This window comes from Rutilus rutilus (assembly GCF_951802725.1).
Source record: "Rutilus rutilus genome assembly, chromosome: 8".
Classification (NCBI taxonomy): domain Eukaryota; kingdom Metazoa; phylum Chordata; class Actinopteri; order Cypriniformes; family Leuciscidae; genus Rutilus; species Rutilus rutilus.
This window is the reverse complement of record NC_140222.1, coordinates 6,952,685-7,087,785: the sequence shown is the minus strand read 5'-3', so window position 1 is coordinate 7,087,785 and position 135,101 is coordinate 6,952,685. Positions and strand designations below refer to the sequence as shown.

Here is a 135,101-nt window from a genome sequence, read left to right as displayed (position 1 = left end):
GTGAGGTGACGGAGGTTCTCTCCTTCCTACAGGAGCTGTTGGATAAGGGCAGATCCCCTTCCACGCTCAAAGTTTATGTGGCGGCTATTACAGCGTTTTCTGGAACAACGCTGGGGCAGTCTCTAGGAAGGAACGATTTAGTCATCCGCTTCCTCAGGCGAGCTAGGAGGCTAAATCCTCCCAGACCTCCTTCAGTCCCTATGTGGGACCTTTCTACGGTTTTGGCGGCCATGAAAGGTGCCCCTTTCGAGCCTATCCAATCTATTAGCCTCAAACATTTGTCTTTCAAAACAGTGTTCTTGATGGCTCTCGCTTCGGTGAAGCGCATAGGCGACCTGCACGCGCTCTCTGTGAGCCCAGCGTGCTTAGAGTTTGGACCTAACGACTCTAAGGTCATACTCAAACCTAAGCATGGCTATGTGCCAAAGTCCCTCAACACACCATTTCGGGCTCAGGTTATCTCCCTGTCTGCCCTGCCGGGATCAAGTGAGGAAGGGGACTCAAGTTTTCTTTGCCCCATTAGGGCTTTAAGAGCTTACGTGTCCCGCTCTGCTGTCTTCAGACAGACTGAGCAGCTCTTTGTCTCGTTCAGTGGACGTTCCAAGGGAATGGCTGTGTCGAAACAGAGCTTATCCAGATGGATAGTTGACGCCATAGCGCTGGCTTATACTGCCAAGGGCCTCCAGTGCCCATTGGGAGTTAGAGCGCACTCGGCTTGGTCCAGCGGGATTTCCTTACAGGATATATGTACGGCGGCGGGCTGGGCCTCGCCGTCTAAATTTATCAGGTTTTACAACCTAGAGGTTCCCGCCTTGCAGGCTAAGCTACTATCGGTATAGCCGATTCAGCTGTCTAACTAGAACACTGAAATCGCATGCGCAACGCGCTGCCGACTGTCTTATGGGCAGAACTGTGTAAGACCCACATTTCCCACATTTAGTTCAGGTTCCCCCACCCTGTCTATGTGATGTCATATTCGCGTCTGCTGACGCAACATGTAAAGTACATTAAGAATATATTATATTATATTTATAATATATAAAAAATACATTCTAGAAACTAAATCTAACCACTCATTTAAAACTGGGGATTCTTGCTTTATCCAAAAAATTATTGCATTAAAAGCTGTAATTCTCAGCATTCTAAATAAATATACATCATATTTATTAAGTAGCATAGGTCCTATACCCAAAACTATATTTTGTATCTTTATATATTTAGTTTCTTAAGGCTACTTCTTAAGGCTACTTCTTAGGCTACTTCTGTTCACTAAAGTACTTCTGTTCGCTAGAAGTTCACTGCAACTTATCCAACATCCTAAAGATAAATTATAATAATTAGAAGATATTTCTAGTGTTATAAAATATCGCATATTAATTTTCCAAGCAAAATGTATATTTTAGTCAGAATTATTGCGCTCCTATTTACCGCGCATGCGCGCAGCAGCGCTTGTTCAATTTGAAGATTAGCAGCAAAATAGATACATTTGCATGACTTTCTAACATTTACAGATGGAGAATATAACTGTAAAATGTAAGTTTTGCACTGAGGAAAAAAAAAAAAAACATGTCACAAACGAATAAAACAGCACAAAATATAGGCTGTTTGATGGTGGATCGATTTGATCCACGATCGACCTCTAGGGCTGCTTAAGAAACGCGTGCACACGCAATTATCTAGACTTGATAAACCTGGATCAAATTAGTGAGATTGCGTGAACTTCAATTACCTTTTATGGAACGACTTTAGCCCCAACTAATTTGTTAGGCTCATTCAAGTCCGGTTTTGGAGTTTAATCCCTGCTTTTCTAAGCGGCTTTTATGGAACAGCCCCCTGATCAGTCAATAAACACTAATATCAGCGCTGACATCAACTAATATTTCTGAATACACAGAAATACGATCAAATCTAATCAACAATATTATTTTCAGTTCCAAGTGAGGTTTTTTTTACGGTCTGTCATCTCACACTGTAAAATGATTAAACAGTTTAATATGTAAATAGTTAATTAGAATATTTAAAGGAGAAGAACTATGTTTGCATGAACTATGCCGTTTCCAGATCTGATGAAGGACCTTCGCCTGGACCCGGTGTCAACGCAGTGCTGACGTGCCAACTAGTCTCTCCCTATGGAGGATCCCTTTCCCACTCTACAGATAACGCGTCGTCGGGAAAACTCAATTTGCGTATCTACCCCGAATTGATAAAATAAAATAAAATTCTGAATCAAAACTATAAGGAAACACCAGTAATTTGTTTAGGTTTGGTTTGTAGGGAATTCCAAACCTGCACACATATATTCAAACGCACATAACTATAGAACCCGTTCTTAATGCGCATCTGAACGCCATCAGCGTTTCTCACAGGTTCGCGTTTAAAGTCTGTGTAGAGAGAATGGTGTCGTCTTAGCATCCCCTAATTTAAAAACAAATGATCGTTGCGACGGAAGCGAATCAATCAAAACTAACTTTAGCTGGAAAATAACTTTATTAAAGAACCGCTATAAAGCCAAAACAATCTTACGTTATATTATACATTTATCTCTGTGAAGCTGCTTTGAGACAATCTACATTGTTAAAAGCGCTATATAAATGAAAATGACTTGACAAATGACTTGACTATGGCCTTTACTCACAATAGACAGAGATTCTGAATGCTTTTGATGAGAAAAATCTTCCTCCTGTAATCATCAGTAGTTGATAATCTCCAGCATGTTCAGTTGTGGTGTTTGTGATGGTCAGAGATCCAGTTTGATTGTCCAGCTTCAGTCTGTCTCTGAATCTCCCATCAAGAACATCATCATATACAGTGATTCTGTCGACCCGTTTATTGATTTCAGCTATTAAAGTGTTTTCATCTCCAATCCTCCACTGAATCACATCATCATCCTTCATTTCAGTAAGATCAGAGTTTATAGTGACTGAATCTCCCTCAATCACTGACACTGACTTCACTTCATCTATCAAACACAGAGGGAACAAACAGAAACAGGGTTTGCAAAGATTAATAGTTAAATCACTTTAAAATGGTTTACTAAATTGAATGGTTTAACATTTACATAAAAAAAAAAAAAAAAAAAAAAAAAAATCATGTATGAATACATTTGAATTTTTTCATTAAAAAACAGGTGTAAACATTTTTGAACTCACCAATGACAGCGAGAATGAATCTCTTGATCTCACTGTTGATCTGTAGATCATAATCTCCTTCATGTTCAGTTGTGGTGTTTGTGATGGTCAGAGATCCAGTTTGATTGTCCAGCTTCAGTCTGTCTCTGAATCTCCCATCAAGAACATCATCATATACAGTGATTATGTCGGCCCATTTATTGATTTCTGCTATTAAAGTGTTTTCATCTCCAAACCTCCACAGAATCTCATCTTCATCCTCTATTTCAGTAAGATCAGAGTTTAGAGAGACTGAATCTCCCTCATTCACTGACACTGACTTCAGTCCTGTATCACCAAACACACACACACACACACACACACACACACACTGTAAAAAATTTCTAACCCTCCCAAATCAAAAATTTCAAGTGACCGATAACATCTAAATTTTTCAATTGGCCCAAGTGAAATTCTGTAAATTTCAATTGGCCCAAGTGAAAATCTGTAAATTTAATTTGATAATTTACAGAATTTCACTTGGGGCAATTGAAAAATTTAGATGTTATCGGTCACTTGAAATTTTTGATTTGGGAGGGTTAGAAATTTTTTACAGTGCACACACGCACAGAAACATCACAGATTAAGACGGTCACTTGATGGTTTATAAAAGTAATTCGTTTGAAATAAAAATTCGAAATGAATATGTAACGACACTGAGTCAGTTAAGGGGATTTATTAGCTCAATGAGAATTAATATTCATAAGATATGAATATTAATGTGCCGTATACACAAATTAATTTATTCTAAATAGGGGATAAGTAGGTAGAATTTATACGTTTAATTAGGGGAAATTTAGGTAAAAGTTAGTGTTCATTTATCATGCAAATTATTATCTGTCCGGCAGACAATATGTACGATTCCTGAACAGAAAACTATCAGTCTATAACACCGACAAGATATCCTTCTTGTGGCCACAAAGAACGATACTTTAGGGTTTATAGACAATTTAGATATTTTACTGGTAGAACTAAGGTAGAGCTCGGATGTTATCACACTTTCAGGGATTTCAGCAATGTAACAATATGAGACAGATTCAATTTCATAAGATTATAAAGTTTTAATCAAACAACTAAGATTACATGTACTAATTCAATCACGCAGGAGTAAATATGCATAAACAAACAACAAACGATCGCAATAAGACATAAAATAAAACAAAGCAAACAGAATAAAAATGATAACAAGGTTATGAGAGGGAAAGAGAAAATGAGAGAGAGGAAAAGAGAGAGTTTGGTTGTGTGTAGGTGTGGCAGCGTGTATGTGGGAGTTTGGGGAGCACGTGCGTGTGTGTTTGTCTAGGAGCACGTGCGTGTGTGTTCAGGAGCACGTGTGTGTGTTTGTCTAGGAGCGCGTGCGTGTGTGTTCAGGAACACGTGTGTGTGTGTGTGTGGATGTGAGTGTGAGTTTAAGAAAAGGTGTGAGATTGTGTGTGAGAGAGTCAGAACAAGGAAGAAGGCAAAACAGTTTAAAATGTTACTTTTCAACGAGAATTGCTATAGCAATTTCTAGACAACTTAAAACAGCATTTCTTTTGGATCTGCGAATTTAAGGATATACAGTACTTGTTTGAGGCCCTCTTGTGTGTGTCTCGTGTAACAAAGGCACCTGGAACGCGTGGTCAGCCGCTTCGTCGGAGGCGAGGTTTGGTTGCGATGGTAACTCAGAGAGTTCGTTAAACTTAGCCCCAAAGATAACTTAGCCTTAAGTTGGTTTCGTTGGTTTGTATGAGAATTATCAAACTGAAATAAACTATCAAGAAAAGAAAGACTTAGAGTAAAAACAAAATAAAAGAAAACGATGCTTCTTGGAAGAAGGAAGGAGGCGGGTCTCTCTCTCTCGAACTGCAAAGTTTAGAGAGCCGGCGCGTGTTTTTGAAGGGACCACAGCCACGCCTTCCTCCCGTTCCGGAGCCAATCATCTGGAAGGGCGTGTTGTGGCCGCCTCCTAAAAGTTCACGCCTCTTCCGACTTGTACTGAAGCAATAAACTTATTTGTAAACATTTATAACCTGACATTAATAAAAGACTGCATCCTCCATCATTTTGGGTTAAAGATTCAACACCGTTGGGTTGTTTGGCACAAAATGATACCGCGAACGGTGATTCTGTGATCTAATAACACAAAGATACATGATGTCTCGGGATTTTACATGCATATCACATTGATTATAAAACAATACAGCTTATAGATATAGTAATTTGGGTATTGAGATCCTGAAACACAACCAGAAATACAATTTATATAGTTTATAGGGTATTTGTAAGCACACGTGGTCAGGATATAGTATGGTCTCTTTGTGTTTTGTGTGTGTGCGTCTGGCGTGCAGAGTCATTCGGAGTTCACGCCTCGCGCTGAACTTTTGCTCTCCGAGCCGGGGGGGTGATGGGCTATATGTGTCTACGTGCGTTTTCCAATCGCAGGGCTTTTGGTCGGACACTTGTCTTATTGTTCTGAGGTGTACATCAGTGTCTACGTGTTAATCAGTGTTTAAGAAGACCCATAGGGGATTTGCGAAATTGCCGACATCGCGGCGCCTTGCTCCTCGTGACTTCCTGTAGAGGAGTAAAACAAAATGTTTTTTGTTGATTCAGGAACAAGAGAGGTGTCTTTAGATGGCAGTCAATGAGTTACTGAGATGATAGGCGCCATCTGTTGTTTGTAGACAGTCCAGGAAGAACAGAGCCTGTTTGTTGATTGGAATGTCAGATAGCTTTAATCAGCGTAAGCCACTATGTCTTGCTATCAAGGAGGACAGGGGTTTTTGGCAAATGAAGATCCCAGTAAGTTAATTTGATCAAGGAGACTGGGAGGGGGAGTTGATAAGGGGGTAATGTCAGTAAGTTAATCATATAGGGAGAGCTGACATTCTGACCATCTCTTTTGCGTCACAAATATCATCATTAAACAATATAAGCAAAATGGAGTTTGGATTAATAATTGTATCTTTGTGCTGATTAAACAAGTGAAACAAATATTTAACTCACCAATGACAGTGAGCCTAAATCTCTCTCTGATCTCACTGTTGATCTCTAGATCATACCGATAGGCTAGTTTACTCACCAAAGACAGCGAGACTGAATCTCTTGATCTCACTGTTGATCTGTAGTTTATATTCTCCAGCATGTTCAGTTGTGGTGTTTGTGATGGTCAGAGATCCAGTTTGTTTGTCCAGCTTCAGTCTGTCTCTGAATCTCCCATCAAGAACATCATCATATACAGTGATTCTGTCGGCCGTTACATTGATTTCAGCTATTAAAGTGCTTTTATATCCAAACCTCCACTGAATCACATCATCATCCTTCATTTCAGTAAGATCAGAGTTTAGAGAGACTGAATCTCCCTCCTTCACTGACACTGACTTCACTTTAGCTGTCAAACACACAGAGAACAAACAGAAACAGGGTTTGCAAAGATTAATAGTTAAATCACTTTAAAATGGTTTACTAAATTGAATGGTTTAACATTTACATAAAAAAAAAAAAAAAAAAAAATCATGTATGAATACATTTGAATTTTTTTCATAAAAAAAACAGGTGTACACGTTTTTGAACTCACCAATGACAGAGAGAAAGAAACTCTTGATCTCACTGTTGATCAGTAGTTTATAAACTCCAGCATGTTCAGTTGTGGTGTTTGTGATGGTCAGAGATCCAGTTTGATTGTCCAGCTTCAGTCTGTCTCTGAATCTCCCATCAAGAACATCATCATATACAGTGATTCTGTCGGCCCGTTTATTGATTTCAGCTATTACAGTGTTTTCACCTCCAAACCACCACTGAATCACATCATCATCCTTCATTTCAGTAAGATCAGAGTTTATAGTGACTGAATCTCCCTCCTTCACTGACAGAATACCAAACCCTCCTGAAGAACAGAGTTATTCACAGATTAAAGCTTTAAAATCACTTGATGTTGGTTTGATGAAGCTTCACTAAAATACTTTTAATCATGTAAATGTGAAGTGAATAATATTCTGCAGCAGTTCAAACTCAAAAGATGATGAATGAAAAGAGAAATAGATTTATATATGGAACGATAACTAAAAAAAGACACTTTTACTGTAATGTTTAATGTCACACTAAAACTAATGCTGTTGATTATCTGAGCTTCATATTTATATTATTTTATTTAATGAATCCATAATAACTGAGTTTAGAGCTGAATTCAAACTTGATCTGACAGAAGAGAAAAAGAAAAGAAAGTGTTAGTATTAACTTAATGGAGGAAAAGAGTAACAAGCACCACTTAAATGTCCAGCCCGCAGAAGACACACTTACCCTGTAACTACATGAACAAGAGTATATTTCTCCAGTATTTAAGCAAAAGTTGCAATAGTTTTATTTCTCAGTGCACTTTTGTTAAAAGAAAGTCCTGTATAAATGCACAGATATGGACCCTATATATTTTTTAAAAGCCTATATGTATTGGTATACTGTTATTACAGAACGGTTTGCAGTGTTTGTTCTCGCTAAATTTCTCTCAAATGTAAGATTGTTGTATTATAATAGTAGAATAAGTAACGCTTAGCTCTAAAATACCGACAGTATAAATAATTTGTTAATTCTTCTGGTTATTACCCCTTTATTCCTAAAACTTTACATGTTGTAGGTACACTATAATTACAGAAAGTTACACTGTAAATTAGTTTTAAATACGCAGTTCTTTGCGGGCTGTAATCTAAAGCGTTACCAAGCAAACTCCAGCAGCTCGAGCTCTTACTAGAACCAGGAAGTGTGATCATATTAGCCCGGCTCTGTCAACACTGCGTTTGCTCTCTATCAAACATTGCATACATTTAAAAATCCTGATGATTACTATAAACTACTATTACTAAGATCAGAGTTTAGAGTGACTGAAATAAACAATATCATAAAACAATGAAAAGAATTTTTTTTTTTTTTTGTCATTAAAAACAGGTGAAACCAATAGGCTATTTAATCCTTTCACGCGTGATTCTGACTGGGTGAGTTTATCAAGGCAACATTTATTTTAGAACGTTTCCCCATTATTGTTTCCATGGCGAACCGTCATGATCTTGATTTAAAATGTGAGATGGCGCCGCCATGTTTGTTTGCGCCACAGTTCAAATTGTCTGAAGAGTTTGAATCTGACAGTTATGTGACATCACTGAACAATAAAAATCATTTTGTTCAGGTCTAAATGTTATAAATCCCATTTGTGGGACTCAGAAGGTTTACTCACTGTAGACAGCGAGAATGAACCTCTTGATCTCACTGTTGATCTGTAGTTCATAACCTCCAGCATGTTCAGTTGTGGTGTTTGTGATGGTCAGAGATCCAGTTTGATTGTCCAGCTTCAGTCTGTCTCTGAATCTCCCATCAAGAACATCATCATATACAGTGATTCTGTCGGCCCGTTTATTGATTTCAGCTATTAATGTGTTTCCATCTCCAAACCTCCACTGAATCACATCATCATCCTTCATTTCAGTAAGATCAGAGTTTATAGTGACTGAAACTCCCCTCCACACTGACACATACTTCACTTCATCATCAGCAATCACTCCTGAAGAACAGAGTTTTTCACAGATTAAAGCTTTAAAAATCACTTGACATTGGTTTGATGAAGCTTCACTAAAATACTTTTAATCATGTAAATGTGAAGTGAACAATATTCTGCAGCAGTTCAAACACAAAAGATAAATGAAAATGAGAAATTAGAAAATGCCGGATAGTCTGGTTGAAGAGCGACCAGACCCTGAGAGGACAAAAGGACCTCTCTGGAAATTAAAGGGATAGTTCACTTTGAAATAAAATTTTGGTATGTTTTAGCTTACCTCAAGGGCATCCAAGATGTAGGTGTCTTTTTTTCCGCAGTAGTTTCAATTTTTATATTATTAGGTCAAACCGTTCTTGTCTGTCAGTCATATAATGCAGGTCTATGGTCACCATCTCAAAGAGCATGCACAGAGAAGTCCAAATGAAACAATTCCCCATCGTAAGTACACATTGATGGCCTAAGACACGAAACGAGTGGATTGTGTGAGAAAACGAACAGTATTTATATCGTTTTTACCTCTTGTACACATCCAAGATCACGTCCGGCACTTTCTGGCGCTTGCGCAGACTAAGCCAGAACGCGCGCGCCCTCAGATCACTTGGACGTGGTTGTGTAGAGGTAAAAACGATATAAATACTGTTCGTTTTCTCACACAAACCGCTCGTTTCGTGTCTTAGGCCATCAATGTGTACTTATGATGGGGAATTGTTGTCTCTTTGAGACAGTGACCACAGACCTGCATTATATGACTGACAAACAAGAACGATTTGACCTAAAAATATCAAAATTGAATCTACTGCGGAAAAAAAGACACCTACATCTTGGATGCCCTTGAGGTAAGCTAAAACATACCAAAATTTAATTTCAAAGTGAACTATCCCTTTAAAGTCCCTGTAAAGTCAAAATTAAGTATGTGTTCTGAGTTTGTCATACCACCGAAAAATGTGTTATTAGCCACCCAGCCCAATTTCAATGATTAAAAAAGCCGCCAAGTAAATAAAATAAGCTATCAAAATCTCGAAAAAATGAGCAGTAGTCTCAGCTCTCAAACGCTGGGGGCGTGTCCGCTGGCTGCGCTGAAACCACGCCCACTCGCGGGAAATATGACTCGCGCACAAGGGGCAACATTCTGATCTGAAAAATGAAGCCTACCCGGAAGTGCGAAAAACTGCAATACATCGAAAATCCGCTAGGGGAAGGTCCCAAAAGGGAGCAAATGTCCATAGCCCCCATGTTAAAATGTCCGTTTTCACAGCATAAATTCATGGTTTTACAGGTTGGTCCCATGGACTTTTACTGTATTTTTCGATAGGTTCCGAGTGCCTGACAACGGCGAGGGTAGTGAATTTTTTTCTAACTCGTTAGTTTAGATAGTATTTAGATATAAAATGTATGACAATAAGGGCGTGGTTAACTTTGATTGACAGCTTGATTGACAGTTGAAAGGCAGCGCCACGGAGAATGACAACATAAGAAGCGCCATTTTTTAATACAGTTGACATATAATACTACTGTTTCTGTATCATGAAATGTAGTTTTAAGAGTTTTTCAGGCGAGAATGTAGTTGTTTAAAGCTCAAATCTGTGGTTTGTTTATAAAGATTTATGAAAATTGTATCCAGTTGTGAGATCCAGCGATGACCGGGCGCTCGGCGCATGTACCCCGCCTGGAACAGCTTTTCATCGGCTAGACGTTCTGAGGTTTGGCGCGGACTCTGGCGTCTCTGTAGTGGTTAAACATGAGATATAATTAATCTTGTCTATATCTAACGGGCGATTTTTGGTCTCGTCACTCTCGTGAATCTATAATTTCTTCCCTGGCCAATCGTTTTGGCTGAGGGGAAGTTTCATAACTTTATAAGCTATATTTAACTTGTACCGTTGTATGGTTAGACTAGATCGCGCGCATGACTTTTTATGTTTGACTGAATTGTTTGCCTTATTTGTATAGCTTCTTGTAACTTTACCTTTTACTTATACATTTATAATAGCTAATATTGATAAAACTGAAATTTAACAAAAAGAGACTGGGTTGAGTTGTCATTTTAAATTTTAATACAACGAATATGATCTGTAATGTTGTTTACTGCTGTTTAGTACAAATGCACATATTGCCTGGACCATATTAAAATGTTTAATATTTTTATATTATATTTTAAACGAAAAGAGATAACGTTAGGTTTGTGTTTTATATTTCGTTTTGTTATAAATAGGCAAACGTTATGTGCAGTGAATATAATCAATACGCGTTGCCTGAACCACATTTGTGTGGCTATAATGTTTAAGATTTCTTTAAATGAAAACGAAAAGAGTTAGTATGGTGTTTTATAACATATTTCGTTGCCTAAAATATACACAGAGATAACCGGAGTAGCACAGCGAGCTGAGTGACGCGCGCTGCGTCAGAAGGTGGGCGGGGTTAGGGTTTCCCAAGATTTTCCAAGATGGCGCCGCCCATACCCCCCATAAACGGCTTCAAACCCGTTCTTCAGAAAGTCTATGGGTGACGTCACAGACGCTTTGTCCATATTTTTTACAGTCTATGCTCGCGCACAGCTCGTGCATGTCGGCGCGACGGGAGGATGAAGGCCGAAGCGGACAGCGGGAGATAGTCGGTTCGGCCCCATTCACCAGTAACAGCGGATTATCAGTGAATTCCAGTTGTCTCCAACGAAAGTAAACTATCCTGATCTCTACAGAGGCGGGTGTGGTGGTGATCATCAGCTCTCCATCAAGGTAACGTTAGCTCTTCACAAGATAAATCCACCTCTTCTTGATATGATCATTTTTCGGAAATTTAAATAAGGACACCGATCTGTTTTCTAAGTGATTGCATCCAGGGAATACGCATTTACATGACGAAGGCATAGCCAGAGCCGTGGGCATAGTAGCTAGCAAACTGTAGGCTGTCTGATAGTAACTCGCGATTGAGCGATAGGCTTAGTGACTCCGTGCGTCATCAAGTAGGGGCCCAATCAAGCTCCGGGGGTCGCAGTGCGTCATCGAGCCCCCGTTTTAGCCCCGCCCAAAAAATCCGGCTCACAGCAAGGGTGAAAAACTGTTAAACGGTCTAACTCCACAATTTAGTACTTCACAGTTCTCAGTCTTTGTAACATGTTTTAGCAATACATTTCTAGCACTTATAATGTGTTTAGAATTTTTTTGTAGAATTGCCTTTACAGGGACTTTAACATTTAAACTCCCCCTTGTGCACTATTGAGATGAAAGTCTCACCTCAGAGTCATCCTAATCTACATTTCATTCCCTCTTCCCTCACCCCCCCCCCCCCTCTCATGCTCAGATCACCTGAATTCACCCAAGAAAATGTATAGTTTAATGTGAATGATTATCACAGAGTATTTTTAATGTTTGGTATCATTTTAAATGTCACAGTGCAACTGGTACAATGTCTCATTTCCAAATAAGTAAAACAAAAGATAGTAAGTTTGGCATGAAGAGGAATTACTAAGGATCTAGTGTAATGACTACACCACCTGGGAATTCTCAACCCAGGAATACCAACCTAATAAATAGGCTGCACTGATTTTTCCCCCAATAGGACAAGAGACGTGGATGAATAATTTTTTTTATTTTTTTATTTTTTTTTATTAACCTTTAATCAGTGTTTGGGGTCATTATGACCCCACTGGACTTTTCTTTCATTTTTTTAAAATGTTACCTTCATCTCAGGGGCATGAAACTCTGGGACTTTTCCAAAATAACCTATCTAAACATTCACAAAAAAAATGGACTTGATTTGGTTGTTCTAAAGGTGTGTAATTTATTTTTTTTACCTTTTAAGGTGTTTGGGGTCAAAATGACCCCACATTGAAAATGAACGGGAAAATAAAAAAAAAAATGACTTTTTTTAATTTTGTTTGTCAAAAAAATAAAATTAAATCCATTATAAATCTGAAAATTTCTACATATAAACCAAGGTCTGGTCCTAGAGCATAAATAAAAAGTAGAACGAACTTTCTATCTCTCACACATACACACACACACACACACACACAAACACAAACAAACAAATGTATGTTTTTGCAACAGAGAGCATTTTTACAGAAATTGGCAAATAAAATAAACAAAACTGGCATAAATCTAAAAAAAAATTACATTTAAATCAAGGTCTGGTCCTAGAGCATAAACACAAAGTGGAACGAACTTTCTATCTCATACACACACACACACACAAACACAAACACACACACACACACACACACACACACACACACACACACACACACACACACACACACACATGTATGTCACTGCAACAGAGAGCATTTTTATAGAAATTGGCAAATCAAATAAATAAAACTGGCATAAATCTAAAAAAAAAATTACATTTAAATCAAGGTCTGGTCCTAGAGCAAACCCAAAGTGGAACAAACTTTCTATCTCATACACACACACACACACACAAACACACACACACATGTATGTCACTGCAACAGAGAGCATTTTTATAGAAATTGGCAAATAAAATAAACAAAACTGGCATAAATCTGAAAAATGTCACATATGCAACATGGAACAAGCTTGTTCCCACACACACACACACACACACACACACACAGTCATGTCATAGTGACGACTTGTAATGTTTCTGCAAATGTATGTATAATAATTTGATAATAATTATATAATTAATATTATATAATTATAATAATTAATAATTAATTTGATAATAATAATTTGATTTTTTATGTATTTCAAAATGTTTATATTAAAATATATATATATCAAAGTTGTGAAGAGAAGTTGAATGAGTGAATGAATGGTTCTCTATGGCCCTCTATTGGATACATTTGGCAATTGGCCATTAATTCCGTACCCATAAGAAATAAGTTTTTTCGACTAACCTTTAGATGGCAGTATTCTATCCCTAACACATAGAGCAATGTCCAAAAACTATTTAGATTTAATTAAGATCATCATTTAAGTGATTTTTTCTTTAAAAAATCATTTTTCATGAGCCAATTTATGGCCTAGTTATGTAATTGTGCAGTAAATAGGTAAAAAACTTCAAAATTTCCACAAAAACACAGCATAAATGTATAGTTGAGAAGTAAATAAAAAAAATGATATATAGTTTTCCATATAAAAATGTATATTTCCTTATGCAATCGCTCTTTAAAAGTTTGGGGTCAAAATTACACTTTTTTAACACTGATTAAGGGTTAAAGGACACCAATGTAATAAATAGTTCAAGACAAAGACACAAGGAAAATATTCAAAAGAATACTAAAGCGCTGACAAGCACAAACTTCACAATTAATACAAAAGAAAATACACTTAGTCAGAAGGGCAGCACTCAAGTTATCAGACAACAGGACTGAGTGTGGCCAGCAGAGGGAGGCTCAGTGAGCACCACAACACTCAAATAAGTAGCTCAAGGAATACACAAAAAAAATAATAATAATACTGTGATACTGATGCTTGGTCGAGCCTGTAACTACAGCAGTCGCAGAACGCCTGCAGGGATCAAACGCCGGACAGTTGGCACTTTTTGGCGAGCGCGAAGCAAACTGAGAGTTCCATCCAGACTCTTATCAGCTCCACATCAAAGATTGACTGCAGTTTCCTGGACTGGAAACGTGCTACAATACGAGCCAAAAAGACCAACCTGTTTTAAACTGAGCCGTTTGAGTTGAAAACATGCCTCCAAAAAAAGAGGCAAAACAGGAAGACGAATATGTGACTATTAGCAGTGTAAGTGAACTGCTGCGGCAACAAAAGGCAATGTATATCGCATTATTGGAACAACAACACAGCAATTTCAAAGGCTTTGTTAAGCTAATAATGGATTCCACTAACTCTAGATTTGAGTCAATAACCAGGGAACTACAAGAAATAAAAACCAGCCTGCAATATACACAAAAAGAAGTGGATGATATTAAAACTGAGACAACAGATTTGAAGGAACGCAGTACCTCGATGCAAACTGATATCTTTAAAGTCTGTGACAGTTTGCTGGCGGTCTCGGACAAAATGGAGTATCTGGAGAGTCAAACCAGGTTGAAATAACCTGGTATTTGACGGGATACAGGAGTCACAAGGAGAGACCTGATCAGAGACAAAGGAGAAGATAAAAAAAGTTGTGAAGGAAAAATTACAGCTGCAACGCGAGGTGGAGGTAGAGAGGGCTCACCGTACAGGAAAACCTGGAGGAGACCGACCGAGGCCAATCGTGGTAAAACTCCTAAGGCACAAGGACAGAACGGAAATACTACAAAGATCCAAAAATCTAAAAGGTTCCAGAATATACATCAACGAAGATTTCACAGAGGCAGTCAGAAGGAAAAGAAAAGAACTCATGCCGGATCTAAGAGCGGCGAGAGAAAAGGGGGACATTGCCTATTTACGGCAGGATAAACTGATCATTCATCCCCGGTCCAGCACACCAAAACAACCAAGGCCAGCTAATATCAACACACAAACAGGTAAGCCTATGATATGTTGAAATTTTAAATCCCACTATGTCACGAAATAAAATTCACACACATAACGGAGATAGTCACTCACTACAAAGATTGGTTGAGTATGAACACCTGGAACTGAACACCTTACAATACACGGAACACCATGAACAGGACATGGAAAATGACATTGATCCGGTGAACAACTTTTTTGCCAGCATCAACAATAATTGTTACTATTACACTGATGAACAATTTAAAGGAAAACTCGGTAACTCTAGCGAACTCTACTCACTTCTTCGCTGATTTTCCCTTTTGTTGTCGCATGTTTTCCCCACGAGCTCCCCCTACAGCTGTGGGGGGGCGTATATTTCACAACACGGTCGTAAAAAACTCACTTGCGGCGGCCTCCTCCCCCTCTCTACCGCTGCTCATGTGCGTTTGTTTTGATCGGAGCAAGCCAACTGTATCGCGTGGAGCTATGTCTACCGAGGTGGGTAATCTGGTAATACATCATACATGCATGTTTGTTTATGTCGAATTGCCGTAAAGCAATTTGTGTTTCGCGCTCATTCTCATTCTCGTTCTCGCTTCTCACGAGACTTCCAATTTCTATCTTGCCGGGACGGTAGTCCCCAAGTTGCAAGGTTGGTTTTCCGCCTGGGAACGCTGGGGGGAGCGGGGAAAGTCACCAATATCACCAGAACAGGTTGTTTAACCATCCAAATGATTTCTAGACAGTTTTATTACGTTAAAAAAGTTACCAAGTTCTCCTTTAACAGTTCAATCAAGACCAATCAGCAGTTATCTATTATCCACTTTAATAGCAGAAGTCTGTATGCCAACTTTCACAGTATCAAACACTATCTAAAACAATTGAAACAGCACTTTAATATAATTGCAATAACTGAAACATGGATAAACAGTGAAAAAGGATCAGATTTTGAAATTGAAGGATATGTAATGTCTTCTATTAACAGAGTAAATTAGAGTGGGGGTGGTGTGACACTGTACAGTATGTGGACAAGGATTTAAATTATAAGGTGGTGGAAAAAATGTCAATGGTGGTGGATAATTTGCTGGAATGTGTCACAATAGAAATATGTATGGAAAAAAAGAAAAATATTATTGTAAGTTGTATATATAGTAGGGGTGTAAGAAAAAAATCGATACACTTGAGTATCGCGATATTTTATTTTGCAATACTGTATCGATTTTCAAAAACGCAATATCATAATAATGATATCAGTGACCACCTACCAATTTTTACAGTGTATGACAATAATTACAGTTTAAACAGACAGGATAAAAAAACATTTTCCAAAAGGGTCAGTACAGAAGAAACAATGGAGGCATTAAAAGTTGATCTGCTAGCACAAGATTGGGAGTTTATGGATAATGAAAAAGATGTAGATAATGCATATGAAGAATTCCTAAGAATATTTAAATTACTATATGATAAAAATTGCCCAATTAAAATATTTAGTAAGAAACAAAAACAAAATGATAAACCATGGATTTCCAAGGGATTACAAAATGCTTGTAAAAAGAAAAATACACTTTATATAGAATTTATAAAACACAGAACTATAGAGACTGAAAATAGATACAAGAAATATAAGAATAAGTTAACCGATATTATGAGAACTTGTAAGAAAGAATACTACGCAAAACTATTAGATAATAATAAAAACAATATTAAAGGTATGTGGAACATCTTAAATAATATTATTAAAAATAATACCAGACAGGCTACTTTTTCCACATTACTTCATTGATAATGATAAAAATATCAATAATATGGAGGAAGTGGTGAATGAGTTTAATAATTTATTTTGTAAACGTGGGACCTAACTTAGCAGAGCAAATTCCAGTTCCACAATCATTAGAAAATAAATATAATAATCTAGTAGAACGAAATCCCAGTTCAATATTTTTGACAGCAGTTGATGAAAAAGAAATAAAAGATATTGTTAAAGGATGCAAAAACAAACCATCCACTGATCATGATGGAATAGACATAAAAATTATACAAAAAGTAATAGAGGGGATTCCTAAACCACTAACGAACATCTGCAATTTATCATTTTTAACCGGCAAATTTCCAACAAAAATGAAAATAGCAAAAGTCACCCCTCTATACAAAACTGGAAATAAGCCGCTTTCCGACCGGAGGAACCTTTTCACAGTTCCTAGAACTATTGGCTAAAGTACCCGGATGTCGGCGTGTTCGCACCGCAGGAACTAGGAACGATTTTAGTTCTAGGAACTCCATTTGTAGGAACTAATTTGGGTCCTACTTCAGAGTAGGGTCTAAACCAGCACTATAGGAACTATCCGTGACGTTAGTGTACGCTGATTGACCGAACGCACGCGGAACACCAGCACCCGCCATTTTTAAAACAGCTAGAATGTAAACACACAGATTATAGCCTATATATTTACTCCATAAACTAACTATACAAACATGGAAAACAGTGATAGATGGGTCTCTAAACCTTTATGCTGAAGAGAAAATCCAACGCAACTTTGAGGGGACCAAGCCAAACATGATTGTTTATCTGCCCAGCTAGCAACACTGGACATCAACCACACGGCATAGGCTAATAACCTTTTTTCTACTGTCTACTTTCTATAACAGTTCTATCTAATAAGATATTAAACAGTACTGTTAGACAGATCGCTAACTAATAAACACAGAGAATGCGAGCATTGTTTGCTCTGGCGTTCTCAGCGCCGCCAAAATAAAGGTGGGTCGCGCCGTCAAAATAAAAGTCACCGTGCTTGCGTCACTCCCTTACCCCTCCTACCAGTTCCTATGGCCACTTGGCCAGTGCGAACGCAAACAGCAAAACCGAGTTTGGGGAAGATTAGTTCTTAGAACTGTTTAGAAGTGGACAGTTCCTAGAACTAAGTTCCTAGAACTACTTGGTCGGAAAGCGGCTATAGACACCACTTCACAAATTATAGGCCTGTCTCTCTATTATCACAATTTTCAAAAAAAATTGAAAAACAACAGATTAGAAAAATTCATCGATAAAAATAAACTACTCTCTGACAGTCAATATGGATTTAGAAAAAAAAAAAAACTCAACAACATTAGCACTAACAGAACTCATTGAAGAAATCACAAACGCCACAGACAAAAATAACTATGCAGTTGGAGTATTCATTGATTTAAAAAAAGCATTTGACACAATAAATCATGAAATATTAATCAGTAAATTGGAACGAATCGGGATCAGGGGGGTAGTTTTAAACTGGGTAAGTAGTTATCTGAGAGACAGACAACAATTTGTGAATATAGGAGAGTATCCATCTGAATGTTTGAGCATGGCTTGTGGTGTCCCACAGGGGTCAGTGTTGGGACCAAAGTTATTTTGATTATACATTAATGATATTTGTAAAGTATCTGAAGTATTGAATTTTGTATTATTTGCAGATGATACAAACATATTTGGTTCAGGGGACAGCTTACAGCAACTCTTGGAATTAATCACTTCAGAATTTAAGAAAATAAAACAATGGTTGGACATTAACAGGTTATCAATATATTTTGAGTAAAACTACATTTATGGTATTTGGAAATTGTAAGTCAAATCATCAAGTACAAATACAGATAGAGGGTGTGAACTTAGAAAGAGTACATGGAAATACATGTCTTGGAGTGATCATGGATGAAAAGATTTGCTGGAAGCCTCACATAAAATACATCAAAAACAAACTGTCCAGAAGCATTGCAGTTCTAGCAAGAGCATATATTGGATCTTAAATCTCCGTATCCTGTACTGCTCATTATTGTTACCTTATTTGAATTACTGTGTAGAGGTTTGGGGAAGCACTTACCAACATTCACTACAGCCACTAGTCATAATGCAAAAAAGAGCTATGAGAATCATTCATAATGTCGGATTTCGGGAACACACAAATTCATTATTTTTGCAGTCTAGATTATTAAAATACCACGATCAAATTGAATATCAAATTGCAGTATTCATGTTCAAAGTAAGAAATAGGTTATTGCCAGGGAATATACAAAAGATGTTCTCTGAGAGGGAGGGAGGGTACAACTTAAGGGGAAGGGGAAATTTTAAGACTAATAGATTTAGAACAACAAGGAAAAGATTGTGGAATAAACTAGATGAAAACTTAAAGCAATGTCCTAACATATTCCTCTTCAAAAAAAAAATGTATAAAGAAAGATTTTCAAGAAGTATCAAGAAGCACTGTAGTGAAAGTAGGAGTGCTCCTTTGTTATGGTTTAAATACTTTTTAGTGGTCACTTTGATGTATGTAGGTAGGTATGTATATATGTAGGTATGTATATGTATGTATATGTATATATATATACATACGTGTACATGTATGTATAAGTGTGTGTATGTGTATGTATATGTGCATAGATGCAGATAACAAAATATAATAATAACATAAAAAAATTGTTAATTAAAGGAATGTAAGAATTAAAGGGGTAGGAGTACATAAGTTTAGCTTCTTCCTACTCCTTTTCGTACATGAGATAGAAGTATGTTCACACAGGAAAGTAATGTACTTTGTTTACGGCATATCTGTTGTTTTTTCCTCTTGTTTTTTTTTTTTTGTGTGTTTAAAAAAATAAAAATAATGATGCTTTGAACATTATTGTATTTTATATATTCTTCTCTCATGTTCAAAATAAAGATTTCAATCAATCAAAACCTTCACACCGGTGCACATACACAGCACAAGATAATCCACAAGTCAAGCCCCGCCCCTTTGCTTTTAGACACTCAACCCCTAACGAAAATAAACGACAAAACATACAAAAAATAATTAAATACACAGTTCACAGTAGAAACACTAATACAAAATAACAGAGAAAAATACAAAAATTAGCTACACAATTGAAAAAAACCAAACCAATAACCAAACAAAACACAACACCTTCTAAACACGCATGCACGCACACAGACTGCAGGGCGGCGATATTCCTCCAGTCAACCTGCATGCAGAAGCAGTAACAGGACCTTATTCGGCCGCAGCCAGAGTGGAATAATGAAAATGACGCAAATCCTTTCGTTTTAATATCTAGTTGAGACAGCAGCAAAACAGCGGCCCTCCATAATCAATGAGCGAACGTCGGGTAACCCCAGCACCGGAATCCTCCCCGCTACTCAGCAGAATACACTGCACGTCTGTAACGACAATCGTAATTAAAAGAAATATCATAGAGCATGACGCATGTATACAAATAACCTACATACTTGGGGTGCGAGGAATCCCAGTCACGGCAGTCCAAAGTGACAAAATCAACGCGCACGCTGTAACATGGAACACAAGGCATTTTAATTTACCCACTGCCCTATAAGGGAAGGATAGACGCTACAAACAACCGCGTTCCTACCTGTGAAGAGGCTACAGACACATCAGCCGTGGGAAACAGTACTCGTTCTTCTACATGCCATAAGAGGGACCACACAAACAATTTCCTCAGCATGCGGAACCGGAAAAGCAAGGAAGGAGCTCCGTGACGTGATTCAATGCAAGGCAGGTATATATGCTCCGCCTTTAGCCGTGATAGGCTTAATAAATAGACCCGAAGCAACCAATAATAGCCCGAAGCCAAACATCTATACTGCCATATAAGGTTTTTAAGAGTTTACAGATAACTGGCACACAAAGGAAGGTGGTCCCCCAAAAGGTGTAACCTCTGAATGCAAATGTCCATGTTTCCATGTGAAAGAGGTTCTGTCTATATAATGGAATGCAACGAGAAGATCAGCCTTCTGTTACTCAGATGAGCCCATGATGTTGAAGGACCTCAAAGAATTCAGCATCATGTATTTTAATGTCGGGTTCGCATCTTTTCTCTTTAATCCAGAGCTTTTGATGTTTTGTATTGATTATCTTTGAATTGATTATGAAATTGGCATGATACTGTACATTTACCTGACATAATAAATTGTTACATTTGATTATTCTAACTGACTTCGACATTATTTTCATTAAAGAGTTAAAAAGAATAGTCAAACATTCGCTCACATTTAATGATGCACAGATATCATTAAAAATGATGAAATATGAAATAACGAGAGAATACATATTCAAATGTATTGCATTTAATCAAAAAATACTTTGCCTCGAGAAAAGACAGTAACACATAGAGACCTTCCACTCTGGTCAGACACCGGACTTTGGGCCGATCGAGCGTGGGCTTACAATATAATCAATAAATGCATTAAAAAATAGTAACTTTAATCTACTTTCTGACTAATTTAACCAGTAATTTATCACATTTATCAAATTTATTTACCAGAACAGAAACAACTGAAACCATAAAAACACATTTAAAACTCACCATCCAGACGCCACAAACACAAACAGAGCAAAACTAATTTGAGGAACATTTTCTTCATCAGTTCACTGAAAAGCCCACGATAGTAACTCTTAATGTCTGAAACACTCAGATTGATCTGAAAGACTGAACTGAGATATGTATCTGGTTGTGTGTGAATCCTCCCCCAACCTCAGTTAGTTTCCGCTCACACATCCGTCTCCTTTAACATCACGAAAATCAACAAGCTTTTGCTGATCTTACATTTTCAAATGAATTCTGGCCCTGAATGAAAACTAATAGCAGAAGAGTGAAATATTGGATTAGATATCTGTATCTACTGGTGTGTTATTTAGTGCTGTGAGCTGTCAATCATATTTGACCTCTGACCTGTGACTCTTATTTGACTGTTGATGGATTAACTTTATTTCAGTGTAAAGATGTTTTGTGTGGAGTGGAAGATTGTGAGCTTCTTATTAGCAGGAGAGAAAATGAAGAAACGCTTCAGCCACAAACTACTGACACACACAGAGACGACAAACATCCAGCAGAAGCTGCTTATCCACCGACAGATCAAACCAGACACACAGATGTCTGTACTGATAAAACACAAGGAAATACTATTGCAGTTAATTTGACTCAAAAAGCCACTAAATCACATGTATAATGTTTGCCTGTGTTGTTACTGTAAAGGCCCTGAATGGTTTCGCTCCTCAGTACTTGAGCTTTTTTATCACTTTATAGTCCTTCACATCCACTGCAGTCTCACAGTTCTGGCCAGTTGATAATAACTGGAATATCAAAATACACTGGAGGCGGAAGATCCTTTTCCTATTTATCGCCCAAACACTGGAATAGTCTTCCTACTGTAGCTTTGTGAAGCAGACACACTCTGTCAGTTTAAATCTAGAGTAAAAACACATATCTTTAACCTGGCATACACATAACACATTATCACATTCCTATAATTCAAGTCCATTAAAGGATTGTTAGGCTGCATAAATCAGCTCAACCGGAGCAGGAACACTTTCCATAACATCCAATGTACTTGTAACATCGTAAGAGGAACGGCATCTACACTAATATTAGGGTCATTCCTGGGATTCGGTAATATTTCAGTCCCCTGGATTTTTGAAAGTGGTGGTTCACCAAAATGAAATGTTAAAAGCTTTTCACAATACATTGGTATGTCCTTTATAATGAATACAAATAATTATTGCATTTAAATAATTTTTATCATTAAAAAAAATCTTATTTCTGTCTTACAGCAAGCATTTTGTCATGTCCCTGAGGTTCTTCGCTGAATTTGTACTTGGAAAATAATTAATACAGTGTGCACAGTGTCTATAATTTTTGGCAATAATGCAAGTATTTATTTGTATTCTTTGCTTTTGAAAAGAAAAACTTTTAAAAAATGCAAGATATTTGATAAAAAACAACTTATAAAGCTACGTCCCTCAGTCTAAACTCAACCCCGACACGCCAACCATTCTCCGCCCATAATAATTTAGACTCCACCCATATGTGACATCATTCACAGAAAGTTGCATCTTTCAGCTCTCTTCAACAGCATGGTGCAGAAGAAGGTGAGTGATATAACACTTTTTATTCATTTTTTGAGGTGTATTATAGTCAGGGAGGGTACTGTCAAGCTTAACAACTCAACCCCATCACATACAATTAAGATGGAAAATGATGACTTTTCACAATTTTATTTTAATCCATAAAAATCTAAAATATATTTATTTCATTGGCTGCCATATGTGGCCCACTCTTCTACACCACATTAAAAGCAGTGGCCATTTTGAGCAAAAAAACTCAACCCCATCACACTCAACCCCATCACATATGTCATTGTTTCGGGGTTGTAAACTTTGTGACAGGGTTGAGTTATTCACTTAATTTAATCAGTGATTTCAATTTAAAAATGTAATTTCAGTAATATATTATTACCAAAATCATAACCCATATTCCCCTCCTTGAACTGCCACCTTACCGTGGTGGAGGGGTTTGAGAACCTGAATGACCTTAGGAGCTATGTTGTCTGGGGCTATATGCCCCTGGTAGGGTCTCCCAAGACAAACAGGTTCTAGGTGACGGGTCAGACTAAGAGTGGTTCAAAAACCCTTTATGATGACATTAAATCCAAGGACCGTGACGTCGCACGGCATGGCGCAGCCGGGGCCCCACCCTGGAGCCAGGCCCGGGGTTGGGGCTTGTATGCGAGCGCCTGGTGGTCGGGCTTTCCCCCATGGGGTCCGGCCGGGCTCAGCCCGAAGGAGCGACGTGGGGCCGCCCTCCCGTGGACCCACCACCTGCAGGAGGGAACGTAAGGGGCTGGTGCTTAATGGATCGGGCGGCAGTTGAAGGCGAGGGCCTCAACAACTCGATCCCTGGACACGGAATCTAGCTCTAGGGACATGGAACGTCACCTCTCTGGCGGGAAAGGAGCCTGAGATTGTGCGTGAGGTTCAGAGATTCCGACTAGAGATAGTTGGGATCACCTCCACGCACAGCTTGGGCTCTGGAACCACACTCCTTGAGAGAGGATGGACTCTTCACCACTCTGGAGTTGCCCATGGTGAGAGGCGGCGGGCTGGTGTGGATTTGCTTATAGCCCCCCAGCTCAGCCGTCATGTGTTGGGAGTTCAACCCGGTGAACGAGAGGGTCGCTTCCCTGTGCCTTCGGGTCGGGGATAGGTCTCTTACTATCGTGTGCGCCTATGGGCCAAACGGCAGTGTAGAGTACCCGGCCTTCTTGGGGTGCTGGAAAGTGCTCCGACTGGGGACTCCGTCGTTCTACTGGGGGACTTCAACGCCCACGTGGGCAGCGAGAGTGACACCTGGAGGGGCATGATTGGGAGGAACTGCCCCCCAAATGGTGTTCTGTTATTGGACTTCTGTGCTAGTTACAGCTTGTCCATAACGAACACCATGTTCAAGCATAAGGGTGTCCATTAGTGCACGTCACCAGGACACCCTAGGCCGGAGGTCAATGATCGACTTTGTGGTCGTTTCATCTGACCTCCGGCCGTATGTCTTGGACACTCGGGTGAAGAGAGGGGCGGAGCTGTCAACTGATCACCACCTGGTGGTGAGTTGGATCCGATGGCGGGGGAGGAAGCTGGACAGACTCGGCAGACCCAAACGTACTGTGATGGTCTGTTGGGAACGCTTGGCCGAATCCCCTGTCAGAGAGATCTTCAACTTCCACCTCCGGCAGAGCTTCGACCAGATCCCGAGGGAGTCTGGAGATATTGAGTCCGAGTGGACCATGTTCTCCACCTCCATTGTCAACGCGGCCACTCGGAGCTGTGCCCGTAAGGTCTCCGGTGCCTGTCGAGGCGGCAATCCCCGAACCCGGTGGTGGACACTGGAAGTAAGGGATGCCGTTAAGCTGAAGAAGGAGTCCTATCGGGCCTGGCAGGCTTGTGGGACTCCTGAGGCAGCTGACGGGTACCGGCAGGCCAAGTGGACTGCAGCCCGGGTGGTAGTGGAGGCAAAAAATCGGGCCTGGGAGGAGTTCGGTAAGGCCATGGAGAAGGACTATCGGTCGGCCTCGAAGAGATTCTGGCAAACCATCCGGCGCCTCAGGAGGGGGAAGCAGTGCCCTACCAATGCTGTTTACAGTGGAGGTGGGCAGCTGTTGACCTCAACTGGGGATATCATCGGACGGTGGAAGGAATACTTCGAGGATCTCCTCAATCCCACCGGGTTCATGGGAGTTTGCCCAACCAATCCACATGTGCTTTGCTTTGTATTTGGAGAAGGCATGCGACTGTGCCCCTTGCGGCATCTTGTGGAGGGTGCTCTGGGAGTATGGGGTTCGGGCGCCCTTTGCTAAGGGCTATCCGGTCCCTGTACGACCGGAGCAGGAGCTTGGTTCGCATTGCCGGCAGCAAGTCAGACTTGTTCCCGGTGCATGTTGGACTCCGGCAGGGCTGCCCTTTGTCACCAGTTCTGTTCATAATTTTTATGGACATCATTTCTAGGCGCAGCCAGGGGCCAGAGGGTGTCAGGTTTGGGGACCACGCGATTTCATCTCTGCTCTTTGCGGATGATGTTGTCATGCTGGCCCCATCAGACCAGGACCTTCAGCATGCACTGGGGCGGTTTGCAGCCGAGTGTGAAGCGGCTGGGATGAGAATCAACACCTCCAAATCCGAGGCAATGGTCCTCGGTCGGAAAAGGGTGGTTTGCCCACTTCAGGTTGGTGTAGAGTTCCTGCCTCAAGTGGAGGAGTTTAAGTATCTTGGGGTCTTGTTCATGATTGAGGGAAGGATGGAACGGGAGATTGACAGATGGATCGGCGCAGCTTCTGCAGTAATGCGGTTGATGTACCGGTCTGTCGTGGTGAAGAAAGAGCTGAGCCGCAAGGCGAAGCTCTCGATTTACCGGTCAATCTGCGTTCCTACTCTCACCTATGGTCATGAGCTGTGGGTCATGACCGAAAGGACAAGATCCCGGATACAGGTGGCCGAAATGAGCTTCTTCCGCAGGGTGGCTGGGCGATCCCTTAGAGATAGGGTGAGAAGCTCGGTCACTCGGGAGGAGCTCAGAGTAGAGCCGCTGCTCCTCCACATCAAGAGGGGCCAGCTGAGGTGGCTCGGGCATCTTTTCCGGTTTAGACACTAGTGAATTTACCTATTGTGCCCATTTGATAAAAGGTTCTGTTTGGTAATCTATTTTTGTTTTTTTCTTACCAAAAATATTTGAAAGTTACTAACGACCATACTGTCTGCAGTAGTTTTCTTTGTTTAAATTCTCACTGCAGTTCAGATAATAAAGTAAAAATGAAAAAAACTAAATATGACTATGTCTTTATTACATGGTTGCCTAAAATAAAATAGTGTTTTGTTTGAGTCTCAAAGAGGGATTTTCGTATTAAACAAATACAAATTAAAAGTAGGCCATTGTGTCCTTTCAACCCCGTTACAGTATTCAACCCCATCACAGCATTCTCAATCCTGTCACATTAATATTTTTGGAAAATAAAATAAGGAAGACAATTAAAAATTAAAGCATTTCTTGCTGATTACCACCTGACATGTTAAGGGCTAACACAGTAAAATTGTGGTTTTAGTGAAACATCTAAATTAAATTTTTTCTTACTAAAATAAAGAGACCACGGACAAACAATTTGGATATTTGTAACTTCCATCACATACAAATGTGAAAATTAGCATAAATGTTACATTTGAAGTCACTGAATTGGTATGAGGGACACATGAGCAGTAGGTAGATGTTAGTTTTATAACAAGTTTTGTGTAAAATCCTGTTTAAACTAATTAAATTGTGTCCGTTACGGGGTTGAGAATAAAAGGTGTACAAATCTGAAAAAAACTGAAAATAATAAAAAGTCTTTAATGCCTGAGATGGGAAAATATGATTTTATGAAGGTTTGATATGTGCCTAATAATGTGGGGTATTTAGAAATGTAATCATATGTAGTTCAAAAATTAAAAAAGTCCAAGTTGAAATATTACCGAATCCCAGGAATGGACATGCAATGTTCCTGTTTTTTCACAAATACACAATAGTGTAATCGATTAATAAAAAATTTTTTTGACAATAACATTGTTTGGATTGATTGATTTGCAGTTATTCTGAAGTTACATTATAATATTATTACCTGTAAATTGATATACTGTAATAACATATTATATAAATATAATATTATCATTATTAGTAATTTGAAAATTATAATATTTAGCAATAATATATCAATATATATATTACAGTACAGTACTGTATAATTAATTACAGCAGAAGCAGAAACATTACAAAAATGCAGTAAAAATACAGTAAAGTACTGTTTTGTAGTTTACAGTACTGATCTTGTGTACTGTAAAGTAAATTACAGTACAGTTACTGTAAATCAAAATACAGTAACTTGCTGGCAACCTTGCTGCCAGTACTGTACTGTAAAAATACAAGAAAATCGTTAACAGTGTACATTTTAAATTCCTGCTGATAACTAACAAATCCCTGAATGGTTTCGCTCCTCAGTACTTGAGCTTTTTTGTCACTTTATAGTCCTTCACATCCACTGCAGTCTCACAGTTCTGGCCAGTTGATAATAACTGGAATATCAAAATACACTGGAGGCGGTAGATCCTTTTCCTATTTAGCGCCAAACACTGGAATAGTCTTCCTAGCTTTGTTTGGGAGGCAGACACACTCTGTCAGTTTAAATCTAGAGTAAAAACACATCTCTTTAACCTGGCATACACATAACACATTATCACATTCCTATAATTCAAGTCCATTAAAGGATTGTTAGGCTGCATAAATCAGCTCAACCGGAACAGGAACACTTTCCATAACATCCAATGTACTTGTAACATCGTAAGAGGAACAGCATCTACACTAATATTAGTCTGTCTGTCTCTTTCTTTATCCCGAGGTTACTGTAGTCATCCGAATCTGGTCCGTATCCAGATCAGATGGAGGATCTGCACATAGAGATGAACACAACAGCCCTGAATGTCAACAGAGATTGTGACAACAAGACGAGCCCTAGAGACAGACCGCCTGTGAAGACCTCGTCGACTAGACCGTCATCGGCACAGATCCTCAGCAAAGACCAGATCCAGACCAGATCTCTGCACAGACCCCTATAACAGCTTCATCTCCTCCCTCCTTATGCCGGCATGATGTATCCTGATCTTCAAGCAGAAGGAGCTGGATGAAATATCATAATCACATCATGTTCAGAGGAGAACTGGTCCCCGACTGAGTCTGGTTTCTTCTCTGTTTCTGTCACATGATAGAGTTTGGGTTCCTTTCCACTGTCGCCTCTGAATACTTAGTGCATTCAAGTCAATAATATTAATAACTGACACTATTGGATGAGAAGTGAACTGAGCTGGATGATGACATCACTGTTTTGCTTCATAGCTGAAATGAACTCATTTCAGAATTGATTAAATGAACTGAAGTGAATCAACACTGAACTGACTTCAGCTGAACAACAGCACTATTGTCTTTTTAGAGCTGCTGTACAACAGAATTGAATTCTGTTTGTGTCATTGAATTATTATTTTCTTATTTAAAAAGCTGATTTGAAACAATCTTTTATAAATGCTATATAAATAAAGGTGAATTGACTTGTAGAAGTGTAGAAGCCTAGATCAATGCTTTCAGAATAATGGTAACTTCTGCCATTTGTATCTGTGGAATCGGCAGGCCATGGAATGAGGTTATAGAACTTAGTTCGGCATCAGTCCACCACGTTTTATGGTGTGTTCATCAGGTAAGATACTTTTTTGGGAGCAGAGGCCTTTGCGTAAGTTCCCCTCCTAGAAGTCTACAGTAATATGGGGGATGTGGCCGTAGACACACACTTTCAAGTTTGCTTTGGGGGCAAACATTTCTGGTATGGAGTCGCCCTCAGTTTGACCCAGTTTAGGCCAGGACATATTGGACATATTTCAGTCATTTCTGGATCCTCAGGAGCAGAGACTTCCCTCTGAGCAACTATCTGTGAGATATAAGGGTTACGCACAGATGTTGCATACTCTTTCTCTGTGGAAGACCCTGGTATCACCTCGAGTCCCACGCTTGTGTTTCCGTCGCAAGACTACCTCGACAGACACCACTGTCATGGGTTGAGCTGCGGTTTTAAATAGTCATCTAGATCATGACTGCAGGGAAGGTCTTCATCTCCCAGATCTGAGGAAATCATGTGTTGGTACTTCTCCTACATTTGAAGGATTAATAAGTGTTGATCCAAACTTGCATAATTCTGTAGAAAAATGTAAATAACTGAAGCCATAACAATACATTTAAAACATCATAAACAGAACTAAACTAATTTGAGAAACATTTTATTCATCGGTTCACTGAAAAAACCCATGATAGAAAACATTTTCTGAAAACACTTGCTATCAAACACGACTGAACTGAGATATTTATCTGGTTGTGTGTCAATCCTCCCCCAACCTCAGTTAGTTTCCGCTCACACATCCGTCTCCTTTAACATCACGGAAATCAACAAGCTTTTGCTGATCTTACATTTTCAAATGAATTCTGGCCCTGAATGAAAACTAATAGCAGAAGAGTGAAATATTGGATTAGATATCTGTATCTACTGGTGTGTTATTTAGTGCTGTGAGCTGTCAATCATATTTGACCTCTGACCCGTGACTCTTATTTTACGTTTGATGCATTAACTTTATTTCAGTGTAAAGATGTTTTGTGTGGAGTGGAAGATTGTGAGCTTCTTATTAGCAGGAGAGGAAAAATGCTTCAGCCACAAACTGCTGACACACACAGAGACGACAAACATCCAGCAGAAGCTGCTTATCCACCGACAGATCAAACCACACACACAGATGTTTGCACAGATAAAATAAAAGAGAAAAACCAAAGTCCATTATGACACAAAATCCACTTAATCACATGTATAATGTTTGCCTGTGTTACAACAAAATTCATGAGTGAACATTAATGCAAACATACAGTAACCTGTAAATGTAATCGTTCATTTAGAGAAATATCATTTGGTTACCAGGTCTTGGGAAAATTTGATGAGAAATGCTTGAGTTCATTAATCAGATGTTTTGCTTTTGATTGCAGACTTTGGTATTTTGGCGAATCCGAGCAAAATTAAACACATCTTTTCTTCTGAACAAATGGAAATGTTTAGATTTTCTACCATAGTGTAGAAGTGATCTTTGATAGCAGCCTTTCTTTTGAAAGCCACATTTCTGGCATTTGTAATACTGCTTTTTTAATCTTAAATACTCAATTACAACATATGATATCACTGTCAAATGCAGAAAAGTTAATTCATGCATTCATGACCTCAAGGCTAGATTAGATTACATGTTAAGTCCCAAAGTGAATATGAGACGTGTCCACTGGTGTATATACAAATCCCACGGAAGTGATAATCCAAACTGTGCTGGAAAGGTAAGTCCACAAAGGTGGTTATGTTGTGGCAAATTCAAAGTTCTTTTTGGCTCAGGTCTCAAAGAAGTTTCTCAGAGTCGAGGTTCCAGGTCAGAAGAATAAAACTTTATACCTTTTTCATATAATCATGTCTCCAATGGATACCCTCAAATCTATCTCTTCCCCTCTGTCACGCCTGGTGACCCTGACACAATTAGCTCTATTGGTCAAACATCCCAAAACCTCACATAATGGTGTTCTCTTTCAAACAGTATTTTGACACCTTGCATTTCTTATGCATACTGGGTATTTTTCCAGTCTCTCATCCTTTTCGGACCTATTTTTTCATGCTTGTCATTTTCATTGCATCATACTTAGACATGAATCAAGGGAAAATTCTTCAACAGTTACCGTCCAGTATGCTGGAGATCACCATACTGTCATAGTGTGAGCAACGACCCCCAGGGTGCTTCTCAATACTCTAACTGATGCTTCCTCATTTCCTCGCTAATAGGCAATAATGCCACAAATAATGGTAATAGGCAGATGCTACAAATGCCACAAAACTGGACACTGGACCAGAGTATGTCGCTAAAACAGGTCAGTAAGAGAAGTCACAGAATGTTTTGACCAACCCTTTGTACTTTTTGGGCCCAGTTTGTAATGTAAGTGATCTAGAAGAGCAGTGGATGGTGCTGCTCCTGATTGGGGTGACCCCTGAAAGATTCAAAATAGAGACTGGGACTGACGTAAACATTGTGGCAGAAGGGACTTTCACCGCACTGGTCCCAGTAAAGACACTAGAGCCAGCTAATGTCACATTGGATAGCCCTGGGGGAAAGTAGGGGAGAGCCGGGACGATTGAAACGCGGGACGGATGAAACACTGAAATTTCCTTGAAAACCACTCACATCATGTACGTCAAATTTCGTTAGCACGTACAGCACGCAATGCCTACCATACCCGCGAAAACATTTCTTCTTTACGTTTTGCCGTTTTGGAGTTAAAGCCGCAAATCTGGTTTTGAGTGCTGTAAGTGAATTATTTCGTGCGGTGCTTTTTTTTTGACTGACTAGTTGAATTTATTGTTTCATGTGCCATTGTAATGATAATACGGCAGGTGTATTAGTACTGCAACACACCCTTAAGTGTGCATTATCAGAGTTTTTTAGTTTAAGGGCAAAAGAGGTTTAAATGACAGGAGTCGCTGTGTTTCAACCGTCCCGACAGCGCATCCTGCCCGTTAAACCTGGTCATAGCCTACTGTTCATAGAATCATATACTGTTTCTAGACTTTTGTTTCTTTTAATGCAAATTAATTTTCAATTACGCAACACATGCTATCGCTGTAATAATCATCAATTGTCCAATCTTCAATCTTCAATAAATTTAATTTATTGTCTTCTGGTTGACCTTGTTTTCTTCATAATAACAGGCTATTCAACTAGCAAACACTCAATATGACTCAAGGAAGAAATGTAAGAAAATTTATTGTAAACGGATTTGTCTATCTTCGTCAAAATAGCCCATTAGAAAGATTACAAAATGAGCATATAGGCTTATCGCCTATTGTCTATTGGGGCGACATAACAAAAATGGTTAATATGAACCTTTAAATTAAAATAAATTACAAAATATGTTTGTAACAATATGTACATAAGTTACTTGTCAGGTATTGTTCACAAAAATAAGCATTAGATGAATAGATGTTGCCGTTTAAACTAGGGATGTCCCGATCCGATCACGTGATCGGAAATCGGGCCCGATCAGGTGTTTTCAGACTCGATCGGAATCGGACGTTACCTCCCGATCAAGACTCGGATATATATATTCTCATTATTTTTTAACACATCTATAGTTATGCGGTGGCACAGAGTTACGCCGGTTTCACACTGCACGCGCGTAAGCAGCGCAGGAGCAGTGCGTATGGTGAGCAGGAGCAGGACACGCGCGTTTTGCTTTCACACTGGCAGTGTTTGTCACGCGCGGCTGAACCGCGGGTTGTGTACAGACAGAGTACTCTATAATGGATAAGTTGGCATTGCTTTTTTTCGTTTTCAAATACATTTAAGAGAAAAGACTTGTTAAGAAGCTTATTTTATTAATAATTTCATTCATATAAATTTTGGTTCATCTTTGTTTTTATTGTTATGGCAACAAGTTTGTTTTTGGACTTTTTTTTTTTTTTTTTTTTTTGCTGTTGGTCATTTGATTGACTGTTTAAAACACAATAGATATCATCAATGCACTTTTTGGATAAAACTGCGGTGTATTTTGGCCATGATCAATGTATTGTCACTTTATTTCAGCAAAAGCGGCGCAGCAAAATTAGACTCGGCGCCGAAACGATCGCGGCACTTCTGCTCTGCTCTGCTATACGCACTGCCGCGCCACCTCTGCGCGCGGTGTGAATGCTCTAAAGACTAGTTTAATCTGTTAACATGGGCGGCGAAAAAAATACGCGCTGCACGCTCTGCTAACAGTGCAGTGTGAAACCGGCCTAAGAGTTAGGAGTGCAGTTCCTAAAAGCACATTAACTGGCTTTGCAAACACTGTGGCACTTTTATTTTTTATTTGTTTACATGCCTACCGGGTATTTTAAGTTGAGGTGCTATTTGTTTTTATATTAGACTTTTTTATATTTACTGTTGCACTTAAGTCCAAAAGTGAAGAATGTATTTATTACTTGATTGTTCAAGCTACCTCACAGAAGTGCTCTGTTTGTTAACAGAGTTGTTGAATGTTAAAATAAGGTGAATTAAATAAAAAATAAGGAACATCCTAGATCTGTTTTTTCGCTCTTCTTTATTCTTTTTTTATGTATTATAGAAGTATCGGATCGGGACTCGGTATCGGCAGATACTCAAAATCAAATGACTCGGACTCGGACTCGAGGGCAAAAAAACCTGATCGGGACATCCCTAGTTTAAACTGTTATGTTTCATCCATCCCACCCCTGTGTTGCAATCGTCCCGCCTGATTGAAACAAAGCACAACTACCGTTCAAAGTCAAATTTGACTTAAATCATTCTATATTTGTACCGATAACACATGATACTAAGAGAACACAGCATCTCTGCCTATGTGGCCCGTGGATATAACGTGAATAACCGGCTTAGACCCCGTTTACACGTACATGGCTATTTTGAAAAACGGAGACATTTTCCTTCGTTTGTGCCCTTCGTTTACACGCAAACGGAGAATTCGCCTCTGAAAACGATTCTTTCTAAAAACTCCGGCCAGAGTGGAGATGTGGGAAAATTTCGTTTGCATGTAAACTGAGAAAACCGGAGTTTAAGGCAGCGACGTCACAAAATGGGACTATTTTCGGGATTCTGATTGGCAAACGTGGGCTTGAGCTTCTCGTTACACTGTTTGGCATACTCTTGACAGCATATACACGGGTTTGTGTGCACGATGTTGTTTTTGAAAACGAAGAGGGCTGAAAAGTACGTTTTTGAAAATAGCCATCCAGGTGTAAATGTAGCCTTAGTTGGTAGCCTATCTATCAGCTGACATGAACCTAGTAAGGAGAGTGGAGGAGGCGAACGTAGCTTCTGAACGCTACGATGCATTTGGTGAGCATGTCACACTCAAAACTGACCGTCAAAATACTAAATGTAAATGACGTCTGCTAAAACTAAAAACAAAAAATGATCTTTGACCAAATGGCATGAAACTTTGTAAAGTTGTCAACACTTTCTAGATAAAAAAAAGTGTGCAGGAAAAAAAGTCCCACTTGTGCTGTTTGGGGTCTCCAGAGACGTATGAAAATGTATATTAAAAAAAATTATGTAGAGACCTAGAAAAAATGTTTTGGGTTTTCTAAATGTATACCTGTCATTTATCTTCTTTATAAATAAGATAATTTAATTATTTGTATTTGGGCCTGAAATTGTATTCTTACGCAAACAAAGTGTTGATGGACTTTTCTCTCTCATGTTCATATGAGACATGTTTATAAAAGTTTTTTTCGAAAATATGTGTGTGTAAATGAAAACAAATCATAAATGGTGGCATTTAATTGTGTTTTCTGAGAGCGTCAGTCTGTCAATGAGAACTGTGTACTTTGACCTCTGGAAAAGTTCGGTGCGCAGAGGATGAGAGAGGAAATGCAGTTTTTTTTTTCCTCTCGCTCTCTCGCGGATGAGTTGCAGTTCGGCTGACAGCTGAGAGAAATCAATGTTCACGGACATTTTTGAGTGCCGTTTGGTGATGAAAGTTTGCGCGAAAGATTGGTGTGAACTGTGAAAGTGTCACAAATCAGTTTGCAGCACGAAAAAAACGACATTTCGAGAGAGTTCGGTGAGAGACTGCATTTCCGTTTCGCGTGAGGAGGAGATCTAGCACGAGGTTCACACGTGAGAGATTCCGTGTTATTTTCTATCTTTACGTTGATATGTTTTATTAGTTTTAGATTGTGAAATCACCCGGAAGAATATTCCCGAGTTTAATTTCTTGAGTGCAGTGTTGCAGTTTAAAGTTATAATAAGTTGTGTAAGTCGTTTGAAATCCGGAAGAAAATACCCGTGTTTTTTTGGGGGGGGGGGGGGGGGAATAAGTTTTGCAGTGGTCTATCTAGTTGAGAGTGCACGTTAAGTGTGTTTATTTTTCTTTAACACACTGAGAGATCGTCGAAATCGGGAGATCTATGTTGATTTTCGCAGTTGCATCCAACCACTTCGAGGAGGGAGGAGTTCATTGAGATCCACTCAAGCGTCGTCGTGGGACGTGTCATCATGGATGCTGTTTTCATCTCGGCGAGGAGTAAGGATTCGAGGTTACTATTCTACAACTGGAATTCTTGTTGTCCTGATTCGTGAGTACTCTGGTTTTGCATCAAAGAGCTCCAACTAGCGCGCCATCTGTGTACTGAAAATCCCAGCTGGGTGTATTTTGAGTATTGCATTGACATTTTATTTTGTTCTTTTTGGGGTTATGTTGATTCATTGTTGTGACTCTGTAAATTGAATTATTTGGTAATTCAAAGAGAAACAAAAGAGAAAAGAGTTCCGGAGAAGAATAAATACATGTTTATTGATCTGCCATAATTTTGTGTGATTTCCTGTGGAAAGAACTGATTTGTTAATAGGGTAAACACAGTAGGGGTTTATTTATTTATTATTTTCAGAAAAGAAGAAACATAAATCTGACACTATTAAGTGAAAATCTGACAATCTGGGTTATAGTTGTACTGTGACTGAAGAGAATGTGCCTTTACCGGGGTAGTGGGTAAATTCAAGATCCCCTAGACAGATTTCTAACTTGTGAGCCATAAGATTCTACCCGGTGGGAGGGCTACAATTACAAATGTAATTTTACTCAGTTTATTCATGTTTTTACTCCACATTTGAGCAGTTTTGGAAGGCTGTTATACATAAATTAATTTTTTTTTTTTTTTTATAAAAAATTAAATTAGAACCTTTTTATGTAAAATTCACTTAATAAAAGGCCCACATTTCTAAATTTCATTCATGGGGATAACATGGATAATTTTACATGGTTTAGTGTAAGATTTTTGCCCATCTTTGTAAAATAGCCCGAGTGTAAACCACAAACGAACAGCACAGAAGGGTTAAAAGACTTGCCGCAGCCATATGCTGTGTGTTCCCATACCAATGCTTTATGCCTGGTTCAGATTGCAAGATTGTTTTGTCTGTTACGATAGTCACTGTGTCAGATGACACGATTTTGACTCCTAAAAATCTTGTCATGTAGTGGACAAGAAACATGTCAGACTACACGTTGCTTTCCGACCAGTCATCGCGACTCGTGATTCGCGAGCCGTCTCACACACACACATTCACTCGCACATATACACACGCACTCACTCACATACACGCACTCAGGGGCGGATTTAGTCATTTTGAGGCCCAAGGCAAACACAGACATGGGGCCCTCTACATCTCTTTTGTCCCCCCCCCTTTTGTCAATCCTTATTTTTCTAAGAAAGCCCTACTTGTAACTTCTCTTCAGCAGTCTTCACACAGCAATGATGTCTAGACATCTGGAGTTGCATCTGTAAGAAAAAAAGAAGAAGAAAAAAACACAGAACAACATTCTGCTTAACAGATGCATTCACTGTAAAATTGTATTTACATACAATTTTCTCTGTACAATAATATGTATTGTCTATTTACAGGGAAGAGCTGCCATTGGTTGTCAGTTACCTTGGTTGGCTCTCTGATAGTATCTTCTATATGGATCTGCTTGCTGCTACATGTTGTTTGTGGACTTCTGTCGTGTTACTAAAGTGAGAAGAAACACACAAGACAATAAGTGATAAATTATGGAGACATAATTTTAATAAAAATAGCTTACCGTTTAAAATGTTTACCTTTTTTCTTTCACTGACTTTCTCCTGCTCTCCCTTTTTTTTCTAATCATTTCTTCATTTCCCTTGTCTCTGTTTTTTCTTGTGTCTTTCTCTTTTTCTCCCTTTGGTCTTTGCCTGTCTTTTTCTTTTTCTCCGTTTGGTCTTTGTCTTTCTCCTTCTCCCTTTTCTATTTGTATTTGTCCGTCCTTCTCTTCATCTCACCTTTCTTCTATGTCTTTGTATTCTCTTCCTCTCTCTTGAATGTATTTATGTACATTAAGTTTATTTGGCTTTCTCTTACTAATTAACTCAGCTTTAATGGGTGAGTAACAAATGAAGGGAATCTTGGGCTGATCTCTGTGTGTGTGTGTGTGTGTGTGTGTGTGTGTGTGTGTGTGTGTGTGTGTGTGTGTGTGTGTGTGAGTGAGTGTGTCTGTGTGAGAGTGTGTGTGTGTGTGTGTGTGTGTGTGTGTGTGAGTGAGTGAGTGAGTGTGAGTACTCTGACTGCTAGTACTCATTAATTGTTCATTGGAATTGTCGTCTTTTTCATCATAAATGTCGTCATCATTATTATCACTGTCTCTGAAAGTGAACGTGGAAGTTTTGCTACCTGCAGTTGAAGGATCCTCCTCAACTTTTTGCATTCCTCCTGCTTCCTCCTTTTTTCAACACCGCTTGGGTAGCTTCACTTCATTTTTACTCTGTCTACTACTCTGTACACTCTGTCTGTCAATCACTTCTTTTTCTCCGTCAGTTTTTTTGTGCATTACAGTCACTTTCGCAGATGCGCAGTAAGTGAGATAATGGAATAGTTCAATGTAGTGAGGTGGGGGGCCCCCTCCTGTCTGCGACACTAATGATTTGATGCCATTTTTCGCAAATGGAGTTTTAGAAATATATAATTTGAGAAAAAAAAAAAAAAAAAAAAAAAAACTTAAGCATAAGTTAATGGGGCATTTTGGGGGCCCCTAGGTAGCTCGGGGCCCAAGGCAATTGCCGACCTTTGCCTAATGGTATATAGTCCGCCCCTGCACGCACTCACACACTCACTCATGCTCTCTCACTCACACACTCACTCTCGCTTGCACACACACACACACACACACACACACTTGCTCACTCACACTCTCACTCACTCTCGCTCACTCACTCGCACACACACACACAGACACACTCCAACCGTCATCGTGGAGGACCGAAAAAAAAATTAAACATGCAAGTCTTTTTATCGTGATGTCGTGAAGCATCGCAGACGCGACGTAGGTTGTCGCCCACTATGACACATTATACGAGATTAAACGATCGAATCTTGCGTCCCGGCGCCCGTTGTCGTTTGCGAATCCCCACGACACCCTACGTCAAACGGATCGTGCCAAAATCGGGCTAAAATCGTGTAATCTGAACCAGGCATTAAAAGGTGAAAGAAGAGTTGCAGAGGATCTAGAACAATGGTGTCGTAGAGCGTGTGACACAACCGACCGAATGGTGTGTGCCAATGGCACCCGTTCTTAAGAGGATCGGGAAAGCACGCGTCTGCATGGATCTTAAAAGACTGAACGAGGCAGTAAAACGAGAACATGTTGTGCTACCCACTGCTGATGAGTATTTTTGTATTTATTGAATTTTGATTGAATGGAATTTTCACACTTTTTTTTCTGAATATGAGCATATTTATTACACTTATTTGTAACATAAACATTAATTTGTTAGCAATGTTGCTAGTTAGTGGACGCCACCACCCCCCCCCCCCCCCCCCCCCCAAACTGAAACTAAAGAAAATATTAACAACCATCAGTCATTTACATACCATAAATACCATGAATATTACAACTCATGTAACTCATTACAACACTAGTAAATCATGCATATGCTTTCTAAAAATGACTGTTAAACATTGACAAACAGTGATATGACACATTTGTAACTTAAAAGGGTGTGACATCAAAAATAGCTTTAACTTTTGTAAATCGAATCTTAACTGCTCGATTTTTTTTTTTTGGGGGGCAAAATGTAACTATTATTGGCCAGCTTGTTATATAAATTGGGATTTAAGCATATTTATTTGCACACATACAGTATACTCACGTAGAGCAAAAATAGCAAATCTCAGCTGCTTGATTGCTTGTATCATCACAGAATATAAACTATATTATCGTCCAGCTCTAATCTGATAAATGTGACTATAAGTCATGAATATATTATAAACATTAACATCATGATTTTCTGTAAAGCTGCATTGAAACATTCTGTATTGTGAAAAGCGATAAGCAATAAATTTGACATGAAATGACTATATGATATTGTATTTTATCACAAACTGAGAGAGTCGTTTATCAGTTAGATTCAGTATTTAACAGTAAAGTCTGTTTTGTTAAAGCTAAAGCCTGACTGTGAGTCTTTACGCTTCAGCAATCCCAAAACTCTAAACTAAAGAGCTGAGAGGAACTACAGCGGTTCCTGTGAAAGCGATCACACCGCTGGTCTGGTTCTTGAAGTTTGATCATTTTCACTTGGCGATCGGCGCATACACCACATGATCCTCCTCCTTATCATCCTGTCAAAAACACAATATATAATAATAAATGCATGGATGTCCTTGAAATCATGTTACAATATGCAGATATAAAACCAGCCTCAAGTGTTTCACGTCCATAGGCCTGTAAGTGAGAGACTTTCACTGTTTCCCTCTGTTTGTTTCTTAACACTTGCAAAATAATACTTGCTATAAAAATGTATTCAAGTACAAATGGTATATAGACAGAATTGTGTTGATGAGGGCTGTGTTTCCCAAAAGCACTGTAAAAATCACAAAAGCACGTACAGTGTGTGAAACTCTGAAGATTTGGACTGTGATGTCATCAACTGACAGGAAATACTTCATCAGCGGCTCATTATAAACACTGGGAATATGAACTAATGTTGATCTGATGGTAGAATGAGTGTTGTGAGTGTTATGGCATATGTTTCTCGCATTGAATGCTGATCTTTATACATATTTAATATGGTGGTGTTTTGTGTTTTTGTCTGTATAATGATCTATCACACACAAGTGCACTCACTGCTGAAATGATACACAGACATGAATTAGTAATAACTGATCTTACCGATTTCTGTGCTTTTCTTTTGTAGAACTTTGGCTTGACATAAGTGATTTCTTCTTCATGAGTCTCAACTGTTTAAACGATAAGATGTAATATAATAAATAGGTGGATTATTACAACAAAATGTTTAAAAAAACAATGTTATTAACGGTAACGCTTTAGATTACAGCCTGGAAAGTATTGCGTAATTAAAATGAAAGTACAGTGTAACTTTCGGTAATTACAGTGTAGGCCTACCTATAAAGTGCGTATGTGTAGCCTAAGTATAGGGGAATAATATGTAAAGTTTTGTGAATAAAGGTGTAACAACAAGGAAAATACTGCGTAATTAAAACGAAATTACAGTGTAACTTTCGGTAATTACAGTGTAGGCCTACCTATAAAGTGCGTACGTGTAGCCTAAGTATAGGGGAATAATATGTAAAGTTTTGTGAATAAAGGGGTAACAACCAGGAAAATAACATTATTTAGACTAAGTATTTTAGAATCTTACTTTTGGGAGCAATTTAGTGAGTACATACACTGCACCTTTTTGTAATAATAGTGTATACAAATACATAAAGGCTTTTTTTAAATTATGGGGTACATATCAGTGCATTTATAAAGTAGGCTAATTTGTTATTATTGCAAAGGTGCACTGATTAAGTTTCAAGGCAAGTAAAACTATTGCAACTTTTTTTTTTAAATGCTGGGTAAATATACTCTTGTTCCATATAGTTACAGGGTAAGTATGACATTGCGGGCTGTAAATTAAAGTGGTGCTTCTTACCCTCTTGTTCCATGTAGTTACAGGGTAAGTATGACATTGCGGGCTGTAAATTAAAGTGGTGCTTCTTACCCTCTTGTTCCATGTAGTTACAGGGTAAGTATGACATTGCGGGCTGTAAATTAAAGTGGTGCTTCTTACCCTCTTGTTTCATGTAGTTACAGGGTAAGTACAATAAAAACACATGTACACACACACAATCTGAAATCACTCGGAAAACCTTTATTTGAAAAACAACTTATTTCAAAACGGATTTACAGCACTTTGTTTCTCTTGCTTGGTTTCCTCCTCTTCTTGTTCCTCTTCTTCTTTTTCTTTCTTTCCACTGATGAATCTTAAGAAGGAATCCCATGACATGTCTCTTGCTATTCTGTATTATGTGTTAAAAGAAAATACAGTACAGAAATGTCCTCACTATTTACTCATCTTTTACCCTCATGTCATCCGAGATGTATACGAATTTCCTTCTTCAGATTAACACAAACAAAAAGTTTTTAGAAAAATAAATAATCTCTGTGAATGCATATAATGCAAGCTCATGTGTTCCTAAAAGTTGACAACAGCACATACAACAATAACTACAGTAATCCATAAGACCCCAATGGATGAATCATGTCTTCTGAAGTGAAACGATAAGCGTTTGTAAGAAAAATACCAAATATTTAAAAATTTTAAACTGTAGCCTATTGCTTCCGGCCAACTGTCACCTGCGCGTTTCATGAGAGGGTTGAGTAAAGCCCAAAGCGCTTTCGGTAAGCGCACCGAAAAACCGAATGTCGAATTATTTTTTTTTTTTAATGTTTTTATTATTGCTCACAACAAAATACAAACAATAACAGATAATAATAATGAAAAACAACCCATCCAGAAGAACGGAGACACCAGTTCTCGCTTAAGTTTCACATCAAACTCCCGCGAGAATGCAATGAACGCTTAAAGCTTCACCAAACGCGAAGCCATTTAAGCCAACTCTCATGCACTCGCTGGTGACAGTTGGTCGGTAGCAAAAAGATGAGTAAATTATGAGAACATTTCTGGGTGTACTGTATTTTCTTTTAATACATAATACAGAATAGAAAAAGACTCCTTCTTAAGATTAGGCTAATCAGTGGAACGATAGAAAAAGAAGAGGAGGACCAAGAGGAGGAGGAAGCCATGCAAGAGAAACAAAAAAGGACAAAACATGCTACTTTCTGTCAGGACTTTAGTATTTGAAATGAAAAGTTGATTTTAAAAAAATAATAAAGAATAAGAAGTCTAATATGTTGAAAATCTGTTTATGATTTATGATTAAATATTTCATGTAGTTACAGGGTAAGTATGACATTGCGGGCTGTAAATTAAAGTGGTGCTTCTTACCCTCTTGTTTCATGTAGTTACAGGGTAAGTACAATAAAAACACATGTACACACACAATCTGACATCACTTGGAAAACCTTTATTTGAAAATGGTAAATGGTAAAAAAAAAAAAAAACTTATTTCAAAACAGATTTTCAACATATTAGACTTCTTATTCTTTATTATTTTTTTTAAAATCAACTTTTCATTTCAAATACTAAAGTCCTGACAGAAAGTAGCATGTTTTGTCCTTTTTTGTTTCTCTTGCATGGCTTCCTCCTCCTCTTGGTCCTCCTCTTCTTTTTCTATCGTTCCACTGATTAGCCTAATCTTAAGAAGGAGTCTTTTTCTATTCTGTATTATGTATTAAAAGAAAATACAGTACACCCAGAAATGTTCTCATAATTTACTCATCTTTTCGCTACCGACCAACTGTCACCAGCGAGTGCATGAGAGTCGGCGTCATAGGGTCGGCTTGAATGGCTTCGCGTTTGGTGAAGCTTTAAGCGTTCATTGCATTCTCGCGGGAGTTTGATGTGAAACTCGCGAGAGAACTGGTGTCTGTTCTTCTGCATGGTTTGTTTTTCATTATTATTATTATCTGTTATTGTTTGTATTTTGTTGTGAGCAATAATAAAAACATTAAAAAAAATTATAATAATAATTCGACATTCGGTTTTTCGGTGCGCTTACGTCACGCTTTAAATTGTCAAGCGTAAACTTACTCAACCCTCTCATGAACCTATGTCATGAACGTGCAGGTGACAGTTGGTCGGAAGCGATAGGCTACAGTTTAACATTTTTAAATATTTGGTATTTTTCTTACAAACGCTTATCGTTTCACTTCAGAAGACATTGATTCATCCATTGGGGTCGTATGGATTACTGTAGTTATTGTATGTGCTGTTGTCAACTTTTAGGAACACATGATCTTATAATGAGATTATTAATGAGAGATTATTTATTTTTCTAAAAACTTTTGTTTGTGTTAATCTGAAGAAGGAAATACGTATACATCTCGGATGACATGAGGGTAAAAGATGAGTAAATGGTGAGGACATTTCTGTACTGTATTTTCTTTTAACACATAATACAGAATAGCAAGAGACATGTCATGGGATTCCTTCTTAAGATTCATCAGTGGACAGAAAGAAAAAGAAGAAGAGGAACAAGAGGAGGAGGAAACCAAGCAAGAGAAACAAAGTGCTGTAAATCCGTTTTGAAATAAGTTGTTTTTCAAATAAAGTTTTCCGATTGATATCAGATTGTGTGTGACGTGTTTTTATTGTACTTACCCTGTAACTACATGAAACAAGAGGGTAAGAAGCACCACTTTAATTTACAGCCCGCAATGTCATACTTACCCTGTAACTACATGGAACAAGAGGGTAAGAAGCACCACTTTAATTTACAGCCCGCAATGTCATACTTACCCTGTAACTACATGGAACAAGAGTATATTTTCCCAGCATTTAAAAAAAAAAAAAAGTTGCAATAGTTGTACTTGCCTTGAAACTTAATCAGTGCACCTTTGCAATAATAACAAATTAGCCTACTTTATAAATGCACTGATATGTACCCCATAATTAAAAAAAAAGCCTTTATGTATTTTTATACACTATTATTACAAAAAGGTGCAGTGAATGAACTCGCTAAATTGCTCCCAAAAGTAAGATTCTAAAATACTTAGTATAAATAATTTGCCTAAATAATTTGTTATTTTCCTGGTTGTTACCCCTTTATTCACAAAACGTTACATATTATTCCCCTATACTTACACGTATGCACTTTATAGGTACACTGTAATTACCGAAAGTTACACTGTAATTTCGTTTTAATTACGCAGTATTTTCCTGGTTGTTACACCTTTATTCCCAAGACTTTACATATTGTTCCCCTATACTTACACGTAAGTACTTTATAGGTAAACTGTAATTACAGAAAGTTATACTGTACTTTCATTTTAATTACGCAGTACTTTCCGGGCTGTAATCTAAAGCGTTACCTTTTATTCTTACAGTTTTAACTAAATGTTAGACTGGTTCAGTTCTGTACAGAAGAGAACATGACGTTTTTCACATTGATCTGTAGAAAAACAGCGACGGGCCGAATGGAAATGTAATGGACTCTCTGACAGTAGATGGCGCTTATGGATCAGCAGAAATAAAGCTGTTTCACTGGTAACCTCTGAACACAATGCAGCGTTGTGCTTATAAAAACACAGTCCAGCTCAAAAGATTGCTTTAACTTCACTGTAGTTTGCCAACATACAAGCAATGTGTATAGTTGAAATGTGTTAGTTAGCTGTTTTTAGTTTGAGTTCAATCCTGGTATCATGTTTTGTTCAGTGATTTGAATAAAAATATTTCTCAGTGCAGTTTCAACATGTCTGGTTATTTTCTCTGAACACTTCAACATGTGGTTTTATTCTTCTTTGTAACTCGTTTCACAGTGTTCGTCACATAATACTGAACACAGCGCCATCTAGTGGCTTTCTTGAGTAACAGACACAATCACTGGATCTCATTACAGATTCTGAGTAAATAACTCCTGATAACATGTGAGTTCAGGGTGAGCCACTAGATGGAGGTGTTGCTCCTCAGACGAGACCACAGAGACAAATCACACTAGAGATTTAAAGACTTTATCGTTCCCTGTTGGAGGAAATGGAGCATCGATATGTTGTGCACTGATGAGACCCAGATAAGGCTATAAGAAGCACCTCTGAAAAAAGTAGAAATAAAGCTGTATACGGTACAATGTTGAAATATTTCAAATATACATACAGTTTGTATTCCTCTGAATAAATCATGGAGAGACTCTTGAACCTCAGAGTGAGAAACTTTATTGATAAAGGCAAGAAAATACATATGACAAATATACAGCAGTAGTAAAGTGAGATCTGTGTCTATTTATTATTATTTTTTTGTATCTGAGAGAAGTTATACACAATAAAGTGAAATATAAACAATAAAGTGACACTGTTAAAATCTGCCACTGAAAGAGAGCACAAACTCAAATAATCATCAGTATTTATTATGAAAATAAACACTAGAAGAACAAAAACACACTTGAAGAACCTTTAAAGTTCAGCGTTCTGCTTTAGATTTCAATACTTCCTGGAAAAGATGAACATAAAAAGCGATAAATTAATAAATCTCACAGATATTTATAAATGCAAAATCAGTTTGTGAGAAATGACATCATCAATCATGTACCTGATGTGTGAATATGTGCTTGATCTCGTTCAGCTCTTCTGGATCTGATCTCATAAACCACAATAATGACAGTAGCCACGCCCACCAGAGCAGAGAGGACCAATCGGATCACAGCTTCAGTAGGACCACAACAGTGGACAGAGTCTGAGGAATAAACACATCAAACTGAGATCAGATCAGTCAATAAACACTAATATCAGCGCTGACATCAACTAATATTTCTGAATACACAGAAATATGATCAAATCTAATCAACAATCTTATATTCGGTTCCAAGTGAGTTTTTATACAGTCTGTCATCTCAAACTGTAAAAGATTCAACAATTCAACATGTAAATAGTGAATAAAATAAGAATATTTGAAGGAGAAGACAAATGATCTACTCACCATAGACAGAAACTCTGAATGATTTTGATGAACACAATCTTCCTCCTGAAATCATCAGTAGTTTATAATCTCCAGCATATTCAGTTCTGGTGTTTGTGATGGTCAGAGATCCAGTTTGTTTGTCCAGCTTCAGTCTGTCTCTGAATCTCCCATCAAGAACATCATCATATACAGTGATTCTGTCGGCCCGTTTATTGATTTCAGCTATTAAAGTGTTTTCATCTCCAAACCTCCACTGAATCACATCATCATCCTTCATTTCAGTAAGATCAGAGTTTAGAGAGACTGAATCTCCCTCCCTCACTGACTCCTGGACTGAATCATCAAACACACACAGACACACACACACACACACACACACAGGGTTCGTCACAGATTAAGACGATCAGTTAACGAAAAGTAAATAGATTAAATTTTAAATGAATATCATCATTAAACACCAAAAACAAAATTAATATTGAATTATTAATTGTATTTTTGTGCTGAATAAAATATAAAACAGGGAAACTGATATTTAACTAACCAAAGACAGCGAGAATGAAAGTCTTGATCTCACTTCTGATATCTAAGAAATCCATCATATTGTTGATCAGTAGTTGATAAACTCCAGTATGATCAGCTGTGGTGTTTGTGATGGTCAGAGATCCAGTTTGATTGTCCAGCTTCAGTCTGTCTCTGAATCTCCCATCAAGAACATCATCATATACAGTGATTCTGTCGGCCGTTACATTGATTTCTGCTATTAAAGTGTTTTTATATCCAAACCTCCACTGAATCTCATCATCATCCTTCATTTCAGTAAGATCAGAGATTAGAGAGACTGAATCTCCCTCCATCACTGACTCCAGGACTGAATCACCAAACACACACACACACACACACACACAGAGATAAACTGAAACGGTTCGTCACAGATTAAGACAGTCACTTGATGGTTTATAAAAGTAAATAGTTTGAAATTTAAATTTGAAATGAATATCATCATTAAACACCAGAAGCAAAATGGAGTTTGGATTAATAATTGTATCTTTGTCCTGATTAAAATATAAAACAAGTGAAACAAATATTTAACTCACCAAAGACAAAGAGCTCGAATCTCTCTCTGATCATATTGTTGATCTGTAGTTTATAATCTCCATCATGTTCAGTTGTGGTGTTTGTGATGGTCAGAGATCCAGTTTGTTTGTCCAGCTTCAGTCTGTCTCTGAATCTCCCATCAAGAACATCATCATATACAGTGATTCTGTCGGCCGTTACATTGATTTCAGCTATTAAAGTGCTTTCATATCCAAACCTCCACTGAATCACATCATCATCCTTCATTTCAGTAAGATCAGAGTATAGAGAGACTGAATCTCCCTCCATCACTGACACTAACTTCACTTCATCACCAATCACTCCTGAAGAACAGAGTTTTTCACCGATTAAAGTTTTAAAATCACTTGATGTTGGTTTGATGAAGCTTCACTAAGATACTTTTAATCATTTAAATGTGAAATTAATAATATTATGCAGCAGCACAAAGACAAAAGATGATGAATGAAAAGAGAAATAGATTATTATATATGGAACAACAACTAAAAAAGACACTCTGGTAACACTTTACAATACGGGTGCACTAATAAGCATTAATTCATGCTTAACTAATGCACAGATAATCATGTGTTAATGTATGACTCATGAAGAACTAAACCATTAATTAATGATTACTGCATCAGTACCTAATAAAGATTCTAAATGATTAATAGATTAAGTAATATATGAATTGTTATTAATTAAATGTGTCATAATGTATTCATTCCTTAATAACATATTTTATGAACTAATAGTGTAAATTAATGAGTTAAAGGTATAGTGGAGGATTTTCTTTTTCCGGGTGGATCATCAAGACTATTGGTCCTCCTAATTGTCAATCATTCTGGTGATATGTTTACGTAAGGCCGTCGTACGCATGGTCGTACGTGCTCGTACTTTCTGCGCATGCGCACTTTCAGGTGTATATGTGTGGTGAGCTATGGTTTCAGCCATTCATTGAAGCTCGCCGTTCTCACCGGGTTTTTTCAAAATGTCTGAGGGTCGCAAGAGAAAAAGTGTCTACGAATTGTATGACAAGAAGAGAAAGGCCTCTGAAGAAAGAAACAAGACGATAGTTTTTTCGGGAGAATATTTCACACGCTGGCGTGCGCTAAAAGCACAGGTTGGGCTTCCCACTGATGCCTCAGTCGCGACGTTTCTACTCGACAGGTAAAGTTTGGCATGCTATTTGGAGAAATCCATTTAAAATCACTGCTAGTAAAAGTTAATGTAAGCTATGATTAGCGATGCTAGCGTTTAATAGGCGTTCCCTCTCGGGAGCAGGTAGAGTGTTGCGCATGTGCATTTTTTCAAAAAGTTGAGAGGGCGATTCTTTTCTAAAATTCGGGAAAATCCTCCACTATACCTTTAATTACCACAGTTGGTCAAAGCAATGTACTTCAGCTTAAAAATTAACCACAAAACATAACATGCTAAATGGGGGATATAAAAAATGTATTGTCAGAACGTTTTTTCAAGGCAACATTTATTTTAGAACGTTTCCTGCTTATTGTTTCCATGGCGAACCGTCATAATCTTGATTTAAAAAGTGAGATGGCGCCGCCATGTTTGTTTGCGCCGCAGTTCAAATTGTCTGAAGAGTTTGAATCTGACAGTTATGTGACATCACTGAACATTCCAAATCCCAAATGTGGGACCGTATCACTCAAAAGGGTTACTCACTGTGGACATAGAGCCTGAATCTCTTGATCTAAAAATATAAAAATAAATATAAAATATAAAACAAGTGAAACTGATATTTAACTCACCAATGACCATGAGATCAAATCTCGTTCTCTCACTGTTGATCAGTAGTTGATAAACTCCTTCATGTTCAGATCTGGTGTTTGTGATGGTCAGAGATCCCGTTTGATTGTCCAGCGTCAGTCTGTCTCTGAATCTCCCATCAAGAACATCATCATATACAGTGATTCTGTCGGCCGTTACATTGATTTCAGCTATTAAAGTGTTTTTAAACTTCCACCGAATCACATCATCATCCTTCCTTTCAGTAAGATCAGAGTTTAGAGAGACTGAATCTCCCTCCTTCACTGACTTTACTTCATTCACTGTAAAACTAGGCCCTCCTGAAGAACAGAGTTTTTTACAGATTAAAACTTTAAAATCACTTGATATTGGTTTGATGAAGCTTCACTAAAATACTTTTAATCGTGTAAATGTGAAGTGATTAATATTCAGCAGCAGTTCAAAGACAAAAGATGAAGAATGAAAATGAGAAATAATTAAATAGTTTTATATAATCAAGTGATTTTAATCTCAAATAAGAGTGTTATCTCTCAGGAAAATCACACATTATTTGTTTCTATATGAGAATAACAGTGAATGTTAATCCTTTCTGACTAATTTAACCAGTAATTTATCACATCAGAACAGAAACAACTGAAACAGAAAAACACATTTAAAACTCACCATCCAGACGCCACAAACACAAACAGAGCAAAACTAATTTGAGAAACATTTTTTTTATCGGTTCATGGAAAAGCCCACGATAGTAACTCTTAATGTCTGAAACACTCAGATTGATCTGAAAGATAACTTAACTGAGAAATGTATCTGGTTGTGTGTGAATCCTCCCCCAACTTCAGTCAGTTTCCGCTCACACATCTGTCTCCTTTAACATCACGGAAATAAACAAGCTTTTGCTGATCTTACATTTTCAAATGAATTCTGGCCCTGAATGAAAACTAATAGCAGAATAGTGAAATATTGGATTAGATATCTGTATCTACTGGTGTGTTATTTAGTGCTGTGAGCTGTCAATCATATTTGACCTCTGACCTGTGACTCTTATTTGACTGTTGATGGATTCACTTTATTTCAGTGTAAAGATGTTTTGTGTGGAGTGGAAGATTGTGAGCTTCTTATTACCAGGAGAGAAAATGAAGAAACGCTTCAGCCACAAACTGCTGACACACACAGAGACGACAAACATCCAGCAGAAGCTGTTTATCCTCCGACAGATCAAACCAGACACACAGATGTTTGTACAGATAAAATAAAAGAGAAAAACCATTGCAGAGTCCATTTTGACACAAACTCCACTTAATCACATGTATAATGTCTGCCTGTGTTACAACAAAATTTTAACAAAAAGTTAACATTAATGCAAACATACAGCAACCTGTAAATGTAATCGTTCATTTAGAGAAATATCATTTGGTTACCAGAAAGTGTTGGTCGTGGGAAAATTTTATGAGAAATGCTTGAGTTCATAATCAGATATTTTGCTTTTGATTGCAGACTTTGGTATTTTGGCGAATCTGAGCAAAATTAAACACGTGAGTTTTTCTTGGTCTTTTCTTCTGAACAAACTGAAATGTTTAGTTCCCTTTCGTCCTGGGAACTCCGACGTGTCATCGGGGGAGTTCCCTGACGAATTGGAATTGGGATCCCGCTAGGGAGACCAATTGCCTACGAGTGAATTAAAACGAGCCAATGAAAATTGGCATGCAGGATTTGCATTCCGCAGCCCGCCTATCAGCAAGGGTATAAAAAGGCGGAAGCGACGCATGCATAGTGCTTTTAGCTTCGGAGCCGACCGATTGTGTCCTCTCTGAGTGAATGAGCTTTAAGATTGTATCTATTTTACGCTCTACGAGTCTGCTGTTTCGGGAGGGGATCTCTCTGTGTTGGTGAGATGGCGTTTCAGCGACCGCGCAATTTCCTGTCTGCCGGCTGCGTCTACATGCTGTTAATTCAAAAGCTGTTTTCACAGCTGGTAAACGGTTGAGTGCGCACAGTGGGCTTGCAGTTTCCCCGCTGTGTCGCCGCGTTGGGTCCCTGTGTGCTTCAGCACAATAGAGAGAGTACTTTCTTTCTGAAAGAGCAACACGAGTGAAGATCGCGTCCTTTTCAGGATGACGTTTCACTCGTGTGTTTCTGGATGCGATCGTTTCCTGTCCTCATTTGACGGCCACGTTCATTGTTTCACATGCCTAATCAGTGTGTGAGACTGTGTTCGTGGGTGGTTCATGTTCTCTCAGGAGTGCATGACCACGTCGGCACGTTGTTCGTCTCTCCTTTCTCGTAAAGGCTTGAGCCGCTCAGCGTGCCGTGTGCCGTCGAGCGCCGGCTGACAGCGCGGGTTGTCACGACAACCCAGCGCGCGTCATTCGGCGCTCTAGATGCACGGTCGAGACTCGTGTACCTCTATGAGGTTGAGTCCCTTTGCTTATTCCCCAATCTAGTTCCTTTTCTAAAAAGGGGAGGACTACTTTGGCTAATGAGCATTTGGTGATCTGAGGGTTACAGTGTGGAACGTCTCGCCAGGTGAAAGACCCTCACGAGCTTCCCACTCCTCTAGCGCATCGCAAACATGCTGAGACTGTGTTCGTGGGTGATTTATGCTTTCTTATGAGAGCATGACCACGTCGGCACGTTGTTCGCCTTGCCTGAAGGCTTGAGCGCCCAGAGTGCCATGTGTCATCGAGGCGATGGCCACGTTCACTGTCTTGCATGCCTGGTTGACGGCCACGATCACTGTTTCACATGCCTAATCAGTGTGTTGTGACTGCGTTCGTGGGTGGTTCATGTTCTCTCATGAGTGCATGACCACGTCAGCACGTTGTTCGTCTCCCCTTTCTCGTAAAGGCTTGAGCTGCTCAGCGTGCCGTGTGCCGTAAAGCCTTTCGGATGGGATTCTGATCCTTCTCATGAGGGACCAAGCATTTCATTCGGGGCTCCAGGAGAGGACAGATGTCGATTGCTACATCGGAGAGAGGGCTGTTATACTCTGAAAATGATGCTGAGTTCCTACTATAATGGTGGGTTCTCGTGCTGAAGATTCATACTTGACAGCCACACTTCCTGGGTCTAAAGTGCCTGGATGCGTGTGAAAATTTTTGGCAATAAGGAAGCATTTTGGTGCCAATATGGCAAGCCAAACATGCCTAAATCTGCAGGAGTTTTTCCTCTCTCACTACCCCTGCACATTCAGTGCACGTGGGTAGTTCTGATTCGGGGTGGAGCTGCGCTTAGTGACTGACCGTGATTAGTCACAGCGCTGGCCCTCGGTCAGACGATGTCCACACTGGTGGTCCAGAAGCGCCTCAAAACCAGCCCGCTCGGAGTTCGTTTCCCCCCGGCAAAGGGAAGGGAACTCCTATGAAAAATCAAAGTCAACAGAGTATTTATGAGTTTATTTTACACTGATAAAAAAAAAGCGAGCTGGTATCGCCGGCGATACCGTCGACCTCAGGGGGTTAAGACAGCACTCCTGTTAGCATTGGCCTCTTTCAAGAGGGTCGGGAATCTGCAGGCTTTTTCGGTCGACGAATCGTGCCTAGAGTTCGGGCTGGGCCTTTCTCACGTTGTATTGAGACCCCGGCTCGGATATGTGCCCAAGGTTCCAACCACTCCCTTCGTGGATCAGCTAGTGAACCTGCAAGCGCTGCCCCAGGAGGAGGCAGACCCAGCCCTAGCTTTTCTCTGTCCCATCCGCGCCCTGTGGGTTTATATTGACAGAACGCAAAGCTTCAGGACCTCAGATCAGCTCTTTGTCTGTTACGGAGGCCAGCAGAAGGGGAAGGCTGTCTCCAAGCAGAGGTTAGCTCATTGGTTAGTGGATGCTATCACCCGAGTGTATGAGTCTCTGGGTGAGCCTTGTCCTCCCAGGTTGCGCGCTCACTCTACTAGAGGTGCTGCCGCTTCCTGGGCTTTGGCTCAAGGCACCTCGCTGACAGACATCTGTAGAGCTGCGGGCTGGGCAACACCGAACACGTTCGCTAGGTTCTATAGCCTACGTGTGGAACCTGTTTCCTTCCGAGTACTCGCTACGGCCAGTGGTGCGAAGGAATAGGTTGTGTCGGCTTGCTACGCCACTCCGCGCCTCGGCCGGATACGTGCGTCTTTTGCTCCGTATGGCGCCCAACGTTGGTGAGCCTCGTGAGTTCCTCCATCACCCCTTCGGTGCCAGGCGTGGCAGACCTCCCAGCGCCAGGTCTGCTACCTCTAGTAAGGAGTTGCTAGTAGACTGGGTGTTTTTCCAGTGGTCTCTACGGTGACCCATGATGGGTCAGGCAGACTGGGCTTCCGCAGCGTCCCGACGACACGTCTCCGTTCCCTGTACTCAGGGAACGAGGGTTACATACATAACCGAGACGATTTTCTACCATAGTGTAGAAGTGATCTTTGATAGCAGCCTTTCTTTTGAAAGCCACATTTCTGGCATTTGTAAAACTGCTTCTTTTGTTTTTATCTTAAATACTCAATTACAACATATGATATCACTGTCAAATGCAGAAAAGTTAATTCATGCATTCATGACCTCAAGGCTAGATTATTGCAATGCTTTAACGATAGGCCTTATTGGTAGATGTTATCTGAACATCTGTATCTGAGTAATAGGCAGATGCCACAAATGCCACAAAACTGGACACTGGACCAGAGTATGTCGCTAAAACAGGTCAGTAAGAGAAGTCACAGAATGTTTTGACCAACCTTCTTACTTTTTGGGCCCAGTTTATAATGTAAATGAACTAGAAGAGCAGTGGATGGTGCCGCTCCTGATTGGGGCGACCCCTGTAAGATTCAAAATAGAGACTGGGACTGACATAAACATTGTGGCAGAAGAGACTTTCACCGCACTGGTCCCAGTAAAGACACTAGAGCCAGATAATGTCACATTGGATAGCCCTGGGGGAAAGTAATGCCCATTCTCTGCCAAGTCAAGTCAAGTCATCTTCATTTATATAGCGCTTTTAACAATGTAGATTGTCTCAAAGCAGCTTCACAGAGATAAATGTATAATATAACGTAAGATTGTTTTGGCTTTATAGCGGTTCTTTAATAAAGTTATTTTCCAGCTAAAGTTATTTTTGATTGATTCGCTTCCGTCGCAACGATCATTTGTTTTTAAATTAGGGCCGCTAAGACGACACCATTCTCTCTACACAGACTTTAAACGCGAACCTGTGAGAAACGCTGATGGCGTTCAGATGCACATTAAGAACGGGTTCTATAGTTATGTGCGTTTGAATATATGTGTGCAGGTTTGGAATTCCCTACAAACCAAACCTAAACAAATTACTGGTGTTTCCTTATAGTTTTGATTCAGAATTTTATTTTATTTTATCAATTCGGGGTAGATACGCAAATTGAGTTTTCCCGACGACGCGTTATCTGTAGAGTGGGAAAGGGATCCTCCATAGGGAGAGACTAGTTGGCCCTTCAGCACTGCATTGACATCGGGTCCAGGCGAAGGTCCTTCATCAGATCTGGAAACGGCCTGGATCCGGCAGGCTGCGGGAAAACCTTGGGATAAACAAAGACACTAAAATTAGCGTAGATGCCATTCTTCTCATGATGTAACAAGTACATCAGGATTTATGGGAAGTGTTCCCGGTTCCAGCTGACCTAATCTATGCAGCCTAATATTGAATTATAGAAGTCTATAATGTATTATGTGAACGCTATGTCAAAGAGATGTGTCTTTAATCTAGATTTGAACTGACAGAGTGTGTCTGCTTCCCGGACAATGGTAGGAAGGCTGTTCCAAAGTTTTGGTGCTAAATAGGAAAAGGATCTACCGCCAGCAGTCGATTTAGATATTCTAGGTATTATCAACTGGCCGGAATTTTGAGATCGCAATAGACGTGAAGGAGTATAATGCGTTAAGAGCTCGCTCAAGTACCGCGGAGCTAAACCATTTAGTGCTTTGTAAGTAATCAGCAATATTTTAAAATTGATGCGATGTTTAATAGGGAGCCAGTGCAGTTTTGACAGAACCGGGCTAATATGGTCATACTTCCTGGTTCTGGTAAGAACTCGAGCTGCTGCGTTTTGGACCAGCTGTAGTTTGTTTATTAAGCGTGCAGGGCAACCACCCAGTAGAGCATTACAATAATCTAGCCTTGAGGTCATGAACGCATGGACTAATTGTTCCGCATTTGTCAATGAGAGCATATGGCGTAATTTAGATATATTTTTAAGATGGAAAAATGCGGTTTTACAGATACTAGACACGTGACTTTCAAATGAAAGATTGGTATCAAAGAGCACACCCAGGTTCCTAACCGACGACGAAGACTTAACAGAGCAGCCATCAAGTGTTAGACAGTATTCTAGGTTATTACGTGAGGAAGTTTTTTGTCCAATAATTAGAATCTCTGTTTTTTCAGAATTTAGAAGTAGGAAATTACGAGTCATCCAGTTTTTTATATCAGCTATGCATTCTGTTAATTTAGTGAATTGGTAAGTTTCGTTAGGTTTTGAAGAAATATAGAGCTGAGTATCGTCGGCATAACAGTGGAAGCTAATTCCATGTTTCCTAATAATATCTCCTAATGGCAGCATGTACAGAGTGAACAGCAGCGGTCCTAGTACTGAGCCCTGTGGTACGCCATACTGAACTTGTGATTGATAAGACATCTCTTCATTTACTGCTACAAACTGATAACGGTCAGATAAGTATGATTTAAACCATGCTAGTGCAATTCCACTAATGCCAACATAGTTTTCTAGTCTATTTAAAAGAATGTCGTGGTCAATGGTGTCAAACGCAGCACTAAGATCGAGTAACACTAATAGAGAGACACAACCACGATCGGATGATAAGAGCAAATCATTTGTTACTCTAACGAGAGCAGTCTCAGTACTATGGTATGGTCTAAATCCGGACTGAAAATCCTCGCAGATATCATTTCTTTCTAGAAAGGAACATAGTTGTGAAGATACTGCCTTTTCTAGTATCTTTGACAGAAAGGGTAGATTCGAGATCGGCCTGTAATTGACTAATTCTGAAGGATCAAGTTGCATTTTTTTAACAAGCGGTTTAATCATAGCCAGCTTAAAGTTTTTTGGTACGTATCCTAGAGACAAAGAGGAATTAATGATATTAAGAAGAGGATCTATGACCTCTGGAAGCATCTCTTTCAGTAGCTTAGTCGGTATAGGGTCTAACATACATGTTGTAGATTTAGATGATTTAACGAGTTTAGTAAATTCTTCCTCTCCTATAGCAATGAATGAATCAAATTTTTCCTCAGGGAGACTACAATGCACTGCCTGATGCGATACTGTAGTAGACGGTTGCATAGTTATAATTTTCTCCCTGATATTATCAATCTTATAAGTGAAGAAGTTCATAAAGTCATTACTGCTGTGCTGCTTGGAACCTTCTGTGTTTGAAGCTTTCTTTTTCGTTAGTTTAGCCACTGTTTCAAATAAATACCTAGGATTATGTTTATTTTCTTCTAATAGGTTTGAAAAATAAGCAGATCTAGCAGCTTTTAAAGCCTCTCTGTAAGCAATCGAGCTCTCTTTCCATGAAATGCGAAATACCTCTAATTTTGTTTTCTTCCAGTTGCGCTCCATTTTTCTGGCTGCTCTCTTAAGGGCCCGAGTGTGCTCGTTGTACCACGGCGTTGGATTATTTTCTTTAATCTTCTTTAAGCGCAAAGGAGCAACTGTGTCTAAAGTGCTGGAAAAGAGAGAGTTAAAAGTTTCTGTTGCAATATCAAGTTTTTCTAAGCTATCCGGGATGCTAAAATGATGAAACTGATCAGGAAGATTATTAATAAAGCAATCTTTAGTAGCAGAAGTGATAGGTCTAACATATTTGTAACACGGAGTCGGCTTTGCAGCCTTGGCTAAATGTAATTTACACGAGACTAGATAATGATCTGAGATGTCATCGCTCTGCTGCAGAATTTCAACGGCATCAACATCTATTCCATGTGATAATATTAGATCTAGAGTATGATTACGACGATGAGTAGGTCCTGACACGTGTTGTCTAACTCCAATTGAGTTTACAATGTCTTTAAATGCCAATCCCAATGCATCTTTTTCATTATCGATGTGTATATTAAAATCACCAACAATTAGTACTTTATCTGCAGCCAATACTAACTCTGATAGAAAGTCCGCAAATTCTTTGATAAAGTCTGTATGGTGCCCTGGTGGCCTGTATACAGTAGCCAGCACAAATCTCAAACGTGATTTATCATTTTTACTATATATTTTTACATTAAGCACTAACACTTCAAAAGAATTATATTCGAAACTTGATTTCTTAGTGGTTTTGAAAATATTACTATAAATTACAGCAACACCACCCCCTTTGCGTTTCAGACGAGGCTCATGTTTATAACAGTAATCTTGCGGGGTGGACTCATTTAAAGTAATGTAATCGTTTGGTTTTAGCCAGGTTTCTGTCAAACACAGCACATCTAGGTTATTATCTGAAATCATATCATTAACAATGAGTGCTTTTGAAGTAAGCGATCGAATATTCAGCAACCCAAGCTTTATCATTTGCTCATCTGTATTATAGCTGTTTTTTATTTGTTGAACATCAATTAAATTTTTAACCTTAGATAGGTTTAAACATTTTTTGGATTTCCAAAATCGGGGAACAGACACAGTCTCTATATGATGATAGCTAGGTGAAAGAGGCTCTATGTGATGGGATTTATCTGACCTGGGTGACGCGAGGCCGCTAGCAGACGGTTGGTTTAGCCAGTCTGTCTGCTTCCTGACCTGGTGCCCAATTTGTCATGTTTGAGCTCTAAGACTATGAGCCATATTACTAGAGAGAAGAGCAGCACCATCCCAGGAGGGATGAATACCATCTCTTTTCAACAGGTCAGGTTTGCCCCAAAAACTTTTCCAATTGTCTATGAATTCTATATTATTACACGGACACCACTCAGACAGCCAGCGATTCAGTGAACACAATCTACTAACTATCTCATCACTCCTGCGAACAGGAAGGGGGCCAGAGCAAATTACAGTGCCTGACATCGTACTTGCAAGTTCACACACCTCTTTAATATTAATTTTGGTGATCTCCGACTGGCGGAGTCGAACATCATTAGTGCCGACATGAATAATGATCTTAGAGAATTTACGATTAGCATTAGCCAGCACTTTTAAATTTGCTTTGATGTCAGGCGCTCTGGCTCCCGGCAAACATGTGACTATGTTCGCTGGTGTCTCTATTTTCACGTTCCGTGTGATCGAATCACCAATTACTAGGGCACAATCAACAGAATTCTCAGTGGGTGTTTCACTGAGCGGGGCAAATCGATTTGTTGTGGTAATCGGAACGGAAGAGTGGTTTTTTGATCCGCGACTAGAGCGATCCCTCACTGTCACCCATTTGCCCGGCTGCTCAGGCACTACTTCAGCTGGAACCGAATCATGTAAAGAGTTCACTATGCTAGGCGCATCCAAAATAGTATCTAAAGCTCTAGCACTCTTACTATCCTCAATTAAAGTTTGGATGCGTGTCTCTAATTCTGAAATCTTCTCTGTCAGCCTAACTGTCTCCTTACATTTATCACATATAAATCCTACATTGCCAACAGAGAAGTCTATGCTAAACATGTGACATGAAGTGCAGGTGACAATAACAGGACAAGACATTACTCACCGTGTTTGTTGACTGATTATTACTTACCTGAGCTTTTATTAACTCAAAGGCGCGAGCGCGCGAGAGAAAAAATAAATAAATAAAACAGCTGAGCGCACGGGTGGCGCGTTAACAGGCTAGCAGTAGCGAATTAGCGTGTTGTGTTAGTAGTAACGGATGCTAGCGATGTCAATCTGAGATGTTGGGTAAGCTGTATTTAGTATAAACAACTACAAATTGTAGTAAATGATGGTTCAAAACAAAGAAATACGAGGCTAAGACGGAGCTTACAGCACCGAGGCAAACACACTCACAGCAGGCAGCGAGGCAGACAGGAGCAATCGAATCGATCGTTTTCAATCAAAAAAAAACTCTGCCTATGTGGCCCGTGGATATAACGTGAATAACCGGCTTAGTCGGTCTCTATCTGCTGACATGAACCTAGTAAGGAGAGTGGAGGAGGCGAACGTAGCTTCTGAACGCTATGATGCATTTGATGAGCATGTCACACTCAAAACTGACCCTGTCAAAATACTAAATGTAAATGACGTTTGCTCAAATTAACCCTCTGAGGTCGAGAAACGCACCGACGCGTTTTGCTGGATTTTTTTCACATAGCAGCAACATAAACTTAAATTACTCCGTCATTTATGGTTATACAGAAAAAAGAAATATAAAAAAATAATCTGTGATATTTCTACTTTTGTATGTGTCCACTTACAATCAAATCAAAACATTGTGCTTTTGTAAAATAAAGAAAATAAACAGGGTGTGCGTTCTGCCTCTCCATCGCGGTGAACTTTTTTTTCTTGAGCACGTCTATAAACTGAAACAAAACTCAGCGAATACTTGTCTCACATTTATGAGCCATATACCTTTATACACATTTAAGTGTGTACTTTTAAATGATCGGATTCAAACTGAAAACAAATATTCTCTGTTTAAGTAATTTGTATAAAACCAACAGGATGTCCAGTATCTCAAACGCTTGCTAATTACTTTTTAATTCGACACGCCCACTCGCGCAAAAGTGATTCACATGCAAATCTCCACATGGGACGCGAACGCCCTCGTTACCTCAAACACAAAACACCAAAACACTTCACAAGTCTCTGCTTTTCGTCGAGTTTGGAAGACACGCTGTGAGCTTACATGGATTTACCTCAGAAGAAGAAGAACGCGATTTGAAGACAAGAAAGATGTAAGGTAAGAAATTCTTACTTATTAGTTTATGGTATTGTTGCATAAACTTCACATTGCAGTTGAACTGTTGCTAGATATATGGTGAATATTATACTATTTAGACCCGTGTTTACTGTTAAATACTGTTTGTGGATATCTGCTCAAACATAGATATGTATAACCATAATGTTTAATATTTTGGAGCGCGATGGCGTTTGAATGTATCATATTTTGGAGCGCGCTGTGCGTTTGAATGTACAGTATCATATTTTGGAGCGCGATTGCGTTTGAAAGGAAAAATGCACCAAACATTAGGCTTTATGTTTTTACTATTATCTCATTTCATATCATCATAACGAATGGAAACATTTGAAGTAACATATGATAATCAATATATTTTTCTCTAGCGTAGTTGTTCTTGAAATCTTTTGGAAGATTTAATTTATTGTTATTATTATTTTATGCAGCACTGCGTAGCCTATGCCTACAAGGCACAACAAACCTGGTGTTCATTATATATTGTTGGAAACGTGTGTGTGTGTGTATTCTGTGAATTTTAAAAAGAAATTTTAACCAGAAAAATCTAAAATCTATTCCCAAAATCGTGCAGCCCTATAGTTTCTCTTGATATCAGTATGTTCACAGTTTTTTCTTTTTTTTTTTTCTTTCAGGGACCAGATGCAACTGAGTCCTGCTGACTTCAACATTCACATGAGTCTCTGTACATGAACATGGTAAAGTGAAAATCAAACACCTTGGAAATGAAAGGTATGTTTTTAGGAATGGCACAAAGGTCTCTGTCTTTGGATCATTGTTTTCAATGTGCTCTTTTGTCATTTGTATTTTTGGATTGTGTTGTGTTGTAAATAAATCCAAACAATCTAAAAGCCATTCTTTTTTAAATCTCCTCATTCTTTGTGCAAGGTTGCTCTGAATGACAGGGCCTGATCGCTCCTAATAGGGCAGTTAGGGGAGTGTCTTTGTCTTTCTCAGGTGTTAAAACCTTACATATTCATGAGATGATCACGCCTCTTCGCATATGGCTTTGTCACACAAAACACGTCTTAGAAATTTTAAGGCGAGACACGGCAGGCAAAAACATCGATTTTTCATGCAGTGGTCAGTTTTGAGATTTTGGCCGAGTTTACTCCTTCAATATGTATTCTTTCAAGCTGCTATAAAGAAAACGCTGAAAATATACATTACGATGTTTATTTTATTACATTTTGTTTACTTGCGGCAGTAAGTTTCTCCCGAATTTACCAGGAAGTTAGTATTCCAACGCGACATGCCGAGCTCCGTCTGTTTACTGAAGTCTGTCATGTCCGGGATCGTTGTAAAGCTCTGAGTCTCCTGCACAACGCTATGTAAACCAAATATGGGCACTTCCTTTCTATCAGTAACCAATCGTGAATGTCCAAAGGGGGATTTAAAGCTAACGACGAAATCTCATTTAGAACTATTAAATCTTTAAAGGGATAGTTCGCCCAAAAATGATATTTAGCCCATGATTTACTCACCCTCAAGCTGTTCGAGATGTATATGTCAATCTTTTTTCAGACGAACACATTTTCAGTTATTTTAGAAAATGTCTTAGATCTTTTAGTGGTTATAGTGTGAAGCTATGGGGTCCAGCTCGTTGAAGTCCGCAAATGAGCATGCATCCTTCACAAAAGTAATCCATCCGGCTCCAGGGGGGTAAACGAAGGCCTTCCGAGGGTAATCCGTGCGGTTTTGTAGTAAAAATATACATATTTAAAACTTTATAAACGAAAATAACTGGCTTCCGGTGGCGGTCGGCGCGCGTTCATGGAGATGGAAGCGTCGTGACATAGTACGAACGTGACAGCGCAGCCAGAGAGCAGAGCAAAACAAAACTCTACGTTCGTTCTACGTCACGACGCTTCCTACGCTACGTCGTACGTCATATGCCAGCATCCATCTCCATGAACGCGCGCCGACCGCGACCGGAAGCCAGTTATTTTCGTTTATAAAGTTTTAAATATGTATATTTTTACTACAAAACCGCACGGATTACCCTCGGAAGGCCTTCGTTTATCCCCCTGGAGCCGGATGGATTACTTTTGTGAAGGATGCATGCTCATTTGCGGACTTCAACGAGCTGGACCCCATTGCTTCACACTATAACCACTGAAAGATCTAAGACATTTTCTAAAATAACTGAAAATGTGTTTGTCTGAAAAAAGATTGACATATACATCTCGAACAGCTTGAGGGTGAGTAAGTCATGGCTTAAATATCATTTTTGGGCGAACTATCCCTTTAACTGCCGTTTTCTCAAAATAATTTTTGCGTTTTTTTGTCATTCTCCAGTACAAACATCTCAGCCTATGTAGCACCTATGTACACCAAACTTTCCAGTTATACACTTAGCAGTATTCTGAAGATCTGTTCAGAGGGATTTGTTAATAAATCATTCCTGGCCTGATTTATGTGACATTTTAATTTTTAAAAAATGGTGAAAATCGATATTTTAAGGCTATGGACAGTATATTTTGATTTCCTAGTTAATGAAAGCATATATCCTGAAATCCCTCTGAACATCTTTTTTCATCTTGTGTGTAATCAAAATGAAAAAATAATTTTGCTTCTGGCTTTATCATATTTTCAGATATATCTACTGAAAAAACATGCAAAATTGCACATATTTAATGAGATAATACCTAATTTGCATAATTAAACATACAAATTTCAAAAACTTGTAAAACATTTTTTTTATGAACTTGTGTAAGTAATGAACTGAGGAAGTTTCATGGTGATATCTATTATTTTAAAATTTTACCCTATTCACCTGTAGTGTCTCGCCTTAAATCAATATATTGTCTTCTCTGAATGAGCAGTCAGGGTGATTTTCACATAGTTTTGGAGCAAATATTCTAGGCTATGTCATACAATTTTCAAAAGTCTTGTGAAGAAATAATCAGTATGGGTTTCATGGCCTTATTTCAGTGAGAATTTTTTTTTGTATTTTCACAAACCACGCATAAATGTCATTATTTCAAAACTACAAACTTTTACATACATGCTGTTGATATATTATTGTAGCAGAGTTTGTGCTGAATACAGTGTAATTAGACTTTAGCCATGAAAATGTCACTAGTAACTGAAAAAAACACAAATGTCAGAGCATGTCAGAACACCTCCAGAGCCCAGAAAACACCTCAGACCCCGGAGGGTTAAAAACAAAAAATGATCTTTAACCAAATGGCATGAAACTTTGTAAAGTTGTCAACACTTTCTAGATCAATTTTTTTTTTAATAAATAAAATTTATTAAAATTAAAATTGTAATATTTTTTTTTTAATAAAAAAAATAATTAGAATGATATATTTTATTTTTATTTTAGTGTGGGGAAAAAAAGTCACACTTGTGCTGTTTGGGGTCTCCAGAGACGTATGAAATCTTTTTTTTTTTAAATGTAACAAATGTAATTTTGCTCAGTTTATTCATGTTTTTACTCCACATTTGAGCAGTTTTGGGAGGAAATTTATATACATAAATTAAAATATATATTTTTTGAATAGGTTTTTATCAAATAAAAATAGAAACTTTTTATGTAAAATTCACATTTTATAAAAGGCCCACATTTCTAAATTTCCTTCATGGGGATAACATGGATAATTTTACATGGTTTAGTGTAAGAATTTTGCCCATCTTTGTAAAATAGCCCGAGTGTAAACCACAAATGAACAGCACAGAAGTGTTAAAAGACTTGCCGCAGCCATATGCTGTGTGTTCCCACTCCAATGCTTTAAAGGGTGAAAGAGGAGTTGCAGAGGATCGATAAAAATGGTGTCATAGAGCATGTGACACAACCAACCAAATGGTGTGTGCCAATGGCACCCGTTCTGAAGAGGATTGGCAAAGCACGCGTCTGCATGGATCTTAAAAGACTGAACGAGGCAGTAAAACGAGAACATGTTGTGCTACCCACTGCTGATGAGATTATTGCTAAGCTTAGTGGAGCAAAGGTGTTCTCCTCCTCAGATCCCTCTCCACCCAGAGCGCTGCAGACTCGCCACCTTTACCACACCATTAGGGAGATATTGTTTCAGGAGGCTTCCCTTCAGGATCTCGAGCGCTCTAGAGATCTTCCAGAGGAAAATGCAGGAGACGCTTCAAGTGCTGGAGGACTGAAGGTCTTTATGAATGACATGTCTATGACTCTCGTCTGGAACAAGTGCTGCAGAGAGTGGCGTCTACAGGGTTAAAACTGAACACGGAGACATGCACGTACAGACATAATTCAGTTCTGGGTCACCTTATTAACGAGACAGGAGTGCAGATAGATCCAGATAAGGTGGATGCCATCCGACAGCTGCCAACACCACAAAATCAGCAGGAACTGAAAAGGGTGCTTGGCATTGTGAATTATTTGTGGAGGTTCATCCCCAACCTCTCGACAGTAAACCAGCCACTGTATGAACTCCTCAGGCAGAACAGTATGTGGATGTGGACACACACACACACACACACACACACACGCAGCAGACAGCTTTTGAAAACATCAGAGAGCTGCTCATGAAGGCACCAGTCCTCGTATATTACGATGTCGCTAGGACCACTGCTAGCATACTAGCATACGGCTCACTGATGCAGAAACTCGATATGCGCAGATCGAGGAGTGTGTGGCCAGCTTGTGGAAATGTGAGAAGTTTGGAAAATACTGTGTGTCTTGGATGAGTTTAAGCTGGTGACGGATAACAAGCCCCTGGTCCCTCTCATCAACAGCAGGAGCTTATAGACAACGTCCCAGTACGATGTGCCAGGAAGAATTAAGGCATTTATGAAGGCAAAAGAGGGTCAAACCTGCTACTAACAAGGTTTACATAATAAAGTGTCCAGTGAGTGAATTCATAGTGTGTGTCTTACAGGTAAAGCTATTGTTGTGCAAGAGTCTTATTTTGGACACTAGATGGCGCTCTAGTTAATAGTGGGATGTTGTTTTATTTGATGACTTTTAAGGTTCATGGTCAGTAAAACAACTGCAAATGAGAAAAATGTAAGTATTTTGATGAAAATGTTTTTATTTATTGAATTTTGATTGAATGGAATTTTCACATTTTTTTTTCTGAATATGAGCATATTTATTACACTTAATTGTAACATAAACATTAATTTGTTAGCAATGTTGCTAGTTAGTTACCCCCCCCCCCCCCATCATGCATATGCTTTCTTAAAATGATTGTTAAACATTGACAGATAAAGACATGAAATGATCTTTAAAGGGTGTACCATCAAGATCAGCTTTAACTTTTGTATATCGAATCTTAACTGCTTGATTTATTTAATTTTTTTGGCAAAATGTAACTATTATTGGCCAGCTTCTTATATAAAGTTGGATTTATAAGCATGTCCAACTTTATTTGCACACATATACTCACGCAGAGCAAAAATAGCAAATCTCAACTGCTCGATTGCTTGTATTGTCACAAAATATAAACTATATTATCGCCCAGCTCTAATCTGATAAATGTGACTATAAGGCATGAATATATTATAAACATTAACATCATGATTTTCTGTAAAGCTGCATTGAAACATTCTGTATTGTGAAAAGCAATAAATTTGACATGAAATGACTATATGATATTGTATTTTATCACAAACTAAACGAGAGTCGTTTATCAGTTAGATTCAGTATTTAACAGTAAAGTCTGTTTTGTTAAAGCCTGACTGTGAGTCTTTACGCTTCAGCAATCCCAAAACTCAAAACTAAAGAGCTGAGAGGAACTACAGCGGTTCCTGTGAAAGCGATCACACCGCTGGTCTGGTTCTTGAAGTTTGATCATTTTCTCAAGGCGATCGGCGCATACACCACATGACTCTCCTCTTTATCATCCTGTCAAAAACACAATATATAATAATAAATGCATGGATGTCCTTGAAATCATGTTACAATATGCAGATATAAAACCAGCCTCAAGTGTGTCACGTCCATAGGCCTGTAAGTGAGAGACTTTCACTGTTTCCTTCTGTTTGTTTCTTAACACTTGCAAAATAATACTTGCTATAAAAATGTATTACATTACAAATTTCATATAGACAGAATTGTGTTGATTTCACAAAAGCACGTACAGTGTGTGAAACTCTGAAGATTTGGACTGTGATGTCATCAACTGACAGGAAATACTTCATCAGCGGCTCATTATAAACACTGGAAATATGAACTAATGTTGATCTGATGGTAGAATGAGTGTTGTGAGTGTTATGGCATATGTTTCTCGCATTGAATGCTGATACTTATACATATTTAATATGGTGGTGTTTTGTGTTTGTGTCTGTATAATGATCTATCACACACAAGTGCACTCACTGCTGAAATGATAGACAGACATGAATTAGTAATAAATGATCTTACCGATTTCTGTGCTTTTCTTTTGTAGAACTTTGGCTCGACATAAGTGATTTCTTCTTCATGAGTCTCAACTGTTTAAACGATAAGATGTAATATAATAAATAGGTGGATTAATACAACAAAATGTAAAAAAAAAAAAAAAATGTATTACCTATGTCTGTTTTCTTTACATCATATATATGTTATTATGGTCGTCAAAGTTAAAGTGTTAAAGCTCACATTACTGCATTACATTAACCTGTTAGCGTTCCTGCAAATTCTGCCAAAAACACCTAAAAAAGGCCTACCCAAATTAAATTGCATGCTGTTCTTGAACCATTTGGAGTATATGCATGGTATTGGTCTCTTTTGAAAGGGGACACTTTGAGGTTTGTTCCCAAACAGTCAGAATCACTGTAAGTCTCACTGGTATTGAGTAATAGAACTTTGAACACACTAAAAAAGAGGGAAAAAATTTCCGCCTAACTTTTTTTTTGTAAAAAGATGCCTGCAGATAACTATAGCTGGGAGGTATTAGCTGGAAAACACAGTGGGATCACAGCATGAAGCCTTACCAAGCCCAATTTAAATGTTGATAACAAAACCTAAGCTAATGAGTGTTTTACACAGGTTTATCTAAGTTTATGTCTAGGCGCTCCCCAAAAAAGGCCACTTGGAGACTCCAAATGACACTTTGTAACCACAGACACATAACATGCTGCTATTCTTGAATGCTTTACTGTACAGGCAAAATTTTGGGCTCTAATGAAAGGTTACACTTAGAGCTATTCTATTCCTTATTCAGATTCACTGTAAATAATTGTTGACACATAGTAACTGAAGCATAAACACATTATATTGTTTTTTTGCCATTCTTGAAACTGAAATTTGTGCAAATAACAATACAAAACAAGTGTTATGGTATTAAAATATTATTTAATATTAGTATTTTATACACTACATATATATCAAACTATTAACAAATTTATGATTAGGTTTTTCTTTGGTTATTGAACCTCTCTAGGAAGGTGAAGGATAGGGTTCCTCTTTGATGTCCATCATATGGCTTTCTGCTGACTCCCATTCGTCATCCAGTTCAATGTCAGATGTTTTTCTGTGATATAAAAAAAGCAAAAAAAAACAAACAAATAATTTATATCTTTTATGTATTGTGTACTATTTTATATACACACACACACACACACACACACACACACACACACACACACAGCCATGTTTATGTGATTTGTGAGGACATTCCATAGGCATAATGGTTTTTATACTGTACAAACTGTATATTCTATCCCCTTACACTGCCCCTATCCCTAAACCTACCCATCACAGGAAACATTCTGCATTTTTACATTTAATAAAAAACACTGCTTAGTATGTTTTTAAAGCCATTTGAAAAATGAGGACACCCAAACTGTCCTCATAAATCACCTATTTTCCCGAGTGTCCTCATTTGCAGGTGTGTTATCATAAAAATGTCCTCAGTTGTCATGAAAACAAGTACACACACACACACACACACACACACACACACACCCGTGCATAAAGACAAACAGGGACATAAACAGCGATTCACGCACCCATCATAACAATAACAAGAGCGCTAAAAGCACCAAACACACACAAACAAACACGGACAAACACAAATCCGTGAATAAAGACACACAGGGACATAAACAAACTGATAAATGTCCAACACAACAGTAACATGAGCGCTCAATGCACACATAACGTTACGCTTGAGGACAACAAGCTTAGCCATCACCAGTTAGCATTGGCCATCTCAAAACAGTGAAACACAAACATAAGATACTCAGAAAAACACGTAAAATATGTTATATTTGCATGTATATGTATAATAACACACTTACTTGTCAAAAGAGACGATTTCCCATCAAAATAGCCTTCCAAAGTCATTTGCTATAGCGAGCGCAGCTTTGCGCACGAGCGCACGATCGACAACAAACATTGCGCAACGTCATTGCTGACGCTGTTTGAATCCTTCCCATAAAAATTGCATATCAATGTCTTCAGGAGATCATTGGCTATTCAAAACGTCAATCATTTCTAACATTGCTCCAATTGGAGTAGCCAAATGTCCGTCAAAGCGAAAGGTGGACCGTGTCCCTAATGCGCCTGTGACTGGCTCAAGCTGGAGGAAAAACCCCCCTTAAACTCCGTGATTCGCTGAAATCCGCTGTCACTCAAAAGTTCAGGGGTCAGCGGCCATTTTGAAGTCAAAATAGCTGTAATATTGACATGTAATTTGAAGATTTACCATAGTATGTTCGATAGTTTTGAGAGCTCTGTCGGCTAACTTGGAATGCTACTATTCACAGTAAGTGGATGTTTATTGATATATAAATGTGTTATGGACTAAATACTTCGCTAAATTGATTGTATGGAGCCTTTACAGTGTAACTAAACCATTGTTGTTGCAATGTAATGGATCAGTGGACGAACAGAAGGCTTTTTAGGCAAGTGTCTTCCACTTCCTGTTTGTTTATTTGGCTGTTGGTGGTCTGACAAAGACACAGATTGTACCCGCTGTGTTTATTGTATCCTAAAATGGCTTATATCGTTAGAATCACAAGAATCTCAGCTTTCCATAGATATGCGACTTGTAAAAATTTTTTTTTTTTTTTTTTTGTCTTTCATAAAGTTAACCCTTCAAATCACCCTATGTCCCGAGGACGACCCGTCGGAACACTATTTAACAAATTGATTCACTTTGACTTTCACTCACTCACGGGTCACTAGCAGGGTCACGTTTGAACATTCATTCAGAAAGACCTTCTTTGCAGATAATTCAAACCCAGAAAAATGTTAAATTAAAGTAATTAACTTTTTTTTTCTATGATGAAATTAAATTTTAATTGAAGCTCAGGTGAAATGCCCAGCATCACTATATAACTGCTAAACCAAATATCTACACATATTATTCAGTGATCTTTCCATTAACCCGTGCTGTTTTGAAACAATCTGTTTTGTATAAAGCGCAAAAAAAATAAAGATGACTTGATATATTGTGTTGTGCAGAAAATCCTTTACCTAATTTGATGTTCCTAGTCAAAAATCACCGGCCTATTAAAAATTTCTTGTCAATCTCTTATTATTCTGTATTACCAGCAAAGCTTGGATTCAATCTTCTTGTCAACTTGTTTTCTTTCAGTTAGCACAGGTTTAGTATTTATTTTTTAAACTGAATGGTCGTAGGCCATTGATCTGAGCTTATGAACCTCAGTATCTGAGGGAAAAAAACATTATTCTGGATAATGTTGGCATTGGTCACTCAGCAGATCAATGAGGCCTACGATCAACCTGTTCCAAAAAGAAATACAAAATAAAAAACCTGTGCTAACTGAAAGAAAACTACTTTGAATCCTATGTTTGGTAATATTATAGCATAAAGAGAAAATATTAACATTTTAGGAGGTCGTCATCTTTGGCAAGGAACACCATAAGTGTAACAAGTACAAAGATTATGGGTTAGGGTTGTTGTACCCTGTGTGTGAGCAAAGTCAGTTAGTTTTAGTCCAATGCGGTAACATTAACATTTTCAGGAAAAAGAAAATCCTCTCTTGGTCAAAATTACCACAACACAGCATGAGGGTTAAAAAACTACACTATTAAAGAATATTATTATTTGATATAACACATATTAATTTTACAAATTCAATAGCATTTATAATTTAACACTTGCCTTCTTGATCAGTTTTTCTACATTTCTTGCAGATGCAGAAGATCCCAACGACTGCAGAAACAATCATCAGAGATCCAGCAGCAGCAGCAGAGATCAGCACTATTGTAGACACTGAGAGAAACAGTTATTAGTGTCAGCTAGTGATAAGAGAACTTCACAGTTAGTATTTTGATGCTTTACATTTAAATTCATTTGAAAGTTTTTAGTTTATTCCATTCTAGTGTGGGTTACAGTACAAATCAAAATGTATGTGTTTCATTTCAGGATGAAAGACAGTAAAGGGTGGTGATGTTGTATATGTATGTATATAAATATGATAAACAATCTGAGGTATGCCACTGTTACGATTACCAGCTGGAGTGCCCAGGATATCCACCAGAGGGCGCTCCTCCCCAGACCAGTGTCATTCCACCATGAACTACATTTCCCAGAATCCTTTGCCCAGACTCATTATCCCTGATTAGTTTCAGCTGTTTCTCATTTACCCTTGTTAACTCTGTCTATAAATACCTGGTTTACTCAGGGTGCTTTCACACTGGCAGTTTAGTTCGGAACAGGGCACGATTCGCATGAAAACTCGCTAATGTGAACGCTGTCATGCGGTAGGGATGGGCAAATGAAGCCTCATGAAGCACTGAGGCTTTCCCCTGAATGTTTTGGGAAAAGATTCGAAGCATCAAGAGTGTCGAAGACAGCGCCATGTTGTGGCAGGTCAAATTTATAGCAGCCATGTTTATGAGCAGCTGAGTGCGCAGCGCCGTTGTTTTATTAAGCACAAATAAAAGCCTGACAATGCTAAATGTTCAGTTTTCTGAATTCACATATTAAAAAGTGTGGCAATAAAATAAATGTAACAATTATATTAACACTATACAGAAATAAAAATACCAACAGAGTTACTTGATGCAAGTAAATGTTGGTCTAATTATTTTATGCTTTCTATGCTGTTTATGTGTCAGAATATATGATCATGTAACATAGGCTGTAGGCTTAATTATATATATATATTAAAAAAAAAAAAATGTTAGTAAATGGACTTAAACTTCCAAAAACCTGTAGAGTTGTGTTCTGGGTTCAAACATTCCAACACGCAAAGTGAAGCATTCATGTGACTGGAAAGAAAGTGAGGCTTCGTTTTTCGTTGATCACGTGTTTCTCTGAAAACAATACGCGTTCCGGCACAGAGCTTCACGAGAAATTGCGCTGCATTCTCAATACGCACTTTGAAGCTTCAGTGTCAAATGTAACATCACTATCATGCGGACCCGGGTGCTCACTGGGGTGCCGAACCCGAGACTAACTGGAGGAGGTGGTCTGAGTTCGGTTGCTCTCGAACCGTGCCGCGGTTTGCATGAATGTGAAAGCAACACGAACTCGGGTGCGTGCTTGTTCAGGAAGTAAAGTGACCTACGTATGCGTTTTATCTGATTATGTTAAATCAAACACATGTAAGGGATGGTAGTGTTGATGATTTACCTTGGATATGAGCAAAAGTGAGCCTGCAGTGTATTTGCGCGTAGCGTGTGAAATTAGGGCAACAAATTAATGGAAATCAACTGTCTCCTCAAAAGAGTCCATTTGCAAGCAGCAGAAAGCCACCTTATGCTACACACACACACAGTAAACCTGTGTAGTTCACTCAACTGCGCATAATAGGACAGAATTAATAAAAACACAATATATTGACCCACGCACTCTCTGATTTCTGCCATGCGCCGTGCACGTTTGCGATGACGTAAGATGCACGCAAATGCACCAGGGTTCGATAGAGGCGCCAGGAAATAATCTGGCCTGTGGAGAGGCAAACTGGTTCTTAGAAAGCTCATCAGTCGAACCAATTCCGAAAAAGCTCTGGCTTTGAACTAGCACCCTGCTTAGCTTCAGTGGGAGACCAGTCTTGGGCTACAGGGTGATATGGCTGCTGGCCAATTGAACCCACTGAAAGTCTTTATAATCAACTCAATAACTGAACACTAATATCAGCGCTGTCGTACCTGCACATGTGTGACAGAGTGTGTTGATGTCCAGATGTGTGGTCTGGTTGCTGATGGGATTGTTCAGCACACAGCTGTAGGTGTTTTTATCCTGATATTCCACCTCCAGAGGTAGAGAGAGACTGATGCTGAGATCAGACGCACTGATGCTGGACAATACACTGATTCCTTTGTACCAGGAGAGAGTCACATGACTCACATTCACCACTGATGAACACAGCAATGAACATGATGATGATGATGAAGAACAGTGTGAAGAGTTACTGCTGATGACAGGAACAGGCAGACGAGCTGGAAAACATGAGAGAATAAAGATAAATGAGGATGAATGAAGATATTCAAGCAGACGAAGAAGAAACAGCGAGAGGAACCAAAATGATCAAAAGTGAAGCATTTTTAAAAATCTGATATAGAGAGTTACACATATACCTAGATGTTATAAATGTAAAACAAATTAGGCAAATTAGTCATTTTAACAATAAAACAACATGTTGATACCATAATGATATACAACAAGTGATATTTAACTCACCATAGACAATCAGAGTAAAAGGCTTGATCTCACGGTTGATCTGAAGTTCATAATCTCCTTCATGTTCAGCTCTGGTGTTTGTGATGGTCAGAGATCCAGTGTGTTTGTCCAGCTTCAGTCTGTCTCTGAATCTTCCATCAAGAACATCATCATATACAGTGATTCTGTCGGCCCGTTTATTGATTTCTGCTATTAAAGTGTTTTCATCTCCAAACCTCCACTGAATCACATCATCATCCTTCATTTCAGTAAGATCAGAGTTTAGAGTGACTGAATCTCCCTCAATCACTGATATTTCAACTTTATCATCAAACACACAAACATGGAGAACAAACAGAAACAACTTAATGATGTGTTACAAAAGTTTATTAAATGGCTTGGTTGAATTCTGATAACACACCATTGCCATGAAAAACAGAGCGAAATCCAAATGGACGGAGGATTCTAACCGTAGAGACAGAACGGACTATTTTCTTTAGCGGAAGCAATACAATCGTTTTTAAATCAACAAACTCCTTTTTAAATCAATATTTTGTGTCAAATTATTGATTTATTTGGTAGGTAGCCATGTAATAAGCGGGATAATGTAGAGCAAGGCGGTTGTTATAGCGAATACAACCCCTTCAGGCTGATTCAAGCTCCGCTTCGTGTCGGGGTCCTGATCAGCCTGTCGGGGTTGTATTCGCTATAACAACCGCCTCGCTCTACATTATCCCTTACATGTAGTTTAAAATGTAAATCTGAAAAACAAAATCATTAAACAACAAAATGGTGTATAAATTAATTTTCAATTTTGTCATCAAAAACAGGTGAAACTGTTTACTCACCAAAGACAGCGAGACTGAAACTCTTTCTCTCACTGTTGATCAGTAGTTCATAAACTCCAGCATGTTCAGTTGTGGTGTTTGTGATGGTCAGAGATCCAGTGTGTTTGTCCAGCTTCAGTCTGTCTCTGAATCTCCCATCAAGAACATCATCATATACAGTGATTCTGTCGGCCCGTTTATTGATTTCTGCTATTACAGTGTTTTCATCTCCAAACCACCACTGAATCACATCATCATCCTTCATTTCAGTAAGATCAGAGTTTAGAGAGACTGAATCTCCCTCAATCACTGACACTGACCCATCGAACCCTCCTGAAGAACAGAGTTTTTCACAGATTAAAGCTTTAAAATCACTTGATGTTGGTTTGATGAAGCTTCACTAAAATACTTTTATTCATGTAAATGTGAAATTAATAATATTCTGCAGCAGTAAAGACAAAAAATGATGAATGAAGAGAAAAATAGATTTATATATGGAACAATAACTAAAACTATTTTACTTTAATGTTTAATGTCACACTAAAACTAATGTTGTTGATTATCTGAGCTTCATATTTATATTATATTATTTAATCAATCCATAACAATTGAGTTTAAAGCTGAATTCCCGCTGATTATCTCCCTGTTATTTAAACCCTGAGTTCTGTTCAGTTCATCGTCCGGTATCGTCTACGTTACGTGGTTGTGTTTCTCCTCATGATTCTCCTGTGTAATGTGTGGATTATTAGATTAAAGACTGTTCTTTGAGTTATTTCCTGAGTCGTGCGCTTCACTACAGCCAGCGTTGCTGACACTATCAGTGAATGTTAATCTTCTCTAACTAATTTAACAAGTAATTTATCACATGGTACCAGAACAGAAACATAAATAATGTTTTAAAACTCACCATCCAGACGCCACAAACACAAACAGAGCAAAACTAATTTGAGAAACATTTTCTTCATCGGTTCACTGAAAAGCCCACGATAGTAACTCTTAATGTCTGAAACACTCAGATTGATCAGAAAGACTGAACTGAGATATTTATCAGGTTGTGTGTGAATCCTCCCCCAACCTCAGTTAGTTTCCGCTCACACATCCGTCTCCTTTAACATCACGGAAATCAACAAGCTTTTGCTGATCTTACATTTTCAAATGAATTCTGGCCCTGAATGAAAACTAATAGCAGAAGAGTGAAATATTGGATTAGATATCTGTATCTACTGGTGTGTTATTTAGTGCTGTGAGCTGTCAATCATATTTGACCTCTGACCTGTGACTCTTATTCGACTGTTGATGGATTCACTTTATTTCAGTGTAAAGATGTTTTGTGTGGAGTGGAAGATTGTGAGCTTCTTATTAGCAGGAGAGAAAATGAAGAAACGCTTCAGCCACAAACTACTGACACACACAGAGACGACAAACATCCAGCAGAAGCTGTTTATCCACCGACAGATCAAACCAGACACACAGATGATTGTACAGATAAAATAAAGAGGTAAACCACTGCAGCGTCCATTATGACACAAAATCCTCTTAATCACATGTATAATGTCTGCCTGTGTTGTTGCAACAAAATTCATGAGTGAACATTAATGCAAACATACAGTTTTTCTTGGTCTTTTCTTCTGAAGAAACTGAAATGTGTAGATTTTCTACCAAAGTGTAGAAGTGATCTCTGATAGCAAAAAAGCCACATTTCTGGCATTTGTAATACTGCTTTTTAAATCTTAAATACTCAATTACAACATGCTATCACTGTCAAATGCAGAAAAGTTAACTCATGCAATCATGACCTCAAGGCTAGATTATTGCAATGCTTTAACAATATGCCTTATTGTTGTCACAAATGCCACAGAACTGGACACTGGACCAGAGTATGTTGCTAAAACAGGTCAGTAAGAGAAGTCACAGAATGTTTTGACCAACCTTCTTACTTTTTGGGCCCAGTTTATAATGTAAATGAACTAGAAGAGCAGTGGATGGTGCCGCTCCTGATTGGGGCGACCCCTGTAAGATTCAAAATAGAGACTGGGACTGACGTAAACATCATGCAGAAGAGACTTTCACTGCACTGGTCCCAGTAAAGACACTAGAGCCAGCTAATGTCACATTAGATAGCCCTGGGGGAAAGTCATTCCCATTCTCTGCCTATGTGGTCCGTGGATATAACGTGAATAACCGGCTTAGTCAGTCTCTATCAGCTGACATGAACCTAGTAAGGAGAGTGGAGGAGGCGAATGTAGCTTCTGAACGCTATGATGCATTTGGTGAGCATGTCACACTCAAAACTGACCGTCAAAATACGAAATGTTCGGGGTCTTGTGACCCCAAAAGACATTTGCTAAAAATGAAAAACAAAAAAAATATATTTGTCTAAATGGCATGAAACTTTATACAGTTGTCAACACTTTCTAGATCTAAAAAATAAATAAAAACAATTATTAGAATGATTTTTTTTTTATGTTAGTGTGGGGAAAAAAAGTCACACCGTAGCATACGGCTCACTGATGCAGAAACTCGATATGTGCAGATCGAGAAGTGTGTGGTCAGCGTGTGGGCATGTGAGAAGTTTGAAAAATACTGCGTATATAAGCTGGTGACGGATAACAAGCCCCTGGTCCCTCTCATCAATAGCAGGAGCTTATAGATAACGTCCCAGTATGATGTGCCAGGAAGAATTAAGGCATTTATGAAGGCAAAAGAGGGTCAAACCTGCTACTAACAAGGTTTACATAATAAAGTGTCCAGTGAGTGAATTTATAATGTGAATTTATATAGTCTATTTTGGACACTAGATGGCGCTAGTTTGATGTGTGTGATGTCTTATTTGATTAAATTTAAGGTAAAATAAAAGGTTAAGGTTATTTTAAAGGTAAAAGGTTAAGACGAGACTCCTGTTTATAGTTAGAGCCTGGCCAAATCCAACCTTGGAAAAGCTGTGTGTTGGTGTGTGTGTTAGTCTTCTTGCTTACAGGTTAAGGAACCACTGGCATTGTTGGAGATTGACTGAGTTGTTGTTCGAGACATGCTGGCACCCAGCAACCCAAATTTGCGACCTGGAAGGTCACGACGTGCCTAACTTCAGGGTCCGAATTTCAGCTGCATAATGGAGATATGCTTCAGTCTGTATATGTGTGGAAAATTACTGTGTTTATCAATTTCTTAGCCAATCAGCATCATTCACCTGTAAGCAAGGACGTAGCTTAGACCTTGGAAATGGTATAACTGCTGTGATCTTTGTAACTGTAAGCGGGGCGGGCCTACGAACTCCTGTGTGAGTCTTAAAGCTGACTTCTGCTGATGAAACTGCAAACTATCTTCAGTAAAACTTTTCTTCAATTTTTTTATAATTCTGACTCCGGATCTTCTTTCAAACATCTGGTCCTTTGGTCCTACACTGTTAACCCCTAACAATATTGATCTATCACACACAAGTGCATTCACTGCTGAAATCATACACAGACATTAGTAATAAATGATCTTACTGTTTTCTGTGCTTTTCTTTTGTAGAACTTTGGCTCGGCGTAAGTGATTTCTTCTTCATTAGTCTCAACTGTTTCAACGAATATAAGAGGTTGGTGAATTAAAACAACAAAACCCAATGTTGTTAACTATATATGTTTCTTTACATCGTATATGTTATTAGGGCTGTCAAAGTTAAAGTGTTAAAGCTCACATTACTGCATTACATTAACAAAGTGATTTACTTTCACTCATTCACCAGTCACTAGCAGGGTGTAACGTGATTGGTTGTAGCAATGACTCACACGACGACGGAATATACAGGAACACACTTTAATGGAAATCTTCACAGGAAACATGTAGTAAACATCAATGAACATACGTAGACCGACAGCCACTGGAAGGACACTAAGAGAATTTAAACACTGGGAATAATGTGATAATGTGAGCGAAACCCCAGGGCGGATTTGAAGGTGGGAGGAGTCATGGTGTTGCGGACTTGATGGAAACAGACACCCTGGGGACGACCAACTGAGGTGCAGCGACCAATGAAGGAGACCAGGTCGACGGCTGACCGGAGGCGGAGGGACGAAGGAGCCCGGAAAATCCGAATGGCCGATGGATTCCGGTGGAGCCGAGGGGGGGAGGAGCCAATGCGGCACCGAAGTGTCGACTGGACAAGGTCTATTTTAAATGGTCAGCTGGGTCCGGGTCGGGGTCCTAATATATTACTTCGGGTCCCAGATCTGTTTAACATTGTGTGTAATACCTGAGTCGATCGGCTCAGAGAACACCCGGCCGTGATCAGAGTTAATGCAAGCGATAACGGTGATAATGGTGATAAACGCCTTCATAAGCGATATGAGAAGAAAGCTAAAAAATAATGAGTATAAAGAGGTTAAACCTACAGGCACCTCTTCTGTCTGGGCATCCTTCATGCTTATTCTGAATATTCTATGACGCTCAAATTGCGTTAAAAAGCTTATATTTCAGGTTGCTCCAGCTAACGCGTATGTGCAGTCTCAAGTGCGTTTCATGTTTCTATAGCAACCAGAGCTTCTGCAGTAACAAAATGATTTAACCAATTGAATATTGGCTCTTTTACTTAAAACACAGGACTTATTCCACCAAAAAACACGTTCTGCCATTTTTACAATAATACGAATGAACCGTCTTGTTAATCTTAAAGTTTTGGTGGTCTTTTTTTACAGTACATGGGTCAGACTCGGCTCAGAGTGCACAGAGATGATAGCAAATAAATAATGCTAAGTCAGCGACCATGGCACTGAACGAGCAATCTTATGATATTTCAAAAGGGCCGACACTCGCAAGTTATTATGCGAGTTACCTCAAATTGAAATGCAAAGCTACAAATTGTCGCCATAGTTGCTATAGTTACCACATAAGCTTAACTAACAAGTACAAAAAATATCCAATTTTTAGGGGGAAGTTGTTATACCCTGTGTGAGGAAAGTCAGTAAGTTTTATTCAGGTTATAAGGAACTACACTATTAAAGTATATTATTAATTGTTTTAACACTTATTACTTTTACAAATTCAATAGCATTTATAATATAACACTTGCCTTCTTGATCAGTTTTTCTACATTTCTTGCAGATGCAGAAGATCCCAACGACTGCAGAAACAATCATCAGAGATCCAGCGGCAGCAGCAGAGATCAGCACTATTGTAGACACTGAGAGAAACAGTTATTAGTGTCAGCTAGTGATAAGAGAACTTCACAGTTAGTATTTTGATGCTTTACATTTAAATTCAATTTAAAGTTTATTCCATTCTAGTGTGGGTAACAGTAAAAATCTAATTTGTTTCATTTCAGGCTGAAAAGGTGGTGACGTTGTGTATGTATGTATATAAATATGATAAACAATCTGAGGTATGCCGACTGTTACGATCACCAGCTGGAGTGCCCAGGATATCCACCAGAGGGCGCTCCTCCCCAGACCAGTGTCATTCCACCATGAACTACATTTCCCAGAATCCTTTGCCCAGACTCATTATTCCTGATTAGTTTCAGCTGTTTCTCATTTACCCTTGTTAACCCTGTATAAACCTGTGCTGCGTTCCACTCACTCAGATCGCACTCAATGGTAGTGTATTATTTTGAGAAATAATCACATAATAGTCTATGATATATTAATAATGTTGACATTTAATTGCATAATACTTGTAGCTCATGGAGATTGTATGTTCACAAAGTTTATACTATTGTTATTTTTGTTGTTATTGTAATTTTATTTTTGTCAGCTCATATAATTATAGGATTTCAGGGATGGACTGACAATCTGTGCGTTCTGGAAAAGTCCAGAACGGCCGTCCAACCGAGGGCTGTCGGCACAAAAAAAAAAAGTCTAATAAAGCAATATGAACAGCCAACAGCAGGGGCACTAATACAATCACTTATGGTAGGCCTACGTGTAAAAAACAACAACTGAGGAAGAGTCGTCAGCCTATAGCCACTGATGGAAAGTTAGTTTTATAAGGCTGCACTTTTAAATTTGCTTACATTATATTTGAGTAGTTAAGTTATAGCCTAGTATAGCAGTGGTCTCCAACGTGGTGCATATGAGTTGCCCGCTAAACACATTCTAAAAATAGCCCCAACTTGCCATCGGGGTTCCAGACTTTGATTAAATGGTATCATTTTGCGAACTTTTCAACTAAACGTTTCGTTGAACTTTTGCCTCTACAAAATTACCCAACTCTCTTTGATTATACGCTGTCATTTGCGTTGCGTATGAGAAACATTAAATGGCAAACGCTCAACAAGCGGAACAAAACTTATTTGATCTGAGCAGCGCAGAGCATTTTCAGCTCGGCCCAAAAAACAGCGATCGCGGACAAAGCTGATCTCGATCACGCGAACATTGTTACACAGAGCTGCGCGATCCACTGAGAAGCATTTCAATTCAGTGCAGAATTCTCTATCTCTATTATAAACCCACAAATGACTATGTGATTTAAGCTTATAACAAGACAGATGAAACAGCGCTGATATTCTCAACATATTGACGCAAAAAACAGGCGAAACATTGTTCCGAGAACAAACCAGTTAGAAGACATTTCACACCACAACTTATGAATTAACTTTAGTAAAACAATGCTGTTATATTAATATAGTCATGTATAAATGTATTAAATGTAATGCAGTAATGTTTTGTTTAGAACTTATGGCAGTTTATTTATTTATTTATTTATTTATATTTATACTAAATGTTTGGGCTACTGTTTTTGATAACACATACAATAGGTTTATAGAAAAATCAACAAAAAAAATCAATAAATATTTTCATAATTTTTCAGGAATTGTTTTTTTTTTTTAAACGCTTGTAAGTCTGAACCAGAATATCAATATATTTTATTATTTCCCATATGATGGTGAAAAGTAAAAAAGCTTCACCATGTTATATGTATAATAAATATTGGAGTATAACAAATAAAAATCCCTTCTAGATTATTTTATCCCTTGAGGTAGCCCTCGCACACAAAAAGGTTGGAGACCCCTGGTATATAACTATATGTTTTATAATTACAAGTTTGTGTAATTTGGGGTTTCTGTAGCCAGTGACATTTCATTATTTGTATTTTATGGCATTGTACATTTTTTGTTTTTATTTGAAGGCTGAGGCTTCATTAATAAACACAACCCCAATTATCATCATTGGTTTTGAGATGTTACTTGCTGTGAATACCTTGTCTGATAGGCTACAGTATTGTGGCATATAGTATCAGGACATCCTGGCTATAGTGTCTGTCCCACACGGCTAGAGGCGAATGGCCGGATGATGGGCCTATTTGGGAGAAAGTCTAGGGCTGTTTTTTAGCCCCAGTCCGTCCCTGTAGGATTTTATATGTTTTCTCCAACAACTTGTATACATATAGAATGGTGCATAAAACAAATAAGTAAAAAGGGGGTTTAAATAATAAATCAGCTCCATAGTGAATTCCAAGTGATCAAGGGCTTAGCGCGGTCCATTCAAACCTTATGCAGGAGTTCCGCCAGTAGTGTACACTCGTGCAACGTAAGCAATGACGCACATCCGAGTCCTCGAGACGGAGGGAAGTGAAGGGCATACAAATTTGGAGTGGAACGCAGACCTGGTTTACTCAGTCACTCTTTGCGAAGTCTTGTTGGTGTTAAGCCCCATTCACACTACAAGCGACAAAGCGACACGATACCATTCATTTCAGTGGGAAGCGGGCGATTTCCGGCGAAACGCGCAACAGTGACTGTTGGCGACTGGATGGGGCGTGTCCAGCTCCGCGACAAAGTTGAGATCTGTTCAACTTTATGCAAATGAAGAGCGACTTTCAGGAGAGACAACCAATAGGAGTAAAGTCAGTGGAGCACACGTGATCCGTCACTCTTCAGTGCCGAGTCCGACCGAGGCAAGATGAATGAGAAGTTTATTTTAGCAGTCAGAAACTGTCCAATAATTTATGATATGTCTCCATGTACATACAGTGGTACAATGGTTTTGTGAACTCAGAAAGACCCGTATTTGCCCATTTGCTGCAGTTAAATAGCCGCGATAGCAAAGAGCACTCGCTGTTTCTTATTCATCTTTAATATTATGCATTTTATGTACTGATTCCATTTATATTTAGACTTTTCCTTCCAAAATGTTAGCTTGTAGCGGCAAGAAAACAGATTTGTTGTCTACAACATGGAGTAACATCCGTGAATGTCACTCACAAACATTACTAGGCAACCAGTAGTGGGAACGCCCACTAGCGACCTCACCACCAGCCACTGGCGACAAAGTCGCTTGTAGTGTGAACGCAGCTTTACACTGCATTTCTGAGCGCTATTTCTGGTTTCTGTTTCATAGTTTTGATCTTCTGTGCCTTTGACTTTTGTTATTATCTGGATGGTTTGCTCTGTGCTTTTGACCTATTGCCTGTTTATGGTTTATGATTCTGGAAATTTCCCAATAAAAGCTGCGTTTGGATCCTCTACCCGTGTTTCAGAGCAGTTTCATAACACTGACGACACAACACTGAAAGAAGGAAGATATGGGACATCTGCTGTGGAAACTCAAGAGAAGAAAGTCGAATGATGGGACTAGACCTGAACATGAGGAAATGATGTCTTTGATAAATTTGAGCTCAATGGAGAATAAATTGAGATTGTTTCGCGTATGGACCTTTTAGGTGCCCTTGTGGCCACTGATTAAACTAGTACTCAAGAAATATTACGTCATTTAGCGGTGGGCAAGATGGCTATGAAGTCTTTTGACAAAATATTCAAAAGCAAAGACACGCTGATGAAGATGAGACTAGTTTAGACCCTCAAATTCTTGGTTGTTAACTCCTTTTGCAAAAGCTGGACAATCCAGATACAAGACCGAAGGAAGATTGACTCGTTCGAAACATGGAGCTGGAGAAGAATCCTGCGTGTGCCAAAGAACGACAAGACAGACCAACAAGTCAATCATAGAGGAAATCAAACCAGAAACTCAAAGCACAAATGATGAAACTGCATTTGTCGTACTTTGGTCACACGGTTTGAAGGGAAATATCACTGGAAAAGGGGATCATGATTGTGAAGATTGAGGGTAAAAGCTGCAGAGGAAAACCTCCACTGAGATACGATTACAACGAGGACAGGACGAATGCTGGAGGATCTCATCAGACTAGTACAAAACCAAATCCCTTTTAATTCTTTAGTCTATCAAGTCACAAAGACTCGAAATCTGAGCTGACAGGACACAACAACATGCACTATGCATACAAATAATCCATTTAACAGATCGATGTTTATATTGAATGAAAGCAAAAAAAAAAGGAACATAGTTCAACAATTAGGAATCAATGTCATTTTTAAGCAATAAAATGCTAAACATTTGTTTTATCAGCAATCAGTGAAACCATTGAAAGTCTTTATCATCAACTCATTAATATCAGCGCTGTCGTACCTGCCCATGTGTGACAGAGTGTGTTGATGTCCAGATGTGTGGTCTGGTTGCTGATGGGATTGTTCAGCACACAGCTGTAGGTGTTTTTATCCTGATATTCCACCTCCAGAGGTAGAGAGAGACTGATGCTGAGATCAGACGCACTGATGCTGGACAATACACTGATTCCTTTGTACCAGGAGAGAGTCACATGACTCACATTCACCACTGATGAACACACCACTGAACATAATGATGAAGATGAAGATGAAGATGATGAGGAACAGTTTGAAGAGTTACTGATGACAGGATAAGGCAGACGAGCTGAGAAAGATTAGAAACATCAGAGTAAATCATAATCTCTGCTGAGGGAGTGTTTGGGATTTATAAAAAAAATTGCACAGAGATGCCAGTATCAGAATAATTAATCCGAAGAAAAGTGTTCATAAGGTTGGAAAGCAAACGTCAAAAATTATTGTGTATCTTTATTATTGTGTATTTAGATTTGACCATTTTACAATTAAAAAAGAAAGCATTCTGTTCAGGCAGGCCATGTAGTAGATCAGCTGGTGTGAAAAAATTCCAAACCCTCCCACATCAGCTGATCTGATCCATACAATCAATTGGCAACTTTCAAACAGGGCGCCTTACTTAAACGCAGCTTCAGTCTGCCTACTTGTGTTTAACCTAATCAATGTCCTTTTGTTGTCATTGATGGATGCTCTGTTCTCAGGCGGGATTTGTGCTGCTCTCCCAGTAAAAGTATGGGAAGTTGTCCCCAGAAGTTGCTGTTCCCTGTCTTGGCTTTTCATGGAGCTCATGAAGAAGACGGGGAATATTAGAACAGAGCCATACCGCTAAATGTAGCAAAATATGCCAATAAAAAATGGACTAAAAGTTTTGTCTATGGTATTTTTTTTTTTTTACTTAATGGTCCTGGCTGAAAGTCTTTTTTTTTTTTTTTAGGATATGTCTACTTCAAAGTGGTTAACAAATAAAGGAAACTAATAATAAACTCACCGTAGACATTGAGACCGAACCTCTTTCTCACACCCTTGATCAGTCGTTTATAAACTCCAACATGTTTCATTGTGGTGTTGGTGACGGTCAGAGATCCAGTTTGATTGTCCAGCTTCAGTCTGTCTCTGAATCTCCCATCAAGAACATCATCATATACAGTGATTATGTCGGCCATTACATTGATTTCAGCAATTGAATTGTTTTTAAACCTCCACTGAATCACATCATCATCCTTCATTTCAGTAAGATCAGAGTTTAGAGAGACTGAATCTCCCTCCATCACTGACACTGAATCATCAAACACACACAGAACAAACAGAAACAGGGTTTGTCACAGATAATCAGATTATAATTGTTTATTAAATTAAAGATTAAAAATAAAACAAAAAGAAACTAATGGTGTGTAAATGACCGCAAAAAATATGTATGTGTGTGTGTCCCTTTAAACGTGTTGTGTGCGCGCACGCACGCTCTCTACGTAACGTAAGCTGTAACTCAAGAAGAAGAAAGAGGTGCGGACGAGGAGCACATTGTGGTTCTCACGTGGTGTTTACAAAAGTTTGAAATATATATTGTAAAAAGGTGGATGCACTTTACGTTTTGGTTCTTTTAGTACCCTTTGGCAAGCGGAGCGAGGTATGTGTCTTTATTGTGTGTTTGCATGTTGTATTTTAAAGTAATATATCATTTCGTATGGCACGTGTTATTTGTCGAGCTCTTTTGGTTAATTTCTCATGTATGTAATAATTTATTTGCCTTTTGGGTATCTGTAAATGTGTATTTGTTTAAGTAATCTGTCATTTGTACATACTTTTTTTTTATTCATGAGTATATTGTTTCTTTATGTAGTTTCACGGTGCTACAACACAACGTTTATCGAAGTCACGGTTGATGGCGCTCAAAGCGAGCGGAATAAAGAAGATTAAGCACCCGTCGAAACTCTCTGTCTCGTTTGTCGACGCCGAGGGGCTGCTACATGGTGTATGAATTCATTTAAATTTTGTCATTATAAAACAGGAGTAACCGTTTTTGAACTCACCACCATTGACAGTGAGAAAGAAACTCTTGATCGCACTGTTGATCTGTAGTTTATAAACTCCAGCATGTTTCATTGTGATATCTGTGATGGTCAGAGATCCAGTTTGATTGTCCAGCTTCAGTCTGTCTCTGAATCTCTCATCAAGATCATCATCATATACAGTGATTCTGTCGGCCCATAGATATTAATTTCCACTGACAGGGGGCTGGATTGCTTTTTAATTACTGTAAGTTTTCAGCAGTTGTCTTGGCTTTCCATGCCTTTTTGCGCCTCCCTTTCTTCATGTGTTCAATACTTTTTCCCTGTGTCATTTCACATTATTACACATAACTTAATTTCTGAACTTATTTTTGTTTGTTTCTTTGTATGTATGACTTACTTGGGTTGTTACCAACATCTGGTGAAAATTTCATGTCAATAGCACCTTTGGAAATATATTTACTGAGAAAAATGATGACGTGTTCAATACTTATTTCCCCCGCTGTATGCAGAGTATATAAATAACTTTGTCACTTGCAGAGTCTGGATTTTTCTGTCGGTTTGCGTTTGCTCACCCTTATAATATGAATTCCCCTCTATCAATACTGGCTTGTAACAGCGAATGTTGATCCTCTCTGACTAAATTAACCAGTCATTTATTACATGGTACCAGAACAGAAACAACTGAAGCCATAAAAACACATTTAAACTCACCATCCAGACGCCAGAAACACAAGCAGAGCAAAACAGTCCAAAACATCTTCATCGGTTTCAGTGAAATGACAGACGCGCTGATGTGAAGCTGTTCTGTAGTAAAGGGAGGGGAAACTCTACAATCACTTAAAATAACTGCCTATTTATTCATTGTTAAAGCATGTGACCTTCTAGCACTTTTCTTGCTGATTAATTCACACTCCGTTCATCGTCAGTTTGTCACTTTGAGCTCCAGTAGGCCTCAACTTCCTGTAAGTCCATGATCTCACTTTCAACAGATAACACTTTCAACCCATAACATGTTAAAAGAATCTTTAACTTCTCTTTTCATTGTCCTAAAGGAACACCTTGTAAACATAATTCTTTGTTTTCAATTCTATTAAGAATTAACAAGCACATGACCATGACAATTTCTCTTTTATGTCTTAATCAAACGTTTAACATCACCTTCATTTAAGATATGCATATCTCAACTACGTTATACATTCAATATGCATAGATTTTCAATTTGCTTTAACTATAAATTCCGTTTGACAGTGGTTTTATCACTCAGCTGAAACTGGTCACGGTCACTCCTTGTGTTTTACTCTGTGTCCTCAACACTGACTGATCCATGTTGCTGATGTGCGTCTGTGGACTCTTCGCTGTCCTTTCGCAGTTATTATCAACATTTGGTTATTCCGCAGGCACTTTCTGTAGAGATGAATGAGCGCGGAGCAATCTGTTGTGTTTTGACCTGCACTGGATAAATAAAGCTGCCTGGCGTTGTTATTTAGTCTCTCCCGATAGAGACCCATTCCTTTCGCTTCCTCTTTCTCCATTTATTCCACAGAAACTGCTCCATATTGCAAAAAAGCAAACAAATATCAAGCTGCTCTCTCTCTCTATGCCGCTATTTCTCTGGTCTCACTGTCGAAGTAACCATGGCAATGGATAGTATCCTGCCAAGATGGCGGCTCCTTCCCGAAATGCAACGCGGAGTGAAATACATGACGTCACATTCGCATTCTCTATAACGGCTGACACAGGAAAGTTAGTTTATTTGTGATCTTCAAGAAACGGTTCTGCTGTAAAATAAACGCTATTGTCAAGAAAAATAGAGACAGAAACTGCAGTTATAAGCGGCTTGAATGAAGTTTGGATATGCCTCATAGAGAGCAATTGCACTTTCTCTTTCCATTTGTTCTTTCATACACCGATCTTCAAGCTCATCGACGCCATTTTGTTCATTCTTGAAGTGAACTTTTTATTTGTTTACAGGGGCAATGCACATTAATAAACATAAATGTAAACGTGCCAGAATTAGCCCCAAAGGCTATTTTTCATCTGTAGACCCTTGACAGAATGTTAAAAAGTCACCCTAAAAACAGAGACAGAGCATCACACATATACAGTACACATTATATGAAAAAAAAAAATGAAAAAAAAAAGAAGAAAAAAAATAATTAATAATAATAAAGATAATAATTAAAAAAAATGTACATGAGAGAAAGGAAAGAGAGAAAGATGGAAACAGAAGAGAGCAACATAGCCTAGAACAATTAGTACAAAGTCTATTGTCAAGAATACAATACTAATGTTGACAGTGCTGAGTTGTTAGTAACCATTTTTTAAGATGAGACTGAAAAGAGCCAAAAGCATGTAATCGTCTAATTGTTGATGGAACGGAGTTTGCCTGTTTGGTTTTGATTTAACGGTTTTGGATAGTGTTGAACTGAAAGTGACGCACGTCTGGGGTGCGATACTGTGAGTTGATAGACTCGGCGCGTTTTTCTCACGCAGGATTTGTCACGCCCGCACAGGCATTCAAAGCAAATCGATAAAGCATCATTTTAAAGGAACAGTGAACTCTTTATAACATGCGGTTATCATTTTTCCGTCATCACCGCGGCAATACCTTAGGCTGAAGCTCAGATAAACCCGTGCATTAATCCGGCCCTGATCACAAATCTATCAAAACAATTATGTGCACTTGTAACACTATTTGTGTGATTTTACCTTCACATTAAAGGGATACTCCACGGTTTTTCATATTAAACTATGTTATTCCATTAACTAAGAGGAGTTGATACATACCTCTCTCGTCTCAGTGCGTGCACTCAATCGCTCTGGCACGCGGCGACACTTTGATAGCACTTAGCTTAGCCTAGTTCATTCAATAGGTACCAAATCTCTGTTTCGCGCCAGAGTGATTGAGTCACTCACTGAGACGAGAGAGGTATCAACTCGTCTTAGTTAAGGGAATAACATAGTTTAATATGAAAAAACGGTGGAGTATCCCTTTAAATTACAAAACCTACTGCTGTGTGAGTGTTTCTAATACAGCTGCTGAGGGAGTTTCACTTCTCTTTCAGTCGGTCTCTCGACGTTACGTCGGACCGACAAATAGGAATCTCGCTTAGAGAGTCAATCTACTTCGAGTGTAACTAAACGAGCCAATGGACATTGGCATGCAATTTGTGCGGGTATATAATGAGCAGCAGGTGCAATGCATCTTCAGCTTTTTACTGAGGAGACGAGCGATTGTTGTTCCTGCTTCTGAAGATTTTATCTGTGAAAGATGAGCCACGGGAAGATACGGCGCTTGCAGCGGTGGTCACACTCAGAGCAAACTCCTGTACAACAGCTGTTTTTATTCTGTTGAGCTCTGTGCTCTGCAGTGCCAGTGATTTCTTTTTACAAAAACGCAATGGTATAATTCAATTTTTTTTTTTTTTTTGATAAAATAGTGTACAGAGTAAACAAATTACAATTTAATAGTAAATGAAAAAATATATTTCTGAAAAAGAATAATGATCTTAACAATAATGTACATTTACCAATGATGGTTTAAATAATGTAAAGCTGTATATGTTGTTCTCTGCTGGAAATTAATATATAAAGTTAGTATTCCTCCAGGAGGCGCTCGGCATTATAAATGTAATAAAACATGCATGGGCTGTGTCCGAAATCGCCACTAGACCCTTAAATAGCCCATAATTTGAGGGAACAGCCATTTGTAGATGTTGTAGATGATGTTTTGAATTGAGTGCACGCATTCAATCCCACAATGCACCGCAATAACAAGTGTTGTACGGCTGCATCCGAAAGCTGATAAATGCTGCCGGACTTATTCCAAGGTCAGAAGACATCAAGGCGCGTCCGAATGCAATGTTAGCTCACTCATCTCCTGACAAACCTTCCTCTGATCGATTTTTGAAGGCAGCATAGATGTATCCTTCTCTGCCTTTGATATCCCACAATCCTGTGCTTTCCATTCTGTGACAGTTGAGCTAGAAAAATAAAGATGGTGTCTGATATTTGCAGCTGGTCGTCAGGTTGTGTGTAAATGTAAAATTTTGATCAACAATTTCTACTTATGATGTCATTTCTAGTGAGACTATTGTATAGTCATTGAATATTCTCGTAGTTTACACTAAAGCTCGCTCTGTTTTGTTGTAGATCATTAAACCGTTACGCTGCCTCAGTCTGTCTGAAATCAGTTTTGAGACGGACCTTCGTGCACAAACGCTGCCTGCAGAGTCATTGCCTGATAGGGCTGCGAGTCAACAAGTCAGCCCCCTGAAATCAAAACTTAAGTTTTGTATCTTTCAGTATGAATATGTTAGCCTTAAGGTTATGAATAAGCTGGTGTGCTCCAAAACAATGACAAAATTCACATTAAGGAGATATAAGCATTCAAAACGTACAGTCGCTCACTAAAATGGTTGACAGATTTTTATGACATCACCGCAGACTTCAGCTTCTCATCACATCTTCTGTCCAATCAAATGCTCTCTAGAATCTAAAGCTCCGCCCCCTATGCTATAAATACCATCTGGCCAAAGCGACTGTTACGTCAGGGAGAAATATGTATAAATAATATTTTTATAATATTTTATTCCGTTTTCCAACTTGTACAGTGGTTAGGAATGAAATGGCTAGAGTTTATTCACACCTCTACTATTGAATTCACTCACTCGTTTTCATTCACTCCCTCAAGTGGACTATATTAGTGGAGTAATGTAGGGAACAGTGAATGAGGGTATAGGGGGTGATTTCGAACACAGCAATGGAGAGACTCTTGAACCTCAGAGAGAGAAAACTTTATTGATGAACACAAGCAGACACATATGGAGGATAAAGCATGATTAAAAGTTAAAATATTTTAAATACTAAATATTTAAAATGGTATTTGATAATCTACTGTATTATCATACAGGATCACAATAAACTCATCAAAAATCACTTAGAGGAAATATAAATGACAAAACAACAAATAAGATTATATGTGAAACAGTAATAAACTGTAAAGACAGATGCAGTTGTTGTGATCAGATCATCATTTGTGATTAAAATGTGAAATATGTGTAAATCACCTCCGTCATCTCAGATTCCTGTAACACAAACACAAAAGGAGAAAAACAAACTTGATACAAACATAATCAATGAAAATGTATAAATGAGTTTTGAGGATTGTGATAGAAATATTTAATGTAATGGGTATTTTCAACATTAAATGTACAGAGAAATGCAGATTAAGGATGCTCAGGTCAAAGGCCATATAGACTTACCAGAAAAGTGCTTAACACAGAAGAACTAACAGTCACATGATTAGCTTCAGGCACAGGTAGGGCTCAGCCTGTGCAGAGCACTTGCCCTTTTTTACCCTTACACTCCAAAGTGCCCTTTTTTTTTGGTGGTGGTGTTTTTTTCTTCTTCTTCAATAAATCAATGCTATTGTTCACCCTTTACGTCTGTCTGTCTGTTTTAAAAATATTTAGCCAATGAAAGTTCTTAAAAAGAGTTTGTGTAAATCTTGTTCGATCCTCAACTATAGAACCCGTTCTTAATGCGCATCTGAACGCCATCAGCGTTTCTCACAGGTTCGCGTTTAAAGTCTGTGTAGAGAGAATGGTGTCGTCTTGGCGGCCCTAATTTAAAAACAAATGATCGTTGCGACGGAAGCAAATCAATCAAAACTAACTTTAGCTGGAAAATAACTTTATTAAAGAACCGCTATAAAGCCAAAACAATCTTACGTTAAATTATACATTTATCTCTGTAAAGCTGCTTTGAGACAATCTACATTGTTAAAAGCGCTATATAAATGAAAATGACTTGACTTGACTTGACTCAAACTGTCAGTAAGCCTGATAACTCCGCCCCTTCTATCTGATAACTCCGCCCCCTCTGTCTTGACTAGGTTCTCGACCTCTGTGAAGTTGGCATCCGAAATAATCTCCAAAACTATAACTATAACTATCTAATCGCTCCAAACCACAGTGTCGTTCGCTTATGCTCGATTTGTGCCGGTTTGTGCCCTTGAAAGAAACATAACAACTACGATGTTATGAAAGACGGCAGAAAGACTTTAAATGTCTGTAAGCTGTTAAAAGTATTATGATTATATAAAGACCAAATGTCAATATCTAACACAAATCTAAAATAAAACATTCCAATATATAAAGAAAAGAACAATGACAGCAGTGGCCCTGTGCGAGCACAAGCGTACCAGACAGGTTTGTAGAGATGGATGGAGAGCGCGGCTTGCTTGCGTGATGTCACTAATCAAAAAAGATTTTGTGATGTCTAAAGAATGGAATAGATGGTTTCTTTATACGGCACGAAACAGCACAAATCGAGCACAAACAAAAAGCACTGGTTTGGGGCGATTTGGACGGCATGGGGTGGAGAATGACGTCACTGTCCCGAATCCAATGTGTTATTTCTAACGCTGCCTTCACACTGGCAGTTGAAATCAGCTCCGTAATATGCAATACGCCCCCAGCGGACGTCGTACTACACCGCTGAAAAGCGTTGGAAGCGAGTAGAACAAAAATGGCGGAGAGATTAGAACGGTTGATTTTGTCAGTGTCAGAATGTACAATTCTGTATGATCTCTCTGATGAGGGTTATAGAGACATTAATCGGAAGGCTGCTGCGTGGAGGAAAGTTCCCCAGGACGTTGACATGTCAGGTCGGCTAAATGTGATATAGTGGTATATAGGGCTTGTATTAACTGCCCTAATAACGTTAGAAAATCATGAAAATAAAAAAAATGACATGACAACTTATCGTTATAAAATCATTATTTATTTTATTAAAAGTTAAGAATTCAGGTTTGTTTATCAGTACCATAGCAACGCTAACTTCCGCTGGAATTGTCGGATAGGAACCGTCCGTAGCCTTTCGCAAGAGTTAAAAAATTTTAACGCATCCGGATGACCAACTGACACGATTTTTTTCGCACCACACTTGTTCGGACCCGGTTCGGACCCATTCGCATGCGGTCTGCGAATCTCCATAGGAAATGAATGACTTCCGGTCGGTTCGAAGCCGTATCGGAGCTGATTTCAACTGCCAGTGTGAAGGCGGCGTAAGGAGGGGAAAAATAAACAACGTTCATCGTAACGGCACAAATCGAGCACAAATCGAGCACAAACGAGCGGCACAGTTTTGCAACGATTTGGACCATATGGGGTGGACAGTTACGTAACTGTAGTAAAAAGTTAATTTTTTTTATGTTTAAGAGGGGATCGTAGTTGTTAAGTTTCTTTCAACGGCACAAACCGGCACAAATTGAGCACGAACGACACCAGTTTGGTGCGGTGGGGGTGGAGAGTGACGTCACTGCCCCGAATTATATTTGTTATTTCTAAAGGAGGTGATATAGATACAATGTTCATTTTATCGGCACAAATCGGCACAAACCGAGCACAAACGAACGACACCGGTTTGGAGAGATTTGAACGACATGGGGTGGAGAGTGACGTCACGCAACCAAAAAAATAATGTTCAATATCTCTAAAACATTCAGTTCATCTTTATTCATGCTTTAATTTCTTTTAAAAAAAGTCTGATGACATGCAATATTTCTGTGGTTAATTGATCAGTAATGTTGCGAGAGGTTTCCTCATACGAGTAAAGACGCTTTAGATGTGTTTGTGACAAAACATTGTATTCACTTAGACTTTTTGAATGTATGACCGATCCTTTTTTCTTCTGACCAACTTACATTTCATATGAATTACCTGAGGCGTTTAACAACCACATATAGGGAATGCATGTTCATTACCAAGTTTCAGGCATAGTGCAAACATGCAATGTTCGAGAAAGCTAATATTGATGTAATCTTTGAGAGGTCTCACCCCAACATGACATCATGACTTTGCGTAAACATACACGCCACTTTCAAGTCAAGTGGCGTGTTATCTATACGCATTTTGAGCTATCCGCGTGTATGTCCACGCCAAAACAAACCGCCATCTTCTGTGTGTATGTGTACGCCGTTAAATGTCCGAGCGAAACGAAGCAAAATGTATATCTACATCTGGGGAGCGAATTTTTTTTTTCCTATTATGGTAGGGGAAGACTCATAAATCGTATTAACCCCAGTGACAGGTAGGTTTAGGGACGGGGTTGGGGTTGGTCATATATTTATATCGTAACGTTAAGTCAACGGCGTTGATAAACACGCTGAAAAGCGATTATGCGTGTTGATAGCACGCCAAAAATGGAAATACGAATTGGCGTGTCATACATACGCCATTTCATGAGATCAGTCTGCTCACCCACAAATGCAAAACTATGTGTTGGGATGATCCAGACATAGCTTTACTAAAAGAAAATATTATGGAAGTCATTTTCAAACTGTGAGTAGGATATGCTTCAACATGTAATTATACCATATTTTATATATTAATATCATGGTTCCATGTTGTTTCAATGTTTGTTTGTTATTAACTAATACCTTTTTTACTAACACTTCAACATCCTGCACAAATCAAAGAAATGTATGAGCTAAGGATGTTCTCTGACCCCAAATAAGCGGGTAATGGAATGTTCACAATCTACAATATACAGTTAGATATTCTCCTACTTAGTATGTGTGTGTGTGTGTGTGTGTGTGTGTAAATAGTTGTGCTTAAATCTTTGGGTGTATTTTTACACGCCAACATATTTTGTCACAACGCAGTGATGCAAAGTACCACACTCTTGTAAAACCTATGGACTAACTTTAAAACATCATCTTTATTTGGGAATCACGCGTGTTTCAAAAAACATCCATGTGATTCAAAAGACCAAATCGCTAAGAAAAGAGGGTTGAAAAGCACCGTTTATAATAAAAACACAAAAGTTTGCAAATGATGGTTTCATTACTCCACTAGATTTAGTCATCTTGTTCAGATAGTAGATGACACTGTTCACATCACATCAACAGAATCACATCCGACTATTGCACTGAGAGATGTATATACATTAAAGGTTGAGAAGTTCCACACCCTGGTAAAACCTGTAGATACAATTGCACAAAAGTAAATTCTAGAGGTCAGCTTACTAGAAAGTAAATATAGCATGAGCCATTTAAAACAAATACAGAAAAGCCACTTTGAATGTTTGTAATTGACATTTTATATATAGTCGATTACGCTGTTTACATCTATGTTTCTTTTTTGTTTTTGCACAGTTTGCAAAAACTATAGTCTCCGAGCGTGCTCAAACATGTTCGTATAGGAATTTATGAAGAAACACGAACAAATATAGCATAAAGAGAATTAAATGACAGTAATTCTACATGAGAGTGTTTAAGACTAAACAAATCATATATTTTTAAGAACATCTTTCTGGCATGTCTACGAAACATCGACATGAAAGATGAGTATTGCTGTTTTTCTGTTACCTATAAAACTGTTACACTTCAAACTCGTCTAACTATTAGCTTAGATCATTTTAAACTAATCACCAGAACAAATCACAGTGAAGAAGACTTGAGTGATCAACTGTATGATATAAATGTAAATGTATCTTTCTATTCAGGAGACACACTTGGTTGTTGTGACCAGTAATCTCCCGGCCGTGAATAAAAACTTCATTCCTGCAAAGAGCAACTTGGGAGTCGTGTCAGGTATATGCTGCGCAGCTGAGAAACAGAAGTACTAGACCACCGCAGAGACAGTGATAGTGTTGAAGACTATAGAGCCGCCCTCGGGGTGAGGTGGTGATACTCTGAGTTAATATTAATGATCCTGTGTCGGACCAGTGTACACCTGAGAAGGACGGTGAGAGTGTATAGATGATAAAGACCTGTGTGCTCATGTGTGATTGAGGTAGTGATAGTAGCTTCTTGACGGGACGCCGTCACCTATGTTTAACAAGTTTGTTAAAGTAGTTTGCTGTATGAAATCATACACATTTTAAACAGGAATATTGCTATATGCTCTGCGGTTATTTGTTAATTAAACTGACTGAGAGACACTTACCTTCATTTGTCCAAAGTGTTTATAGAGAGTTGCATCAGTTTGATCATGATTCTGATCTGTAATTACACACACGTTCAATCAAAACATGAATAATATAGTTTTTTTAAGGATGTTTAAGCTGTAGTTTCACTTTACCTTCATCTCTGCGTTTCCTGCAGTAACAAAACATCCAAATTACAGCCACACTCAGCAGAAAACCAACAGCAGCAGTGATCGGCACTATCAGACAAACAGGACCTGAAGGAGGATGTGAAGGAGGACCTGAAGGAGGACCTGGAGGAGGACCTGGAGGAGGATGTGAAGGAGGACCTGAAGGAGGACGTGAAGGAGGACCTGGAGGAGGACCTGGAGGAGGACGTGAAGGAGGACGTGAAGGAGGACCTGAAGGAGGACCTGGAGGAGGACGTGAAGGAGGACCTGAAGGAGGACCTGGAGGAGGACGTGAAGGAGGACCTGAAGGAGGACGTGAAGGAGGACATGGAGGAGGACGTGAAGGAGGACCTGGATGAGGACCTGAAGGAGGACCTGAAGGAGGACCTGGAGGAGGACGTGGAGGAGGACCTGGAGGAGGACCTGGAGGAGGATGTGAAGGAGGACCTGAAGGAGGACCTGGAGGAGGACGTGAATGAGGACCTGGAGGAGGACCTGGAGGAGGACGTGAAGGAGGACCTGAGGGAGGACCTGGAGGAGGACGGGAAGGAGGACGTGAAGGAGGATGTGAAGGAGGATGTGAAGAAATGTGTGGGTCCGGTGTTATAGCGGAGAAAGAAAGACAGTCTTTAGTCTGAGTGAATGTGAATGTGTCTGATCTACAACAGAAGACAGAAATCAGCTCAATAAATAAACAATATATAGTCAAATTTAACAAGATTACACTGCCAGAGAAGAACAAGTCATATAAAAATGCACAATCTTAAATGAGTAAGTGTCTGTTTGTTTTGTATACTTAATGAATAATTATTTGTGTTGCTGGGCCAGAACTTAATTAAAAAGTATTAAAAAGTATTATTATTTGTGTAAAAATATTTAATAAACAATTATTATTGCGTAATTGTGTCTCACCATAGACAGTAACAGTGAATCTGTGTTTAGTCTCTGATCTGCTGTTGCTGACCTCAACTTCATAAAGTCCAGAGTCTGTGGTTCTGGTGTTTGTGATGGTCAGAGATCCAGTTTGATGATCCAGCTTCAGTCTGTCTCTAAATTTCACATCAGGAATATCATATATAGAGATCTCACTCAACTCTCTATTGAGTTTAGCTATAAGTAATTTATTAGGTACAAACTTCCATGTTATCAGATCATCTGTCTGTATTTCAGTAAGACCGGAGTTTAGAGTGACTGAATCTCCCTCCATCACAAACACTGACACTGACTTCAGTTTATCACCAGCAAACACTCCTGAAGAACAAACAGAAAAAGTCGAACCTGTTTGAGATTTGAATAACATCTCTACAACAGAACAGACACAACAGAAGCAAAATGGTGTTAAATGGCACGAATCATTGCATCTCATATTGAATAAAACTCTGATTCCCGCGGCTGGAACTGAAGTTGGTCTGATCTCCACACAACATCAAACACAGAAGACACTTTTACTTCAGACGAGAATCACGTCACACTGAAACTAATGCTGTTTGACCTTCAGTGTTTTATAGAACCAACATTTAGAGAAACAAACAGTGAATCTGATGCAGAAACAACTGAAGTCATAAAAACACATTTAAACTCACCATCCAGACACCAGAAACACAAGCAGAGCAAAACAGGGAGAAACATCTTCATCGGTTTCAGTCCACAAATATGAAAAGACAAACTCTTCAAAACTGGTTCAGTAATAAAATGGCAGACGCGCTGATGTGAAGCTGCTCTGTAGTAAAGTGAAGTCAAACTCCACAATCAGTTAAAATATTTGCCTATTTGTTCAGTGCTAATGGGTGTGACCATCTAGCTCAGGGGTCGGCAACAGGCGGCCAAAACTGGCCCGCCAGGAATATTTTCTGGCCCGCCGGATTATTTTGGAAGTCCGTTTTTTTTTTTTTTTTTTTTTTTATCAGCCTATTTTTATTTTACAATAACAGTTTACAAATAGGCCCCGTGACTCATCCGGGTCCGTGTAACGCTTTGCAGTTCTTTGTTCAATTTGAAATTTAATAATCAGAAATGAGAAAATGGCCCCTTTATTCGTTTTTTCGTTTTTTCCAAAAAACTAAAAAACGAGATTTCGGCTTGATTTTTCGTTTTTTGGTTCACAGGCAAAAAAACGAATAAATGACTTCAAAATTCGTTTTCCACATCTGGGCGGCCTGACACGCCCCCTTCCGCCGATTGGTCAAGCAAATCTGAGCATGTGACGTCATCAGTTGTCGCTCAGGTCTGTTCAACAAAATAATAGTCCTCTCTACTATGGCTACAGATTCTTAAACTGTACAGGGCAGGACAGGTCCTATTGGGCTTTCTTCTGTGCAACTTTACACGTTTCACAGAAATCTTTACATCAGAAATATTAATTATTAGTCTGCCACAAGCCTGTTTTATTTAGCTGTGTGTGGTGAAGCTGCGCTTGACAGCGCCGAGCGGGAGAGGCTCACTGACTGACCAATGTCCAGTCAGCAGTCAGAACTTTTCTTTTAGACGCTCCGTTTTGCCACGGGATGGTGATTGCAAATACTGTAATGCCAATCGGCTGAGGGTGGGTACCGATGATGGTGAAATACATTTTTACTGAAACTGTAATCATAGCCGCGACCCGCGAGAATGAGACAGATGATTGACAGGACGATAGATAGCGGAGGCAATTAAAGGCGCTAGATAACTTATGTTAACAAAAACACAAATAAAAAAAGTGTTTAACCATTTCATGCATGAATTATGATAACCTCAGTCAGGATCTTTTTTTTCCTATGTGTTTTTATTGCTCTTAGGGCATATGGAAAACAAGATTTTATTTTTTATTTTTCATTTTACAAAATTTTCAAAGAGATTTTCAGATGTCCACTTGAATGGAGAGCATGTGTTTATGGTTTAAACTGAAGAGATATTGTATTAAATATAATACAATAATCAAACAGATAAAGTATGTGTATTTAACAAACTAATCAATTAAATTATATCAAATCATCTGAAAACTATAAAATATATACAAAAATATATAAATGCAAAATATTGCAAAGGCAATTGAACTCCATACGTTTTCTATGCAGTATCCTGACATTTCATCTCTTTTTTCTCTAATTGATCCTGTTCGAGTTCATGCTTAATAGTTTGCCTTACTGTCCTCTGAATTAACACAAAGTAGTTATTAGTAAAAATGGGGTAAACTGGATCAAGTTCCTGTGGAATCAATAAATGTTCTTGATGGCATGCATTGTTTCTCGTTTTTATTGTTTGATTATACAGCCAGAACTGGACTTCTGTTTGGGTTCCACCAGTAAGTGACATACCTTTACACACATACACACACACACACACACACACACACACACACACACACACACATATATATATATAGCCTATATATTTTTTTTTTCATGGTATAATTATGTAATCTGCTTATTGTGAGCCTAAATGAGTAAATTGGTATTCAATCATTATCAGGCTGACTTGCTTTTTTATATATTGAAAGTAGTGTTTCATGTTGTCACTTCACATTTAATGGCCGCTTAGAATTAAATTGCTATGCAAATTCACAGTGCCTCCTTTGAGCTGCATTAGACAGTGTGTAATGTACATCTAAATGCAGGGTCAGATGCTGCTTCTGTGCCACCTATACTGCAAAGCTGTGTGTTTGTTCATACAGAGTTCATCAGACAGCCTAAAGCCTCTTACGTTGTTGATTTATATTTCAAACAACAATTCGACATTTGCTCGCAATGTTTTTCTTACAAAAAACCTCATCATTCTGCAGGACAATTGTCTATTACAGTATACAACACGCTTTAAGAAAAGTTTATTTCCATCACACTGTAAAGTGTTTTTAAATATTACATATAGATTACATATACCAAAGATTTTACATGTTAATTACAGTTAGGCCTACCATGGGAAGTAGGGGTGCTGAGCGTGGAGCATGAAGAAATATGGTTGGGGATGAAAGTTCACACAAACAAAACCAAAAAACTGTGGTGTTTTGCCTATAGGCATACATATTACGTGTGTTTGTTTTTATTTATGCTGTATTAAAATACCCATATTATAACAAATAAATAAAATATATTTGGAAATTGCCCTTTAAAACGAAGGCTCAGTTTGTGGTTCACAATTATTTGATTAAAAACAACAAAAACAATAAAACAAAGACAAAGTCACTTATATTAAACACTTTTTTTATTTATGTTTTTGTTAACATAAGTTATCTTGCGCCTTTAATTGCCTCCGCTATCGTTCTGTCAATCACCTGTCTCATTCTCGCGGGTCGCGGATATGATTACAGTTTCAGTAAAAATGTATTTCACCATCATCGGTACCCACCCTCAGCCGATTGGCATTACAGTATTTGCAATCACCATCCCGTGGCAAAACGGAGCGTCTGACTGCTGACTGAACATTGGTCAGTGAGCCTCTCCCGCTCGGCGCTGTCAAGCACAGCTTCACCACACACAGCTAAATAAAACAGGCTGGTGGCAGACTAATAATTAATATCTCTGATGTAATGATTTCTGTGAAACGCGTAAAGTTGCACAGAAGAAAGCCCAATAGGACCTGCAGTTTAAGAATCTGTAGCCATAGTAGAGAGGACTATTATTTTGTTGAACAGACCTGACCTGAGCGACAACTGATGACGTCACATGCTCAGATTTGATTGACCAATCGGCGGAAGGGGGCGTGTCAGGCCGCCCAGATGTGGAAAACGAATTTTGAAGTCATTTATTCGTTTTTTTTGCCTGTGAACCAAAAAACGAAAAATCAAGCCAAAATCTCGTTTTTTCGTTTTTTTGAAAAAACGAAAAAACGAATAAAGGGGCCGTTTTCTCATTTCTGATTATTAAATTTCAAATTGAACAAAGAACTGCAAAGCGTTACACGGACCCATCCGTTCAATCGTTTTTTTTTTTCAAAACGACTTGTTTTTCCATTATTTATTTCCTGAACTAAAATGAAAAAACAAATAACGACTCGTTTTACAATTTTCTGATTGTGCGCTCAGATCAAAAATAGAAAAAATGAATAGACAAATTTTAATTTTGAATTTTAATTTAACACCTTAGCAGACATACCAATGAAATCATTTTAAACAGATCAAGTAGGCTACATGGTAACAGATTACAGCCATTTTAGCAATCATGCTCTCCTGTAAGTCTCATTCGCTTACAATCCGACTATTTAACTTTTTTCATTACTATTTATTCGGGTATAACACACTGATAAATAATATGTATTACCTGCTAAACAAATATTTGCACTAAATGCTGCACAAAACTCTTCCACTACTTGAGAAAAGCCACCGCCGCATACTGTGTGAAACGCCCACAAGGAATTATTTTTTTTGCAAGGATGTTTGAAATAGTTTGGCAGAAAATAGCCTACTTCATTTGCCAGTAGGGCAATATGGTTTTCGTTTATGTTGCTTAGAAATTTGAGTGATAGGCTTTGTCCTATTTAATTTATGTTATTTATATATATATATATTTTTTTTTTCTGTGACATTTTTTTTCTCTGCTGACAGTACAATGTTAAAATAATATTTATATTGACACGGACACAATTTTTGTATAGCATTTATAATTGTTATAGGCTACTTAATCTCTCTTTTTCCGTTAGAGACATTTGAATGTGAGATTCTGGAAATGAGATCTAAATTTTGCGCACCCGTCAGGTCGAGTAGCCTCTCGCTGCATCCTGCGGTGGACGTCCAACCCGGCCACATCCAAGTGTGACGTCAGAAGCCACCACGCCCATGCCCAAATTGCTATATCATCCAGTTCGGCAGGTGGCGCTGTCACAAAAAACTAGGGTCCTGTTACCGGGGTCTTAAAGCTGCAGCATAGACAGTATATAAACGAGCTGCAGCCTCCAATTGTGCAGGAATATACTATTGATTTTAAGTAGTATAGTGAATGTGTTGCTCTGAACAACTGTGACATTGGTTATTTTAAGAAAAAGTTATCACGCTTGCATAGATGGGTCATTTTAGACCCATGTGTGTAAACTTGATGTATTAACACAAAATATTAAATTAAAATATTAATTTGTGACCAAGATATTTTGAACTATGATGATATTCTGATGTTATATTTTTATATGTTAAACTCATAAAACCTGTACAGAAGGGGAAGCGAGAGATTAACTGGTTTTTATGTATTAGAATATTGTGCAAAAGTTCATTTATTTCAGTAATTCAACATAGCTGTAAGCCATAATCATCAAATTTATAACACATAAAGGCTTGAAATATCTCACTTTGCATGTAATGAGACTATATTATATATTAGTATCAGCTTTTAGTTGAATTACTGAAATAAATGAACTTTTGCACGATATTCAAATTTTTCGAGTTTCACCATATTGGTTCTTTAACTTAAGGTTTACATAAATTCCATTCTGCTGTTCTATTATTTGATTTCAAAGTCATTTGCTATAACAGGCATTAACTAATAAGTGAATTCTTAATTTGGTTGTAAAAATGCAATATTTCTATAACCACATTTTTTTTAATTTAGAAGGGGTAACTATAAGTGCAGTTTGGAGTACATATAATTAAGAAAGTGACAAAAACTCGTTTTAGTTTAAGTATAGATGCTCCCTTATACGTTTATTATAATTCAATTCAATTCAATTCAAATTTATTTGTATAGCGCTTTTCACAATACATATTGTTTCAAAGCAGCTTTACAGAAAGTGCATTTCAGAAATGTACATAGAGAAATACAGTTAGTTAATCATGTATTGATTTAGGGCATAAACATCGCCCGCGTCGAGTCGTCTCAACTGTAGTATAAAATGTAAGTATTATGTGAATGCCTGGCTGAAGAGATGCGTCTTTAATCTAGTTTTAAACTGGGACAGCGAGTCTGAGCCTCGAACAATATCAGGAAGGCCATTCCACAGTTTAGGAGCTAAATGTGAAAAAGCTCTCCCTCCTTTAGTGGACTTAGATATCCTAGGAATGACCAGAAGCCTCGAATTTAGTGATCTTAAAGAGCGCGATGGATTGTAGGGCGATAGAAGTTCCGTTAAATACACGGGAGCTAAACCATTTAGGGCTTTATAGGTCAGTAGCAATACTTTGTAATTGATACGGAACTTTATAGGTAACCAATGTAGAGACGACAGAATTGGTGTTATATGATCGTATTTTCTTGATCTAGTAAGAACTCTAGCGGCGGCATTTTGGACTAACTGTAGCTTGTTTATTGAGGATGCAGGACAACCGGCTAATAAAGCATTACAGTAATCTAGTCTCGAGGTCATGAATGCATGAACTAACTTTTCTGCATCAGAAACAGATAGCATGTTACGTAGCTTAGCAATGTTTCTAAGGTGGAAAAAGGCTGTTCTTGTAACATATGAAATATGATTTTCAAAAGACAAGTTGCGGTCTAATATAACACCCAGGTCTTTTACTGTAGAGGATAAAGTAACAGGACACCCTTCTAAATTAAAGTTGTATTGTAAGAGGTTTTGTGGGCAGTTTTTTGGACTAATAAGTAATACCTCCGTTTTATCTGAATTTAATAGCAGAAAATTACATGTCATCCAGTATTTTATATCTTTAACACACTCTGTTAATTTAGATAATTTAGCGTTTTCATCTGGTCGTGATGAAATATATAATTGAGTGTCATCAGCATAACAGTGGAAATTAATTCCATGTTTTCTTATAATATTACCAAGTGGCAGCATATATATTGAGAATAGCAGAGGGCCTAACACAGATCCTTGCGGTACACCGTAGTTTACTGACGTTATCTTCGATTTTTCCCCATTTACGCAGACAAAATGGTAACGGTCTGATAAGTACGATCTAAACCAGTTTAATGCCTGTCCCTGAACACCAGTGTAGTTTTGTAGTCGGTCTAAGAGTATTGTGTGATCTATAGTATCGAACGCAGCACTAAGATCAAGTAAAACTAGTATTGAGATACAGCCTTGGTCAGAAGCTAAAAGTAAATCATTTGTGATTTTAACGAGCGCAGTTTCTGTGCTATGGTGCGGTCTGAAACCTGACTGAAACTTTTCATAGATATCATTTTCTTGCAAGAAAGAGCACAGTTGAGCGGACACAACTTTTTCTAGTATTTTAGACATAAATGGAAGATTTGAAATGGGTCTGTAATTTGCTAGGTTATTATGATCTAATTGTGGTTTCTTAATAAGAGGTTTTATAACTGCCAACTTGAATATTCTTGGAACATGACCTAAGGATAAAGACGAGTTAATAATATTGAGAAGAGGCTCTTCCACTACAGGTAACACTTCTTTCAGTAGTTTAGTTGGTATTGGATCTAATAAACACGTTGTTGGTTTAGATGCAATGATAAGTTTATTTAACTCTTCCTGTCCTATAGTTGCAAAGCGCTGTAATTGTTCTTGCGGGGTGATAATTGAGGCTGAATCATAAGACACCATTAAAGATTGTACATTTACAATTGTGTTTCTGATGCTTTCTATTTTCTCAGTGAAGAAATTCATAAAATCATTACTACTACACTGTGACAGAATATTTTGCTCCGGTAACGTCTGTTTATTTGTTAGTCTAGCGACGGTGTTAAATAAAAACCTTGGATTGTTTTGGTTGTTTTCTATTAGTTTGCGGAGATGCTCAGCCCTGGCTGCTTTTAGGGCCTTTTTATAACGTGACATACTGTCTTTCCATGCGATTCTAAAGACCTCTAAATTAGTTTGTTTCCATTTACGCTCTAAATTACGAGTTTCTCTCTTTAGAACATGCGTAACACTGTTGTACCATGGTGCTTTAGTTTTCTCTCTAACCTTTTTTAATCTAATTGGTGCAACGATGTCTAATGTACTAGACAAAATGGTGCTCATAGTGCTAGTCATTTCCTCTAGTTCATCTGTTTGTTTGGGTTCACTGAGCAGCTGAGACAGATCAGGTAAGCTATTTGAGAAATGATCTGTAGTTGTTGGAAGGATTGTTCTGCCTGGTCGATAACGCGGCGCAACATGACAAATTTCAGCGGTACGTAGTATGCAAGTGACCATGTAATGGTCAGTGACTTCATCACTTTGCGGTATAATATCTATATCGGTTGGATCGGCTCCATGTGATATAATTAAATCTAGCGTATGATTAAGACGATGAGTGGGACCAGTTACGTTTTGCTTGACCCCAAAGGAGTTTAATAAATCTGTAAACGCAGCCCCTAAAGCATCATTTGAATTATCTACGTGTATGTTAAAATCTCCAACAATTAATGCTTTATCGACATTGACCAAAAGATCTGAGAGAAAGTCTGCAAACTCTTTTAGGAAATCAGCGTAAGGCCCAGGCGGTCTATATACGGTAGCCAAGGCTAGAGATAATATGGATTTCTTTCTTACATCTAAGAGAGTAACATTTAGCACAAGTACTTCAAACGAATTAAACCTGTGACCTGTTTTCTGAGTAACAGTAAGAATATCTTTATAGATTATAGCAACACCACCGCCACGACCAATCAGACGGGGCTCATGCTTGTAACAGTATCCAGGAGGAGTAGACTCATTAAGACCGAAATAATCATTTGGTTTAAGCCAGGTTTCAGTAAGGCAAAGTACATCGAAACTATTATCTGTGACCATTTCATTTACAATAACCGCCTTAGGTGTAAGCGATCTGATGTTTAAAAGACCTAGCTTTATAAATTGTTTTTGTTCACTAATATTGAGATTTTCTGGTTTAATCACAATTAGATTTTTCTTAGATCCTGCAGTAGATTTATTATTTGATCTCACTAAACGAGGAATAGACACAGTTTCAATATAATGTTCTACATTGGTACTTATATCAATTAAGTTTGGACAGCAAAGAGTGTGATTTGGACTTTGACTTACTAGTCATATGGTGTGTAGCGTCTTGGAGATGTTGTCCGACAGAATAGCCGCTCCGATTCTGCTGGGGTGAAGGCCATCAGCACGGAAGAGCCTAGGTCGCTCCCAGAAAAGATTCCAATTATTTACAAAGAGCAGTCTCTGTTCATTACACCATGACATTAACCATTCATTTAGAGCAAATAATCTACTGAACCTTTCGTGTCCTAGTCGGTAGGTGGGAAGCGGTCCAGACACGATGATCGTTGTTTCAGGCGATGTGCTGCGTACCGTTTCGATCAGGCTCCTGTAGTCCTTCTTCAGAACCTCCGACTGCCGTAGCCTGATGTCGTTCGTTCCCGCGTGCAGCACGACAGCTCCGACGGGCTCGTCACCGTTCAGAATCCCGGGAACCTGTGCAGCGACATCGAGAACACGAGCACCAGGAAAGCAGTGAGTGCGAACCTTACCTTTACCTATGGTAGCACGGACATGCCGGACGATGGAACTGCCGATGATCACAGCGTCGCATTCCGTCTCGCGTAGAGGGGAGAAGCGGTTCTGGGTGGAGATCTCGAAGGCCGGGAGGGGCGGAGAGGTCCTAGCTCTGGTCCTGGCCCGCGTCTTCCGCTGTGGAATCATCCAGGGTCCATGTTGTTGTGTCGGTGCCGGAGTGAATGAAACCAGGGATGATCGCATCCTGGGCAGAGAAACACATGGAGTAGACGAGGTCGGAGTCAAAAGGTTACTAACCACTGACTTTTGAGCATCGGCGCGTGATGTTTCAAGCGCGAAACGTCGATCTCGTAGCTCGGCCTGTCTCTCTAGTAGGTCGCGGATCTGCTTCTCCACGGATTCCAGCTCTAACTGCACAGAATGCAGCTCGAAGGTGTCCTCACCTGCACTCAAAGGTAACGTTAGACACACATCCGTTATATTCGCCATTATAGCAGATGTGCTATAATGGCGAATTATAGCTTTCAGTGATACGGGTGTAAATAAGTCGATCGATAGGCGCGACCACGCGTGTAATGCTAGCGGGCTAAGGCTAGTAGCGGAAGTTCGAAAGGTTGGATATATGTAGCGATATCAGAGCAATCCGATTGTTTTTTAAGGAGAATAGTATTCCAGATATGTTCACACGCTATAAAAATGAAAAAGTTCGTTTGTAAAAGAGTGTAAAGAAGAAAAACAAGGTTTCTGAATTAATTCGACGGAGCTCCAAACACAACAACGCACATATATATATATATATATATATACTCGATATTATAGCAAAACCATGATTATTGATTACCATTTGTGTAACAGAAATACAAGAGAAATACAAAAATATCATTTTAAGGTACATTGTTTACTTGTACTACCATGTCATTAACTTACAAAACCAGTGAGCAATGCAGAGGTAACGTATTGTCTAATACAGCTGTTGAGGGAGTAATTGTGAATTAGACCATTCCAAGCTTGCCAAAGCGTCACAATTTAACTGCACCAATAATCTGTTGCATCACACCTCTACACCAATAACCTCATCTTTATTATAAACCAATAACTATGATAACAACCGTAAATATATTTCCGACAGGAAGCAGCGCCATTTTGCGCATGCGTACAACAAATCGAGTCACGTGCCGTATTTGGACATGGGCGAGGCTTCCGACGTCACACTTGGATGGGCGTGGCTTCTAACGTCACACTTGGATGTGGGCCGGGTTGGACGTCCACCGCAGGATGCAGCGAGCTGTACGTGGTCAGGTCGGGAAATAAAGCGGGTGAACACCGAGTGTATTTTAAGCGGTTGCTGAATAGAACCTTGTGGGAGCGGGACGAAAAAAAACAGTCCCGCGCACTACAAATTTACAAATTTATTATCCACAACATTGAAATGGGAGGTGAGACAGAGTTCATTAAGAGTATTTAATGTGTATCCATAGGCCTACTCTGTGTAGCTGGCCCGCCATCTACTGGCTAAAAAAAAATTGGCCCACGGCCAAAGTTAGGCTACTTGCCAACCCCTGCTGATTAATTCACACACTGAACATTGTCAGTTTGTCACTTTGAGCTCCAGTAGGCCTGTAAGTCAATGGTGACAATTTCAGCAGAAATAAACTGACCAATAACATGTTAAAAACATCTTAAAGCAACAGTTTGATCTTGTCATGAGATCCTGTGAGTGTTTGGCTCTGCTCTCTCCTGTAACTCTCTTCAGGACGTTTGTTTCTCTAATGGTTTTATGGAGCAGGAACAGATCGCCTGCTATAACTGTGTGTGTGAAAGTGTTCTCTGATATCTTCATATGATTCATATCCAAATAAATATGCTCAATTCATACAAACACACCAGGATGTTGAATATCTGTGTCAGGAACTGGAAATACTGCTGTAATCATATCAAATGTTTCTAGAATAGAATGTTCTAGAAAGGATATGAGAGATGAACATCAAACATCTTAATGTTGAGATTTAGTGGTCTAGGGTTAGTTGATTGTTCAAACTACAATCTTAAGTTTCTGGATCTGATGTCATAAACCGGTATAATGACAGTAGCCACGCCCACCAGAGCAGAGATGACCAATCGGATCACAGCTTCAGTATGACAACAGTGAGAGAGTCAAGAGAGAAGAGAGAGTTTTATTGTCATTCCAAAACATGACACATGAGCTGGAACGAATTAAGATACTGAGGTCCGGTTAAAACAACTCATAAATAATGACTAAAAACTTCATCATGAATAAAATACAACAAATACAGATAACAAATCATACACAACAATATATACACACTAAAACCCCAGAAGAATTATCATCAGCATAGTAGAAACAGTGTAACTTTTAGGACAAAATGTCATTTTCAGTTCTGGAGTGTGGCAGAGTTAATAAGTCTTCTGTAAAGAAGCTGTTCTTTAACCTGGTTGTTCTGGTTCTAATGCTGCGTAGCCTCCTGCCTGAGGGGAGAGGGACAAATAGTCTATTGGCAGGGTGGGAGAGGTCTTCCATAATGCTGGCAGCCCTAGTCCTGCATCTGTTGATGTATGTGTGTCAGTGTTGGGCAAGCTACTTGGAAAATGTAGTGAGCTAAGCTAACAGTTACTCTACATTAAATGAAGCTTCACTACACTGAAGCTACCACCCTGGAAAATGTAGCAAGCTAAGCTACAGGAAAATGGCTAAAGTAGTTCACTACATCTAAGCTATTTTTTTAAATTACATTTTTATATTGAACCAACTTCATTCCAAATCAATGGTATATCTCAGTGATCAATAAAACTGTAAGTCAAACAGATAGGCAAGCATAATTTGTTAAGTTCAATTGTTTATTCAACAACTGTTCCAAACCAATTTGGCAGCAAAAACAAACAAACAAAAAACGTGATCCACATAATAACAAAACTAGGTGTCGAGAGTGTGTGTGTATTCATCTGTATGTGTGCGTAATATGCATGTGCACATGTGTTTGTCTGGGTATGCACAATTTAGACTTGGGCACATTTGCAGGACTAACTATAAGTTAATTTAAAACTCAACTCAGCTCAAACCACAAAATAATTAAAACCTGCTCCAAACAGTACCAACATGGCAAAAAAACAAAAACAAAAAAAAAACAAAAAAACATGTCCTTTAAATCAGGGGTTCCCAAACTTTTCCATGAAAAGGCCCCCCAATTACCACTAGGTTCTGGCCAAGGCCCCCCTTTTGCAGGATGTGTTATTGAACCCATCGACAATACTACGGTAAATGTAGAAATAAATAAATAAAACATCTAGGTAAACATCAGATTATGTGATAATGTTTGATACCAGCCAATCAAAAAGATTATAGAGATGCACCGATTACAATTTTCTAGGCCGATTCCGATTTTTCATTGAGTTTTGACCTGCCGATACAGATTTTAGCCGATTCCGATTTCATTTTTTTAACCACTTTACAGCACACACAAATATTTATTTATATTTTTGTTTATAAAACACTATATAACTATAACTATATATATATATATATATATATATATATATATATATATATATATATATATATATATATATCTCTCCCCAATGCATATCTATCTCCCCAATGGGAGGGGGATGGTTCCTGTTGGTTTTTCTGAAGTCCACATTCATTTCTTTAGTTTTTTCCACATTAATGCAGAGATTGTTATCCTTGCACCAGGCCACCATTTGTTCCACCTCTGATCTGTAAGCTGACTCGTCATTCTGAGAAATGAGTCCCACCACAACAGTATCGTCTGGGATCTTGACAATATGGTTACTCGGATGTCTGGCAGAGCAATCATATGTCAGCAGTGTGTACAGCATCGGGTTCAGGACACATCCCTGCGGCGAGCCGGTGTTGAGAACAATGGTGGAAGTGTCTCCTTTTGGTTAAAAAGTCCAGTACCCAGTTGCACAGAGAATAACTCAGTCCAAGAGTCTCCAGTTTATGTATCAATGTCTGTGGAATGATTGTATTAAAAGCAGAACTAAAATCCATAAAGAGCAGTCTCGCATAGGCGTCTTTGCTGTCAAGGTGGGTAAGAGCCAGATGTACAACTGATGAGACAGCATCTGCAGTGGACCTGTTCTTTCTATAAGCGTACTGGTTCTGGTCAATGCTGGCATCAATTTTCTCACAGATTTGAGTCATGACCAGCCACTCAAAGCACTTCATCACTATCGGGGTGAGTGCTACCGGGCGATAGTCATTCAAGCATGACACTGTAGTAGTCTTAGGCACAGGAATGATGGTAGCAGATTTGAAGCATGATGGTACAACTGCTTTTGAGAGTGAGATATTAAAAATATCAGTTAGTGCCTCTGAGAGCTTTCAGGACCCTTGTGCACGTCATTAAAGCAATTTCTTATTCCTTTGAACAAATTGCAATTGCTTTTGTACATATTGCAATTGATAATGTACAAGTGTGAGCTTTTTTCCACATTTTCAATTGCTCATGTCATGTTGATCAAAATATAGTAGATGGTTCTTTGTTGAATAGTCTTACCCCTCAAAATAAAACAAACCGTAAATAAATTGGTAAATTGGGCACAAAGGAAAATAAAAACTAAATTAGAAAGAAACACAGGAAACCCCCCTAAGGCATAACTTTGCCCGCAGCACTGTTCTAGTGCTGTCTCTGCACAAGATGCACCTTTGAGCAATTTACAGTAGACAACTGGTTGATTGTTGGTTGAACTAACACTTTACATTCCTTGAGTGAGGGTCAGTTTCACCTGCACGAGTCATCAATTCACGTTTTTGTACAAAAGGTCTAATAGAAATGTGTAAAACTATGCTTGACAGTTTATGACAAATAGTTAAACAATTTTGCATGTAATGGCTTATGCAAGGAACTAATGCCTAGATATTTTGAGGGGTAAGACTATTCAACAGAGAACCATCTACTATATTTTGATCAACATGACATGAGCAATTGAAAATGTGTTAAAAAGCTGACACTTGTACATTATCAATTGCAATATGTACAAAAGCAATTGCAATTTGTTCAAAGGAATAAGAAATTGCTTTAATGACGTGCACAAGTGACTAGATGATTTGGAATTTGTACAAGTAGTATCAAGAATTGCACTTTTGATCTAAGAAATGCACCAAAGCGACTGAGAAAAACTGTAATGCCGGTACTCAAGTTTCACTCTAAGTGCCTCAGTGTCGCCGTTCCTGAATGCTGAATCTCGTGCTCTCAGAAGAGATCTGACCTCAGCAGTAAGCCATGGCTTTTGGTTTGGGTGGAAAGTTATTGTTCTGGTGGTAGTAACATCGTTCACACACTTACTAATGTAACAGGTAACAGAGGATGCATACTCCTCCAGATCCACCTCTCCAGCATTTGTTGCTGCCTCCCTGAAGACCTGCCAGTCAGTACACTCAAAGCAGTGCTGCAACACTGAGGCAGCGTTACAGGGCCACACTGTGATTGACTTTTGTATTGGTTTCATTGTCTTCACAACAGGGCTGTAGGAGGGGACAAGCATGACAGAGATGTGATCAGACAGTCCAAGGTTTGGAAAAGGGACCGCTCTGTAGGCTCCGCATCTATTTGTGTATACACGATCGAGGGTATTATTCCCCCGGGTCGCAATAGTGACATGTTGGTAAAACATTGGTGTAATGTCCGTCAAATTGGCATGGTTAAAATCTCCAGCAATCACATAAAATGCATCCGGGTGCTTGTTTTGGAGAGAGACTATGTAGTTCTCCTAGCGCCACACACGCTTTTGCGCTCAGGGGGATGTAAACAACTACAATGAACACCGCAGTGAACTCTCGTGGTAGGTAGTATGGTCGGCATTTGATAGTCATATATTCAATAGCTTCAGAGCAATGAGTGCTAATAATGGAACAGTTAGTGCACCAACCTTTGTTGATATACACGCAAAGTCCACCTCCCCGAGTCTTCTCCGACAACCGACTCCGGTCGGCTCGGTGGAGTAGCATGCCGCTAATCTGGAGCACTGAATCTGGTACATTGTCATTAAGCCATGTTTCCATCAATAAAAGCACGCAGCAGTTCCTCATCTCCTTGTACACGTTAATTCACAGCCTTAGTAAATCCATTTTGTTGTCCAACGCCCGGACATTTGCTAAAAAAAAGAGACAGAATCACCAGTCTGTTGTTGTTAAACTTTAGCTTAGCCAGCAGGCCGGTTCGCTTGCCCCTCTTCTGCTTCTGAGCACACCGCTTTCTCTTGCCTCTGAGCCGGCGTATGGTACAACGCCATGCCGTTGTCCTCAGAAGCTCCATCCTTCCAGTTTTTTCGGAATTTTAATGTTTAATCAAAACGACAGGGAACACCTCAAAGGCTGCAAAAGCCAGGAGAGAGGGCTGGCAAAAAGCAGACTATTTAAATCCGTTAGAAGTGTGTTAGATGTTTTTATCACTTAATAGCCTATATTTTTGTATTTTAATAATTGCATAATTACTTTGTGCATTGTAATGTCAGAGTCACACTAGAACATGGGAACAAATAAAAGTGAAGTACAAAAAAAATATTTTTAATAATATTAGTTATTTAATTTTTAGTTATATTATAGACTCTTTTATAAAAGGCACTGTTAAATAAATGGTGTTCTGTTTATAAAAGCAACCAAATAGAAACGATCTTAGTAGCCTACACTGTAAAATATTTTTTGCTGCATTAAATTAAGGCTGTATAGTAATTTCAACTGTTAAATATGAAGTTAGTAATGATGAATTGCTTGTGAAAGTGAAAACTGATAAACTTATGTTAATGTAAAAATATTTTGCCATGAGTTATTGATCACATTTTTCCCCAGTGTAGTTCATTGTAATGACATTGTGTTTTCCTCTTTTGTGCACTTTTACATAATACACCAACACTTGTATCTGTTCCCAAGAAAGTGGTGGCTGAAATATGTGCAGGAAGTGGACATTTTCTATATAACTTTCCAAAGGAAAGAAAGTATAAGACTTTGTAATGTCCATTTGTTTCCATTGCACTGGACAGTGAATAAACCCTCTCAGATAACTGTCATATGGAGGAACTAGCCTACCTGCAAGTGCATAAATAACTTTACTTAATTTATACTTGTATGCTTTATGGCTGCAATATAAGTTGCAGGATTCTACATCTACAGAAAGGCCTACAGAAGAGTCTGCACAGACAGAGGAGACATAGGCCTACAGGTGGGCAGTGTATAGTGTTGTATTACATATTTATTAAATGTTTAATTTAGTTTTTCCACTGCAATAGTATATAAACTGATAAAGTTTATATACTGATGTATTGAGTCTCCAGCAAGAGTCTCCTTTCCTGCCAGACCTTTTTTCTCTATTGTGTTTTAAATAAGTCAGATCACTTGATTCTCACCTTTCGGAGCCCAGACGTTGAATCGTTAGGTTGATTGACTTTCACCTTTTGTCTTTAATGGGTCTGGGATGGCTATTGGAATTGGAGTTCCTGGCCAGTATCAGCATGTGAATAGTTATGCTGATTCAATTGGACTCAGAGTAGGGTGTGTTCCTACTTCATTTGCATGCTTCGTTCAGGGTCTCCACCTCTATGTAATCCCTCCCCCTTGGAATGTATATAACTACAATGCAAACTGTATATACTTTAGATTATGTTGGACGAAACCGCAGCCGCGCTCAAATAAAGAAACTCTTCTGTTTGAACGTGATCCCAACGTCTCCTGGTCTGCTTTGAAGAAAGAAAAACTTTACAACAGATGGTGCCGTGTGACCCGGATGGAGAAAAAGGAAACTTAACTCAAAGATCTCAACAAAGCCTGACTAAGTTCCAGACTGAATCTTCTGAATCCAGATTGAAAACTTCAAGCTCCAAAAAGATCTCAAAGACTGAATTTTTTCCAGACGGAATCTTTCTCTACAAACGAAAGACTTGGTGAGTTTCACTCCATTTCAAAGAACCTTTGCAGACCAGTACAAAAATTGTTTTCCTCTGCGCCGTTCAGAGAAGTAGTTAACAAACAGCTGTAGAGTTTGGTTGACTAAAGATAAGCCTCTAAAGTTTGCTTTTAGAGATGAAATTTACCCTCTGTTGTTGGCAGGGAAGTTTAACAGTTACATGTTAATATTGTGTGTATCCTCTTGCTAGAGAAGACCTATCCTCTGTAAGCTAGAGAAGATTTAGCATCATGTGCTAATAAGATTGCACCCTCTTTTTGTAAGACAGTAGAGAGAAGTTTTAGTGTTTTGTGATTGTTAAGTAACAAAGGAAGTCACAAAATGGTTAGAAGGAATGCTAGGCTGATACCCACAACAGAGAAAGGTGGATTAGCTAGCCCGTTATGGACAGACAATGAGTTTAAGTCTTTGTTAAGAGAGCACATGGACTCAATCGTGACTGAGGAAGTCAGATTGAATTTAACAAAGAAATTCGGCATTGATGCAGACACAGTATGGCCAATTGAAGATTGCAAGAAAGTGTTGGGTGCATGTATCAGGAAGAAAAACGTGAAAGGTATTATCTTCTGTCACAGAGAATTTAGCTTATCCATTGTACAAGAACAAGCTCGATGTATTGATAAGTTAAAAGAACAGAACAAACAATTGCATACTCAAGTGTCCTTTTTCATGAAAAAGTTGGGCCATAACAAGGCCTCAACCAAATGTGACTCAGAAAACCAACAGTCAGATGAAAGCTATCCTGATTTACAGTCTTTTGATAGTATAGAGGACAATGTCAATGCAGATGTAAATGCAGTTGAAGTGTGCGTAGCTAGACAAAAGGCTCAGGGAAAAGGTGTTGATACAGTTCCATTTGCAAACCCCATATTGCAGCCACAAGCAGTCAAAACATCTTTAGTTCCTAAAGATATTGAGAGAATGGCTGAAAGTTTGCCATCAGTGCAAAGAAATTTTTCTGAGTTTAGAAGAGCATTGATCAGCAAAATGCGGCTCTATGATATGACTCTAGCTGAAGTCACTCAGCTAATATCACAGATCTTGACTGAGTCAGAATTCAATGATTTTGAAAGTGCTGTAAACAATTCTGAACTGCAACAAGCCAGTAAAGATGAATTGAGAGAGGAAGTTCTGAAAATTTTAAAGAACATTGTTGGACCGAACGTGGACTGGTCAAAAATAACCAATTGTGTACAGAAGAAGGGTGAGACTGTTTGTGAGTACACAGAACGATTCTGTCAGATCGCTGCCGTTTACAGCGGAATTGCCGACACTCCAGAAAAGGTGTTAGGTCATAATAGTCCTTTGGTTCGCACATGGTTTCATTGTCTTTTGCCAGAACACAGAAAGGCTTTGCCTTACTTAAACATCACATGGTGTACGAGAACCCTGGAAGACAACTTGGACAGTTTAGCTATTTGGGAAAGAGATTCTGATGTCAAAGAGAGAGTAAGAATTGCAGCAGTTTCTGTTAAGGTCAACTCAGAGAAGCCAAAGAAACGCAAAAGTCCTAGAGAAGCCAGTTGTTCTTACTGTGGCAAGCACGGACATTTTGGAAATGAATGTAGAAAAAACAAAAATAACTTAAGACAAGTTAACAATGTTATGCAGCTCTTACTACATTTGTTTGCTACTTTAAAGCAACCCCTCCCCTCGTCATTGGACTCGTGGCTAAGCGTTTTGAGGTGTTAACCATTTGGGCAGTGATTGCTTAATCTCCCCATTAACTCACAACAAAGATGAAAGACTTAGTGACTGTCACAGCCTTTGTTTGGGGGACATTCAGTATACTCACAGACTTAAATGTTAAGCCACAGAATATTACAATCAGACACCATCCTCTGTTAAATTATGTTTATTAGGACTGATGTTTCACTGGAGAATGGAAATGTGCCAATTTTCTCACACACTGTACAGTGTGTACACAACACAGGGACAGGATAGGACACGGACAAGTGGGGTGCCCTGGGAGGATCTGGACGCAACATGCGTTCGGGGGTGAACCCAGGGTGAAGACACTACCTCATAGGCCTTTCCCGATTTAGTCCATCCTTACCTCACTGGTCCATAGGTGTCAAATCAATTAAGAAATAGGGAAAGAATGAAACGACAACAGTAGACTCTGAAAACGATAGAACCATAGTGTTTAAACTGCTACAACCATAGTGTTTTGAAGAAATACTGCTCTCTGTTTTCTGTCTTACAGTGTGCAGATAAACACTTGATGGCTGTTCCAAAAATCCATATGCAACGCCGTCTCACCTGCATATGAAGCCACAACCTCAAGAAGACAACCAGACCCACTGCTGAACGAACTATCACCAAAGAAAATGAAAAATACACAACGCAGAAAATTCACGGACCCTAAATTGCATGTTTGTTTCTGTGTCAGCATGCAATTACAGATGAACAACACAGATCATGCTTGTGCCTGTAACTTTTTCAAGTTACAAGAATGAACTTTTAAGTGTACTTTGATATAAGTTAGACTTAAAACCACTATACGATCAAATGACTTATGGAAGGATGAAGTCTATGCATGAATATTGCTGTTCTGCTGTTTCTTTGTTTTCTTGTGTTACTCGTATGTGTTGATGTCTTCGCAAGCAGAAACCTGGTGTAAAGCATCACCTCAGATTTCCATGAACAAGCCTCATGAGGGACGAGTCATCAGAGCGACTCTACGTGGGAAATGGACGCTACAGGAAACAGACTTCACAGCTATTCAGGCGCCATGGACTTTCAAGAATTCCACTGTTATGCTACATGGTTTTCTGTGTAATCATGTAGTTTATATGACATTGTACACCCTGCGTCGCAGGTGTCAACAGTTATGGTTTTGAGAAGAACTATGACACTCATGTAAATCAAGGACACAACACAGAATAAGTTACACGTGCCTGTAACTTACACAAGTTAAAATAATTAACTTTTAAGTGTATAAATTTGTATTTTTGTGAGAGTTATTAGAACTCTCAAAGGGGGAAGTGTTGTATTACATATTTATTAAATGTTTAATTTAGTTTTTCCACTGCAATAGTATATAAACTGATAAAGTTTATATACTGATGTATTGAGTCTCCAGCAAGAGTCTCCTTTCCTGCCAGACCTTTTTTCTCTATTGTGTTTTAAATAAGTCAGATCACTTGATTCTCACCTTTCGGAGCCCAGACGTTGAATCGTTAGGTTGATTGACTTTCACCTTTTGTCTTTAATGGGTCTGGGATGGCTATTGGAATTGGAGTTCCTGGCCAGTATCAGCATGTGAATAGTTATGCTGATTCAATTGGACTCAGAGTAGGGTGTGTTCCTACTTCATTTGCATGCTTTGTTCAGGGTCTCCACCTCTATGTAATCCCTCCCCCTTGGAATGTATATAACTACAATGCAAACTGTATATACTTTAGATTATGTTGGACGAAACCGCAGCCGCGCTCAAATAAAGAAACTCTTCTGTTTGAACGTGATCCCAACGTCTCCTGGTCTGCTTTGAAGAAAGAAAAACTTTACAACAATAGCCAACTTTTCCTTTGTATTTGTTGCATGAGGCATGTGTCTAATATCTCTTGTTGCAGGCACTTGACCACTGGCTTTTCTTTACAAAGAACAATTGAAATAAAACTCAAGGAACTAAGCATATTTGTCTTTTATTAAACATTTAATGAAAAGTGTTGTTTTTTTTGTCAATGTTGTGTAATATGGCACATGCAACAATGTCACAGGCCCTGTCAGGTGTGCAACCCTCAGACTTTTCAGACACTGACATCTTCCCCTTAGTTAGCCAAAGTTCATTTCATTGTGTGCCCTTGTCCTGGCTAGAGCTGCATTGTAACTGGTTTGGGTCAGGGAATGGGGTCATAAAACACCTGTCTGCAGGAACATGTCATAATCACCTATGAAAAAAATGCAGTTCTGTTAGGATCAGCATAAGTGTATGTAATACAGTGAGCTTGATATTTAATTGTGGAACTTTTCTTACCACTTTAAAATCTCTGAAAATGCTTAAGTCATGCACAGATCCTGGCCATTTTGCTTTCACATTTGTGATATGGAAGATTTTAGTCAACTGCCTTTTTTTATTTGATATAATATTACTAATCTGGAATATTAAGAATCACAATAGTAACTGGGCTGCACATTTACATTGTGAATCCCCTTTCTGTACACATAATCCCCTTCATTGAGGCCTTGATGGCAGTCTATGGTAGCCTATAGTCTATGGTACCAATCACGTTAGTGAAGCCTGAGTGACATATCTGTAATCGGCATGGTCATGATTGCATGATCTTCATAAAAAATTATGATAGCCTAAAAAAAAAAAAAAATGCTTTACAACACTGGGTCTTAACTGGCTTGGAAATGCCACAAAAATAAAATAAAAAATAAACCAGTTTTTTAAGCATAAAAGCGACAAAAACGACAATCTCATGAATCACGAGAAAAAATATATCTCAGAAAGTGCACTATCGCGCTGCGCTGGACTTCCCGCATCAGCTCCGCTTATGAAGCCGCAGTCTAATCCTGTTAACATGAAATAAGCTGCTCCCGAGCAGGTTTAAGTTTGCGCACCTGTTGCTATGACAGCAAGTCCAGGATGAGCGTTGAAGAACCAAACAATCCAAGATCATGCCAAATCGCCAACAATCAAATCCAGCTAACTGAGTTAGCGACGTACGAAGAACGGGCCCCTGAACTCAACCTTGATCTTTCAGTAAAATCACAGTTAAATAATTTTAACTGTGATTTTTTAACATAATGCACTGTGAGAGATTTGCGCGCTGAATGAGAAGATGGGGCCGCAGCTGAATTAATCATCCATTCATTTTCAAACCCGTGCTGGTCCAGTGTAATATGTAGCGTCTGGACCAATCAGACACACACAAATTATTCATTTATTTAATGAATAATCCAGCAAACTCACTCTCCCAAATAAGGTTTGTGAAACGTCCCCCAAAAACGAACACACTGGCAGGACGCGGTGTCTTGTTACAGGACACACACTGAGACTAAGTTTTTACGATCGAAAGGAATGTGGCCGCATGTGCAAGAGAGAGACAATGAAAAGACAGAAACAATCTTCCATGCAGACTTCGCTGCATTAGACAGAAACGAACTGATCTAGAAATGAACGTGCATTCCAGAAACTGTGTGAATGATTGTGATGTTTTGTGTACTATTGTGTATACACCATGGTATGTATTTAATTATACAACCAACGGTCAGTGTAACTTTACCTGTATCATGTCTCCTATCTAATTACTCCTCATTTAATGACTCACACTTTGATGTACATCACCTTCTCTTAGAATGCAGTGTGGATTCGTTATATCTATCTGGGTATTAATGAACAGAAAATAGTACTTGAGACAGCGTCGTAAATCTCCCACAAAAAGGAAACTCCCGCCAGAAATTCCCTCTTTCTGATTGGTTTAAAACCGCCTGCAAGGCGTGCCTTTTGTTAAGCTTTAAAAGGCCGTTCCGTTAGCCCTGCCTCTCTCTTAGCTTGTCTCATCCAGCTACAAAACTGCTTCTGCTGATACTGGGGAAAACCCCTCCCCCATCACTGGGGCCCTGGGCCCTGGGCCCAGCAGGCCGGAGCACTGCCTGCCAGGCTTTCATGCTCCCCAAAGGGAGACAGACTGCCTTTTCTTCAATCCAGAAAAACTGCAACTTTACCATCATTGAATTGGCAACGATCAACTCCTGGCCTTCTTGGCACTTCAGGAGGCCGCACCGTCCAGTGTGCACTCAGCAGGCCAGGACAGCAGGCTTTGACTCACCACAGCCATGTGCTCGAAGCCACCATGCAAGCTCCGACCCACACCAGCTTCGGAACCACACGATGGCAACTTGCACCATGACTTTTGACCCTCACGGACCCACCAACGGACTCATTTTTCAACCACTTCCAGAATTGTCCACGATTACAACTGACCATGCAAGTATTTAATGAGGTGCTCTGAAAATGATCAGCTGATGGTTCTTTTCATACTGAAATAGATCTTGCTCCATAGTTCTATTTCCTGTTTCCGGTTCCACATCACTCACCCCTTTACCTATGCATGTATGTATGGATGTATGAATGTATTTATGTTTGTTTAGTGTTAATTATGTTTGTGATTTAGTTAATAAAACTTGTGCACAATTATGAATTTGATTTCTGATCCTCTGTTTGCATACAAAGTCCCTTTTACGATTTTGATTTTGTTACAGTATGCTCTAATTTCTGTACATGCTAAGGAATAATTATTTTTCAGTGACGATGAAAGATACACTTTTCTTAGAATAAATGAATAATCAAAGAGTTCATTGGAACTGATTAATTGATTGTAATATTAATTAGCTTACCTCAAAGTTAATCTAATTAACTGACCCAAATATTAATAATTAATCATAATTAGTAATTATGGATTATTATTAATATTTCCCCTTTGAGCTAATGTCTTTACAAATATCATACAGGTAAAAATTCCTTTTTAATTGATTATTCAATTATTTAATTACAGTTTACATGCTAGTTTCCTTAGCAGAGTTCAGGATAAATCTTTTCATTACTACTGGAGCTGCAAGACTGCTACGTTTCAATTAATTATTAAACAGCAAGCACAAATTATGCAAAAGCTCAGCCCTTCCAGTGAACTCAGTGTCCGAATTCACTCACTCGTTTTCATTCACTCTGTCAAGTGGACTATATTAGTGGAGTAATGTAGGGAACAGTGAATGAGGGTATAGGGGATTTCGAACACAGCAATGGAGAGACTCTTGAACCTCAGAGAGAGAAAACTTTATTGATGAACACAAGCAGACACATATGGAGGATAAAGCATGTTATACTAAATATTTAAAATGGTATTTGGTAATCTACAGTATTTATCATTCAGGATCACAATAAACTCATCAAAGATCACTTAGAGGAAATATAATTGACAAAACAACAAATCAGATTAAATGTGAAACAGTAATAAACTGTAAAGACAGATGCAGTTGTTGTGATCAGATCATCATTTGTGATTAAAATGTGAAATATGTGTAAATCACCTCCGTCATCTCAGATTCCTGTAACACAAATAGAAAAGGAGAAAAACAAACTTGATACAAACATAATCAATGAAAATGTATAAATGAGTTTTGAGGATTGTGATAGAAATATTTTATGTAATGGGTATTTTCAACATTAAATGTACAGAAAAATGCAGATTAAGGATGCTCAGGTCAAAGGTCATATATACTTACCCAAAAAGTGATTAACACAGTATAACTAACTAAGTCATATGATTAGCTTAGATCATTTTAACCCTCTGGGGACCAAGCTGTTTTTGGGGTCCTTGAGATGTCCATGCCTTGACATTTGTGCTTTTTTCAGTTATTTATAAACATGTTAATGGCAAAGGTGTAAATTCACTCTATATAGCACAAACAGGGCTACCATAATATGCGAGCAACGTGTATGTAGATGTTTGTATTTTTAAGAGAATAATGTTTATGCGTGGTTATTGGAAAAAATTAAAATGAAAGTTGCTGAATTAAGACCACAAAACACATATTAAATATGTGTCCACAAGACTTTTGACTAATGGATGTTGTCCCTTTGAGTTCTAGCTTCAGAATTATGTGAAAATAGTCTTGCTTTATCGTTCAGAAAAAAAAGAAAAAAAAATACATTGATTTAAATGGTGTAAAACAGTTTTTGCTTGGAAAGCCAATATGCGAGGGGGAGGAGTAGTTTACACCTTAGATTACAATGTCCCACCCACTCTGCATAATGACTCTGCATAATTAGCCATTCATTCAGGTGTGACACTGACTGAGCCACAATGCAAGGACAAAAGATGTATTTAGAAGAAGACTTATATTGACCATTTAAGATTTCGCTTACATCATGTTATATATATATATATATATATATATATATATATAACGTTAGATATGAGCAGAAATTGCTAAACAAAAGCTTATTTGATGTGGCAGTATATTCGACAGTAGCCTAAAAACTGTACCCAAATCTAGTCAACAAGTGACTGACTGTAACGTTGTTTTTATGAAATATTAGGGCATATAAATGCTAATTTGCAGTTTAATACGTTGCTTATACAAATACATTTTATTTCAACATATTCCAGTCGATTTTTACTCATCTCAGTAGGCTATAGCAAAGCAGTTTATTCTTTCACACACAGACGCGCGATTCATATTTAGGCTAAACAGTCTTTACAAATATGTACCCTTCATTCATCTCACAGAAACGCAAGTCATATTATAGAAATGCGATTCATCTTTTTGCGGTTTGCATAGGCCTACACTAACGTTATTCCATAACGTTATTCCACATCAACACTTGAGAAAAGAAAACAGCCTACCTCACTCCTCAGCGGGATCTGCTCCTCATATCAGGAGATATTGCTCCTCATATCAGCACTGTTCTGAGGAAACTTTTCTCCATAAGGTAGGTTATAATATTATGCCTCACTCGATTGCGACGCGCTTTGTTTACAGCTGATGTGGGGGCGTTTCACAGACTGAAATGGTTCTCAGAATTTGCATTTGAATAGCGCGCGCTCTCCGGGGAGTGGTCAAATTACTTTTGAATGGCTCGTAATGAGCTCGACTGGAGTCGCTCTCTTTTTATACAGATTACAGAAGCTGAGAATATTTGTTTTTTATATAAATTACTTCATTTAAAAGCTGCGATCTCAAGCTTTATGCCCGTGGGTCTGTTTGCCTGTTTGACTGAATTTTCGCGGAGTTATAGATCATTTTCGAACGCGTTTCAAATGGGAGTTTACTGACAGAGAGAAGGCAGAAATCGCATCATGTTAATTTTTCTTTATTTGTCAAAAAGCAAAACACTTTATTTTTATTGTGAGTATACAGAAAAAAAAAAGAAACTGAACAGGATTGATGTATTACACGAAAATGAAAGATCAAAATTAACAGAGCATTTAGTGTTTATTTTCATTGCTAAAAAAAAAAAAACGAGCAAAACGCGCGGGCGCGTTTTTGGTCCCCAGAGGGTTAAGCTAATGACCAGAACAAATCACAGTGAAGAAGAAACTCAAGAAAATCACATTGATTTTTACTCAACTGTATGATATAAATATACATGTTTCTTCTGTTCTGGAGACTCACTTGGTTGTTGTGGCCAGTGATCTCCCAGATGTGAATAAAACTTCATGGGCCCTATCTTGCACCCAGCGCAATTGACTTTATACACCGACACATGTATCATTCCCATTTTGCACCCGACGCACAGCGGACTTTTCCCTCGACAGACACATGTCGGTAAATTAGGGAATGAACTTGCACTCCCGGGCGGTTCAGATCAAAGAGGAGGCGTGTTCCGGCGCGAACGTTCCCTGGTGCTATTTAGCAGGTTTAGAAAACAATTCCGCCACTGACCAGGAAAAACCTAGTCTAAAGTCAGTGGCACGTTATTCATATGCTATTTTAGGGGCGCATGCTTGGCCATAATGTAGCGTGTGCACAACGTGCATACACTTTGCTTCTCTCATCTACACAGAAGCAGCAGTTGCCATTTTTGCAAACCTTACATAATTAGAAGGAAAAATATTACCACACGAGGGAAATCATTGCGGTGTCCATGAAGATGTGAAAAAATAGGCATAAATCTAGCTTACATATTTACCCAAATTATAATACGCCTGTTTAACCGAAGCTAATTTGGGCTAATTTGGTTTCTCCCATCCCCATACAATGTCACTTCTCTGTGTTTTACGGGCCTGACGAGAACGTCGGTCTCCTCGGCTGTGAACCGCTCCTGGCAAATCCGCCGTTATAATAGCAAGCCGCCATGGAACAAGCGCGCCTGCTCTTAAAGGGAATGTGAGATGATGCTCTGATTGGTTTATTTCACGTTACGCCCAAACCATACCTATGAGTAATGAAGCTACTTCAGACCAACCCATTTTAGATTTGCGCCGGGCGCAAGAGTCCTTTATCCCGCCGGTATAATAGCAACAACGCCCGAGACCCGCCCACAAAGTTACTTGCGTTTTGCATTTGATACTTGCATTTCAGATCGTTAAAATAGGGCTCCATTTCTACAAAGAGCAACTTGGGAGTCGTATCAGGTATTTGCTGCGCAGCTGAGAAATAGATTTTATGCTCAAAAGACAACAACAGAACATCTATGTGTGATTGAGGTAGGAATAGAAGTACTAATGTTCCTACGCTCAGAAGACCAGCGCAGAGACAGTGATAGTGTTGAAGACTATAGAGCCGCCCTCGGGGTGAGGTGGTAATACTCTGAGTTAGTATTAATGATCCTGTGTCGGACCAGCGTACACCTGAGAGGACGGTGAGAGTGTATAGATGATAAAGACCTGTGTGCTCAGGGAATTACCTCGAGAGACTGTATTTAGTATTAATTGGAAGTTGTTTAAATTGTCCGTGACGAAGAAGTCAGATTAAGTAGGTTGTATTCGTATTAAGAATTTCCACGACAGGATTGATAATGCACTGGACCTGAGCATTGTTATAATACTCAAATGTGCAGATTGAGTATTATCGAATACAAATCAGTTTTTTTTTTTTATGAAAGGGTGTAGGCAAAGGCAAGTTTCAAACCAGTGCTTCTAGGAAACTAGAGCTAAATGAATCCCCTAGTTTAGCGCCATCTACTGATTTAGAAGAGGAAGTTGCTCAACTGCATTTGTGAGAAAATCTGCCTGGACACATTTGTGAAGTATTATCTTGGCTCATTTATTTATATTTGTAAAACACAATACATATTTGTTACTCCACTGCATTTTCACTCAAACTGACCTTTGTACTTGCACATTGCTTTCTGTTTGTTTGCGAGTCGAGTTTTCCTTTGCGAAGCAGATCGAGTTTGTTCGCAAAATGCTGGATTTATTTGTTTAATTACGGCACATAATTCGCTCCATAATCATCAATCATGTACCTGATGTGTGAATATGTGCTTGATCTCGTTCAGCTCTTCTGGATCTGATCTCATAAACCACAATAATGTAGCCACGCCCACCAGAGCAGAGAGGACCAATCGGATCACAGCTTCAGTAGGACCACAACAGTGGACAGAGTCTGAGGAATAAACACATCAAACTGAGATCAGGGCCTCGTTCTTCGTACGTTGCTTAAAACATCTGAGATCAAATGAGACATCCAAGATGATATAATCGTGCTAATCATGATCCGGCTAATTAGGTTCTTCGAACGCACTTGCCGGATATGATTAGTATCGCTGGATTGAGTTATCTGAGATAATTGCGCGTTCATGCGCTGGATTAAAAGGGGATATGTATCGATAGTAGAAACATTGATCAGCAACGCTGCTATTGGCTGCTCAGCGTAGCCAAAGAGCGCGCTTAGTTTTTCTCCTCAGCAGAGCAAGAACTAATAGTCGAAGTTTATTCGGAATTTTAATGTTTAATCAAAACGCCAGGGAACACCTCAAAGTCTGCAAAAGCCAGGAGAGAGGGCTGGCAAAAAGTAGCAGACAATTTAAATCCGTTAGAAGTGGCCATGTTAGATGTTTTTATCACTTATTAGCCTATATATTTGTATTTTAATAATTGCATAATTACTTTGTTCATTGTAATGTCAGAGTCACCACACTAGACCATGGGAACAAATAAAAGTGAAGTACAAAAATATTCTACATAATGGTCATTTTTAGTTATATTATAGTCTCTTTTATAAAAGGCACTGTTAAATAATTGGTTGTCTGTTTATAAAAGCAACCAAGAAAAAGGCTGAGAAAGAAGAAAAGATCTTAGTAGCCTACACTGTAAAATATGTTTTGCTGCATTAAATTAAGGCCGTATAGTAATTTCAGCTGTTAAATCTTGAGTAATGATGAATTGCTTTGACTTGTGAAAGTGAAAACTGATAAACTTATGTTAATGTAAATATATTTTGCCATGAGTTATTGATCACATTCACTTGTATCTGTTCCCAAGAAAGTGGTGGCTGAAATATGTGCAGTAAGTGGAAATTTTCTAACTTTACAAAGTAAAGAAAGAATAAGACTTTGTAATGTCCATTTGTTTCCATTGCACTGGACAGTGAATAAACCCTCTCAGATAACTGTCATATGGAGGAACTAGCCTACCTGCAAGTGCATAAAGAACTTTACTTAATTTATACTTGTATGCTTTATGGCTGCAATATAAGTTGCAGGATTCCACATCTACAGAAAGGCCTACAGAAGAGTCTGCACAGACAGAGGAGACATAGGCCTACAGGTGGGCAGTGTATAGCCAACTTTTCCTTTGTATTTGTTGCATGAGGCATGTGTCTAATATCACTTGACCACTGGCTTTTCTTTACAAAGAACAATTAAAATAAAACTCAAGGAACTAAGCATATTTGTCTTTTATTAAACATTTAATGAAAAGTGTTTTTTTTTGGCAATGTTGTGTAATATGGCACATGCAACAATGTCACAGGCCCTGTCAGGTGTGCAACCCTCAGACTTTTCAGACACTGAAATCTTCCCTTTAGTTAGCCAAAGTTCATTTCATTGTGTGTCCTTGTCCTGGCTAGAGCTGCATTGTAACTGGTTTGGGTCAGGGAATGGGGTCATAAAACACCTGTCTGCAGGCAGGAACGTGTCATAATCACCTATGCAAAAATGCAGTTCTGTTAGGATCAGTGTATGTAATACAGTGAGCTTGATATTAAATTGTGGAACTTTTCAAATAATGTGCATAAATGTGAATCTCTGAAAATGCTTAAGTCATGCACAGATCCTGGCCATTTTGCTTTCACATTTGTGATATGGAAGATTTTAGTCAACTGCCTTTTTTTAAATTTGATATAATATTACTAATCTGGAATATTAAGAATCACAATAGTAACTGGGCTGCACATTTACATTGTGAATCCCCTTTCTGTTCACATAATCCCCTTCATTGAGGCCTTGATGGCAGTCTAGCCTATATAGTATATGGTACCAATCACGTTAGTGAAGCCTGAGTGACATCGGCATGGTCATGACTGCATGATCTTCATAAAAAATTATGATAGTAAAAAAAAAAAAAAAAAAAAAAAAAAAAAAAATGCTTCACAACATTGGGTCTTAAGTGGCTTGGAAATGCCACCAAAAAACCTAAAACTGTTTTTTAAACCTCTAAGTCTTTTAAACGGCCTTCTTGGAGTCTCTGGGAGGGGTGCTGGAAAGTGCTCCGACTGGGGACTCCATCGTTTTACTGGGGGACTTCAACGCCCACGTGGGCAGCGACAGTGACACCTGGAGGGGCGTGATTGGGAGGAACGGCCCCCCTGATCTGAACCCGAGTGGTGTTCTGTTATTGGACTTCTGTGCTAGTTACAGCTTGTCCATAACGAACACCATGTTCAAGCATAAGGGTGTCCATCAGTGCACATGGCACCAGGACACCCTAGGCCGGAGGTCGATGATCGACTTCGTGGTCGTTTCATCCGACCTCCGGCCGTATGTCTTGGACACTCGGGCGAAGAGAGGGGCGGAGCTGTCAACTGATCACCACCTGGTGGTGAGTTGGATCCGATGGCGGGGGAGGAAGCTGGACAGACTCGGCAGACCCAAACGTACTGTGAGGGTCTGTTGGGAACGTTTGGCCGAATCTCCTGTCAGAGAGATCTTCAACTCCCACCTCCGGCAGAGCTTCGACCAGATCCCGAGGGAGTCTGGAGATATTGAGTCCGAGTGGACCATGTTCTCCACCTCCATTGTCAACGCGGCCACTCGGAGCTGTGGCCGTAAGGTCTCCGGTGCCTGTCGAGGCGGCAATCCCCGAACCCGGTGGTGGACACCGGAAGTAAGGGATGCCGTCAAGCTGAAGAAGGAGTCCTATCGGGCCTGGCTGGCTTGTGGGACTCCTGAGGCAGCTGATGGGTACCGACGGGCCAAGCGGACTGCAGCCCGGGTGGTTGTGGAGGCAAAAACTCGGGCCTGGGAGGAGTTCGGTGAGGCCATGGAGAAGGACTATCGGTCGGCCTCGAAGAGATTCTGGCAAACCGTCCGGCGCCTCAGGAGGGGGAAGCAGTGCCCTACCAACGCTGTTTACAGTGGAGGTGGGCAGCTGTTGACCTCGACTGGGGATATCACCGGACGGTGGAAGGAATACTTCGAGGGTCTCCTCAATCCCGCCGTCACGTCTTCCATTGAGGAAGCAGAGGCTGAGGGCTCGGAGGCGGACTCGTCCATCACCCAAGCTGAAGTCACCGAGGTAGTCAAGAAACTCCTCGGTGGCAAGGCACCGGGGGTGGATGAGATCCGCCCTGAGTACCTCAAGTCTCTGGATGTTGTGGGGCTGTCTTGGCTGACACGCCTCTGCAACATCGCGTGGCGGTTGGGGACAGTACCTTTGGACTGGCAGACCGGGGTGGTGGTCCCTTCACGCAATCTCACTAATTTGATCCAGGTTTATCTAGTCTAGATAATTGCGTGTGCACGCGTTTCTGAAGCAGTCCTAGAGGTCGATCGTGGATCAAATCGATCCACATCAAACAGCGTATATTTTGTGCGGAGGTAGTCAAGAAACTCCTCGGTGGCAAGGCACCGGGGGTGGATGAGATCCGCCCTGAGTACCTCAAGTCTCTGGATGTTGTGGGGCTGTCTTGGCTGACACGCCTCTGCAACATCGCGTGGCGGTTGGGGACAGTACCTTTGGACTGGCAGACCGGGGTGGTGGTCCCTCTTTTCAAGAAGGGGGATCGGAGGGTGTGCTCCAACTATAGGGGGATCACACTTCTCAGCCTCCCTGGGAAAGTCTATGTCAGGGTACTGGAGAGGAGAATCCGGCCGATAGTAGAACCTCGGATTCAGGAGGAACAGTGTGGTTTTCGTCCCGGTCGTGGAACACTGGACCAGCTCTATACCCTCTACAGGGTGCTGGAGGGCTCATGGGAGTTTGCCCAACCAATCTACAAGTGCTTTGTGGATTTGGAGAAGGCATTCGACTGTGTCCCTCGCGGCGGCCTGTGGAGGGTGCTCCGGGAGTAGGGGGGCCGGGGCCCTTTGCTAAGGGCTATCCGGTCCCTGTACGACCGGAGCAGGAGCTTGGTTCGTATTGCCAGCAGTAAGTCAGACTTGTTCCCGGTGCATGTTGGACTCCGGCAGGGCTGCCCTTTGTCGCCGGTTCTGTTCATAATTTTTATGGACAGAATTTCTAGGCGCAGCCAGGGGTCGGAGGGGGTCGGGTTTGGGGACCACACGATTTCATCTCTGCTCTTTGCGGATGATGTTGTCGTGTTGGCCTCATCAGACCAGGACCTCCAGCATGCACTGGGACGGTTTGCAGCCGAGTGTGAAGCAGCTGGGATGAGAATCAGCACCTCCAAGTCCGAGGCCATGGTTCTCAGTCGGAAAAGGGTGGCTTGCTCGCTTCAGGTTGGTGGAGAGCTCCTGCCTCAAGTGGAGGAGTTCAAGTATCTTGGGGTCTTGTTCACGAGTGAGGGAAGGATGGAACGGGAGATTGACAGGCGGATCGGTGCAGCTTCTGCAGTAATGCGGTCCCTGTACCGGTCTGTCGTGGTAAAGAAGGAGTTGAGCCGCAAGGCGAAGCTCTCGATTTACCAGTCAATCTACGTTCCTACTCTCACCTATGGTCATGAGCTGTGGGTCATGACCGAAAGGACAAGATCCCGGATACAAGCGGCCGAAATGAGCTTTCTCCGCAGGGTGGCTGGGCGATCCCTTAGAGATAGGGTGAGAAGCTCGGTCACTCGGGAGGAGCTCAGAGTAGAGCCGCTGCTCCTCCACATCGAGAGGGGTCAGTTGAGGTGGCTCGGGCATCTTTTCCGGATGCCTCCTGGACGCCTTCCTGGGAAGGTGTTCAGGGCATGTCCCACCGGGAGGAGACCCCGGGGAAGACCTAGGACACGCTGGAGAGACTATGTCTCCCGGCTGGCCTGGGAACGCCTCGGTGTCCCCCCGGAAGAGCTGGAGGAAGTGTTTAGGGAGAGGGAAGTCTGGGCATCCCTGCTTAGACTGCTGCCCCCGCGACCCGGCCCCGGATAAGCGGTAGAAGATGGATGGATGGATGGATGGTTTTTTAAACCTAAAAGCGCCAGGTAAACTCCGAATGACACGACAGACAGACTTTCAGACAGACTTTCCATCAAGTTATCCGCATCTCCAATAGTGTAAAGGAAAAAGCCACTCGCAAATAATCTTAGGGCAATGCAAACAGTTTGTGCTGTAGTTAAAGACCGACTCCGACAAGTCGAAAATAAATGTGCGTTTCCAACAAATTAATAATGTAAACGACAATCTCACGAGTCACGAGAAAACATATCTCAGAAAGTGCACTATCGCGCTGCGCTGGACTTCCCGTATCAGCTCCGCTTAAAGCCGCAGTCTAACGCCGGTTTCACACCGCAAGCGTCAGCGGCGCGTGAGCAGCGCGTATTTTTTTCGGCGTCCATGTTATTCAATGAGTGCATTCACACCGCACGCAGAAGCGGCGCGGCAGCGCGTAGCAGGAGCAGGAGCAGAGCAGGAACAGCAGTGCCGCGATAGTTTCGGCGCCCAGTCTATTTTTAACGCGCTGCTTACGCTGAATTAAAGTGACAATGCATTGATCATGGCCAAAATACACCGCAGTTTTATCCAAAAAGCGCATTGATGATATCTATTGTGTTTTAAACAGTCAATCAAATGACCAACAGCAATTTAAAAAGAAAACAAATGTCCAAAAACAAACTTGTTGCCAGAACAATAAAAACAAAGATGAACCAAAAGTTATATAAATGAAATTATTAATAAAATAAGCTTCTTGACAAGTCTTTTCTCTTAAATGTATTTGAAAACGAAATAAAGCAATGAACTTTTCCATTATAGAGTAGCCTACTCTGTCTGTACAAAACCCGCAGTTCAGGCGCGCGTGACAAACGCTGCCAGTGTGAAAGCAAAACGCGCGTGTCCTGCTCCTGCTCACCATACGCACTGCTCCTGTGCTGCTTATGCTCTGCTAACGCGTGCAGTGTGAAACCGGCGTAATCCTGTTAACATGAAATAAGCTGCTCCCGAGCAGGTTTAAGCTTGCGCACCTGTTGCTATGACAGCAAGTCCAGGGGGCTGTTCCATAAAAGACGCTTAGAAAAGCGGGGATTAAACTCCAAAACCTGACTTGAATGAGCCTAACAAGTAAGTTGGAGCTAAATTGGTTCCATAAAAGGTAATTGAAGTTCACGCAATCTCACTAATTTGATCCAGGTTTATCTAGTCTAGATAATTGCGTGTGCACGCGTTTCTGAAGCAGTCCTAGAGGTCGATCGTGGATCAAATCGATCCACATCAAACAGCGTATATTTTGTGCGGTTTTATGCGTTTGTGTTATGTTTCCTCCCCCCCCCCCCTCAGTGCAAAACTTACATTTTACATTTATATTCTCCATCTGTAAATGTTAGAAAGCCAATGTATCCATTTTGCTGCTAATCTTCATATTGAACAAGCGCTGCTGCGCGCATTCTGACTAAAATATACATATTGCTTGGAAAATTAATATGTGAAATTTTATAACACTAGAAATATCTTCTAATTATAATAATTTATCTCTAGGATGTTGGATAAGTTGCAGTGAACTTTCTAGCGAACAGAAGTACAGTGAACAGAAGTAGCCTAATTCAGGGAAGATTTATTTTTATTTTTTTAAGAAACTAAATATATAAAGATACAAAATATAGTTTTGGGTAGGACCTATGCTACTTAATAAAGATGATGTATACTTATTTAGAATGCTGGGAATTGCAGCTTTTAATGCAATCATTTTTTGGAGAAAGCAAGAATCCCCAGTTTTAAATGAGTAGATTTAGTTTCTAAAGTACATTATGGAGAGAACAAAATTAAATTAAGAGCAAATGTATACATTTTGAAAAGATATGTGCAACTCTAAAATCAAAGAATATTCCATAAAATAAAGGAATATTAGCCTACATTAACTTCATTTTTATATATAACCCTCCCTCCCTTTTATTTCTAGTTATTTGTTATTTTATTTATTTACTTATTTAAAGGAGTCATAATGTAGAAATTTAACTTTTCCACGAGAATCAATGTATGTTATGATTGCATAATGATTATACACTGGCCGGGAAGCCGATATTTAAAAGTGAAGCGTTTGTTTACCTCAGGGTTTGTAAAATAGGCCACGTGCACGCGCACGAAAAAACGAGATTTTGATTTCTTCCCCTTCTTGACGTCAAGACGGGGGAGGATATACCAAATATGGACACCGCAAACCTATGCCGCGGGAAGCCCGCCCCTCTCCCCCTCAGATTCAGTTTAGTTGACTCGAGAAAGATGGAGAAATCGAGTGCACACCTGAGATGCTCTGTGGGTGACTGCCACAAACAACATGCAAATGTGTTTTATCTACCAAAAACGGACGAAACTATCAGGGAACAGTGGAGGAAATTCATTTTTAATGACGCTGTCCCAACAACTCTTTCAAGTGGTGTATCGTTAGGTGTGTGTGCTAAACATTTTACACCGGAATCTTTTACAAATTTGGGGCAGTATCAGGCGAACTTGGCCTCGAAGCTCCGTTTGGGAAAAGGTGCCATCCCAACCATCAGGGACTTGCCAGAAATTGAAAAGGTAAGACTGTGTTTTTATTGCTCTACTGTGGTTAACAAATAGCAGCTAACTGCTATTGTATGTAACGTTACCTTCGAGGTAAACACGGGGAATGGACTCTACGAATGCTAGCCACATCTTTCGACTTTGTTTTACACTAGCAGCTACAGTAGTGACGGTACAGGAGTCCATGCTCAGTGGCTAAAACTGTTTAAATGCAAGTATGAAAACAATATACCACTAAACATTATTAGCCAAACTCATGCAAAACATGCAGTTTGAAAATAGCTTTCAGTTAGTGGGGCTTCTGTAAGAATGTATCTGCCAATGGTGTATTTTTTCTTTTTTCTTTGGTTGTGATTACAATTTCACTAACAATAAGTACCGTCACATTTATTGAGCTATTGCAGTATTTTGTCTATGTTTTTGTACCGCTTGGAAGTAGTAAAATACATTCCTGCAACCAATCAACGCGCCCCTCATTTGCATTATTATAATGACCGTCCACGACAGCCAAAACATCGCATCAGATCTCGCGAGACAATAATGCCTTTAGAAATAAGGGTCTGAGGGGCTCTGTGTTGATTTTTTTTCCACTTTTCTTTTTTAGAAGTGCCTAAAATACTATAATAGAGCATTTGGGTATCCAAGGTAACACAACATTATGACTCCTTTAATATTGAATATTTGATATTCAAATAATATTACTTGAATAACTATTAGGAATTATGTGTCATTATAAGAGTTTAAAGGGTTAGTTCACCCAAAAATGAAAATTCTGTCAGTAATTACTCACCCTCATGTTGTTCCAACCATGTAAGTCTTTCGTTCATCTTCGGAACACAAATTAAGATATTTTTGATGAAATCTGACAGAATTTTGACTCCTCCATAGGCTTCCAGTGTGACCGAAACTCACCGGCCCAGAATAGTTATTAAAACATCGTTAAAATAGTCCAAGTAACTACAGTGGCACTACATTAAGTTTATCATGCGACGACAATACTTTTTGTGCGGAAAAACAACAAAAATAACGACTTTATCCAACTATTAGTGTTCCTCAATGTGGGCCTCTGACGAGAGTTCACGGGAGCGCCAGGACGCATGCGCGAGAACTGAGCTTACGGCGTTCTTCTTCTACTACTACTTGTTACTGACTGCTCACTCCTTGGGAGTATTTAAGCTCAGTTCTCGCGCATGCGTCCTGGCGCTCCCGTGAACTCTCGTCAGAGGCCCACATTGAGGAACACTAATAGTTGGATAAAGTCGTTATTTTTGTTGTTTTTCCGCACAAAAAGTATTGTCGTCGCATGATAAACTTAATGTAGTGCCACTGTAGTTACTTGGACTATTTTAACAATGTTTTAATAACTATTCTGGGCCGGCGAGTTTGGGTCCCTCTGAAAGCCTATGGAGGAGTCAAAATTCTGTCAGATTTCATCAAAAATATCTTAATTTGTGTTCCGAAGATGAACGAAAGACTTACATGGTTGGAACAACATGAGGGTGAGTAATTACTGACAGAATTTTCATTTTTGGGTGAACTAACCCTTTAATATAAATATGTGAATGTTACATTTTTATTAATATTTATTAATTGTTTTTTGTCTTTTCCCCCTTTAATGATCACAAAGTGTCTAACTATGTACTTTTTGGTTATTGTTCTAATCATGTGTTTTTTAGGCTATATGTGTTGGTGGGTATTACCACAAAAGAAAAAAAGTAGAAGGAAAAATAAGGAATATTTATTGGGGGACAATATGATGTCTTAAGGAACTGTCAATTTGTATAATTGTGTTAAATGTGTTTGATTTGAAGACATAATAAAGTACATAATATATATATATATATATTATATTTTAGCATATATATATATATATATGCTAAAATATTTGTTATTTGGACATTAGATGTGCCTTATTTAGAATTTTAAACCTACAAGTGTATTTTTATGATAGCAATAACTGTAAAGGGACTATTGTAATGGGGTAAATCAAATGTAGGCTAATATACTGTCAATTACTAAGCTCAGAATCATCTTATCAGTTAAAATTTATACTGTGCTTTTGTAATTATTTATTTTTAATTTTGTGATTTTAACTTCTGCTTTACGAAGCTTTTTTTTAGATTGTGTTCTAATGTTCTTCTAATCATAAACATGTACTACAGCTGCCAAACAAAACCAGAGAGAAATGTATTCATAAATCTTTAAAACAATCTAATTAAATCTTGGACACAAAACATTCAGCCAGTAAAAAAAGAAAACCTGTAGTGTATATATTGTATTTATCTATCTATATATAGGTCTATATTGTCTAATTTATCATTGTAGCCTTATTTACAGTAAGTTGATTTTCTGTATACTGTGTATTTATTTTTGGACTAATAGTGGTTAATAGAGTCCAATAATGGTATGAGAGAGTGTCAGTGGTAATATCATTGTGTTCCTATTGGTCAGTGTTAGAGGATCTGTGTAACAACTGAGGCTTAGCCTTACAGTTAGCCTGCCCTGGACCAGGCTAGTTTCCCAGCATAAGTTGCCAGAGTAACTGAGTTTGAACTATTTTAAGTTTGCTTTATGAAACAGAATCCACAGACAATAAGTCTGACTAACCAAAATAAGCCTGGCTTGTGTTCTAATCTTGTTTTATGGAACAGCCCCCAGGATGAGCTTCGAAGAACCAAACAATCCAAGATCATGCCAAATCGCCAACAATCAAATCCAGCTAACTGAGTTAGCAACGTACGAAGAACGAGCCCCTGGTCTCATGTTTTGTTCAGTGATTATAAATGAAATATTTCTCAGTGCAGTCTCAACATTATGGAAGCAGATTAGTCTCAAATATAATTCACGCAAAAAACATGATTCACAAATGCGTAGACAATTTCACATGCATGAAACCTAATTCACGTGCACACAAAAAAAATCCACGTGCGTGGAAAAAAATATATATTCACAAAAAGCAATTCACATGCGCAAAATAAAATTATATACTCATAAAATACATTTCACAAATGCAAAACACAATTCGTAGATATACAACTGTGCACAAAAACCTTTGAATGTTTAAAATGTACGAGTGTATTCTTGCATTTGAATGTGCAAATCGTCATTCACGTACGAATCGCCTTAGATATGTGTGTGTGTGTGTTTTTGAGACTTTGCTGGCAGCATAACACTCGTAACACAGAGCAGTCGTACTCTTTAGCCAATCAGATTTAAGATTATCAATCGACCAATCAGTATCACGTGAGGGCGGGCCTACCTACATGTTACGTCATCAGCTTTCGACCAGTTCATGGCTGAGCAGAGGTAAGTGCAGTTAATCGTTCATTTCTGTGTTAGCTGAAGTTAAAGAAGTTTGAGATCAGGTGAAGCAATAGTTTATGAACTATTAACTGATGTAAGCAAGTGTTGTTGTAATCAGATGTCCCATATCGTGTCAAAAATGAAGAAGAATGATGCTTGTTTTGTTGTATTTTAGCTGAAGGTACAGCTCTCACAGCTACAATCACGCTAATGACTGCAAAACAATCATCTGTGGTCAATACCCATCGAGATTGTTCTTTAAATAGTGAATAGACCTATTTTAATGAGCACCCAGTGTTTTTTGCCATTTGTGTATGATGTTAAATTATTATTAACACTTGTTTCCCTGCATTTTTCAGGATTACTCACCTTTGGTGTGACATCTGGATAGCAGTCACGAACATCTTAAAGGAGAAGGTCACTTTTAAAATGAAAATTCTGTCATCATATACTCACCCTCATGTTGTTTCAAACCTGTATGAATTTCTTTCTTCTGCTGAACAGAAAGGAAGATATTTAGAAGATTATCAGTAACCAGACAGTTTTTGGGTCCCAATGACTTCCATAGTATATTTTTTTCCTACTATGGAAGTCATTGGGACCCAAAACTGTCTGGTTACTGATAATCTTCTAAATATCTTCTTTTCTGTTCAGCAGAAGAAAGAAATTCATACAGGTTTGAAACAACATGAGGGTGAGTAAATGATGACAGAATTTTCATTTTAAAAGTGAACTTCTCCTTTAATTCATGTTGTTTCTTAATTCTCTTTTATACTTTTTTGTTTTGTATTTATGTCTTAATTGGTAACACTTTATTAAAACGTTTCATTAGTTAACATGAACTAATAATGAACTGCACGTGAACAGCCTTTATTATTTTTTGTAAATGTTAACATTTACTAATACTTCATTAAAATCTTGTTAACATTAGTAAATGCACTGTAAACTAACAATGAACAGCTGTATTTTTAACTAACGTTGATAAAGATTAACAAACACAGCAACAAATGTATTGCTCATGGTTATT

At 38.9% G+C, this 135,101-nt stretch overlaps 3 protein-coding genes and 2 long non-coding RNA genes across 5 annotated transcripts; all 5 read right to left on the bottom strand.

Annotated features, from left to right (window-relative positions):
• Positions 1–2,403: 2,403 nt before the first annotated feature.
• LOC311295039 (uncharacterized protein) lies at positions 2,404–6,602 on the bottom strand. The gene is made up of 3 exons (XM_084416216.1): positions 6,232–6,602; positions 3,150–3,455; positions 2,404–2,959 (listed from the first exon to the last, which is right to left on the bottom strand). Exons 1-3 carry the CDS (start codon positions 6,473–6,475, stop codon positions 2,628–2,630), a joined length of 882 nt encoding a protein of 293 aa, XP_084272342.1. The 5' UTR covers positions 6,476–6,602; the 3' UTR covers positions 2,404–2,627.
• A 38,450-nt stretch (positions 6,603–45,052) lies between these two features.
• Positions 45,053–85,435, bottom strand: LOC311294823 (uncharacterized protein; the record flags this gene model as incomplete). Its single annotated transcript, XM_084415856.1, has 4 exons — positions 45,053–45,204; positions 81,884–82,186; positions 83,925–84,088; positions 85,305–85,435. The coding sequence occupies 4 exons, from the start codon at positions 85,433–85,435 to the stop codon at positions 45,053–45,055; spliced, it is 750 nt and encodes a 249-aa protein (XP_084271982.1).
• Positions 64,266–76,801, bottom strand: LOC311294751 (uncharacterized protein; the record flags this gene model as incomplete). The annotated part of the gene is made up of 5 exons (XM_084415781.1): positions 64,266–64,940; positions 65,460–65,527; positions 69,151–69,261; positions 71,145–71,435; positions 76,717–76,801. The coding sequence occupies 5 exons, from the start codon at positions 76,799–76,801 to the stop codon at positions 64,887–64,889; spliced, it is 609 nt and encodes a 202-aa protein (XP_084271907.1). The 3' UTR covers positions 64,266–64,886.
• Positions 66,352–68,141, bottom strand: LOC311295058. Its single transcript, XR_014628164.1, has 2 exons — positions 67,319–68,141; positions 66,352–66,549 (listed from the first exon to the last, which is right to left on the bottom strand). It is a non-coding gene; the product is annotated as an uncharacterized lncRNA (long non-coding RNA).
• Positions 85,436–88,818: 3,383 nt separating the features above from the next.
• On the bottom strand, positions 88,819–94,066 carry LOC311294583. Its single transcript, XR_014628082.1, has 3 exons — positions 93,992–94,066; positions 93,857–93,912; positions 88,819–88,990 (listed from the first exon to the last, which is right to left on the bottom strand). It is a non-coding gene; the product is annotated as an uncharacterized lncRNA (long non-coding RNA).
• Between the last annotated feature and the right edge of the window lie 41,035 nt (positions 94,067–135,101).

What these genes read in the sequence shown, in the direction of transcription:
- LOC311295039 (XM_084416216.1), bottom strand. Translation starts at nt 6,475, where the DNA reads ATGAAGGATGATGATGTGATTCAGTGGAGGTTTGGATATAAAAGCACT. An exon ending in ATTCAGTCTCGCTGTCTTTG is followed by an intron (nt 3,456 to 6,231) that starts GTGAGTAAACTA and finishes TTGGTGATACAG; the next exon opens with GACTGAAGTCAGTGTCAGTG. An exon ending in ATTCATTCTCGCTGTCATTG is followed by an intron (nt 2,960 to 3,149) that starts GTGAGTTCAAAA and finishes TGTGTTTGATAG; the next exon opens with ATGAAGTGAAGTCAGTGTCA.